The 118349-nt window shown below is 42.5% G+C and overlaps 1 protein-coding gene across 3 annotated transcripts; it reads left to right on the forward strand.

Annotated features, from left to right (window-relative positions):
• Window positions 1–220: 220 nt before the first annotated feature.
• Window positions 221–61460, forward strand: Ttc8 (tetratricopeptide repeat domain 8). 3 transcript variants are annotated; one of them, XM_052738739.1, is made up of 15 exons: window positions 221–450; window positions 15259–15288; window positions 22756–22876; window positions 23874–23937; window positions 24031–24190; window positions 24384–24473; window positions 25313–25357; window positions 36116–36201; window positions 40389–40476; window positions 42514–42624; window positions 53298–53437; window positions 54866–55040; window positions 55360–55482; window positions 58086–58169; window positions 60746–61460. In XM_052738739.1, the coding sequence occupies exons 1-15, from the start codon at window positions 337–339 to the stop codon at window positions 60860–60862; spliced, it is 1548 nt and encodes a 515-aa protein (XP_052594699.1). In that variant the 5' UTR covers window positions 221–336; the 3' UTR covers window positions 60863–61460. The 3 variants fall into 3 exon arrangements, with proteins under 3 accessions (XP_052594699.1, XP_052594700.1, XP_052594701.1); XM_052738741.1 differs by having other exon boundaries at window positions 355–450; window positions 15213–15288; XM_052738740.1 differs by lacking the exon at window positions 15259–15288 and having other exon boundaries at window positions 223–450.
• The last annotated feature ends 56889 nt before the right edge of the window (window positions 61461–118349 follow it).

The raw sequence follows: 118349 nt of genomic DNA on the forward strand, positions 1-118349 counted from the left end.
CCCCAGCCATGGTGTCTAAGTCACTACCTGTTTTTTTTTTTGTTTGTTTGTTTTTTAAGAACGGTGACTTTTCAAAATTAATGAAATCTGTTGTCTTTAAAAGCGCACATTTTTGTAGTCAATTCTGTGCAAACTCTCTGGCTGAGGTCGGCGCATGGCAGCTTTTCTTTGCCCTGTTATCAGGCGCGCTGTGGACACCTCTTAGGCCAGGCCCCGCCGCTGCGCGTTGCCCGGCAGAACCCGACGCTTCCCGCTCGCAGCTCCCGGACCCCGCCCTCCCTGGGCTGGGCTCTGGGCCCTGGACCCCGGGTCACTGGAGCTTTGTCCGGGGCCACCATGGGCTCGGAGATGGAGCCTCTGCTCCGGGCCTGGAGCTATTTTAGACGCAGGAAGTTCCAGCTCTGCGCCGATCTATGCACGCAGATGCTGGAGAAGTCCCCTTATGACCAGGTACCTGCTGGCCCCAGGCAATCTGTGGATTCTCTTGCTATGGCCTTGGGCTCTGGGGGATCCCTCTGTCTCCTGGGGGAGGCCTGGGAGGAGGGCCCTAGGCGAAGTTGCCTGTGTGGACCGCAGAGGCACCTGGAGCAAGACTCTGTGGAGTCCTGGATGGCGGGTCCCTGGCCTTTGCATCTCCGGGGATCCTGAGTTCTGTGCCTTGACAGCTCCTGCTGTAAACTACAGCACCCCCTTTCCAGAATGAGTTACATTTAAAGAGACTCTGTTAAATTTGTGGGGAGCTTTGATAATTCATTGGTCAATCACTGCTCAGACTCTTGACTTCGTTGATTTCTAAAAAGGAAAAATATATGTGAACAAAGATCTGAGACGCTGCCCTCTTTAAACACAGCTATCTTTTGGTTCAGATGAAGCATGCACTCTTCCTACCTCATCCTTAGATATCTGTCCAACTGTCAAAGAGCTGTTGTTTCTGAGTCATGAGTTCAACCTGAGACAAGATACAGGTTATATAGGATGTATTTATTTTTAAAGATGCTACCTGGGCAAGAGAAACTATACTTGTAAGAGGGAAAGATAAAGGAAATGATAGTGTTGATTCAAAGGAAATTTAACAGTCCAGCATGAGGGTGCACTCCTGTACTCCCTGTTCTCTGGAGGTAGAGGAGAGGCAAGAGGATCAGTAGTTTACAGCCATCCTCAGCTAAGTAGAGAGTTCAAGGCCAGCCTGGTGAGCTATGTAGGAACAACATAACACAGTAATGTTGTACAGTAATTAATGAAAAGGGTAATAATGAATGGGAGAGGTACAATGCCATTGAGCAAGTAGCTCCTGGAAGAGAGAAGAAGAAAAATGGGAGATTAAGAGTAGAACTGTGGCAATTTGGCAGTGCTTCAAGAACATGCACTGTCCCTGTACAGTTTTGGTTCCCCCATCTTTTCTCTAGTGGCATTGCATTGGAGTTGTTAGGAAAAGGGGGAAACATGGGGAGTGAGAAAAGCAAGGGCCTGAGTGTGAAGGTTGTTCCTAGGCTCTGCACTCTCTGAGCAAAGGGATGGAGGTAACCTAGTCATTGCATGTGACCTGCAGAACAGCCCGTCTCAGTGGTGATGCTCAGCTAGCTTCTCTTCTTGTTATTCATGCTCATTAAAGGACTGTGCTTCTGTAAACAAGTATTTTTCCAAGAGTATTGCTTGGTGCGTTAGTTCTACAAATGCTGCTAAAGACATTTCCAGGAACAATCCAGCATGTTTGGAAACAATAAGACACTATATGATCTTACCTTTGTTTCCGAGGGAAGTTTGTTAAGAACTTTTGATGTACCAGACATTGTTCCGGGCACAGTGGTTCTCAAGAACTTTGCATGTTGTTTCCATTGAGTTGGGGTGGTTTCCACAAAACAAGATTCCCAAGAGTTGCTCACTGGAAGTTTCCTCATTAAATGCCAGTGAGAGACGTAGACTCCCTTCTTAGAGACTCAAGATGTGCCCAAAAGGCCCTGAATAATTCAGAAGAAAATAAACCTGGTTTTGCCCAATTTTATTTACCAGTTTAGAAACTTATTTGAATACTGATTTTTTTTGCCCCTAGGGCAAATGTGTTTCTTATTATCTGGAGGAGATACTGCTAGCAAAAGTGTTCTTATTAATGGGTAAGACCTATAATCTTGAGGCCATAGTGGCATTCAGTACTGCACCTGTGAGTTGAAATTTTATTTGTGCTAGATTTTGTGATTAGTACTCTGTGTTCATTTCACTGACCTTTTATAGACAACTTATGGCTTCCCAGACATAAGTTCTATAAAATAAATATCCTTCTAATGCTTAAAATAACCTTTTAAAATAGGTAACAAAAATAACAGATTTGTTTCTGAGGATTTTGTTGTGCTATCTTATTTAATCCTCAACTACTTTAGGGGTTGATATTATTTTCCCCATCTTACAGATTGAGGACACAGAAATGTGTCCAAAAGTTACAATGCTAGCAAGCCCGTTAGGCTGCCACTAAACTTTTCAAAACAACTTCTGAACTTTTTCCAGTGTATTTTTCTCATGTGTCTTCTCTCCATCCCCAAATTTTAGCTGGTATAGGATTTTGACACATCTATGTGCTTAGATTAAAAGCTCTGATACGTCCTGAAGGACAAAGTTCTAATTCTGATTGAGCCCAATAATAAAACTTATTTGACCCAGAGGGGACACAGGAGAACAAATTTCCTCCATTATTTGGTGAAGATACTGTTTTGGAAAACAAATAGCTAGAAAAGTGGTGCTTTTATTATGGTTAAGAAAGATTTTTTTTTTCCAGGAAAAATGAGAAAACAAATTAAGTGCTTTGTTTACAGTCTCATATTTTCAGCTAAACAAGATAAATAGGTCTTAGTGTGGCCTCTTGTATTGATCTCATTATGTCTTACCTCCAGTCCTCTTGGAAGATTAAGACTTATTTCTGAGATTGTTTTGTGAATGTGTGGTTTTGATGATGATGATAAAGAAAACAGACACAGAATCCCACTGGGGAACGCTGCTGTTGGTACTGCAGAGTGATTAGCATGGTTAAGATCATCATGGAAAGAGATCTTATTAGGTTCTAGCTTGTTTCATCACTCTATTTCCTGAGGATCTGTGACAAGTCTACATGATGTGATACATAATTCTTTATACCGTGGAAGAGTTGTTCTTTCTTATTTATTGATATGAGCCAGGGTTATATTCAGTTTGGGTAAATATGTCTTAGGGTAACTATTGCTATGATAAAGCACTGTGACCAAAAGCAACCTGGGGAGGAAAGGGTTTCTTTGGCTCACATTTGTGGTCTACCATGAAGGGAAGCCAGGGCAAGAACTCAAGGCAGGAACATGGAGGCAGGAGCTGAAGCAGAGAGCTTGGAGATCGCTGTTTACTGGCTTGCTCCTCCTCATGGCTCTTTCAGCCTCCTTTCTTAGACCTCCCTAGAACCACCTGTCCAGAGTTAGCAATGCTCACAGAGATCTAGGCCCTCTCACATCAATCATAAATCTCCTCCCCTGACCCCCTCAAAGGGAAAATGACCCACAGGTTTGCCCACAAACCACACTCTCTCTTGTGGTTTCCTCTTCTTAAATGACTCTAGCTTGTGTCAAGCTGACAAAACACTAGCATTTCTTGAACTTCCTCATTTCAAAATCCTTTCAATTTATTTGAATTGGGCTACCAAACTGATTTTAGTGTGAATGAGTTTCTTTGGAGCAGTGCCTGGACACATAGTGGGACAAAGAAATAGAAATGCTTCTTTTGTATGCCAGTGGGTTCATTTTGGCACCTCCATTTCTCTCTCCTCAAATACAGGTAAGAACTTTTGTTTTTAAAAATAGTATTTTTTTCACCTTGTTTTTTTTTTTTTTTTAATTTTTTTTCCAGATAAATAAGAGAACTTTGCTAAAGTGATTTGCTATTTGTTACTCTTGTAAGCTGGGCCAGAGAACTTCAAAAGAACATTTTGGTCTTCATATGTGGCCCAATTGAATGAAGCCTGTCTCTAAGACTATTTCATCTGCCTCATTTTTTTTTCCTTTCTTAGTACTAGGGATTGAGCCTAGAACCTTGTGCATGTCAGGCAAATGCTCTACCACTGAGTTACATCCTTTCAGCTGTTTTTATTTCCCTTTTAAGAGATTGTGAAATAGTGTCATCAAAAATCCTTAGTGCCTTGCACTCTGTAATAGGACATTAGATTTTATTTATTTTTAGTTCTAGCCAAAGTCAGGGTACTTAGGCTGCCCACAGAAGTATCCATACCAGGAACAGCATGTTTCTAGTTGTATTAGGCTTCAGAGGGGCCAAGAGTAGGGTAAATATAAGATATGTGGTGTTTGATAATGGAGAAGCATTCTTGAAGAACATGGCGTGAGAGTTCTTTTCCCAGACACGGTATGATTAACAGTGAGAGACAGAAGGCAGGCTCCCAAGCTTGGAGGGTATTAAAGTTGGATCTATTAAGAATAAAGATAGAGAGATATCAGGTTCATTTATCATGGTTTCCTCCCATTAGAAAAAAGGATGACCAATTATAGAGCGAAGCACTGTCTTTTTTTTTTTTTTCCACTTGTGACTAGAAATGTGGTGAGAAGTGATTAGATGTTAAAGGAGGACTTACAAAGCCACCCTCCATAGAGCAGTGTGACCTAGAGGGAGGGCTGGCTTCCCGGGCTCATGCCGGTCATCCTGATTAGGGGCCTAATCGGATTACTATCCTTTGCATTCCATATGTCAGATTAATGGCTTTCTAAACAGTGCTGGATGTGTAGCTCCTCTGTAAGGACACGTTTCATACAGCATGGAACTTTTATAGGCAGTGGGTTTTTAAAGAAGACACGATGTATTCATGAACAGAGTAGGCTTCTGAAGGGGGGAATATTTGGTGTGTGTTAGAAGGCGAGAAGAGGGTTTTCTACTTGGCTTTCTCCCCTCCTGCCCCAAGTCTCCAATTACAATGAAAGATGTTACAGAGAGGAAGGCAAATGATTTGAAGAGGTAAGGTAGGGAACAAGTTGTCTTCAGAGAGCGTGTGAGTAGTACAATGATTTGATGAAACAGCCGCCCCCCAGCCAAATATGTCTTTATGTCCAATTACCTAATTTGCTTCCTGTTTGGGGCCATGGAGGCTTCATCCTTTGGTTCTCTCTGTACAGGTCAGACACTTTGTTGCCTGGATTTCTGTCCTCAGATCATACAGATTGCATTGTTGCGTGGCTGCTTGGTCACTTGATCAAGTCTTAACCTTTTGAAACCCACCCATCTTCGTGGCCTCCTGGGCCTCTCCTTCCTGCTCTTACTAAATTCTGAATAACAATGCTGCAGTTTCAGATCTGGGTAGGCTCATTAGCTGGAGTAAGTGTTGGTGATAATTAGGAAGTTGTGTTCAGAAATATCTGGAGATTCAGTTCCCTGAAGTAATAACAACGACTTAAGAGACACATCCCCCAGGGAGGAAGGAAAGAGGCTGTGTTAGGTACTTTTCTAGTTGCTGTGAACAAAATACCTGACAAGAAGTGATTTAAAGGAGGAAATGTTTATCGTGGCTTACAGTTTTGGGGGATGCATTCCACCGTGGTGCAGAGAGCATGGCGGCCGGAGCAGGAGGCTAACTAATGTGATTACATTGCTTCTTTTGTGAGAAAGCTGAAAGTAGCACATGCTCATTGTCAACATTGTGTACATCTCAGGACCCCAGCCCATGGAGCAATGCCAACCACAGTTAGGATGGGTCTTCCTACCTCAATTTACCTAATCTGGAAAAGCCTGATAGACATGTCCAGAGATTTTTGTCTCCAAGGTGATCCTGTCAAGTTGACCATCACTTTAATCTATCACAGAGGCAAACTGCTGGAGTTGAAGTTGACTCCGAAGAGCACTCCTGGATCTAGACAGTAGCTCCCCACTTTCTGTGTCCTCTTAGCTGCTTTGAAGGGGGCACAGAGGAGAGTTTTAGTCTGATCTTTAGAACCTGGAGCCAGTGCTGGTTTCTGAAAAAGAGACGAGGAGATATTTGGTGCTTGTGTGTTAGGTGTATCTTTTGGTGACTTTACATCTCAGAGTGAGAGAGCTCCAAAAAGGTCAGGGTCTCATGATTAATCCTAAAACTATCCCAGAAAGGAGCATTATCATTTTACCTGAGAGGTGAAAATAAAGGTAAATAATAAATAGAGGTAAATAATACAGGTTGCGTGACCTGTTTGTCCAAGATTCCACACCTGAGTCATTTCTTTTTTTTTTTTTTTCTGAGTCATTTCTTTAGGATCAAGTCCAGGGCTTCTGACTCTAGAGCAAGGCCTGCTATCTCCCACCCATCTATCCGTGTTGATACCCAGAGAAATAATTCACTAGACTAAGGGAATCTAACTAGTGGTTCCCTATCTAGAGGATTAAGTTTTCATTTTTATTTTTCAAATTTATTTAACATCCTGACGGCAGTTTCCCCTCCCTCTTCTCCTCCCAGTCTCCACAACCCCCTTCCTCTCCTCCTCCATTTCTAGTCAGAAAGAGCAGGCCCTCCATGGATATAAACAAAACATAGCAAATCAAGTTGCAGTAAGACTATGCACCTCCCCTTGTATTAAGGCTGGACAAGACAACCCAATATAAGAAATAGGGTCCCAAAATCCAGCAAAAGAGTCAAAGACAGCCCCTGCTCCCACTGTTAGGAGTCTCACAAGAAGACCAAGTATACAACTGTCACGTAAATGCAGAGGGCCTAGGTCAGTCCCATTCAGGCTCCCTGGTTGTCAGTTCAGTCTCTGTGAAATTCTATGAGCCCAGGTTAGTTCATTCTGTGGGTTTTCTTGTGATGCCCTTGACCCCTCTGGTTTGTACAATCCTTGCTCCCTCTCTTCAGCAGGATTCCCTGTGCTCAGCCCAATGTTTGTCTTTGGGTCTCTGCATCTGTTTCCATCAGTTGTCGGATGAAGCCTCTCTGATGATAATTGGGCTAGGTACCAATCATGTTTGTCTTTCTGGGTCTGGGTTACCTCACTAAGGATGATTTTTTTTTCTAGTTCTCTCCATTTGCCTTCAAATTTCATGATGTCATTGTTTTTAACAACTGAGTAATACTCCATTATATAAATGTACCGTATTTTCTTTATCCATTCTTCGGTTGAGGGGCATCTATGTTGTTTCCAGGTTCTGGCTATTACAAATAAAGCTGTTATGAACATAGTTGAGCAAGTGTCCTTGTGGTATGATTGAGCATTCCTTGGGTATATGCCCAAGAGTAGTATAGCTGGGTCTTGTGGTAGATTGATTTCCAGTTTTCTGAGAAACTGCCACACCGATTTCCAAAGTGGCTGTACCAGTTTGTACTCCCACCAGCAGTGGAGGAGTGTTCTCCTTGCTCTGCATCCTCTCCAATATGAGCTGTCACTTGTGTTTTTGATCTTAGCCATTCTAACAGGTGTAAAATGGAATCTTAGAGTCGTTTTGATTTGCATTTTCCTGATGGCTAAGGATGTGAACATTTATTTGTTTCTCAGCCATTTGAGATTCTTCTGTTGAGAATTCTCTGTTTAGATCTGTACCCCATTTTTCTAATTGGATTATTTGGTTTTTTGATGTCTAGTTTTTTGACCTGATTTTTGACAAAGAAGCCAAAATTATACAATGGAAAAAAAGAAAGCATCTTCAACAAATGGTGCTGGCATAACTGAATGTTAGCATGTAGAAGGCTGCAAACAGATCCATATCTATCACTCTGCACAAAACTGAAGTCCAGGTGGATCAAAGACATCAACATAAATCCAGATACATTGAAGGGAAAGTGGGAAATAGCCTTGGACACATTGGCACGGGAGGCAAGTTCCTGAGTAGAACACCATTAGTGCAGGCACCAAGATTGACAATTAATAAATGGGACTTCATGAGACAGAAAAGCTTCTGTAAGGCAAAGGACACTGTCAGTAGGACAAAGCTGCAGCCTACAGAATGGGAAAAATTCTTCACCAACCCCACATCTGAGGACTAATTTCCAAAATATATAGAGGAATTAATTTAATCACACACACAAAAAAATGTAATTTAGATAGACTCCAAGTCAAAGACTGCAGTGTTTTTTTTTTAAATTAAAGTATTGCTCTAACTTTAAAATATTTAATTAAAATGAAAAAATTCTTTTCTTTCATTGTTGTGCTCCTAATGGGCCTTCAAATGAGATATGCCTGCTCTTGGTCTCTCCATATCCTATGACAGTGTGTTTTCCTCTCTTGATATTGTCTCACATACTCAGCATAGTGAATGCTCTTGGCTCAGGGTGTCTAGGTTCAGATACTGCCTGCACACCTTGACCACATTTGTGGTGGCATACCTAGATGCCCAAGAGCTATGTGAAGGTTTTCACTAGTATGTGGTTAATGACCAAAAATATTAGCTCTCGTTTCTATATGGCTAACATCACACAAAGAAAGGACTCTTCGGATAAATAGAATATTTATTAGGGAATTAGCAAGGGCTGTTACAGTGGGGAACGCATGTGGCATTGAAACCATGGGACAGGGTAAAGGCAAATGAGGAATATTGCATTAGTTATTTTAAAACCATAATCCTTGGCCACAGAATTAATAACAAGGGCATTCAGAGATCAGTAACAAATGTGGTATCAGTCCAGTGTTGAATGGACAGTTTTGGGGATAGAAATTTTCTGTATAAGATTTTAGTGGCCATTGTTTGAGGTGTAGTTCTGGCAGTCTTTTGTGACTGTTCTTGTTCAGAGGTATATACTCTGAGATTCCCCTCTCCCTGACTGATTTTTTTACTATACCTTGACATATGCAACTTCATTTTGATTCTGACCACTTTTGTCCTAGGGATATTTGCATGTGGGATTCTGTTATTTCGTATTTCTCTAAAAGGATTGTTGATCATCTGGAAGGCATTTGGGAGGAATCTGTCCAGTGGAATGGGTGGCGAAATGACGTTGGACGTAGTTCATGAATCATCGTCATTTACAAGTTCCAGACAAATCTCCCCTTTCTCAGACTCCCTTCTTATTCCCCATGTCTTCTGCTTTACCCGTCTCCCCTCCACCTACATTATCTGAAACGTGTCCATGACTACAGCATCTAACACGTTATCTTGTAGTTTATTTATTTCTGCATATCCCCCTGTAGAGTGTGTGTAGCATCTTGGTGGGTGCTAAGACTGCCAGGAACAGGCTGTGGAAAGAACATGTTCTCTGTCTCACACCCTTTCAGGCCTTGGCTGGTTTCAGTCCCATTTTCTACCCACATAACTAGCCCCCTTCTCTGTCTTCCCCACTCCCTAGGCCTCTCATTTTTTCCCTCCGACCTTCTTGTTTTCCTCGCTGCCCTTCACCCGCATAGTCACACGTATGTTCTCAAGGGATAGATGGACGAATAAGACAGAGGGATCACGAAGTCCTTCAGTGAACAGAACCCTGTGAGTCTGAATTGGAGCTTCTGTTTGCACTGGAGGAATCTTACTCCTGTTGGTGGAATAACAAACACCGAGCTTTTGCTTTGTGTTAGGGGCTTCTGTTTCCTTTAGTTGTTTGCTGTTCCTTTTCAAACACTGTCTGCAATGGCCTGTTGTTGATCTTTCCCACTGTATTAATTAGGATTTTTATCGCTCTGAAGAGATACCAGGACCATGGGCTACGCTTTTAAAGGAAAATATTTAATTGGCCTGGCTTACAGTTCAGAGGTTCAGTCCATTATTTTCATAGTGGAACATGGCGGCATGTAGGCAGACACGGTGCTTGAGCTTGAGAATCCTACGTCTTGATCAGCAGGCAACAGGAAGTGAACTGAGACACTGGGCAGTATCTTGAGCATATATGAGACCTCAAAGCCCACTTTCACAGTGACACACTTCCTCCAACAAGACCACACCTCCTAATAGTGCCACTCCCTTTTGGGGGCCATTTTCTTTCAAACTACCACACCCACTCAATTCTATATTGGACCTATCTTATAGATATTGTAAATTTAATTTAGCTTTTCACTTTTTGAGGTATTAGAGATTATGGATCCAGGGTCTGGTACATATTAAGTGCTCACATATCACTGAGATGTTCATCTAGCCTCTCATCTAAACTTTACATTTTACTTTACTGTGTCTTATTATTTCTAGCATTTAAGAAAATTTAAATTTCCAATAAGCTGACAAAAAAGTGCTCTTAGTCCACTCAAACATCTGTACAACTGTATTAGTCAATTCTCTCTTTGCTGTAACCAAATATTAACCAGAACAACTTAAGGGAGGGAGGTTTGTTTTGGTTCAGGGTTCAGAGGAACACAATCCACTATAGCAGAAAAGGCATGTGGCAGGAGTTATTTGGTCTGTGGCACTAAAAAAGAAGCAGAGAAAGGACAATGACAGTGCTCAGCTGGCTTTCTCCTTTTCCCTTTGTATTCAATCTTGGACCGCATCCTGTCAGTGGCCATGTCAAAGGAGCAGCAGGTGGCAATTGACTTCAGGGGATTGGCCCACCAGGAAGCAAAGCACTGATGGGTGAATCTCAGATAGGCAAGGCCCCAAGGGCTTCAGACCCAGAATGTCTCTTGCTACTGCTGTGCCTTTAAGTGTTTGCCAATGCTATTCTTTTCTGGTATCTGGCATGGTGTGAAAGGGTGTGGGGAGATCCCTACTGACCGCAATGTAGTGTGATTATCTCATGGAAATATCCTGTTCTCCTGGGCATTTTTACTTGTGGAAATTATCATGAAGATGATTTCCTCTTAAGCTGTGTTGTTTAGAGTGTTGCCCCCACCCCTGATAAAACAGGGACTGTAGAGGGTAAAAAATAAGAACAAGGAAATGTAACACTAGTTTCTCTTGCAGAGCTGTATAGATTGTGGCTTAGGTTAATGATTAAGAGAAACAGTTGAGTCCCAGAAGCTAAGTTAGCGCTAGTTCTTTCAATCTTAATATTGGGAGATGTGTTCATGGGTTTCAGTGTGCATCATAGCTAAAACAAAGCTTTAAATAATGACTTAAGGTTAGGTTAAGATGTTTTTGTTAATGGCTTTGAGGTAAAAATCTTGGAAAACAATTTAAAGGCATACTTTTGATAGTTGAGGGACTCATTGAGGTCAAGAAACAAGAACAATGATAGCCTAGCTGTAGCTGACTGAAGTACTTTTCTTGATAGGATGGGATGATGGTTAATTCCTTGTGCCCATTTCTGCCCTCAGTTTCCTGATATAAAAAACTGTTGATGAGTGGGTGGGTATGCACCCTGAGGATTTAAAATAGAGCTGACTGGTTCCTTTTTGTATTTAAAAGTTTAGATTTATAAAAATTTAGATTTTAAAAAAGTTTAGATTAAAAAAACATAAAAGACTTGTGATTCTTTTAAGATTTTTTTTATAAGATTACCTTTGAGATAAATAATAAAATAATTGATCTTTTCTTTGTAACCACAAAATGTAGCCTGCCAGTAAAAGAACTGGCTGAGAAAAATACCTTGCTTACTTACACTCTGTTAATCTATAACAAGTTGCCTGGACATGAATGTATGTGGGTTCTTGGGACAGCTTGTTTTTCATCTGTAATATGTAAAGTGTTTAATCATGTAAGGGATATGGAAAACATGCTGTTTTTCTTAAACTGTATTCTTGTAATCATTCACTTGAAAAGTAGATTGTAACCACATTGTAATTTTTATACTGCTTGAGAGATTTTGCTAGGGTACATAAGCTGTAAGGGAAAAAAAAGGATAAGAGAAGGAAAACACCAGGAAGGATGTAGAAGAGAAGTTAGAAGGAAGACATCAGGACAGAAGAATAGAGTAGAACAAGCAACAGAAATAATAATAAATGAAGAACTAAGCTTTGACCCTCAGAAAAGTCCTCATGTGTCTGTTTGTCTGTTCAGTAGTTTGTCTACTCTGCACCTTCTCTTCAGTTTCTCTGACCTGCTGAAGGCTTGCCATTCATTAGCATCCTAGGTGAGATCCTGGCATGTTGGAGGTGTGTGTGTGTGTGTGTGTGTGTGTGTGTGTGTGTGTGTGTGTGTGTGTTTCTCTTTTCACTAGCCCCAGAGAGCTAAGTTTTGACCCCCCTTGTTGGCCCCAAAGAATTAAGTTTTACTCCCTCAGATAGAAAAGTGAAGTTGAGTGATTAATTCTCCGATTCCGTGGCTCCCCCTCAAACCTTGAGCTGCTGGAGGCTGGCCCTCAGGGCAGTAGTACCATCACAAGAAGATGCCCCCTACATTAGTGTGTGTCCTCCCTCCTAGGCTAAACCTTCCTGGAAGCATTCTTACAGATTCACCAAAAGGTATGCTTCATTAATGCCCTAGGTACTTAGTTCAGTCAAGTTGCCCATCTAAATTAGTCATCACAGTGACCTTGACCGGATTATTTACTATCTTTAAATATGTTTCCTTCTCTGTAAAATAGGTGATTGTCGTAGAATATTAAAGTATGTTGCATTTTTTCTTACTGCCTTTGTTAACAATTCAAAGATGTGTTTGATTAAATAAAATTAACTTGTGAGCAGGACGCTAAGTCAGCAAGTAGTTGACAAGAAGTGATAGAGAGAAACTATGCATAACAAGTTTTTAAAAAAATTTTATAATTAATTTAATTTTATATATCAGCCACAAATTCCCCTGTCCTCCCTCCTCCCGCCTCCCCCCCCCTCCCAATCCACCCCCCATTCCCACTTCCTCCAAGGCAAGGACTCCCCTGGGGATTCAGCTCAGCCTGGTAGATTCAGTTGAGGCAGGTCCAATTCCCTCCTCCCTTCACCTAGGCTGAGCAAAGTGTCCCAAGCATAGGCCCTAGGTTCCAAGAAGCCAGCTCATGCACTAAGGACAGGTCCCGGATAACAAGTGTTTTTTAAGTGGGGGCTGAAGGAAGGATGTGGGGTTTTCTGGAAGACGCAGCAAAAGGAGAAGTTTAGCTATTTGCTATTCAGCCTCTCTGAGAGAGCAGAATTCCACCTAAACTGTTGAATCCTGAGTTCTTTAGATTTAGATAACATTTCCCTTAGTCTTAGTAGCTTTGAAAGAGTCGGTGCCTGAGGGAACAGAATCCCCTTAGGCTGTAGCCCTTGTAGCAGAACACTGCTGATAGCAGCTGAGTTGCAATCTCTGACTAGGATAGCCCATGCTTAAAGAGCAGCCACTGTAGATAATAGAAAACAAATAACAACAGGTGATAATTCTTGATTCATTTAGACTGTTTGCTGTGACATCCAAATGAGATCATGAGCCACACATACAATAGGAAGGCTGTTTCTGGGATCTGCCATCTCCTCCCCTCTGTCTCACATTGCTGAAGTATGAACCATGCTTTGGAAATTCGTACTGCTTTTAGATCCTCCTTGCATGCACCACATTGTGAACTTGTAGTTGCTCTATGCTCTCCAGTTGCTGTTTTGTGTTTGGTTTAGTACATTATAAGATCCTCTCTAAATCCCACTCTTTGGGGGTGTTCATTGAGCAACCTAGCTTAGCCTTTTCCTCTCATGTCCCGACCGTGCACCATGCTAAAGAAATCACATGTCTATCCAAAGCTTGCACTTTGCTTATACAGATAATGTATTCTTTAAGATATCCACAGTGTTCCTTTCAGATGGTAGAGCTATAGAGAACAGGATCAACCCTCTGCCTATTTCTTAGCGCTTTCCCCAATAAAACATGGCATAGATTAAGTGTCTGGCAGACGCTGCTGCCTAGACATGGAAGTATAGATACCTGTTGTAAGATCTGACTTGACTGATGGTTTCTATTTAAGTTGGAAAGAGAAGACTCAGATGCCACATCTATCAGCACCCGGCACCAATATGTATTGCGTAGTCTGTAAACAGTTCTATAAGAACATTGTAATTATAATTAATTTCTTATTATCAGCCACCAGTCTCATCATAGTTACGTGGAATCAAAAGTTTATATTGTTTGGATTTTCCTTCTGCCCCACGAGTGATTAAAGTCTCAATGTTTTATTTTTGGATGTAAGGAAATAGTTCTTTGGTATAGTTTAAAGCTATTCTTACTTTCTGAGTTATTGAGTCTTTTTTCAAATAAAGTTTATTGAAATAATTGTTTTCTAATTATCACTTCCATTTTCCTTTTGTATTGACTTTTTTAATCAGTTTTTGTGAAGGAGCAGTTTAGGTGGTAGCCAGAGAACAACCTTTGGGAGTCAGTTCTGTCCTTCCATGTAGAGGAACAGTCTTATTAAATAAGAAACACAGAGCCAAGTGCAGAGTTAAAAGCCCAAGAGGTCAGAACAGTAGCTCAGAGCTGAGACTTAAAACTGCCTTTCTTACCCTTCACTGCCGCTGTTGTCCTTCCCCTCAGAAAAGGAACTACTTCCTGTGTATCTGTCTTTTTATTGACTTTCTATTCTGCCTTCTCATTGGTTGTAAACCCAACCACATGACCTCCTCGTCACTGCTTGTTTATACAGACCTCCAGGTCTTCTATGGTTGGTACTGAGATTAAAGGTGTGTATCTCCATGCTGGCTGTATCCTTGAACACACAGAGATCTGCTTGCCATGTGATCTGGATTAAAGGTGTGCACCACCACCACCCGGCTTCTGGTATGGCTTGCTATTAGCTCTGATCCCCAGGCAACTTTATTTATTAACATACAAATAAAATCGCATTTCAGTACATATAAAAATATCACCATACTTCCACCATGTGGGTTCTGGATTTGAAACCAACTCAGGTCTTCAGGCTCAGTGGCAAATGCCTTTACCCACTGAGCCATCTCATGGGCCTTATATTGACTTCTTTAAACAAGTAATTGAGCTACATTTTCTCTGTGCCCTGGATAAGATTAATTCGAACTTTCTGATCACAGGAAACAGCACTTTTCTGTGTATCTCACGTTTCTGAGAGCACTTCTGGAAAAAGATTCCAGTATTTGAAGGTCTGGGGACATGGGTGTAGTGGATGCTGTGCAAGCATGAGGCCCTGCGTTCAGATGTTCACCGTGCATATAAAGGCTTGCTGTGGCAGTGTGTATGGGTCACCCAGGCCCTGGGGGAAGGGGCAGAGACACGCGGATCTCAGGGCTTGTTGGCCAGCCACTCTAGCTGACTTGCAAGCTCTAGATTGAGTGAGAGACCTTGTCCCCAAAAATAGGTGGAGAGAGAATAAGGAAGGTAGCCAAACTGGACCTCTCCCCTCTGCATGAATATGCACAGGCAAATGAATGCACCTTGTGCATACACTACATATGTACACACACAGCTAATATTTGGATTTTAATTGGATAAGTATTCATTAAGTCTTTTGATTTCAGAAATTGCATGCCTTAAAATGTTTACAACATTCTTCATGCTTCCCAGGAACCAGCTCCCGATTTACCAGTGTCTCAGGTAAAGATTTAGCTGCAAACGTTAGTTTAGACAGTAACTTAGCTGCTATTGCTTATTTGCTACCGAAGATTAGAAAATGCACTGCGTATCTGCTCATAGTATTAGAAACTTAGCTGCATCTACCAGCTGTTCTGTTCCTTAGTGTATAAATAAACTTTCATACTCCTAAAGCTTTTATTTACATGAATAGCCTCATAGAACTAATGTGACCTGCTTATTAAGACTTGCGGCTTAAGGAGCAGTTGCCAAGGTTGATCAGAATGATGAGAAAAAGAAACATAGTGGTAAAGGGAATCAGACTTAGGAGGGAGCCAGGCTGTCAGCAGGGTCACAAGTCTCTGCAAACCTGTGGTGGACAGCAGCAAAGTTTGAATACAATGGTTGCACTCTGCTTGCTTCTAACTGACTTGGTAGCTCTAACAGGGAGGACAAAGCTGTCCCAGTGAAGAAGGAAGGAAGGGAGGGAGGGAGGTGAGGGGGAGGGGGAGAGAGAGGAGGGACAGTGGCCAGACTGCCATGACTGTGGTTAGAGATGACACTCAGAGAAGGCTGACGGGGTAAGAAACAAGAGACCGAGTCGGAAGGAAGCCCTGGAAGGGAAGGGTTTCAGTTAGGATCAGCTGTGGAAGAAGTACTTGGCCAGTGACACGTTTAGTCCAGAGGGTTCCTATGAGTCTGGGGACAGGAGAGAGCTGCAGAGTAGTCAGTCAGAGAGCTCAGATGTTACTACGTGCTTGCCCCGCCAGTGAGACACAGTGCCAGCAGTGTTATGAAAGGGAGTGATTTGGACCTCACTCGGGGCACATATGAGTAGTGATCAAGCCTTTCAGAATGGAAAGCAAGTCAAGAGGTACTCTAATGGAGACCTCTGTATTAGACCAACACTGGAAAATGGCCCAAATGTGACTCTGAGTTCTGTATAGGATGACATAATCTGATGATTATATTTTATATAATATACATGCAGTCATTTAAGACAGATCTAATCAGAAATTAATTTCTTTCTTTTTTTGGTTTTCCGAGACAGGGTTTCTCTGTGTATCCTTGGCTGTGCTGGAACTCACTCTGTAGACGAGGCTGGCCTCGAACTCACAGAGATCTGCCTGTCTCTGCCTCCCAAGTGCTGGAATTAAAGGCGTGTGCCACCACCGCCCAGCAATTTACTTCTAAATAAATAAGTATAGTTTTTGTTCTTAGCTATTTGGAAGATTTTTATTATAATTAAACTAAAGCATTAGTAGTTTGCATTGTAGGGATATGACTGAAAACTGTAAATGGTATTTGAAAGTTTCAGACTAGCAAGTGGTTTTAAGAAGCCCTTCTATTTAGTGACAGTTTCTAATTAACCCCCAGCTAATGATGTAAAAGAACAAGGCTGACCTCATTGTTCCTATTTTTCAGGTTTCATGTTGTTTACAACCTGAAAAGAAACGAGGCTTCTGCTAGCTCTTTACCACTGTGACAAAAACCTACAGAAAACAACTTAAAAGAGGAAGGCTTGATTTGCCTCCTGGTTTTCAGAGGGGTCTCCGTGGTTGGTGGCTGTGTTGATTTGGAGCCTGTGGCGAGGCAGAAGGGCATGGCGGCAGGGGACAGACAGCATGAAAGGAGTTGGGGACAGGATATACCCTACAAAGATAGGCTCTCCCCCTACCCCCATCCCCATGTCCCATTTCTTCCAGCTAAACCTGTCCCCACCTCCTAATAGTCCTGCTATGAGGGCATCCATGGAGCATCTGTGGATGAGACTGGAACCCTTGTGATGCTGTGGTCTCTCAGTAGTGCCACCAGCTGGAGACTGTCTGCTGCACATGAGCACTGGAAGGTATTTCGTCACCACACCCTAAAAAGGCCTCACAAGAACGACTTCATATATGGTGCCTAAAATTTCTTTTTACAGGCAGACTGTCAAGTATCTCTAACAGATTTTTTTTATTTTGTTTTGTTTTTTGTTTTTTTGAGACAGGTTTTCTCTGTGTAACAGCTCTCGCTGTCCTGGAACTTGTTTTGTAGAGTACACAGGCCTCGAACTCACAGAGATCCGCCTGCCTCTGCTTCCCAAGGGCTGGTATTAAAGGTGTGCGCCACTACCACCTGGCTCTCTACCAGTTTGTAATGATGTCCAAGTCATATCAGAAAGATTATTCTCTTGGTTGATTTACTCTAATAATCAAAAATTATTTCTCACATGCCTTAACCTGTTGGCCTTGAAATAGTTATCAAAAGGAACAGGATAACTAAAATATGTTTTTCTCAGCTAGTTGAGTTTTTATTTCATAATTGAAATTGAATTAGCCTTATAAAAGGTAGAACACATAAGTCAATACTTTCTTGATGTTAGCTGGCAGGTCTGTGCCCAAGGGTAATCCTGTAGACATCCTAGTAGCTGAGTAAATTGGGTGAGCCCTGGTAGGTTGACTGTGTTCCAGTGGAGAGTCCCCATCCAGGACAAAAAAGACTGGATGTATTTTAACAAAGGAAAAGAAAACAGAAGACATAAAGTGGGGGAGGGGGCAGGGTCTAGGGTGAGTTAGTGGAGAAAGTGAATATGATCAAAATGCATTGTATAGGATTATCAAAGAAAATAAGAATTGCAAAAGAGATATGCAGGGAAATCAATTAGCATGGTGATTATTCATTTAGATTGGGAGGAACTGCTTTTTTTTCCTTTATAAAATGTCCTAAACATCTTTTTATTGATTTTATAGACCTTGTAATACAAATATAGTCACTTGTATAAGCAACTGTTTTTTTTAAGCTAGACAACTGCAATTTGGTCAGTTGAACATAACATATAAAACAAATTTGTAGTTTTTTTCAGATTTAAGGGAAAATTAAAGATTACTGTGTATGCTTGATCATGCTTCTTTTTTTAATATGCAAAGGATTTTAGGACTGTAAAACATATTTGGCTTATTTCCAAAAAACAATTTTTTTTAAGCTAAAGCCCCATCTGTTGTTTTCATTAAAAATCTCAAGAATTGTTCACATTGCCAGGAGTAGATTTTTTTTTAACATACTCTGATGTGTAATCAGCAGTGATATGTGATTTTCAAGGTCATTTTTTTTGTTAGGACAGAAGAAAAATCAGGAAGATTGATTTTTTTCTGAAACACTGATAAAATTTTAAGTCAAATAATGTTTCCAGTATGTGTTCTAGTTTGGTATTTGCTGCTGTGATAAACACTATGAACAAAAGCAACTTTGGGAGGAAGTTACTACTTCCATGTCACAGTTCATCATTGAGGGAAGCCAAAGCAGGAACTCAGGACAGGAACCTGGAAGCAGGAACTGAAGCCGAGGCCATGGAGGATGCTGCTTACTGGCTTGTTCTTCATGGCTTGCTCAGTTTGTTTTCTTATACAACCCAGGACCACCTGCCCAGGGGTGGCACCACCTACAGTACGCCGGGGCACCCACATTAATTATTAATCAAGAAAATGTCTCTACAGACATGCCCATAGGCCAGTCTAATAGAGGCACGTCTTCAGTTGAGGCTCCCTTTTCCAAGGTAGGTCTGGCTTTTGTCAGCTTGACCAAAGCTAAGTATCACAGTTGAACATTTATCATCTTGAATCACAAACACATAACTGCCCAACCATAATCTTTCTTTCTTGTTTATCCCAAAATCTCATGTTAACATCACAATATAAAACATAGTTCAACTTTAAAAGTACCACAGCCTTTTAAAAATTCCAACACTTTAAAAATCTAAGGTCTCTTTAAAAAAATTCAATCTCTTAGCCGGGCGGTGGTGGCGCACGCCTTTAATCCCAGCACTCGGGAGGCAGAGGCAGGCGGATCTCTGTGAGTTCGAGGCCAGCCTGGACTACCAAGTGAGTCCCAGGAAAGGCGCAAAGCTACACAGAGAAACCCTGTCTCGAAAAACCAAAAAAAAAAAAAAAAAAAAAAAAAAAAAAAAAAAATTCAATCTCTTAACTGTGGACTCCTTAAAAAAAATTATGTACTTTTTTATTCTAAGAGGGAAGAACCAGGACACAATAATACTCAGATTAAAGTAACAAACTCCAATAGTGTAAATCACTCATTGTCCATTATCTAGGATTTACTCATGATCTTCGGGGCTCCAAAGGTCTTGGGAAATCCCACCCCTGTAGCTTTGCCACCATAAGCTCATACAGCTTTTCTCATAGGCTCAGGTTGGCTCTACTCCATGGTCCTGACATCTCTAACATGCTGGGGTTTTCATGCAATTGAGGCTGCACCTTCACCAGTGGCCTCTCCTGATGTCTCTTCAGGGAGACTCCAACCCCACCATACAGTGCCAGCCCTCAGACACTCTCTCTGACTCCTTTATGCCTTGTGCGAGACTCTTACTCATTACCAAGCTTGGCTACCAGCTTGAGATGCAGCCTTTGCCCTCCATGGACCACAACTTCTGTGTCTGACCCTGAGAAAATATTTCCCGGAAAAGATCACCTCAAGGATGCTCTTCTCTTATTAGTCACAACTAATTTTTCAGCCCCAGATAATCCCAGTAAAATGAAGTTGCAGTTCCATAGATTCCTAATCCAAATACATGACACAAATATCCTTGATAGAATATTTGAACTGACTCTCAAGCTTCCCTCTAAAATTTCATGAGCCAGGCCTTCATTATCTGCTTTTCCTTCAGCGTTATCTTCCAGCCTCCTGCAGAATAGCTCATTAATTGCTGGGAACTCAATGCTTTTTCTCTCCCAGAGCTTCCAAAGCTTTCACAGTCTTCCGGAAGACAATCCAAGGCATAAATCCACATGGTCAGACCCATCACAGCAAGACCCCACATTCCTGGTACCAAACCATAGCCAAAAGCAACTTGGGGAGAAAAGCATTTGTTTCAGCTTACTGTTGCGGGTCACAGTCCATCGTTGAGGGAAGCTGAGGTGGGAACAGATGCCGAGGCCATGGAATAGTGCTGCTTACTGGCTTTCTCTCCATGGCTTGCTCAGCTTGTTTTCTTATACAACCCAGGACCACTGCTCAAGGGTGGCACCAACCCACAGTGGTTTGGACCTTCCCACATCAATCATCACACTAGAGAATGCCCCACCAACTTGCCTGCAGGCCAATTTGATGGGGAAATTTTTAATTGATGTTGCCTCATCCCAGATGACTCTAGTTTGTGTCAAGTTCACAAAAACTAAACAGCAACGTATGTTTTATTTCAGGTCTCTAAAAAAAACCTTTTGTGTGTGATTGATATGTGTATATATGTAAATGAGTGTGTGATATGTATGTGTGTATGTGCACCTATATGAGTATATGAGGTATCTATGTATGTGTGTGATGTGTGTATATGTATGTGTGATCACGTGAATGCCACAGCACATGTGTGGATGTTAGAAGACCATTTGGGGGTTTCAGTCCTCCCATCCACCTTGTTTAAGACAGAGTCTCTTGTTGTTGGCCACTGCTTAGAGCAGGTTATCTGTCCTAAGAACGTCTAGGGATTCTCTCCTGTCTCTCCCTCTTAGCTCAGTTATCCAGTGCTGAGATTGGATGTGTGTTATATGCATGTTGGGGATCTGAACTCCAGTCCTCACTCATGTTTGCCTAGCATGTGTTTTACCCACTGAACAAGTGTAGAAATTTACCCAATCTCTACAGATCTTTTAATGTCAAAATTTCATATCATTTCTTAAAACTTAAGTCTTAAAAATCAAAATTATGTTTATAAAGACTGAATGCATAGAGAATAAAAAAAATAGACGTTCCTAATGGACTTCCGATGTAATTATCTCTTTACTCAGGGCAGGAGAGAATGATGAATGCAGTTCCCTTGCTTTGATTAACTCAGCATAGAAAATTTACATAATCTTAACATTTAAGAGGTGTTAATAGGGAGCTAGATATCAAACATAACAGATTGGACTATCAAATAGTGGTAACAACTCAAAACTAGTTAAAATATGTTCATGGATGTTTAATAACTGATTATGTAAATGATGTCTAAAATTATAAAAACTTGGCTTTTAAAAACTTGGTTTAATATGAGTATGGTGGTACATGCCTACAATTCCAGCACTCAGGCTAAATGGGGGGGGGGGGTGTCTAGAGTTCAAGGACATCCTGGCTACGTCATGAGACCCTGTCTGAGAAAGAGGTTGGGGGTTGGTTGAGTGAGGAGGGCAGATTGGTTGAGAAGGATTTAAGTTAGACTCCAAGTCATGGTCCATAAGCTTCATTGGCTCCTCATTATGCGAATAAAAATCACTAAACCTCACCGTGACACACGTGCTCTTTGGCTGGTCTCTTGGTCCAGACAGATTCACCAACATTTCGACAATTACAACTTCTGGGAGTTTCCAAACACACTGTGAGCCAGTTTTGCCTCACCAAAGAGCCAAAGCCTTCATCATTATTATTATAACCATCACTATTTTGAGACAATATTATGTATTACAGGGTGGCCTTGAACTTGCTGTGTAGTCAAGGAGGAACTTCTAAATGCTGTGATTACAAGCATACACCCCTATCCTGGCTTTTCTTTCTTTCTTTCAACCGTTTTCTAGAAGACGTAACTTTTTCTCTCACACACGTGTCACCTATCACACGCTGCTGTGTGCTTTGCTGTTTAATCCATTAGGGGATGGTGTGTTCAGGAATGTTAAGATCTGTGTTGTGATCTTGTTTCCCACTCAGAGCTAGCCTGATGGTATATATGGATCAAATCGTGTGCCTGTGGGGACTTTGCAGATACTTTGTAGCTCTCATCTGTTCCCTCTTCAGCTCTGTTGACTTCGTTCAGCCTGCTTCACAACCAGACCTCTGGTATCCTGAGCCGCAGTCCCTCCCCAGATTTCTGTTAGTATTCCCGGAGACTGTAGAGTCAGGTCTATGCCGCCAATTCCAGACTCGAGTTCCTCTCAGATTGTGCAAGAGACACTGAGCATCATCGTTCTCGGCTTTTATTCTGGAAGCAGAAAGGTCAAGTTTTTCAGTAAAGCAATTTAATGTGTTTGACAAGAAAGTTAAGTATGTACACCTTCACGATGCCCTGCTCAGGCTCCAGCAAAGAGACTTTAATTACTTTTCCATTCTCAGTTCTTGTCAGCTGGTTCTTCTGACTAGATCACAAAGTAGTGATTTTGAATCCAAAGAAATTGATCTTAGCTTGAGTCAACCAACATTTCCTGAATACCCAATTATGTATAAAAAACTAAAGGGCTGGGAGAGTCAGGAGCGCACAAGGTTGAAATGCTTGTATTCCGGGGAACAGGGGCTAGCACATGCCCGGCTGATCATAATATTTATCAAATACGTTATGTGTGGAAGATCACAGCAAAAAGGGAAGACTGTGAGGAAGGCAAGGGGATGCCTGGGGGTTGGAAACTGGGAAGGACTTCCTGGAAGTCATGGTCCTGAAGCAGAATGCAGAATGCACTAATAAAACACACCTAGCTTCGGTAAGATTCCTGATGTTCTTTTACCGAGGGACTTTTTTTTTTTTTTAATGCTTTTTAGGCAGCTTGGATTTTGAAAGCACGAGCATTGACTGAAATGGTGTATATAGATGAAATTGATGTGGATCAGGAAGGGATTGCAGAAATGATTCTGGATGAAAATGCTATTGCCCAAGTCCCACGTAAGTACTCGTTTAGTTACGTTAAAGGAAGGATACGGTATATAAGCGGAACATGTGTGTAAACATATTTCTATATTTTATATAAACACATGTATAATAGGATTGCCTTAGAGTCCAAGTCAAGGTCATAATATAAATGGTATTAGAGGATGATATAGTATATGGTGGTTTGCTGGTAATTTATTAGTTGTTAAGATCTTTTCCTCATTGACTTGCTAAAATATGTGAATTCTAGACACAATCTTTTATTTGTAGACATTTGTATGAAAAATAATTAACTTTTGAGTCTGGAAACATTGATTTAAACTTTAAAGCCTGCTAGTTTTGAATCAGATTGCAAGCTCTGCTAACAGGGTGACCTGTTAATTCCTTGGGCCTCTGTTAACTGGCCTAGTACCAAACCTACCTTATAGACTCCTTGTGAAGACTGAATGATCACATGAATCATGTGCTAGGTGCTCAGTTGTCAGAACACGGTTCAAGAATTGAGTCATGTGAGAATTCTGAGTGCTTGTGAGAAAACTCCAAGAAAATAAGACAGGAGTCTTATGACCTCAGTTTCTTCCAAACACAGACTTGTTCTTGGAGTATGTTGTCATGCTCTTCCCAGGGGTAGCAGATATTAATGAGTTTACTTCAGTTGTTGTTATTCATGTGCCTCTATGGAAAAACATGTTTTTGCCACATGCGGCTTGCCCATGTGATTGAACACCTTACTCACGTGATTCTTCTTAACCCTCTGAGTATAAATTGTCTGATGTTCTGAATAAAGTTGGCTATTGCATGAAACTTCAGTCTGCCCCATTTTTAGGTCCCACTCTCCCGGGTTCATGCCACCAACTAGAGTGGTAAAGGTGAGCCTCAAACACATCTTCTCAAAGCATTTCCTGCTATAATGTCTTCTTTCCCAGGCCAGTACAAGTCTGAAAATTAAACTGCTAAGTGTTTCTAAAAATTCCTAAGTAATACATAAATTGAGTACCATCCCATCTTGTAGGCCCGGGCACATCTTTGAAGCTCCCTGGAACTAGCCAGACAGGAGGACCGAGTCAGGCTGTCAGGTCTGTATTGTAGTTTCATTCCTCTGTCTCCAAACCCTGACCAGATATATCCTTGATTGATCTTGTTTGTGTTACAATTGTCAATCTCCATAGGCCAATCACTCAAGCTGGAAGACCCATTACAGGTTTCCTGAGGCCCAGCACACAGAGTGGAAGGCCGGGTACAATGGAACAGGCCATCAGAACACCCAGAACTGCCTACACAGCACGACCTATCACTAGCTCATCTGGAAGGTTCATCAGACTAGGGACGGTAGGTTCTGTCAACTTTCCCAGAAGCTTGTATTACCCAAGTAACTTTATACTCCACTAGTATTATGGGGGAGAATTAAACGGGAATTCTGCTTGCTTTATAATTTCTATAAGTTACTATAATCTTTATGCAGAAGAAACTACGTTTTAAGAGAAAGTTTTCAATTTCTTCTTCTCTTTCTTTCCTCACACAGGCTTCCATGCTTACAAGTCCTGATGGACCATTTATAAATTTATCTAGACTGAATTTAACAAAATATTCCCAGAAACCTAAGTTGGCAAAGGTATGTGCTTCAAAAGATTCTAAGTTATGAATATCTAAGCAATGATAGAAGTATGATGACATGGTTTTGTAGGAAATGGAGAATTTAGTTAATGTAACATGTAAAAATTCTCTTTGTCTTGAATCAAGTATAATCGGTCAGAAATAAGTACATATGTATTTATTATAGGAAAATCCTTTCCAGTGGCTAACAACAATATCTTACAACAAAGAAAGCAGAGAGGCAGAGTCATCTTTGCAGAATGAAACTTGAGGTTGTCTGTATGTGGATGTGTTTGTTTTTCAGTTTGGACTATTCTTTGAAAAGTAATTTTCAACTCTTGTATGATATAAGGGTGATCAAAAGGATAGAAAACATATGTATGCTTAATTAATAATTAACTAGGCTCCTCAGTATTACTCAAGCCGGATAGCAGCCAACAAGCCAACTACGTTAATGATTCTCATCACTCCAAGTATTCTCTTAAATAAAGAGAAAATTAGCAGCAGAGAGGAGGTGGATAAAGGAGGAAATCTTCATGACCATCATAAGTCTTTAGGAAATGAAATGAACTTCTTTTGTCTTGTTTTAATAAAATAATGTATGTAACATAAAGGAAGAAGGTTCAGTTCTTTGAACTTTCCAGTTTGTTGTCTGTGAAAACAAAATGTACTGTGAGTTGCAGAATTTTAAAATGGGATATTATGACAAATGACAGTCACATTTATTATTTACCAGTTCCTAACACTTTAGAGTATCCTGCGCTTTTGCATCACCTAAGTTTTGAGTTTTTATATAACAATAACAAAGTGTTTTATTAAAATAAAACTGAGCGTGTTTTGACATTTTGTCATTTTCAGGCTTTATTTGAATACATTTTCCACCATGAAAATGATGTTAAGATGGTAAGTGATGAATTCCTGTTATTGTCTTCCCTTGTAATTTTTCAGGCTTTGGAGCTATAGATTTTGAAATGTTTTATTTCTTTCCTTAAAAAATGGAATCATTAAAAATTGGAGGAACTGAAAGTTTCAGTTTCAGTGAGGACACTTGTATAAATATAGAAATGATAAGAATTATGCCTGGTTTTAGATTATGTAGCTGTCGTTAAAGGTCAAGATAACTGAGAATACCATATGCCTGTTATAATGTATTCTTTATGCTAATAGTACTACTGGTCCATTTTTTTTTTAGACCACAGAGTATTCAAAGTTTACTAACATGCATTCCTGCCTTCTTCTGTCCCTTTCTCCCATGAAGATTTCAAACACACAGAAGTAGAAATAATAACTTAAAGAGCCCATGTTACTCACCACCTAGTGTCAGCTATAGTCAGTTTTCACGGTAACCTCTCACTAATGAATTTTGAGATTATATGCATGTGACTCTCCAAATTTGCTTCAATTTATATAAGCCAGTGTGTAGATGAGGAGAAACCTCACAAAGTTGTTTAAGTCAAATGAAGTCAATTCTGTAATATCTGGTAACAGTTTCCCCATTTTCTTATCAGTCCAGAAAAACACTATGTTCACATGTCGAGTGTTCAGGAAAATGCTTTCTTGAGTTGTGTTTTCTATGAGTCAGCCTAATTCAGTGTACAGGGCAAACTAATGAAAAGATGACAGTGCCCCTGTCCATTCTAATGGAGAAAAGAAAATGGATGTAAACCGGTACTGGGTGTGGAGGTGTACATGTGCGGTCACAGCACTCAAAAGGCTCAATCAGGAGAATCCTGAGTTTAGGACTAGTCCGAGCTACAGAGTAAGACCATGTGTGAAAAACAAAAACAAACAGGAATTGATCTCAGACTGAAGGTAGCCAAGGGGAGACTTAGACAGTGAGAGATGCTGGCAAACATCCACTGAGTGAGCAGGGTTTCATGGAAATGAGGCGAGAGAAATGTAAGGAAATGGGCCCTGAACAGAGCCTGGACAGTTTATAAAGAAGTAATATAACTGACCCAAAGAGTTTCGCGTTTGAAATGATGGAAGGCTCTCTGTGTGGAGATAAATTGCATGCACTGAGGAGTAGGGTGCAGGTATCCATCTAAGAGCCTAGGCTGGATACAGAGAACGTGGGACTCACCTGTGATGAAGAACTCAAGTGTGTGGTCACATAGGGAACAGAGGAGTCTTAAGGTTAGCCCACCAAGAAACCATGTGCATTTCTATGCACAGAACCCAGTGGTTTCACTTACTATATAGCTCAGAGAGGCTTTTAGTTGGATGATATGTAACACTGCCTGAATCCACTCCATTTAATAGGTGAGCAAATTTCTAATTATTAAATTGTCATGAATCTGTTTTTAGAAGGGTTTCTTTTTTGTTTTCAGAATCAGAATCTTACTATGTAGTCTAGACTGACCTCAGACTCTCACTCCTGCCTCTGGCTGCCAAGAGCTAGGATTACAGGTGTGTACCACCACATCTGGCTTTATACTCCTGGGTTTTTGAAGAATAAATCATTTACTGAGGAGATATCTGTTCTTTCATCCAATGTCATTCTGAGTGACGCAGCATGCCAGCCACCGTTTCAGTCCTGAGATCAAGGACAGAGGGAGGCAGGCCGACCCAAGTCTTTGCTCTTGATATTTATACCTGCAAATTATATTCTCATTGACCTAGAAATAGAAATGCAAGAAAGGCCTCTCTTCCTTAATTACCTGTGTAATTTAATAGTAATGATGTGTGGATCTGTGCTACATTTCCAAAATCAGAATCCCCAGGGGAGGCTGGTGACTCTGCAGTTATTAAGAACTCCACAGGCAATGCTAGTGTTCAATGATGATTGGGGACTACTGCTGTAGAATATATTCTTGAATTACAGAAACACTAAAAAACATTTATTCAAATGTAGGAAATAGAGTTGAGGACCCTTGGCAGTATTTGAAAGCTTGAATTCCATATAACTACCTCACCAGGGAAGGAAGTTCATTAAAAGAAATTAGTGAATTAATAGAAAAAAACATAACAAAATGACCTTTAAATACATCTCAGGAACAAGAAAATGATGCAAAATCTTATTGGGAGCCAGAGTCTCCATTTATAAGTTTTATAAGATTATGCTCATGAATAATGAAAGACTTAATATATTCGAAACAAGCGGTGCTGAACAAAATGTGAAACTCTTTGCAGTAGATCTCTTTGAATCATTAAATGACAACTGAGGAAGCTTGTTTGGGGACATTTTTTTAGACATTGGGTTGATGAGTTATTAAAATTTAATCTAGGGCCAGGGAGATGGCTGAGTAAAGTGCTTGCCTCCCAAGCATGAGGACCTGAGTTTAATCCCCAGAACTGAACGTGGTGGTGTGTGCTTATACTCTCAGCGCTGGGGAAGTGGAGATGGGCACATTCCTGGGGGCTTGCTGGCTAGCCTAAGCAAATAGGTGAGCCAGCCTAGAGACCCTGTCTCAGCCAAAAGGAAGGTAGCTCTGGTGGAATGATGCTCAAGGTTGACCTTTGACTTCCACATGTGTGTACACGTGCACACGTGTATACACACACACACACACACACACACACACACACACACTCATAGAGGTCAAGAATTAAACTACGTCATGAGTTAGATTTGTGAAGCAATCGCAAAGGTAAGAAATTGGTTCTTCTATACAATTTCTATATAGTGGCTAGAAGGCAAAAACATATCTACGGGGTGACTTTAAAAACTGTCATATTTAAAAAAGATTGTCTGAATCTTAAGAATCCTTTTTCTGATATATGCGGTACGTATGTGCATGCTCATATGTGTATGGGCACACATGCGTGTGCTCTTGCGCATGTGCTTGCATACACTTGGAGGCCTGCATTTGATGTCCAATATCTTCCCTGGTTACAGTGTACCATATATATTGAGGTAGAGTCTCATGTTGAACCTGGAGCTTGCCATTCCAGCTAGTCTGGATACTGAGGGGGTTCCCTGTCTTTGCCCCCCACATTGTCCTCCCCATGCCTGTGAGCTGGGGTTACAGGCAGCTCACCACACACACCTAACTTTTACATGGGTTCTAGGGATCCAAACTCCCGGTCCTCATGTTTAATCAGAAGATTTCCCCACAGAGCCATCTCCCAGCCTTAGAGAGCTTCTTATGGACATGGAAATGACCCAGGGACAGATAATGGGGAGAAATAGCAGGAAGCAGGTGCAGCAGAGGTGTCATTTCTTGCTGACGAGAAATGTAAAATAAAGGACTTTAAAATATTTATGGACAGTGTCATAAATTATTACAAATTATAGGTAATGTTGTAAAGGGTACAATTTAGGAAATAATGTGGTAATAGGAAGCAGATAGCCATTAACACATTTGCTTAATTTATCCTGTGCTTTCAGTTCTCAGAAATCGTCAGGAAAAATAGCTATAGTTGACATGATCATTATAGTATCACATATAGTAGCAAAAATGCTTGGAATGTAGATATTCAGTGCTGGAGGACAAATTTGATAAGTTATAATGAACAGCAGAATGGACTTTTCATGCAGCCAATAAAAGAATAGTTACCAAAATAATAAAAATTGCAAATAGTTATTTTCAAATGTTAAGTCAGAAAGTGTCCATTCAGGATGTTAAACAGAATTATAACGAAATACACGTGCACTTATACTTTGGAAGACACTTGGATGCGTCCCTTGAAAGCAGGTTTACAATGTCTTCATCCCATGTGTACTTGCTGGACGCCTGCCGTGCGTCAGCCACTTGGGTTATAAAAGTGTAGAAAGCAGGTTGACCTCATGGCACCAGTGGAGATTAAGTCTCATTTTATATTCTTTTTCAAACTTTTCATAAGTTTCCTGATTTAATAGCGAACTTTTGGTTTATATATTAGCTATAAATTAAGTACCTTGATAGTTTTAAATGCTCATAATTGGGCCCTCATTTTTTTTTTTCACATGCTAGCCACTCTAGTGTAGAACACTCAAGAAGGTAGCTCCTTTTGTTGTTACTTAGTTAAAGTGCAAACTTTCCTGTTTGCACTTCTGAGATGAAAGGTTTATTCCTTAATCAAATAAATTACTGAAGTCCTTGCATTGATCCTGTGATTGGCTGGAGGAACGCTGAGGCCATATGCCTGTGACTGTTTCCCGACCCTCACCAGCTTGCACGCTCACACACATACTTACTCATAGTCCTCTTTGGATCAGACTCTAAAATGTCATTTTAGATTTGATCACAAATGTTATTTTCCAAAAAGGATTTAGATAATGAGCACAAACCGGGCATTTTTTAACCTTTTATACATTTTGCAACTTTAGCTGGAAAAATAAAAAAAAAGGTTCTATTTTTTAGCATGCTAATGATATCAGAGCTGCTTTTATATTGCATTACTTTGGATGACCTTCAAATTTTTCAAAAGCAAGTATTTTGCATAAATACAGGGGATAGTATTGGTAAATATCAAGAACTCTGAAGTGGCATTTAAATGTTAGGAAAGTAAAATTGATCTTTGATATGACAACTATATTTCTGTCTCTGTGCCCCTATTTGGGGGGCACTATTGACAAAACTAACATGTTTATCTTTCTATTAATAGGGAGAATGCTAGAGCTAACTATTAAGATTACTATGAAGTAGTATTTTCAATGTTAAGAATAAATAAAGTTGATCAGGTTAAATGGCTCAGCAGGTGAAGTCACCTGCTACCAAGCCTGAGATCCAGAGTTAATCCCTAAGCCCTACATGTGGAAGGGAAGAACTGAGTCCTGAAAGTTGTCCTCTGACCCCCACGTGTGCACCATAGCATATGCACACACACACACACACACACACACACACACACACACACACACACACACACAAGCATGTGTTCATGTACAGTGTGGTGGTTTAAAAGAAAATGGCCCCCATAGGGAGTGGCACTATTAGGAGGTGTGGCTTTCTTGGAGGAAGTGTGTCACTGTGGGGGTGGGCTCTGAGGTCTCCTATGCTCATGTTACTCCCAGTGTCATACCTCACTTCCTGTTGCCTGTGGATCAAGATGTAGAACCCTCAGCTCCTTCTCCAGCACCATGTCTGCCTGCATGCTGCCATGCTTATCTCCATGATGATAATGAACTAAACCTCTGAAACTATATGCCAGTCCCAATTAGATGTTTTCCTTTTTGAGAGTCACTGTGGTCAAAAGTATGTGGTCATACTCTTCACAGCAATAAAGACACAGAGTAAAATTGAATTGAAGGAAACTGTACTAATTCTTTTATTCTTGTTACCTACATGTATATGTTTAAGTTTTTAATGACATTTTCTCTCTGTTTTTGCCTGATAATTGGCAGTAATACATGTGGACTGATGATCTGGAATCTTTATTTCCACATGCTCTTTAATTTTAGCATCTTGAAGTTGTCATAACTGTAAACAAATTTTTTTAATTATTTTATTTTACAATATAATTTAATTCTACATATCAGCCACGGATTCCCTTGTTCTCCCCCCTCCCATTCCCCCCAGCCACCCCCATTCCCATCTCCTCCAGGGCAAAGACTCCCCCGAGGATTGAGATCAACCTGGTAGACTCAGTCCAGGCAGGTCCAGTCCCCTCCTCCCAGGCTGAGCCAAGCGTCCCTGCATAAGCCCCAGGTTTCAAACAGCCAACTCATGCACTGAGCACAGGACCCGGTCCCACTGCCTGGATGCCTCCCAAACAGATCAAGCCAATCAACTGTCTCACCCATTCAGAGGGCCTGATCCAGTTGGGGGCCCCTCAGCCATTGGTTCATAGTTCACGTGTTTCCATTCGTTTGGCTATTTGTCCCTGTGTAAACAAAATTTTAAAAGTTTTTAGTGTTTGGACGTATTCACAGACTACACTGTCCAGATTTGTCAAAGTTCCTCCTACAGCTGGACTTCAACAAACTTGTGGCTTTTAAAAGTGACATTTTAGTGTTTTATATTAAATACATATTATTAGTAATAAATAGTGCATAATATAGCTATTAATTACTCAGTGTCTTAGTCAGTGTTGTACTGCTGTGAAAAGACACCATGACCATGGCAACTCTCATAAAAGAAAGCACTTAACTGGGCTTACTTACAGTTCAGAAGTTTAGTCCATTATCATCATGGTGGGAAATATGGTGGCACACAGGCAGGCATGGTGCTGGAGAAGGAGCTGAGAGATCTATATCTAGATCAGCAGGCAGCAGGAAGAGAGAGACATTGAGCCTGGCTTGGGCCCTTGAAATCCCAAATCATACCCCCAGAGACACATTTCCTTCAACAAGAAGGAAATTGCCACACCTCCTAATCCTCCTCAAGTAGTGCCACTCCCAAATGACTAAGCATTCAAATCTGTGAGCTTATGGGGGCCTTATCATTCAAACCACCACACTCGCTTATTTTTATATGTACATAATAATTCTGATTATTCCCCTTTCCCTCCCCCTCATCCCCATCAGCCCCTTTCCTAGATTCATAACATTGGTGTTTGTTTTATTATCTGTCGATTTTAAACAAGACCTTCTGTGTAATCACTGGAGTTAGACTCTCACTGGAATGTGGAGGGGTCACCAGGGGCCACACAGCTGAAGGCAATGACTCCCTCTCTGCCTGCACCTATTGGTAGTAAATAGTTCAGCAGTGAGAGGTCGGGCCCCGGGGCCCTCCTCCATCCATGCCTGGCTGTTGATGTTCCTGTTCTTGTGCAGACACAGCATAAGGATCTGCAGCAGCTGTGCGTTTGTGATTGCAAGGGCCATGTCTTGCCCAGGACATGACATTTTACAGCCCTTTTTCCCTGTCTGACAGCTCTTATAGTCCTCCCCACCCCTTCCACAGTGTTCCTTGAGTCTTAGAAGTGATGACGTCAATGTTTTATTAAGGGTCTGGCACTTGTACGTCCCCTTTTCTCGGCACTCTTTGTAGCCATGAGTTTCCATACTCATCACTATTCACTGGAAAAGGAGGCTTCCCTTATTAAGGCCGAGAGTAGTGTTTATCTTGGGCAGCTGAAGAGTGTTCTAAGACATGGCTTTAGGCTGCCCAGAGAGGGTACCAAGGAGTGGGGCTAGAGCGTAGCAGTCCTTTTCCTGGGCCCTGCAGCATGGACTGTGTGCCCAGAGGCACAGGTGGGGCAGATTCCAAGGAAAGTCAAAGATTCTTAAATGTAAATATACATGGTAAAGAATTTGAGATAGCTCAGTCCATAAAGTGCTTGCAAGGCAAGCATGAGGACCTGAATTCAGTCCACATAACTAGTGTAGAAAAAGTTAGGTGTGGAGGGAGGCCCATGCTTATAAGCCCAGTGCAGGGAATCCCTGGAGTACTTGCTGGCCAGCTAGTCTAGTCTACTTGGTAAGTTCCAATGAGCTACCCTGTCTTAAGAAAATGAGGTAGATGGTACCTGAGGAACAACAACCAAGGCTGTCCTGTGGCTTAACACACACACACACACACACACACACACACACACACACACACACACACACAGAATATGAATCAGAATTTTAAAAAAAGATATGTCTTATGCCACTACTTAAAATATTTTAAATGCTAGTAGTTCTAAACATAGAAATGTCTTAGTTTGGGTTTTTATTGCTGTGAGGAGACACCATGACCCTGGCAACTCTTATAAAGAAGGCATTTAATTGAGGGGACTCACTTAGAATTCAGAGGTTCAGTCTATCATGGCAGGGAGCACGGTGGCTTGCAGCCAGACATGTGCTGGAGCTGAGAGTCCTTACATCTTCATAGGCAGGCAACAGGAAGTCAAATGACTGTCACACTGAGTGAAACTTGAGAAAAAGACCCCAAAGCCTGCCCCCACAGTGACACACTTCTGACAGAAGGTATGGTCCAGATTGAAGGTGTGCCTCAAGGTCTGGAAGGCATGTGTATCATCCAGCCCCCTCCAACAAGACCACACTTCCTCCAGCAAGACCACACTTCTTCCAACAAGACCACACTTCCTCCAACAAGGCCACACTTCCTCCAACAAGGCCACACTTCCTTCAACAAGGCCACACTTCCTTCAACAAGGCCACACCTCCTAATAGTGCCACTCCCTATGAGCTTATGGGGGTCAAATACATTCAAACTACCACAAGGAGTTTGTTTGGTTCTTAAACTACTTTCCACACCAGTCAGAGGAAAGGACTCCAGTTAATGACCTGAGCAAGCCATTCTCCAGTGCCTCTTTGTGAACTAAGTGGCCTTCTTGAACAGTGGAGATGGAAAGAAGGCATATTAGTTACTTTTCTGTTGCTGTGACAAAGCACCATGACCAAGGCAAATTAGAGAAGAAAGAGTTTATTTTGGCATATGGTTCCAGAGGGTCAGAGTCCGTAATGGTTGATTGGAGGTATCAGGCAGGCCTGGCAGCTGGGACAGGATGCTGAGAACTCACATCTTGCACTGTAAGCACAAAGCAGGGAGAACAACTGGAAATGACTCTCAGAGCTGGCCTCTAGTGACACACTTCCTCCAACAAGGCCACACCTCCTAAACCGCCTTAGACAGTGCCACTGACTGGGGACCAGTGTTCCCCTATAGGAACAGTCTCATTCAAACGCCCACAAAGGGTCTCCCCTGGGGGAGCGCAGGGGCCTTCAGAAATCATCACAAGTATTCTTGTCTAATTCAACCCAAGTCTTCATGTGAATAAGAATTGCTAAGATGTAACTTTTTCCTACCATTTTTATTGTCTCGGCAATTTATATTTTCCTTAATTGGATTATCAGGAACATCTGGTTCCTCCATAGGACGACTTGATTCAGGACTGTATCTGAAGGCAAACTCAGCTACCCATCATAAGCACTGGATCTAACTTTAGGAAGTCAGGGTACATAGGAAGCATTCAAATGGAAGCTTTTCCTGTGATCTATTTGCTGGGAAAGGGCTTAATAAAGATTGAGTCAGAGTTAATATGCATAGATATTTTACAGTGCATGCCTGATTAGACCCCTCTAAAAATACAAGCTTCTCAGTGTTTCCAGAGACAATACCACTTGAAGTCATACTTCTCTCTTTTCATCTTCACTTTTACTTCTGGCTAGAGGGGAAAAAGAAAAATATGCACGTGAAAGTATAATCATACGTAGCTTGTTTTTAATTTCCATAGCATTCAAGTAGAGATGTTGATTTTTTAGGTCCATTAGAGGCTCAGCATGGTGACACCATTCCTGGATAAGTAGTTTGCATATTTAGAGGTCTCCCCTGGAGCAAGAGAGATAGAGAACAAATGGAAAAGTAATTAATTTTGCAATAGGAGGTGGAGGGGACTTTTCTGGCATTCATTTCAGAAGAGAGCTGATATTAAAGAGGACAGTAATAGGGGATGCATTTTGAGATAATAGAAGCGGAACAACCAAGTGTTCCTTTAATGGAACTGTTGGCTCTTGTGATTATATTAACACTGGCTCCGAATAAAGCAGTCCCAACAATGAGAAGACAAATATTAAAAATCAGAATTCTCATTTAACCGATAACTCCAGTTCGGTTCACTGAACCTCTATAGAACTTTTAGATTTCCATGAACTTCACAGTTGTGTAAAGACTTACTCCCTTTCTCCTCCGTTGAAAGGTTTTCTTTCTTCTCTATAAAAATCCCAATTCTTAATTGGTTACCTCTTATCTGATCATGGAAAAGCATGGAAGGAAAAAGATAGAAAAGATTGTGTTGGAGAGGTGGCTGAGGTCATACTGCCCTTGTCGAGGCCAGAGTTTAGTTCCTGTTCCTGCTCCCACATCCGGAAGTGTACAAACCACCTGGAACACCAAGTCCAGGGGATGTGACATCCCTGGCCTCTGCAGGCACTTACGTGCATGTGCATGCGCACGCGCGCGCGCACGCGCGCACGTGCACACACACACACACACACACACACACACACACACACACACAAATCCTTAAAAAAAAGACATGGAGTAAATAGTTACAATATGGAGAAAAATGTTAATTACTAGAAGGTAACGTGACATCAGAGCTATAGAGTTGTGATCATTGAAGGCAGCAGTAACCCAAATACTCAGACTTCTTTGCTTCTTCTGTGTCATCCCAAAGCCCTTTTCTTTCTTGTTCTGAATTCACGGTGTGCTCCCTAGCATGGAGGTTACAGGTACACAGTACCATCCACAGCTTTTCCTGGGGACTGGGGGGTCTGAACTCATGTCTCATGCCTGCATAGCAATAGCAAGCCCATGCTTCACTCTTCCTCTGGTGTAACTAGACATTGAACCTCGGGTTGGTCAGGCATGTGAGGCAAATACTCAACCCCTGAGCAATGGCTCCTGCCCTTCCAAACCCCTTTTCTCTCTACTTACTTGGTCTTTCTTTCTCTACATCTGTGTTCAATGGGGACTACTGCTGGACCCACCTTACATACAGAAAGCTTGATATCGCTGAGTTTTGAGGCATTTTGAATCTTTAGAGAGTAGATACAAAGTAGGAAGAGAGTAAGATCCTAGTGTTTTAAATTTCAGTTCCGTGCCTTGTATATTAAAATTGTATTCTGATTTATTGTGCATCTGCTTCCCTTCGACCAGTGTCTCCAACTTCTGTGCTGCCAGCCCCCTGGCCTGGAACTGATTATTTAGGGGAAATTTGTGGGGCCATCTGGAAACTTGGGCAACCTGAGTTTCTATCTAATTTCTAATACATGTTTTGATGGATGCTAATTATGTGACTTATTGAATTATTTACCCTCCTGCCTGTTTTGAATTGTTTTCAAAGGCTTTGGATTTGGCGTCCCTCTCCACGGAGCATTCTCAGTACAAGGATTGGTGGTGGAAAGTGCAGATTGGGAAATGTTACTACAGGTAAAACCTTCATCATCTGTGGCAGTCTTCAAAGGAGAAGTACTTCATGTCATCAGATAGGATCATGAGAAAAACCAACTGTCCTCATGAAGCAGTAACAACCTGGGCTTATTTGAGCAAACGTTTTCTGAGCCATCACATACAGCAGTAAGAACTGGTGCCCTCAGAACGTCACACAAGGAAGCTGAGGCAGAGCTGGGTTGTGATTTTCGTCATGAGCTGGTTAGTGACAGACCTGGGACTAGAACCCAGAGTGCTCACTTCGGTCTGTCCTCCTGGCTCTCAGTTCCTCACACAAATGCCTCCCATCTGTAGGGCGCCCTGCACACAAGAGCCAGCTTGTTTGTGCTTTACTTCATCTCGCTTGAGACTCGTGACAGCTGGAGGTAGTTGCTTGGTTGAGGAAGATTGAGCCTGGCCAAGGTGAAGCGAGTTGTCTGAATTCATAGAGCTGAGAAGTGATACGCAAGAATTTCAGTTTCATTTTCTGGTTCCGATTCTCTTATTAACACTTTGTTTATTTAGTTCAGACAGAATGTCACTATGTAGCCCAGGCTGGCCTCACTCTCATGATGTTCCTGCCCCAATCTTTGGAGTGCCAGGATTAGCAGTCTACCACATTCAGCTCCCATTTCTATAACCCTTATTGTTTTTCTAGGACCTGAATATTTTTTAAATGTGCTTAATGTTTAAATACATCCAAAAGAAAACAAGCCAAGAGGTCAGTAAAGTTGTTACTAATTTTAGTGCCATCTGAAACTTGCTGCTGATATTCAGAAAATTTAGAACCTTTGGGAAAGATGAAAAAATTCATATTTTATAATGGTAAATTGCTCTTTATTATTAAGAATCAAATAGTCGTCCGCTATTGTGAGCAACCATCAACATTTCCAGACCAGTGCTCTGTGAGGAAAAGGAAGTAAATGGACTGGAAGCATGCTTGTCGCTCTTGTGGAAATGAGGAGTACTCTCCATTTAGACATCGCACATACAACTCTGAATCATTTTTTCCACTGATAAATTGAGAAGTGTTTTGTACTAGAAGATAATGTGAGATCATTCTAACATTAAAATCTTATGATTTTAATTCTTAAAGACAGTTTTAACATCTTGAGCTTCCATACAAAACCTTCAGACATGGTTAATAATTAAAGGAAAGCATAACTCTGACTCTTTGGACTGCCCATAGATGATGCCATTTATACGAGTGTGTCTTCTTTCAAATGAATGCATTTTATCATATTAAGTTATTGTTCTGTTCTCCGGAACATCTTTACCATGTGTTCACTCATTTATACAGTCACCCACTTAGCCAAATATAATGAGCAATCACTCTCAAATGGGACCACAAAGATTTATTAGATTGCACTTTTAAATGCTGAGACAGACAACAAATGATTATTATGATGACTCCTGTTATTATGGAAGCAAGGGCATGGCACACTGGGAACCCAGAGAAAGAGCTTGTGACTGAGGAGCTCAAAGATGTCTTACTAGAGGATGTAGTCTGAAGCCGGCTGAGCTTGTGACGTCAACTGAGGAACTCAAAGATGCCTTACTAGAGGATGTAGTCTGAAGCTGGCTTCAGCCTTTGTTCCTGGCCTCTGTGTTCTCCTGCCCCTATCTCTGCACTCTTGAAGTTCCTCTCCTACCCAACCCCACTCCAGGGCCCTAATTCTGGACATTTTATTATCACTTACTGCAGTGGTTCTCAACCTTCCTAGTGCTGTGACCCTTTAATTCAGTTCTTCTGGTTGTGGTAACCCCAAACCATAAAATTATTTTCATTGCTACTTCATAACCATAATTTTGCTACTGTTATGAATCATAATGTAAATATCTGATGTGCAGGATATGCGTGTGATATGCAACCCCTGTGAAAGGGTCATTTGTCCTCCAAAGGGGTCGTGGCCCACAAGTTGAGAACCACTTACTTCTGGGCATTGTAATGTCTGCTGAGTTCTCACAGTAACCTCTCCCCTGGGTGTTCTGCCTCCAGTCTCTTATCTTGTCAGCCCTGCCTGAGTATAGTGAGGGGAGCTGTGCACAGACAGCTGCGCTGGGATTCCTTGATGATCCTCCGTTCGGCCTGTCAGTGTAGTCTAACGCTCTTGTCCCAGCCTACCTGCTTTCCCGTATCTCTCACTGTTTGTATGGTTATATCCTTTTCAGTTTGACAGATTCCTTAGCCTGGCCCTCATGTGCTCTCCACTTCCTGCCTGTGAGCTTATGTCATAGTCGCTTCCCCCTGGAAAGGCATGCCAGCACACACCTTATCTAACAGTTGAATCGTCATCCGCTGTTCTCTTGATTTACTCACTTTCTACAGGTCATTTTTCCCTTGGCCATTGAAGTCAGTGAACACATTTAGCCCTTGTCATGGCTGTAAGGGCGTGCTTATTATCCTCTTCATTTTCACATCTCTTTAACATGCTGTGATAAGTGTGGTATGGTGATGCTTCGCACTTCTGTTGAGTTCATTGGCAGGGAAAAGGTTGGCAGCTGTTGGGCACTGTCTCTGGACTCTCTGATACTGGCTTGAGTCTATGAACTTAACTGATGTGCCTTTTATTTGTTTATTTTTTTTTATTTTATTTTTTTTTTCGAGACAGGGTTTCTCTGTGTAGCTTTGCGCCTTTCCTGGATCTCGCTCTGTAGACCAGGCTGGCCTCGAACTCACAAAGATCTGCCTGCCTCTGCCTCCCGAGTGCTGGGATTAAAGGCGTGCGCCACCACCGCCCGGCTTTATTTGTTTATTTTTTTTGGTGTGTCTAAATGTATTTTATGAAAGTGTGTGTGTGAGAGAGAGGGAGACAGAGACAGAGAGACAGAGACAGAAAGAGAGAGAATGTGTGCATACGTGCATACGTGAAGGCCAGAGGTCAACTTCAGGTGTCCTTCCTTAGTTGTGCCTTACACCTTTTTTTCACACGTTCTCTTGGTCTGAGGCTGGCCTGTTGGGCTGTGCTTGTCCAGAAAGGTCCAGTATCCACCCACTTGTCTCTGCCTCCCCAGCATTGGGATTACATGCGCATGTCACAAGGCCCAGATTTTATGTGGTTTGGGGGACTGAGCTCAGGTCCTCATGCTTATATTTCAGGCACTCTACCAGCTGAGCTGTTCCCATTCCCTAGACATCTTTGAATATGGCCTCCTCCATTCTTTTGTTCAATAATTCGTGTGGCAAATTCATTTTATTTTTTATTATTCCTGTTTCTCAGAACTTTGGGGTGCTTTGATAATTTTTGTATATAGTCTGTGAAGTGGATGGGACCTTTGAAGAGAAAGGGGCTTTTGCCTCATTTCATGCCTTCTAACTTTACACCAATCTGTTGAAGCCATCTTACGTCACTTTAATGCCTTCCTCCAGCAGCTGCTAGTATATTAGCTACATCAACGCTTGAAGTCTAGATCAGGAAAAAATGATCAAAGCTGTTCTTCCCAGCCTTTATGTGACATTAGCACAATGGGGCATATTGTAAATAATTTTCAGTTTATTTTACCAAAAATATATCTAAGTCGCTCATAGAGCGCTGAGAATGAATAGTTACCAGAAAGCATAGCCAGTGTGCTTCGGTGATTGTCCTGGTGGGAACAGTGCTCCCCGGGCCACAGACATTGACAGTGACGTCACGACCATCACTTAGGCAAGGAGCAAGCTTCAGATTCACAGAGCAGGCAAGCTGCTAAGGGCAGAGGAAAACAAGGTTTGTACAAAAATGATGATACAGCTGTAGCGTGCACGTGGCAATTGTCGCTTTCATTAAAATAGTATAGGGGTAACTAGCGGGGGCGGGGGATTGTCTTAGGAAGGAGATGTTTTCAAAGAGACGAAGTGGCAGCGCCACAGCTATCCAGGTCACTTGCCATATGTGCAGCTGATCGTAAGCTCTCACGGTGGTGAACTGACGTGACCCCGTTAGAGACAGCTCTTGGTCCTGCTGCAGCTAGGTTGTCGTGTTTACACACCGTCTGAGGCTTAGATAGCTTGTGACTATGGGAGACATGTGGCTTTTTGCTAGCTTTTGTTAATATACATGTTACTATCTGTGTGCACGGCCTCACCTGCTTTGATATATGCTTGCTCTAGGATGAGATGTGTCTGTTCATATCCTCAGGGTTTGAAAAAAAATGATGTAGTGTTGATTTTTCAATTGAATGTCTGATTTCTGAATGGCCATTTCTAGGTTAGGAATGTACCGGGAAGCAGAGAAGCAGTTTAAGTCAGCCCTGAAGCAGCAGGAAATGGTAGATACATTTCTCTATCTGGCGAAAGTAAGTAAATATTCTTAACTTGAGTGAAAACTGTCTTCTTAGGGTGCTGGCCATTGCATGGGGGAAATTTGCCAGTTCCTTCTGGAATATTTGGCAAGTTAATATGTTCAGACTTGTTTTTTGTAGCAAGTGAAAAATAACATATGGAGGGTACCCACGGCACAAGGAGTTGATGGCTGTGGAAAAAGAAGAAAATCCCTTTGACGGATTGCTTATTAGGACAGAAGGAAATATCATAGATTCCCCACCCTGTAGGTAACAGAAAGGCATTTTCTACAATTCATTGTCTCAAACTCGAGCAGGTCGTAGAGAACAAGGTCTCTTTGTTTTCGAAACAGGATTTCACTGTATAGTCCAGAAAGACTTAGAATTGCCATCCTCCTGCCTCAGCTTCCTGGGTAGCTGAGATTCCAGGCCTGTGCTATCAAACCCTGCTCTAAGAACATGGACCATTTCATAGCTTGTTTTATAGGACATTAGTTACTGAGCTGTGAGCACAATTCAGTATAGGATATTGTAGCAGGCTTGTTAGTAAAGACAGATTAATTTAATCCATGCAGTAACCCTACAGGACAAAGTTTATAATTTCCTTTGTGCTGCTAAGGAAGACGAGACTGCAAGAGGTCAAGTTTTCAGCATCACTGGGCTGTTAGCAGCAAGCATTCAAGTCCACTGTGCTTCGTAATGTGACCTGTAGCTCCAGTACAAGTTTTCAATACAGATTGGACATTCCTAATCTGAGTATCTGAAATCTGGAATGCTCCCAAATCTGAAATATATTGAATGCCACTGTATGATGCTACAATTCCACACCTGATGTCATGGGATGGGTCACAGTCGAAACACGGGTGCAATAAAATGATTGTGTAAAACCGCCTTACATGTAGATGGAAAAAAAATCAATGAGAGGGCTGAAGAGATGGCTCAGCAATTAAGGCGTTCGTTGTTTTCCAGAAAATCCAGCTCAATTCCCAGCACTCACATGGTGGCTCACAACCATCTGAGCTCCAGTTCCAAGAGATCTGACACCCTCTTGTGGCCTCCAAGGGTTCCAGGCACACACATGGTGCACAAACATACATGCAGACAAACACCCATACACATAAAATAAAAATAAAAACTTAAAAAAAAAAAACCAATGAATTTCGTGTTTAGACTTGGGTTCCACAGTACTCCAGAATACCCCCAAAATCAGAAATTGAGAACACTTCTATGCCAAAACATTTCAGAGAAGGGAAGCTCTACTTGTATTGGAATAAAGTCACCTCCTGAGCCTCATCAAGGCCACTTTGAAAGAAAACACTTGATGAAGTGGTAGTTATTACACTATTGCGACTTATCTGCAAAGACATTTCCAAGTTAAGAAGTGTGCTTTGAGCAGGAAAAGAGGGAGAGCTGGAAGGGAGGGAAGAGGCTGTGAACTGCTCTCCTCTGGGCGTGACACAGCCGTTGAATCATGACCTCATAGCAGTTACAGTTGCTTGCATGAGACTAAGCCTAAAATCAGTCAATCATGGATTGAGGGAAGGGCTTACAAGACCACACTCCATCCCGCTGAACTTTTGCCTACTGGTATATTCCAGGGGAAGGACAGCCATTGTCTTCAGTTGGGTACCATTGGTAAGCCCTGCTAGGCTCCAGTGGGTTCCTTGAAACCCATAGTCATGTGCATTACCCTGGTTGAACTCAGTGGGCCTAGAAACAACCCAAAAGATGTGAATATCAGAGACTTATAGGGAGTGGAGGGTTGGTGTGGGCAGGGGGAAGATGTTTCCCTGACCCTTTCTTGTTCAGGTATTACCCAGCCTTTGTGACAATAATATCCCCACAGTAAGCATTTCTTGGGGTGATAAATTTTATGTACAATGTACAGATAAACTGTAAAGTTGTTATTAGACTCTAATTACGTCTGTGGAAATTCTTACTTTAGTTTCTGGGAGAAAATTTGTTTCTAATCAATAATTAAAACTTGTCATGCAAATGCAATTATTTTAAAAACCAGTGCAGTAATCTTATTGAAATATACTTTGCTTTTAGGTTTATATCATATTGGACCAGCCCGTGACTGCTTTAAATCTATTCAAACAAGGCTTAGATAAGTTTCCAGGAGAGGTGACCCTGCTTTGTGGCATTGCCAGGATCTATGAGGTAAGTAAGGTTCATATTATCTTAAAAGTTGGTGTAAAATTGAGGTTGAGTGCTACTTTAAAAAGCTCATAGGCCCTTGGGGTCCTAGTAGGGAGCACAGTTTATAAAATGAAGATTGTTGGCTGTGATTCAGCAATATAAGGGGAGATTTTGCTGTGTGTGTTTAATTCAACTAGATTTTTTATAATGAAGTATTTTAAATACCCAGAGATCAGTGATACAAGACAGGAATTCAACTTATTTTTCCTGTGTGGGTAGCCTGTTATCTCAGCACACTTAACAATCCTTTCCCAAGATCAGTAACACCAAACATCTGTATTTTCCATTTCTGGTTGATATTCCTAGAGCTGTCTAAGCTCTTCCATTGGCCTGTTTGTTCAATCTCATACTAGCTACATTTCTATAGTTTTCTGATGGTCCCTGGTAGGCATGTCTTGTCAGGATTGCCTTCACAGTTTGGACTCTTACTTATTCGTACACAGTTTTAGATTCATGTTTTCAGATTCTGTAGAAAAGTTACATTGCATTCTCTTCCCTGCTAGTAATTAAGCATTACAATGATCCTGAGGCTAGATCAGGCAAGCCTACCACCTGTTTTTGTTTTTTTTCTTTTTCCTTTACAGTTGAAAATTTAATCTCCCTGCTCTTCCATATTGGTTTTAAGACTGGTGTCTCAAGAACTATGTTTTTTTAACCTTGCAGGCCTAATGAATTAGATTTACAGTTAATATTTGATTGACAGGATGGGTAAGTAGGCTGCTGTGGGATGTTCTGTATGCTGTGAATATGTGTTGCTCTGATTGGTTGATAAATAAAACACTGATTGGCCAGGAGCCAGGCAGGAAGTACAGACGGGATAAGCAGACAAGGAGAATTCTGGGAAGAAGAAGGCTGAGTCAGAAGACTCCAGCCTGCCGTCCAGGGAGCAGCATGTGTAATGGCACACAGGAAAAGCCACAGAAAACGTGGTGATGTATAGATTAACAGAAATTGACTGAGTTTAATATAAGACCTAGTCAGTAGTTAGCCTGAACCAATGGCTGAGCAGTTTTAATTAATATAAGCTTTTGAGTGATTATTTTAAAAGTGGCTGCAGGGTCCACGAGGCTGGGCAGGACCAGAGAAGACTTCAGCTGCAGTAGGCTGCTTTCTTTCCATACTCAAGCATGACATAACTCTTAAGTTGCTTCATTCTTCTTTGTCCTCCAGTGACTATTTTGTGGTCATTCCCAGAAAGGTTGTGGTGGGAGTCACCAAGCCATGCTAAAATTTAGTGCTTAGGTAAGACTCCCAAAACACAGCATACCACACTGCAAAAAAAGACACAAAACAAAACAAGTAAAAGGAAAAGGTTCATGGGCAAAGTTCAGAGGAAGCAAGGGATGAGCTTCCAAAAGACCTCTGCTAGTGGAGTGTTATATGACACTACCAATGTCTACTTATTCCAGCTAGGGAACCGAGGACAGACAAAATACAGATACCACCAAAGTTCACATCGGGGGCCCAGTGAATTGTATTGGCGTTACTTACAGGAGTATAGGTGAAGGGTACTTACGGGAGTGTAGGTGAAGGTACTTATGGGAGTATAGGTGAAGGGTACTTATGAAGTATAGGTGAAGGTACTTATGGGAGTATAGGTGAAGATACTTATGGAATATAGGTGAAGGGGTACTTACAGGATATAGGTGAAGGGTACTTACAGAGTATAGGTGAAGGGTACTTAGAGGGGTATAGGTGAAGGTACTTACGGGAGTATAGGTGAAGGGTACTTACAGGATATAGGTGAAGGGTACTTACAGGATATAGGTGAAGGTACTTACAGGAGCAGAAATGACTCAGAGATAGTCGCATCACCAAAGCCCACCCCAGCATGGCTGGCAGCTCATAAAGCTGGGAACCCGGAGCCCACTGCCAGCCCACAGGCAGGCAACTCCACAGGTTGGAGACCTGTCCTTTTCAGGCAGTGGGAGTGGTCTGGACTTTTCCAGTAGCTCTGCTGGTCTTTGCTTCTCTTAGGCAGCTGGATTGGTGTCTGCTTTCTCCAGGTGGTTTGGCTGGTTCATCTTGTCTGAGTCTTTCCTAGGAACTTTGCTGAGAGTGCTACTCAGCAGCCTTGACAGTGTATATGCTTGGGGAAAGAGGAACCTAATGCGTCTGGTCAGTTTGGGGGACTTCCTGAGGACTTTGAGTTGTTCACATCTTGAGCTTAATAGCTTCCCTGCAGGATAGAATGTTTCACCTCTGTTCAGAACATCGTTTTAATGAGCCTCTCTGCAGGGTAGACTTACAACATGGAGTCACAAGGAGCACACTTAATTCTCCCAGCAACAAGTTATGACAACTCCTGCAGAGTATTATCTACCAGGAATCTCATTAGAGACTGTGTGTGGACACCATATGCCTATCATGTACCAGAGTTTTCCAGACTCTTCTACAGTTAGCAGGTATCAGCACAAACCCCATAGTACAAATGGTGTCACATTAATAAGGCACTCTTGTCATCTGGGGAAAGTTTATATGAGAGCAGGAATCAGCTGAGTTCCCCAGTGAATACCTTTCTAAGAATAGCAATCTCGGGTCTTCTGTTAACTCTTTCCTGCGCACGTACGTGTATTCCTAGGTATAACTGTGAATGGATGTATTACTATGAAAATTTCTATTTGATGATAGTGAATAGGAATGTATTACTTTTTCAAAGTCAGTTTGATATTAGCCACTCTTTAAATTTCAAGATCTTGTCCGTAGATTCTCTTAAATATCTTTTTATAAATAAAAGAATCATCTGTGTATTTAGTTTTGATATTTTATTTTAAAAATTGCTTAGAACTTTTAATACAATATTAAACAAACACATCTCTGTTTCTTCTTTAAATTTGGAAGGTGCTACTTATAATATTGGTAAATTATCTTGCAAACAAAAGTGGAAGAGATTGAGGGTTGCTATGTCTAGATGATTGCTTGTGGATGATTTTTATTTTCCTACACTTTCTGTACGAATGAAAAGAAAAGAAAAGGAACATGACTGTTCCCAGGTTTCAGCATGAGATGAACGAAAAAAAAGAAAGAAAGAAGAAGGAAAGGAAAGGACATGACTGCTCCTAGGTATAGTGGAGGAGAAAATGTATTATAGATATGTGGGAGAGCATAGGCAGAGGCAGAGGCATCTGAGATCTGGGAGAGTCCAGAGTGGACGTGGCCAGACTGAGCTGTGCCATGTGAGGAGAGGGAGGAGGGTTGGGGAAGAGAGAGAGGGGAACCAGGTACAGCAGCCAGGAGGCCCATAGGTACAAAGAGGGCTGGTGACCACGATGGTTACATTATTTAGAAAAGAGCAGTCCAAGCCCCTGGGCTGGACGGAGCGTTCAGGATGGGGGCGGAGTATGCCAGTCAGGAGGGCCCTGTAACAGGTAGGGGCTGAGGGATGCAGAGAGAACCTAGCTGGCCAGGTCCACTTCGATATGTTAAATAAGCACCTCAACCCTTTGTCCCAGGTCTGAAACTTGACACTGTATTTTCAAAATTTTGTATGAGGAACATGAATTCTGTGTTTTGTTTGTTTGGGTTTATTTCTTGAGACAGGGTCTCTTTTTGTAGCCCAGGCTAACCTAGAACTTACAATGTAGAGCAGGTTGTCTTTGAACATGGAGTGATGCTTTCCTCTCAGCTTCTCTAGTTCTGGGATTACAGGTACAGGCTACCACACCCTACTAACAAATTAATTTTTTTAATGAAAGTAATTTTTAAATTGACTAGGAAAAAGTTTCCTTTTTGAAACACAACTTTAATACAGACACATACAGAAGACTTCAACCAGTCAAAACCAAATGTCATTATTTTTTATCTTTACTTGTTGTGACCTTAAATAAATGGAATATGGATGAACCTTTGACCAAGACACTTAGAAAGAAAATAGAGTCACCTTTGGAAGCTAGGGGAATTCTTGCTGCTGCCAGCGGTGGCTATCATTGGGTGGTGATTAGATCATTGGCCCCTGCCCTTTGCATCTCTCAGACCCTTCATCCTTCTCTTTGACAGAAGGTTTAGCTGTTAGCATTTTTAATCGCGGCTGCTTTTAGAAGAATTCCATCTATACATGTCTGTTGCAGTCACTGTTGCTAAGGCTGGGAGAGGCCATGGCTCCGAACAGATTCTGGCCTTCCTCTCTCCATCCTCCTGCCTCCATCTCTAGAGTGCTGGGATTGCTGTTGTGCACCACCACACCCGATGGTCCTTAGATTATCCTTAGATTATCGTTTCTCATTGGCTACCTTCTGCCTGTTGCTCCTTTGAGTGGTGTTTGCAGTGGCGGGGACAGAGACAGCGTAGAGTAGAAATGATTACTGCAGTGTGCCCCTGCCCCGCGCCACCCCAGCTTTACAGCTAATTTCCTTTCTGCCAAAGCTTACCACGCCAGAGCCGGATTTCTGGAGGATTCCTTTGCTCTTGGTGTGACAGTGGTTTGACAGATAATTAGCCAGGTCCTTATTTTCGGCTACACTGCATTTGCCTCTGAGGACTTTGCTTTTCTCTGGGGGTCTCTAGTGTCGTGTTCTTTTCCCAGTGCTGCGTTCATTCTGTCACGGTCTGCGTGTTTCCTGTTTTACAGTGAGCTTGTACTACCTATGCTTCCTTGCGTTTCTTACAGACACTTGCTTAAGATATGTATCTTTGTTCAACGTTTTCATGCTTTGAATTTTTTTTTTGAGACATTTTGATAGAAAGGCCCTCATTTCAACTATTCTTTGCCGAAAAAGTGTTTGAAATTAGAAACCTACCACTGGAAATGTTATTCTAGTGGCCCTTCTACTTTATTGTGTATGAAAATTGCCTCCAGCATATGTAAGAAATGTGGTCCATCAATCTTTGACGCAGGCCTTTGTATTTTGAACTCACTCTTTTGCTGTTCTGAGTATTCACATCCTTAAGCTATTTGCAATTTTACTTCAAATAATTCAACTGTAAGTGCAGTCCATGTTTCATGAATTGGTTCAGAAATAACCACTCTAAAAATCACTTAACTAATATCAAGTTTATTACACACTTGAGGTGGCATTTACATACATGGAAATATTATTTTAAGTATGTGTTTTTAAAATCTATTCTAGAACTATTATAATTTAACCCATTCTGATGCAGGAATAAGTTTAAGGACCAAAAGAGAATCCATATGAAAATTTAGGATGTGACAAAGTTTGGTTGTTAAGTCAATTGAGTTACTAGGTTATTAATTAAATACTTTAAAAATAGTGCAAATGAGCAAATATTTCTTATACTAAAACAATTATAGAGGCAGAGGCAGGCAGATCTCTGTAAGTTCGAGGCCAGCCTGGTCTACAAAGCGAGTTCCAGGCTAGGCTCCAAAGCTACTCAGAGAAACCCTGTCTCCAAAAACAAACAAAAAAAAATGATTTCAGCCAGATTTAAATTGTGTATATGCATATACATGTATGTGCGCTCATGTGTGTGAGGTCAGTGGTCAACCTCGGTATCAGGCTGTAGGAGCCATCTAACTTATTTTTGAGGCTGGGGGCTCATCATTAGTCTAGCCTGGCTAATTGCTAGCCTGGCTGGCCAGTGAGCCCCTGGACTCTGCCTCCCCAGCACTGGAATTACACACACTTGTCACCATGTCTAGCTTTTTTATGTGGTTTCTGGGCACTGAACTCAGGTCCTCAGTGTTTCTGCAATAATAACTTTACTGACTGAGCCATGTTCCCAGCTCTCAGATTTAAACTTGTTAAAAGGAGTTAAGACTTCAAAATATGAAACTATTCTGATAAAATATCCTGACCAAAAAAACTTAGGGAAGAAATAGTTTATTCACCTTACAATTTCAAATTAAAACCCATCATGGAGCCGGTTAGCGGTGGCGCACACTTTAATCCCAGCACTCGGGAGCCAGAGCCAGGCGGATCTCTGTGAGTTCGAGGCCAGCCTGGATCTACAGAGCAAGATCCAGGACAGGCACCAAACTGTACAGAGAAAACCTGTCTCAAAAAACCAAAACAACAACAACAACAACAAAAACACCATTGAGGGGAAGTTACGGCAAGAACTCAAGCAGCTAGTCACATCCCACCTATAATTAAGAGCAAAGAGAGAATAAACACATTTCAGCTTGCTGTCAGCTAGCTTTCTCCTTTTATACTGTTTAGGACGCCATGCCTAGGGAATGGTGATGCCCACAGTGTACTGGATCTTCCCTATAGCAGTAGTCAACACAGCCCCCACAGACATCCCATAGGCTAACCTAATCTAGATAATTCTTCATTAGGACTCTCCTCCCAGCTGATTCTAGGTTGTTGCAAGTTAATTAGTCAAAACCATCCAGCAAAAAAAGCAGTGAACATTTCAAAAAAAAAAATAGGCACATTATTTGTATAAATTAGAATAAACAAAATCTTTTTTTATTTATTTAGTTATTTTTTTGTGTATGGGTAGTTTTACCTGGATGTAAGTCTGTGCATCACAGTGCATGTTTGGTGCCCATGGCCAGAAAGGGATTCAGATCCTCTTGTGAGCCATCATGTGGGTGCTGGGAATGGAACTTGGGTCCTCTGGGAAAGCAACCAGTGCTCTTAACCATTGAGCCATCTGTCACTCATACCCAAGGAAAAGCTTTTTATACAAAACCAAATAATAAATCCATAACATGAAAGACTGATATTTGAGAACTTTTATTCCCTATGTAGACCAAGCCAAGCATGGTGGCTCACGCCTTTAATCCCAGCACTGGGGAGAGAGAGAGGCAGGTGGAACTCTGTGAGCTCAAAAAAAATAATCCTATGTAGTGAAGATAAAAATTTAAATAAAACCAAACTAGAAGGTTAAGATATCACCCAGTGAAAATGCCTCTCATGCCTGGATGCCAGATGACTGTCAGGTAGGTATGGTGGTCCTCAGCAGATGCCACCATTTGATTTTGGGCTCAACAGCCTCCAAAACATAGCTGACCACTTTTCTGTTCATTATTAATTATTCTGCGTGTGCTATTCTGTGACAGCAGCACAGAATGCCAGTGACAAAAGGCAGAAGACACACTAGCTCAGGAAGTAGACACAGGACACATGTAGGCAGCTCACAGAAAGGCAGATATGATGTCTCATGTGTCAAAGGCCCTGTCTCCTTCAGAATTAAAGAATTAAAGCTGAACAGCCATAGGCCATTTCCCACTCGACTGGATTGGCAGAGGTGAAGAAGTTCCACAGAACCTAGGCTGTTGTCAAGGGTATGAAGAAACAGACTCCAGGTGTGAGCACTGTTGGGGTGAGCATGGTTGATGCAGCCCACCCGGAAGCTGTTTATAGTCACCAAAGAGAGGTCAAACATGGTTCTTCTTTTGGGCAGTTTTACTTCTGGGAATTTTCCTCCTCAGTGTACAGCTATGCAGAGATGTTTTATATCCTGTTCTGCTGGTTAAAAATGTCAAGAAACCAAGGTTCACTGAAAAGGGACTGGGTCGTTTATCATCTCTGTGACTTGTTGTGGTCCGAAAGTGCAAACACACAGTGAGCTGGGGTGATAGTAATGTGCTTGCCTGGCAAGCATGAGGTCTCAAGGTCAGTCCTCAGAACCCACAGAAGGAAGCCAGGTGTGGTGATGCACATGTACCCCAGCACTGGGGAGGCAGTGACAGGAAGATTCCTGGAACTCCATGGCCAGCCTGTCTAGCCAGAAAGTATTTCTCACCGAAGCCAGAGCTCACTGTCTACCAGTGAGCTCTGGCTTCGGTGAGAAATACTTTCTTAAAAGAAAATAAGGTGAGCAATAGAAGTCACCCAGCATCGACATCTAGCCTCCATGTGTGCACACATGCACAGACAAATGTGTGCACAAATACACCACATGAGAAAGAAAATGTGCTCTGGCTGGAGCTGACCACTTCATCGAGAAAGAACAGTGCATTGGTGCACTTGGTCTTCAAGCACCTGCAGCCTAGTCTAACTGGGACTCCTCGGCCAATGAGCTGCCCTGTCTCAAAAATCAAAGTGGCTGGTACTTGAAGAGTGACCTCCAAGGTTGACACCTGGCCTCCACATGCATGCCCATACATGTGCATGTGCATCTATATGCACAGTAGAACACATGCACACACATAGACACACAAAACCTTTTCCGTGTTTGAACGTCTCTAACAGTATGTAGCATCTTTCCCTTCATTAACATGCAGTCCCTGTACAAAATAATGAGTTTCATGGACTTTGGTCTTATTTACCACCTCATCAATGTCTTTGTCCTCCTTCTTGCTGGTCATCTCGCCCAGATTCCATACATAAGAGAAAACATACTTGTCTTTCTGAGCCTGCCTTCTTTCCCTTAACACGATGATCTCCAGCCCTACCCATTTTCCTGCAAATGATGCAACTCTGTCTTCTTAGTGGCTGAATAGTGCTCCACTGTGTTTATCTATCCCACATTGTCTTTGATCCTTGTGATCAAGTAGCATTTGTTGTGTAGTTTTCTCATCTGCAGCCCTTGTGGAAACTTGGCAATGATTCCAATTAGCCGACATAGTGAATGAAGATGGTAATTATGTCTGATTGTTGCCCGAAAGCTTTTGTTGACACCTGCTGGTTAAATCCAGAAAGCACAGGCATCAGACTCACAAAAGGAGCTTGGAAGCGAATCCTGAATCCCGAGCAGTGGTGGGGAGCATTTTTAAGGAGCGCTGCAGTGGATCTTAACCCTCTTCATCACGAAGAGATGAGAAGTAGGTGAGGCTGCAGATGTGTGTATTAGCCTGATATGTTCATTCTACACCATGCGCCTGTCCAAGGCTGCTCGTTGTATCCCACAAACATAAAATTATTGATAAAATTTAAAGAGCAGAGCACCAAGTACACAGACAGTACTGTTTTGAAAAACCTGAACATGGATGACCAAGTGAGAAGGGGACTTGGGAGAATTTGACTGTGTATGAAGGAACTGACTTTACATATTACTTTATATGTATAAAGAATGCAAATGTGGTCACGTGAGTCTTGTACCAAATACAAGTTGTGTGCCCAAAGAAACAGTGTGTGATGCTTCTTGCTGCTGGTGGGGTCAAAATCTAATATTAGTAAGAGTCCTTCGGTGATCAGAACAAGTGTGTGGGTGATAGTGGATGTCATGTAACTTGAGAGGCAGAAGAGATCTTTGCAAAGTTGACATAAGGAAAGCTTTGTGGAGGATGAACTGGGCCTTGAGGGAGATTTGAGAGGTGGTAACCTTCATTAATAATATTTGTTGGCCCAGTCTACCTACTCAGGAAGCTAAGGAAGGAGAGTTCAAACTCAGGTTCAAGCCCACACTGGGCAACATGGTGAAAATATGCCTCAAAATTTAATAAAATTAGTGTTATATCACAGGCTTGCTAGCTGCCCCATCCTGGAACTCAGGCCACATCCCTCTCAGCTCTGACAGAGCTGACAAAATGTGTTGTGATTCATTCACGTAGAATGAATTTGGTTCCCTCCCTTCCACTACAGCTGTGAACAAGCCCAGCCCCCGGTCCTTGGACTTAGGACAATCTTGAGTTGTGTACTTTTACCTAGTGCCTCCCTTCCTGAGACTTCTAGGATGTAGGCCAGGCCAGGTGAGATCTGAAGGTACAGAGCTTGCCCACCCCGTCCCACCCCAGGAACCTGTGAGAGACAGAAACCAACTTTGTCCTTGGAAATTGAAGTTTCTTTTCCTTTAGGACTCTCATCATGCTGGGCATGGTGGGCCTCTTGCCTGACAAAGCTCTGTTTTGAGAATTGAAAGTCTCCCTTGGTGCAGTCTCTCCCAGTGCTCCCCCACTTTAGGGCCTGTGGTGACTGTCACTCACCAATATGCTTTTTCCCCTAATAAAGATCATCTAAGGGGTCATTTTGTGTCAGCTCTTTCTGCAAACCTGATTTCTTTTGCAGGTCATAACCACTAGAGACATTTATTTGTGATTGCTAGTGGTTTACAAATGTATACAGAAACTGCAGAAGGCTCCTTTGTATGTATTTCTAAACTTGGTCTCGGAGGCTTTCGTCTCTTTCCTAGATCTGATCTTTCTTAGGCCTTGTCTTCCCATTTGATATGGCTGACAGTCAGCCACCAAGTGATTCTTTAAACACGATGAAATATGTGTGTGCCATCGATGTTTCTAATCCTCTGATGTTCTCTCAGCTTAGTATGAAGTCCAAGGCTCTCTGCATGGCCTCAAAAGGCCCTGGCTGCCTCTCCCGGTCTCCTGGGCACTGCCCCCTGTGCCAGGCTCATTTGGAAATGTTTCTTCTGAGTGTTTTCATTTTAGGTTTGTGTGTTTGGACTCTCTGCCAAGTGAGACTATCCCCCACAAATGCTGGATCCGACACCCCTCTTCAGTTATGTCTCTGTTAGCCAGGGCCTCTTCCGAGGTGACTGATAACAAGCATCCCCTGCCTCCCTTGCTCTCTGCTCACCCTACACTGTTTCTTTACATTGCTCATCCTTCCCTGGCATTATACTGACTCATTTGTTTGTCTTCCCACCAGCTGTCACCTCCCTGGGGACGATGACTTCATGTTTTTGTTCGAATTTCATCCCTACTGTCTCCAACAGAGCCTGACATATGGCAGACTCGAAATAAATATTGTTGAATGAATGAACTTAGAAAAAAAAGCAGCTTCTTGTCCAGTGTTAACAAAGCATTGCTCTTCTCTCTGGATGGGGAATAGGAAATGAACAATAGTTCATCTGCAGCCGAATACTACAAAGAAGTCCTGAAACAAGACAATACTCACGTGGAAGCCATCGCCTGCATTGGTAGCAACCACTTTTATTCTGACCAACCAGAGGTTGCCCTCCGGTTTTACAGGTGGGTGTTACATTGCAGCTGCAGGAAAAATTGGTGGAACAGTAACGGGATGGAATGAAAACGGAGAGAAGTTATGGAAAGGCCACATGTGTATAAAGCTAAGAACTGCTTCTCTCAGTTGCTCTCTGAGGATTAAAGTGACATTTGGTACTTTGAGGGTGTGCAGACCGGCCTCCTGGAAAACCGTACCTGCAGGGCCACGCTTTCAGTTGAGCTCAGTGTCAGTTGGTGTTAGCTGTCAAGAAACAACAGAGGCTAAAGGGCTACTTGACGTATTTCTCACTGTCCCTGCCTCTTAACACAAAATCTAAAGACAGAGAGGCTGAAGCAGGAAGGGTTTGCAGGTGCCCCGTGTTCTGAACCTCGACGAGGACCTAAAACAGGGTCATCTGTTTTGTGGGGTATTTTCAACTGTTTCCAAATCCAAGTACATGATGGTTGCTGGTTCTCCTTTGAGCACATACTTATTTTATCCCTCATGTGGCTTCTAAAATACATTTTTTAAACATTACATTCACTATTAATTTATTTATTTATTTGTGCGTATCCAGGGTGGGGTGCATGCACCATAGCGTGCTTGTGAAGGTTAGAGGGTAACTCCCTTTGGTTCAGGTCTTTCCTTCTACTATGTGAGTCCCAGGGATCAAACTCAGGTCATGAGACCTGGAGACAGGCACCTTTACCCACTAAGCCGTCTCACTGGTCCCTAAAATTAATTTTTACCTGGTGGTTTCAGCCCTTGCAATATATAGTAGATTGACAACTGACAAGTTCTTTCCCAACTAATGCTGAAAATATAAAATAAGCAGATGCATCCGGCACTCGTGCAGCCGGCCGCACTCTCCGCCCCTAAAGTGGGTCACGGGCTTCTCAAGCAGCTGGGCTGGCTTTTCGTCTGTGCATTTGAACTCGGTTGGATTAATGATGCACAGAAGCAAAGTGGGGCTCTTGAGCTGCCCTGGCAAAGCTGAGCGGGGAACACAGAGCGGCAGTCACATCTCCCGTGGCAGAGGTTCACTGGAGTGAGTCTGTGCCCCACAGTAGAGACAGCAGAATCCAGGGCTCTGCAGAAGGCTTGCGGGTTAGGTGTGGAACACGCTCCTCAGGCTGGATCAGGCCTCAGGGAATTCCCTGCAGGTGCTACAGCCTCTGAAGTAATGTGTGAACTTAGGCGACCACTTCTCCTTCCTTTCTAATGAAGCTCTTGTGGGAAAACAAAACAAAATAAAAAGCAAACAAACAAAAACCCACTTTTCTGACCTTGTCCCTGGACACGTGCCCTGTGACAAGTTATGAGCATTGTTTTAAACATTAATTGATATGCTGTGCTAATGTTCTTCAGGGGTCCTAAAATGGTTAAATGAATTCACTTCTAACTACGTTCATAAAGTTAATCTAACAGCAGCTTTTGTGCTCCTCTTTGGAAAGACGCCTCTTGCAGATGGGAGTGTATAATTGCCAGCTTTTCAACAACCTGGGGCTGTGTTGCTTCTATGCCCAGCAGTATGATATGACTCTGACCTCATTCGAGCGTGCCCTTTCCCTGGCTGAGAATGAAGAAGAGGCAGCTGATGTCTGGTACAACCTGGGGCACATTGCTGTGGTATGTTGTGTGTGTGTGTGTGTGTGTGTGTGTGTGTGTGTGTGTGTGTGTGTGTGATGTGTGTGCATGTTTCCTGTTAAGGAAAAAGTCACCATACCTTCATGTGAAGAAATTCTCATATCATGAATCCAGCTGACGATTTAGAGGTTTGAGTTATTTTCTATCCTCAAGTAAAATCCATGCATCGAGCTCACTCCACTGCTGTGATTAGTGCTCATTTTCTCTATGGAGCTGCAAAGGTTTATATTCAAAATGAGGGAGGATGCAGCAGGAGGGAGGCTGCGCCTTCGTGTGTGCAAACGCGTGCTTTTCCTTGCAGGGAATAGGAGATACAAACCTGGCCCACCAGTGCTTCAGGCTGGCCCTGGTCCACAACAACCACCATGCGGAGGCCTACAACAACCTAGCCGTGCTGGAGATGCGGAAGGGTCACATTGAACAGGTCAGAGACCTGCTCTGTCACAGTGGACAGTTGCTTTCTTCAGGGGAAAGCGGTGACACTCAGCCACCGTTATGTGTTATACCTTTAAAACAGCTCTGGAGTCCAACAGGCCTGGTTCTGAATCCCAGCCCTGTTATCACTAGTTGTGAGACTTTGGGCAGGTCACTTCACTTCTGTGAGGCCAAAACGGAACATTTGATTTAATGGGAACAATGTACACCTCCATGGTCTTCCCCCCTGAAACGTACTGTCTCCCACTGCGATCTACTGCTCCTGCCAACACCTTAGCAGTCACCCTTTCAACCCTTCCCTTCTTTCCTCTCTCTGCCGCCCCTGCGCCCACACTGTCCAGAAGTCCTGTCCGCCCTAGCTCAGTGTGTTCCTTCTTCTTTACCCCACGTTCAACTCTTTCCTGCACTCTCCCAGGTCCTAACTGGTCTCCTAACTGGTCTCCTCCTACACACACACACACACACACACACACACTCACACACACACACACACTCACACCATATGGGGTGGGCACTTTACCGACTAAGCGATTGCCCCCGCACCCCCCACTATGAGGGCGACTACTGAGTGACTTAATAATGAATGAATAAAATGAATAAAGCAGTAGCTCATCCTCCTCTGAATAGCATAATGGATTTTGTTATAAAACAATATTACTTTATTATTGCCTTGCTAAAGTCCTCCAGTTCCTTCTCTTTGCATTTGGACTAAAACCCAGGCTTCCTGGCCTGGCCTGTGCAGGCCCTTTGATATTATATTCATGTGTTCCTTCCTCACTGGCTTCAGGAGCATGAGCGACCCACTGCTCTACAGACACACAGAGCTTCATCTCCCGTCAGCCCTTTGCAGTATCCCCCAGATCTTGCCAGGACAAGTGTCTTGAGTCTTAAGTGTCATCTCCGTAGAAAAACCACCCAAACATCAGTCTAAGAAAAGCCCTCGAGGCCTCGCACATCTCGTACCGTCTTCTTCTTCTCGTTTTACTAGATAGTGGTATGTGGAACAGACTGTTGACTGCCTGAAAGCGCGGACCTCCTTTGTTATGTAACTTCTGCATTCTCAGCGCTAGAAACAGCACCTGGCATATGGGAAGTCTAAGTCGGTGTTCCTGGAGGGGCTGGAGAGATGGTTCAGTCAGAAAAATGCTTGCCACACAAGCGTGGGAACTTGAGTTCAGATCCTCAGCACCCACTTAACAAGCCGTTGCAGCATGCGTCTCTAACCTCAGTACTGTGAGGTGGTGTGTGTGGACATGTGCTCAAGTATGTGCACACTCGGTGGTACGCGTGTGGAGGTCAGAGGACACCTTGTAGGAATCACTTCTCCCCTCCCTCCTCTTGTGCCATGTGGGTTCTGGGGAATCAAGCTCAGGTCGTCAGATGGCCAGTGCCCCTACCTGGTGAACCATTTCACCAGCCCAGTGGTTCCAAATGTGTTTCAACGTTGTTTTATTAGGTAAAATCTAGTATCTACTGCCTTCTAGGAGTTGATGTCCTTGTTTTCTCATTTCAAACAAATGATGCATGAATTTGTTCTCAGGATCATTGGAGGGGGGCGTTGTTCAGTGGCATCATATGAACTGTGATGCACACATTTCCATCTCCTGTTCCTCCATGGTCTCTGTAAAACATGGTCCTGTGAAATGAAACCTAAGTTGTATGCTTTGAGTGCTTGTGCTGGCTAGTTTTATGTCAACCTGAGCTAGAGTCATCTGAAAGGAGGGAAGCTCAATTGAGAAAATGCCTCCATAAGATCGAGCTGTAGGGCCGTTTCTTAATTAGTGATTGCTGGGGGACAGTCCAGCCCATTGTAGGTGGTGCCACCCTTGGGCTGGTGGTCCTGGGTTCTCTAAGAAAGCAGGCTGAAAAAGCCAATTAGAGCAAGCCAGTAAGCAGCATTCCTCCATGGTCTCTGCATCAGCTCCTGCCTCCAGGTTCCTGCCCTGTTTGAGTTCTTGACTTCCTTCAGTAATGGACTAGGATGTGGAAGTGTAAGCCAAATAAACCCTTTTTGATCATGGTATTTTATCACAGCAATATTAACCCTAACTAGGGCAATACTTTAGAGAAAGCTTGTCATTTCCTGTTGCTATTTCACCTAGCAGACTGATGAGCAGTATAATAAATGTTTGCTCGACCTCATCCAGTGCAGAACTTTGGAGTTTGAAATGTTCTGATTTTAAGTTGTTGTGAGGGAGCAGATAACTATAGCCTCCTAAGTTGATCACCAAGAACAAAGCTTAAGTCAAGAAGACTTTTGTTTAAGCTCTGAGGAGATTGTATTTCAAATTGTGTATCGTACTGAAGTGTAGTCTTTATGAGCAGTGGTTTTCAAATAACTTGTATCGACCCTAAATTTTCAACTCTCATAGTCCCTCTTTTGAAGTATGTATCGCTAACATTTTGCCAGGATAGCCAGAGTAAGCTATATTTCATTATGCCATTGTATTTCCTGGGGAATGTCATCTGTATTGCCCACAGGATCATTTTAAGGTCCTGTCCCAGGTAAGTTTTGTTTTAACCTAAAGAAATCATAGATATAGTGCTGACATGTGCTCATATGTCTGCCTTTTCTTCTTCGCTTCCCCACAGGCAAGAGCACTCCTACAAACTGCATCGTCTTTAGCACCCCATATGTATGAGCCACATTTTAATTTTGCAACAGTCTCTGATAAGGTATTTTCTTCCTTTATTAATTTATCATCTGACACATTCTTGATCTTTCTTGGTTTAAAAAAATACAGATTGAATATATTTTAAACCTTATCTTTCTGAACAGAAGGTTGATTATTTTTTCAATCTGAAAGAAATGACTTTTTAAAAACTTTTATCACAAATATCTTCACTTCAGGAGATTATGTAATAAACTTTATCACTGGGTATTGACTAAAACACCACTATAAATTGCAGAAGAAATCTCTTACATTTTAAAATACCACATTTAATCACTAAAGAACACTTGTTAGATAATTCCTGGTCCAGGAAGGATTTATAATTGACTTTTACAGCAAGGGAATCCTGTCTGTTATATGCAGATCCTATTTCCACTACACCTTTCTCAAGATTGTTATGAATTAAGAATATTAGTGAATGTTGTTTAGTTATGAGCAATATGGGGGAAAGGTAACTGTTAATATTCTGTTGCCAATCAGTTAATATCCAGAAGTCAACAGGAATAGTGACCTGTTTTTAATAAAACATAAACAAGCAAGCCAGGGTACTAGGGCATCTCAGCACTTTTACCATGAAAAGCAAGTCTGTCTTGAGGATTAAGAAACAGTTCAAATGTTTGTGATAGAAGTGCAGGCTTTTATTGACTAAAGACGTAAACACGATATCCTTATAGCATGAATACAAAACTATCCACATATGTCTATTTTGAAAATGGAAAAAGCTCTCACTCATGTTACAGTTTGGGGGACAGTTGCTAAATACCAGCTTCTGGTGGAGGTTCTTTGCCTACCTTCCTGAATTCTCTTCAAAACCCCAGCAATATTTCTTTGCTGAGCCTCTCTGTGTACTAGGCCCTGTGGTCAGCATAGAAGATGTAGCAATGACTGAAGCGGACAAAAACTTCTACTTCATGATGCTTGCATTCTCATGGGACCTGAGGCTCACAGAGATTACAAAGCATCCATAGGAGCTGGGTGTGGAGGCACAAGCCTGTAAAACCCTAGGCGCAGGAGGCTAAGGCAGGAGGGTCACTAGTTCAAGGCTAGACCAGCTAGATCCAGTCGCAATAAAACCCAAAGAGCAGGGGTCTTTGGGAATGGTTCAGTGGTTAAGAGCACTTGCTGCTCTTCCAAAGGACCAGAATTTGGTTCCCAGCACCCATAGCAGGCGGCTTGAAATTGCCTGTAACTCCAGTTCCAGGAGATTCTGCATCTCTGGCTTTGGCAGCCCCTGCACACAAATCCACATACCCGAATGCACTTACACCTACACATAATTAAAAATAATAAAAAATAGATCTGAAACCAAACAAAGGCACGCCCTAGAGCCACATGGCAATATGAGATTCCAAACTCCCACCCGACTCCTGACGCCCTTCCATGTCCCACTGCACCTGCTACAACTCAGTTAAAGACACAGCCACTTTCTTATAGGAAGGCCAGCTCACCTGAGGATCAGTGCACCTTAATGATTCTTAGTTCAAAGAATTCTTCATCCTTATAAGATAGTTTAGCAAAATACTATCAAATAATTGTGATGTTTGCAACGTTTTGATGTATTATAAAATAATAATGTTGGCAATGTTATGATTTTAAAAGGAAACCATTTAAATCTAAAATACATATATATGTGATTAAAAATCCATCAGAGTTGAATCATCTAGATTTTTTTTTTTGTGCACATACTACAAATTTTCTGTCTTTGCAGAAGTGCATTCATGAATGAAGATAGATTATTTTTCTTTGGTACTGGATGTAAACAGAGTTCATTGAACATTAGAGATAGCCTTTATAAACTTAAAAACCAGCTATCTGCCCAACACTGCTATGTTTAGTATTACTTAGAACCTTTCAGAACATAATTTATACCTTTTTAAAATAATTTATTTAATTTTATTTTATGTGCATTGGTATGAGGGTATCAGATCCTCTAGAACTGGAGTTACAGACAGTTGTGAGCTGCCATATGGGTGCTGGGAATTGAACCCAGGTTCTCTGAAAGCGTGGCCAGTGCTCTTAACTGCTGAGCTCTCTTAACTGTTGAGCCATTTCTCCAGCTCCCTCCACCCCCAACCCCCCCTTTTTTTTTCTTTTTCAGGACAGGGTTTCTCTGTGTAGCCCTGGCTATCCTGGAACTTGTTCTGTAGACTAGGCTGGCCTTGACTCAGATCCACCTTCTTCTGCCTCCCAAATGCTGGGATTAAAGCTGTGTGCCACCGGCACCCAGTCTTTATATCTTAAGTTAATATGTTTTACTTAAATTTCCTGCCTAAGAGATACTATGCTAATCATAATGTCTTTGTTGGATGTTGCATTTATTCTAGCTACACAGACTTGAATCTTTAGGCAAACAAATGCCCTTTTACATTTACAGTGCTATCAGCAACAGAGAGAGAAAACACACTATGATGGAGCATATGTTATTTATATCATTTTATTTTCCTCATTTTTATGATGGATTTATAATTTAGATAATTCTAAACTATAAGTAGCATAATGGAACAGTTTACTTTTGAGAACTTTTGGCTTTTTTCCAACATGTAGATCTTATTCTGGTTCCTGATTTGGTATTTCTTACAGATTGGAGATCTTCAGAGGAGCTATGTTGCTGCTCAGAAGTCTGAAGCAGCATTTCCAGAGCACGTGGACACACAGCACTTAATTAAGCAGTTGAAACAGCACTTTGCTATGCTCTGATCAGTCCTTGGACCAAGTATGTCTGCACGAAGGGTCAGTGCACAGGACAAAAAAATGTACCGTGCAATAGTGTGATGCAGACCTACCGAGGTAGCATATAAGACTTTAAATCAGGCCGGGCCGTGGTGGCGCACACCTTTAATCCCAGCACTTGGGAGACAGAGCAGGCGATCTCTGAGTTCTAAGCCAGCCTGGTCTACAGAGTGAGTTCCAAGACAGCCAGAGAAACCTTGTCTTGAAACAAAGAGTGTAAACCAGAACCTACTATAAGAACTTTGTTGTTTTATAAGGTAATATAAAAATAAGATTTAAGCATTTCCTGGTTTTGTCTTTTCAATTAAAAAAAATTCACTGTTAAATACAGACATTTTCAAACAGTTTTGTCATGTATGTTAGGTGAACTTCAGCCATACTCTTCTCCTCTGAATAGTTCCCTTTGTCCCCTTGCCAGTTTCGTATCCATTTTCAGTCATCTGTGTGTACATGATTTTAAGTGTCTTAAGTAAAAGCTAGACGCCATACATTAGAGAAAACATACAATATTTGTTTTTCTGAGACTGACGCAATTTGTGTATAGAAAAACATATTTTTTACTTCACTTTTCGTGAGTTTTTATTTCATTTATCTCTGATGATACAAGTTAGTTTTAAAAGTCCATTAATCTTATCAATCAAACTGTTACTGTAAGTTTATTTGAAATGATGCACTACTAGTTTTTAGTTAATGTGTGCCCCAAATGCCCACTGGTTCATATCTTGACAAAAGTTAACTCAAAATGAGTTATGGACAAACATACTATATATATCTATATATAGATATAGATATGTGTATATGTATGTATAGATGTATATACATATGAATATTTACATCTGCATATAAACATATATTATATATGTATGTGTATGTATTTAGAAGAAATAATATATGTAAATTTATACCACACGGTAATTTCTTAACTAAACTCTAAACTCATAATCAGAAAAAGATTCATAGATTTGACTTCTTGGACTTTAAAAACTTTCATGCTTCCAAAGACATTACTGAGAGTAGAAAAATAAGCCACTGACTGGGAGGAAATATTCTCAAGTGCAGCATGTATTCTATAAATGACTTTCACTGAGAATAAAACTCAAAACTCAATAAAAAGGCTGGAGATGATGGCACATGCCAGTAAGCACTGAGGAGGTAGGGACAGTTTGAGGCTAGCCTGGGCTATAAAGCATGACACTATCTCAACAAAACAAAAACACCATAAAATAAATGAAAACTTCACCAGAAATGACATACAATATTTGGCAAATATGCACACACACAAAAAAGTCATCAAGAAAGGACAATTAAAACCTTAATTAGAATAGCTGAAACTTAAAAAAATGGACCAGACTGAGTTCTGGTTACCGTGTAAACAAGTGGAACTTTAAAAATCTTCACTTAACAGACTTGGGTGTGAATGTTTGTAGCAACTTTATTTGTAATAGCCTCAAACTGGTAACAACCCAAAGGTCTATTAACAGGTAAATGGGTAAACTGATACAACCATACAGTGGAATACTATTTGGCTTTAAGAAGGAATGAATTGTTGATAACACACATGAGTTCTGCTTAGTTAGGGTTTCTATGGCTGTGAAGAGACACCATGATCATGGCATCTCTTATAAAGGAAAAACATTCAATTGGGATGGCTTACATTTTCAGTGGTTTAGTCCATTATCATCATGGTGTGACATGGTGGTGTGCAGGCAGACATGGTGCTGGAGAAGGAGCTGAGAGTCCTATATTTTGACCCACAGGCAACAGGAAGTGGTCTGAAAAACTGAGCATGGCTTGAGCATATGAGACCTCAAAGCCCATCCTCACAGTGACACACTTTATCCAACAAGGCCACACCTCCTAATAGCACCAGTCCCTATGAGCTTATAGAGGCCAATTACATTCAAACTACCACAGATGCTTTGAGTAAAAGAAGCCAAACAAGAAAGAGCGCATGTGCTGTTGCCCCCCGCTTACATAAAGTTCCAGAAAGTGCAAACTGATGACTACTATAAGGATCATGGTTGCCTGGCTACAAGGAGAAGCACGAGGAAACACTGTGATGGACCTATTTATTGTCTTGATGGTGGTGACAGCTTTATCAATATATACATATGTCAGTCTTACCACATTATGTACTTTATGAATGTACATATTTATAAAATTTACAAATATGTATTTACATGCAGTTTATTATGCATCAATTATGTCTCATTAAAATTACTTTAGTTTTTCAAGGAAATTGTACCCTTACCAAGAGTCAGCTTTAGTATATATGCAGATTTTCCCCAAGTAGATATGCTTAAAAATTCTTCAGATATTTAGACTGGAGAGGTGGATCAGCAGTTAAGAGCACCTTCCAGAGAATCCGAGTTTGGTCCCTAGTACCCACATCAGACAGCTTACAACTGCTTGTACCTCAACTCCTGGAAATCTGACACCCCCTTCTGCCCTTTGCTGATACCTCCAATGGCACACACAGAGGCATATATACACATTTTTTAAAAAGTGTTCAGACATTCAGGTTAACTGATGTTAACATGATGTTCTTATAGGCACTGTGTTATTTCAAGTTATAGATGACTAAATGTTTCTTACATGAAGACACATTGAGAACATATGGGGGAAATCCTTGGATGAAGTGTCTTGCCTTGAAGAATCATTGAGATTTTGACAAGAGAGAATGGAGAGTTATGGGAGGAGGAGTTATGGAGTTATGGAGAGACTTGCTAGGCCAGGCTAATGGGTGGGCACGGCTGTGTGGGAGTTGAGTAGGAATGGGCTGGCCATGAGTTCACTTTGGTGATCCTGGGAATAACTGGAATACAGAAGTTTTGAATCCCAAGCTGAGGGGTTGGAGTTTTACTCAAAGTTGGGAGGAAGCAAGCATTTTATATGAACTGATCTGTTGAGACTATCTAAAATCAATCAGGAGATGGGGAGTGATGTGGTTCAGCCAGTTAGGGTGTCTGCTGCAGAGCCTGAAGACCTGAGTTTCATCCTTGGGACCGATGTGGTGTATAGAAAGAGATCAGAAGATTCTTCTGATCCCCACAGCAGGTACACACACACATACACACACACACACACACACACACACACACACACACACACACACACACAAACACACACACATACAGAGAGACAGAGACTAATAAATGTCAAAAATTAAACCAAGTGGAAGAATTCAAAGTTGGATATAAATTCTAAATCAAGTTTTCTAAGAAGAATGTGAAAATGAGTCTATATGTCAGATAATAAAATAAAGTGTAACCACATAGCATATGTTATTGATCAGATAATTCACACCACATTTCTGCTTTGTTACACTCTTTTCTCTCTTCCCATCTGGCTAAAAAGCCTAAGAACTTTACGTGGATAGTCACAGCTTATGCAAGGAACATTGCCTCTCACAGATGGCACCTCATTAATTACAGCTTGCAACAAATAGTTTTCTCAACAAGATTGTTGTCTGTCTACACATACAGGATGACTAGTCATGCAATGTTTCTATATTTCATTGGGAATTGTGGAGAAAGAAAATCCTAATATTTACTCCTACAGTGTTTCTTACAACAATCTAAGTAATGTGTAGGGCTGTGGTCATTCTGACAAGTGTGAAGTTGAGAACCACTGTGCTAAATGGTTCCTAAAAGCTCTTTCACCTCTAAATCCCTTAAAAGTCACCATTGAAGCTCCTTTAGGAAGAAGTAGAGATAACCTGTGTCCCTGTAGCTGTTAAAGCACTTACTTATCTGTCAATATAACTGCAATGAGAAGTCTCCTGGACAAGTCCAACACATACCTCAAGTCCCTTAGAACAATGTTTTAAACTAAAGACTCCAGTCCATTCGTGGGTCCTTTGTAAGACATTTGTAGAGAGAGAACATCACAATAGTGTTTAACATGTATTATGCACCTGTTGTATATAATTTCACAACTCTATTAGTTATCCATTATGGTTCACAAGTTAAAACTGTACTTATTAAACTAGCCAGGGAAGGGAGACCTGTGCTTGGAATCATTCTTATTCAGTAATACTGACTTTATCTTAGGCATACTACACACAGTAAGGGAGTGAGCCTTAAGCATGTACATCAGCTTGCGAAAGGAGGTAAATGATGCTGATGCTCTGCCATAGAAATGGACTGTGTTGCTCAACTCTTTATTCTGACCCTCCCAACCTTAGAGTGGGCGTGTTTTCATCTGATAGTCCCTGACAGAATTCGAAGCAGAAAGAAAAATCCCTCAAGGTCTTTGAGTGCAAAGAACTCATATTCTTAGTACTGTTCTCTGATCGTAACAAGGCTTCCTAGGCTTATATCCTTGAAGCTCATTAAAAAGCATTTCTTTAAAGTCTCCAGTGACCTTCACAAGCAGGAGCGGGTGAGGACAGAGCTGGAAAAAAATCTGAGACATACAGGTCACCCTCCAAAGACTCCACTCTATGGAATTTGAAGCCAGAGCCTTCCGCTTTTTCTGTTTAAAGTAACATGTGAATGTTGCAATTAACCCCAAAGAAATGTGTATTTATTTTAACATGAAACATGTTTTCCACTTCCTCATGTATAGCAGCTGGTCTGGGACAGGGCCAATATTTTAGCTGGTGTTTTTCCCAGTGGTGTCCACATGTTTCAGCTGTAGGCAGAAGAAACAAATTCTGATCTCCCTCTGCTCCATTGGTGCCTACCTGCCTTTCCCCTTGCACAGGTGTGGGGCTTCAACTTGACCTGAATGAAGCCATCTTGAGTCATAAGAACCATGACCATGCTGAGTGACTCTGGCTAGCTTTCTCCAATTGACCCCTAGCATCTATAAATAGAGTGGTCTACAGAGTTTTATGACCAAGATTCTAGACCCATCAGCACAAGGAATGTGTCCAGTGCCCTTGGTATTAGCTGGAGATAAATCAGCGCCATCTTGGCTTGGATGAAGTCCTATGTTGGCCATTCTATCTTACTCCTCCTTCTGATCCAGTTTGTGAGAATTCACCTGTCTTGCTATTCAAGATACCTTTCTTTACCTAAGTGCCTAATAAATTATACTCTGTGTAATCCTGGGTTTGTCTGCCTCTTTCTTTGGCTTTGTTGCATCTTGAAGCTGGTTCGCATGCTTTTACTTGAACACCAGGGCCCAGATTCCTACCCTGGCACCACCTAGAAGCACCTTCTGTTCTGTTCCCTTTCCAAAATTTGCCCAGTCTGTTTCCTTCCACAATGACTGTGCCAACAGTGGTGTCTAATCATGACAGTTTTGTTTCTTCCTTTCAAGGAAAAGATTTTAGTGTTTTCATATAAGATCCTAGGAGTCATGACAGACTTACAGGAAAGAGATCTGGGAACAAGATACTGTGCGTCATGTCACCCCTAAATACACACCATGCCTTGTAAAGACACAACTCTTGGCAAATCTAGTCTTAGAGATAAAGTTATCATAGCAGAAAGTTGTGGAACCTGTCTTGATGATTTTGTTTGTTTGTTTTGGTCTGCTTGATACAAAGTACAGTTATCTGAAAAAAAAAGAGACCCCAATTGAGAAAATGCCTCCATCAGATTGCCTGAAGGCAAGTCTGTAATCATTTTCTTCATTAATGATTGATGTAAGAAGGCCCCGCCCTACACTACTGTGCGTGGTGCCACCCCTGGGCAGATGGGCCTGAGTTGTATAAGAAAGCAGTCTGAGCAAACCATGAGGAACAAGCCAGTAAGCAGCATCCTCCATGGTCATTACCTCAGTTCCTGTCTCCAGGTTCCTGCCTTGAGCTCCTGCCCTGACTTCCTTTCATGATGGACTGTGATGTGAAACTGTAAGCTGAAATCAACACTTTCCTCCCAATTCGCTTTCAGTCATGATGTCTTTATCATAACAGTAGAAACCACACTAAGACAGAATCTAATTCTAAATAGCTTTTCCAAGCTTTCATCATGGGGCTGCTTAGTGCTATACTCAGTGAGATTTAATTTTTAAGTCTGTGGGGGCAGGACTGCCGTAGGGGGGCGGGTGACGACAAAGAAAGGTTGGCCTAAGCCTGTGCTGGTCTCCAGGCTCCTGGGAGTCCAGAAGAGTGTGTCTATACTTGGGTTACCCTTTGAGTAAGGCCATTGAGATTTGAGGCTGTTTCCAGTATATCCTGCTAAAACTCTCAGGATCCATTTTCCATAAGTAAAAGTGTTAATTACATTTTCAAAGCTGTAAACTCCACACAATGTTTTTGGAAGGCGGTGGGAGGATGAGTAAGTGTTTGGAGACACTTTCTTTGCTGGCTTGGCTCCCACATCCATTGCTGCCCACATGGTGCCAGGCAGATGACACCTTTGAGGGGTGTGTGTGTGTGTGTGTGTGTGTGTGTGTGTGTGTGTGTGTGTACCTTGAGTAGGTGTGTGGATGGTGGAGAGAATCATTTTCCTTCTCTTGAAATTAGACGTTTATCTGGAGATATCTGAAGGTCGCTATGTAAATACTACTCAGAAGATGACGATCTCTTCTCTGCTTTAATACAGGGATAACTGATATTCATGGGATTAAATATGTGCATCAGTCTGCCACCGGGAGCAGACGTGTGTGGAAGAAACACAGCCCCTGAATCAAATGCATACTTTTTCAACATGTCCCTGTTCCTACCCTCTGGCCACAGCTAATGGGGACAGACCAGCAAAGTCACTGGCTGCACAACACTCATCTCATTCTGTCACAGGATGGTGTGTGCTAGGACTGCATGACAGAGTTAAGTGGATACGACCCTAGAAAAGAGTCAGAGAACATTTCCATCACTGTCTCCCCGACCGGAAGTTATATAAGTTCTTGTAGTGTCATATTAGTGCCTTTTTTATTATTATTATGTAAGAGGCATGCTCAGTTAAAGGTTATATTTAGTTTTGATAACCTGTCCCTGTTTTACTCAAGACCCATCAACACTGCATTTACCATGTTTGTTTCATTTGTTTCTTTTTGTCAACTTGATACAAGCTAGGAAGAGGAAACTCAGTTGAGGAAATGTCTTCATCCAATTTGGCTTCTAGGGCGTTTTCATGATTAAATAATTGATGTGGAAGGCCTCGCCACTGTTGGTGGAGCCACTCCTGGGCCAGTGGTCCTGGGTGGTATAAGAAAGCAAGCCAAACAAGCCATGGTGAGAAAGTAAAGTGTTCCTCTGTGGCTTTTGCTCCTTACCCACCCCATGTTCCTGCCCTACTTGGGTTCCTGCCTTGGCCTTCCTCAATGGTGGAGGATGTGATGGAGAGGTGTAACTTACAAGTAAACCCTTTCTGTCCCAAGTTGCTTTTGGCCATGGTGTTTTATCACAGCAATAGAAATCAAACTGAGATATCATGTGACATGCCCAGTACTTTAATTTCGCCTTATTTGTGTCTTTCAGAACACTCATTTGTTGTTACTACTGTTGATAGTGCTCATTTACAATTACCATGTGATTGCTAATTGGATCACTAGCCTTCTTCATCTGTATAACATCTGGCTATGGATCTTCAGTCTAACCTCACACTGGCTATTTGCCTCGGGCAACTATACAGAGCCTTTGGGTGTTTGTTTTTGGTTTGGTTTGGTTTGGTCTGACATATAACACTTCATTCTGTTTACTATTCAATAAGCCTGTAGCCCTTCTGCTTTTTTGTCTATTACACGTATGCCAGCCTAAAACATCACAGCAGATACATCATTTTAAAGGATACTGATTTGTGCAGTAAATAAAATTACATATGTGTACATGTAAAACATCCAGCCTGGCACTTCGCTATCAGCATGTGTGGATTCCTCCTCTTCTCCTGGTCCTCACAATGGTCCAAGCCTTTAATAACCTTCCATTCTGTAGTGTTATGGCACCACAGGATCCTGAATATTATCTTTTTGCCTTCGCATCATTTCATTTGGGGAGTCCACCGTTCTGGAAGCAAGAATCTGGATGTTATCAGCAGGAACGGATTCCCCCCCCCCCCATTCCCCCAGGCTCTGGGGAATAAGCCTTTCCCCTCTGTTCCTGGCTCGTGGACAGTCTTATCTTCTTTGACCCGGCTGTATCTTCCTTGTCTCAGCCTTTGTCGTCACCTGTTCCCCTCCCCTCTGGGATCTGTATGTCCTGCCCTTAGCTTCTAGGAACACCAGCCATAGACATGGTTTGGATATGGTTTGACCGTGGCTCCCAAACATCTGGGTGCGGGAAGCATGGCGTCTAGTGCGGTGGTCTTGATGGAGTAAAGACTCTAAGAGGCCAGGCCTGGCACAGATTTAAGTCAGGGGGGAATCACCTATGGAAGGGGTTAATGCTGCCCTCATGGGCTCACCAAGCTCTCTCAAGAGTGAGTTGTATAAAGAGAGCAAGGCTGACCCTTGAGTCTTTCTCGTCGCCTGTCTTGCCTGTGATTTCTCTCGCTTGTACATGTGCCCACCACGACGCAGTCTGCCATGTTATAAGGCAATCACATTGCTCTCACCAGAGGCTCAATAAATGAGGCCTCCACAATCATGAGATAAATCAACCTCTTTTCTTTATAAAGTACCTAGTTTAGATTTTTGATTATAGGGACAGAAAATGGACACTTATACAGGATACATCTCAGTACGATATAGCGTCATCTTCACTAATTACATCTGTAGGACCCTATGTCCAAGTAACATACACGAAGTTTCAGGGAGAGATGTACTGGAGGATGCTATTCACCCAATCCAGCACAGGGAAGTAGTGTTTGGTCTGTCTGAAGGAAGCCTGCCACTCCCATCACTTCTACTGAGATCGGTAAAGCCCAGAGAACTTTCTCAAATATTGGGAGAACAAGTTCTTTGTACACGGCATAGGGAGAATCCTGCTCTGCCCAGAGCAGGCAGGCCTTTGATGGGGGAAAAAGACACTGAAAGAGACTGAAGGTTATAGCTGTAAGTCCTGAAGGGTTCAGGAAAAAAGAACTTAGTGCAGTGGTTCTTTTTTTTTTTTTTTTTTTTTTGGTTTTTCGAGACAGGGTTTCTCTGTGTAGCTTTGCGCCTTTCCTGGATCTCGCGCTGTAGCCCAGGCTGGCCTCGAACTCACAGAGATCCGCCTGCCTCTGCCTCCCGAGTGCTGGGATTAAAGGCGTGCGCCACCACCGCCCGGCTCGTGCAGTGGTTCTTAAACTGTGGGTCACAACCCCTTTGGGGGGTCACATATCAGATAAACCTGCATATCGGATATTTACATTACAATTCATAGCAGTAGCAAAATTACAATTATGAAGTAGCAATGGAAATAATTTCATGGTTGGGGGTCACTACAACATGAAGAACTGTATTAAAGGGTCACAGCATTAGGAAAGTTGAGTCTTAGAGGAATTATATTCTGCACTCCAGAGGCCACCTTGCTGTTGAGTCCGTGTGGAAGTAACAAAACCTGCTGGGAGGAATGAGGGCTGTCATATGTGTGGTGGAATTATGGAAGTGGGGTTCTGGCTCTCAGGCAATGATGACATAGGCCCAAAGTTTGGGGCCAGCAATGGCTGTGAAGTAAAGGGACATTAGCAGGAGGTAAGGAAGGAATTACCTGGGAAAGACTAGCTCAATGATGATCTCTTTCAAAGGCATATTCCTTGGTCAAAGTCCAAAGACACCCACAGAACCCCCAAGGGTTTCTTTCCCTTCACAGAGCACCTGGTAGAATTCATCTGTTTGGCCGCATTTTAAGAATTGCCCACAGCTGATCATAGAGTCGCAGAAAGAGCCTGCATCAAGAATTTTGTGTCCTCCCCCCACTTTTTTTCATTTACAGACACGGAACTCATCCCAGCACCTCTGCCAGCCCGGGGAAACAGGATTCCGAGTCATGACAGATGCCCTTTGTGCACAGCCACCCTGCCACTCTGCGACCTCTGTGCAGGAATCATGGGGCACTTCCGGGCATGGGACACCTGGACTGTACCTCTTTGGACCCTTGGCAAGGCCCTTTGCCTCCTGGTTTGGGGTTCCACTGGAACATAATAATGAAACAGGAAGCAAGCTGAACAGTGAAAGGGATAGAGTCCAAGTAGGGGCAGTATTTCAAGGCATTGCAAGGGGTTCTGTGGGTGTCTTTGAACTTTGACCAAAGAATATGCCTTTGAAGGAGATCGTCACTGAGCTAGTCTTTCCCAGGTAACGTTTATACTAACACCCTTTTAGGTGTAGTGCTAAGAAACAAATGGGAACCCTAACAGTTCACACACACACACACACACACACACACACACACACACACACACACTTTTGGTGGCAGAGCACACAAGTGGGGGACAAGAACAATGATGCCTGACAGTCCTTCTGGCGACACTGAGTTCAATGCCACAACCATGATCGCCTGCCATAATTTCTTCCAAAGACACCTTTCCGTTGAGGGCACTGTTTTGCCATTATTTCAAACAATCCCCTTCATCTAATCCACCTCCCCAAACACGGCCAAACTGAAGGCCAGACACACCTTACGAGGTACCTGGAAGTTGAACCCAATTGCTAAAAACAGTGAACTCCCCACAGCAGAGCTGAATGACAGCTGAGCCCCAGGGAATGCATTCTGTGGTAGCATGACCCGACTCCAGTGAAGACAACAGCCTGAGCAGTTTTGAGAACCTTACAGACGCTATGAACGTAGCAATAGGAATGGGGCCTCTGAGGCAACTTCTAGCCCAAAATTCCATGATTTAATATTTGTACCTTTTTGAAACAGTAATTTTGTCTATAAGACATAACTGACCCATAAGCTTGCCTTCTTTCAGAGAATAATTGGAAACAGATTTAATACAAGTCCAATAGTTAATTCAATCCCGTCTGCTTCTCCACAGCCCAATATAACCATATATTTGATGATTTGAAGTCTTCCACCCCAAAATGTGTATGCATATACCCCTCAGGCAAGCTTTTCATAAAACTTATATTGCTTCTTAGAGAAAACTAGGAGATGTAAAATCCATTTCTTATACAATTTCAGAACCGAGCTAGGAGACAGTACTTAACTTTCATGAGGGAATGGAAGTCTTCTCCTTGAAATCATTATTTTGAGTTTTCTTTACACGTGCTTTAACATGAAATAGTCTAGAATTAACTTTTTCCTGCCCGCGAGTCTGTTTGATAATCAGTTTGGTAGTTTTGTATCAGTTACCCACAGGCTTCCTAGCTGCCTATGTAGGGGACACAGGAGAAAACTGAGGTTATGGAAGGAGCCTGAGGGGGACAAGCCCAGGGTAGGTAGAAGACCACACTGCCACAGAGTCCTCCTCCCCATAGTCAGCTGCTACTCACTGACATTTCAGCAAGCCTGTGACATTTCGCTAAAGCTTATGGCATTTCTTTTACTTATAGGGAAATCCTTGGAGTGTGCTGTGTTTCTCAGTGTGCCATGGAGACACCTGAATGGGGGGGACTATTTGTCTAAAATACAGCTGCAAGCAAGGAATAGTGGTGCTTGCCTATAATCCCAGCATTTGGGGGACTAAGGCAAGACTTTGGGTCTAAGGCTAGTCTGAGCTATATAATGAGACCCTGTTTTCAAACAGAAACAAAACAAACACCACAGAGAGAGGCGGGGAGGGGCCATCTCAGGAGTAAACTTTTTCTTTCCACACTCAAGGTTGGTCTTTTATGTTTATTCATGGGTTGGAACTGTTTACAGAAGCGCCACTGACTAATAGCTGAGTAATCACCATAGCAACCAAAGAACCCATCATCGCAACCGTATTCCAGGTCAGTTCATGTTTACTGCCTTCTCTATCAAGTGATGGATTCAAGGGAAAATAAACCTCTATAAAGACGTGGACAGAAAGTCATCTTTTATTTGTTCCCACAACCCCGAGCCCAGAAACAGCCTGACGTGACAACTTTTTTTTATCTTGGGGATAGTTCATTTGAGACAGTGAAGTGACAAGGTCATGAATCCCCTTGAACAGAGCAGAGATGTTTCTGTCCCAGAATGGCCTCATCAAGGGCGCATCGTCATTCTGCCAGCCTTGCCAATGGAAGACATGTGGGTTGACCCCCCCACCCCACCCCCGCCAAGGGAACTGCTGTGTGCTGATTTTATCCCAGTCCCTCACCTCATCAAGCACAGGATCCATGAGTCAGAGAGCAACTCTGAGAAGGAAAAAAAAAAAACATATTTAGAATAATTTTAGAAAAAGGAGACATGAGTGAGCCACTTTTAGAACCCAGATATCAAAACACGAGAAAGGAGGAGAGAGAGAGAGAGAGAGAGAGAGAGAGAGAGAGAGAGAGAGAGAGAGAGAATGTGAATTTTTTTCCCATCTTCCATTTTGTGAGACCATCTGCAATTCGCTCTTGACAAATCAGTTTGGAAGAAAGCTCAGGTGATGGGCCTTTGGTTGCCATGGCAATTATTCTGCTGTGTGCAGCCACTTAATGCATCTCTAATTTCCCCACAGAAGCACATACAAGGTCAGCAGAGGACACGAAATGCTTATCCCAGGCTCCAGGGGGGCGAACCTGGACTCTCTGCCTGGCATATGACCAATATTTCTTTGCAATTAATTTCATGCCTGAGAATAATAGTGGTTATCTTTAATATCAAATAAAATGAGGCCAGTTTGGACTCTGGCAAAGGAGGCATAATAATATGTTTGCCTAATTCAACCTACCTTGACTTCAACCTTTCTTCCAACAGCTCAGTGAAGAATAGTCCCAAGGTTTCAGAGGAAGACGACCTGTTCACACAGGTTACCCCAAGACCTCCCCTCTTCTGTCAGGGCCCATCTTTTTTTTTTTTTTTCATAGAATATTTTGATAAAGTTAGATGTCTGACATATATACACACACATACACACACACACACACACACACACACACACACACACACACACCATACACATACACATAATGCATTCTGGTTACTCACCCCCCAATTTATCTCCCTCCTATCCTTATCAATATCCACCTACCTACCTATCATTTTCCCAAACTCACAACTTTTGGTTTTGTTTTTATGATCCATTTAAGTTTAACCCGGGCCATCCGTGTGACAGTTGTAGCGGAACTATCCCCTGGAGTCTTGGGGCATCACTAGTGAATACACAACTGTAGGCAGTGACTCCCCACCCCTTTTCCTGAGTCTATCAGTAGGATAGGGTTCCTGTAGAAAGAATGTAAGAGCCAGAAGCTGTACAAAAGGGCTACAAATGCCGTCTACACAAAACACAGCCAATGTAACCATAAACTCAACATCTGTAGACACTTATACTAGTTCTGTACAAGAATGGGCCCATCCACAGCTGGTCAGGGATGGATGGTTTCAGGGGCACCCATCTTTGATTCTCTGTCTCTCTCCCTGCCTCTGCTCTTTCTTGGGGCATCCATCTGATGGAGACTTTGATTTTGGTCCTCTGTGCCTAGGCTCAGCTCACATGCATCCCCTGCTGGGGTCTTGAGACTCTGTCAATGGAGTATGAATTCTGCTCCTCAGAATGTACCAGACACTTTGCTCTCCTCACTTTCCAATATTTTTGTATGGAGGTGGAGGGGAAAAATGATCCCCCTTTCATATTTTGCCCACACCCTAACCTTTCTGTTGCATGGAGGCTTAGAGTTCCAGAATGTTTGTTGAACATCTGTTCTAGAATGCTTTGTTACTATGATAAAACACTGACCAAAATCAACTTGGGGAGGGAAGGATTTATTTCAGCTTACCCATTACAGCCCATCGAGGGAAGCCAGAATAGGAACTCAAGCAGGAACCTGGAGGCAGGGTCTGAAGCAGAAGCCATGGAAGAATGCTGCTTACTGGATGGCTCTCCATGGCTTCTTCAGCCTGCTTTCTTATAAAGGCCTGCCTGTCTAGGGATGGCATTGCTCACAGTGGGCTGGGCCCGCCAACATAGATTAGCAAGTAAGAAAACTCTCTGTAGACAATGCCAATCTGATGGAGGCAATTCTTTAGCCACAGCTCCCTCTTCCTAGGGTGCTCTAGGTTTGTGTCATATAGAGTTGACAGCTGACATTGAGCAGGACAGCATCTATCAGCGCTCGCTTCTAGTCTAGGCCAGGAGGATACTGTAGCAGGTAGAACACAGGAAAGTCCTTGTGGTTATGTGTCTTACATTGTCACAGGTGAGAAAGACATGTGCTAATAAGTAAGGGTCCAGTACGTAAGGAGTGGGTACATGCTCACAAACATACTAAAGAAAAATGTCTCAGGAGAGCCATGGATTGTGATTTTAGGTAACACAAGACAAACCTTATGGAGAAAGCAACATTTGGGGCTAGACCTGAAACACTGTGGGGGTGAACTAAGTGGACCACCACAGACCAGAATGGCTGGGACTGAGTGAGGCAAAGAGGAACAGGGCCAGATAGGAGTGCGTGTGTGCCCGTGCGCACACATGCATTTGCATGCTTGTGTGCATGCATTATGAGAGTAGAAATCAGATGCCAATGGTAAAATTGGATCAGATGAAAAGATTTTTAAAGTTAACTGTCATACAGCAAAATGAATGGATCACAATCTGGAAGACTTCAAACGAGGTTGGAAGTAGTTTTTCTTAAGCATTAACAGCAGGTATTATAAAGTATAAGAGAGGAACCATCTCAACCCATTTCATGATTATCTCTTATGTATTATCATTATTTTTAGGACAAGCAGGTGTCTGTGCTAATTTGCCTGAGGCTAACTGGCATAATTTCACTGAATCATGCCAACAAGAATGTAAATTGACATTTTATGTTTGTGAGTTGAGTGTTTGGGGGCCATCGGGGTGGCCTGAGTTTGAGTTACATGGCTGTGGGTGGTTAGCCTTGGGGGTTGTCTAAACAACAGCCTCTGGTTTGGGTTTTCTGTAACAGAGGTGGGTTAGACAACCATCAGAGCAGCCAGACATGAGACGTGCTGAGAAGCAGTTAGAGTCTAGGGTAGAGGTTACAGCCTCCTCCGCTGGTTTGGCTAACACGCTTGCTACATCTCCTTTCTCCACTGCTGCAGGCAACCATCACCAACCCGGGTTTTATAACATGTGACAGGTCTTCCATGAGCTTTGATTCATGACAAGCAGACCACCCTTCGGGGATAATGCAGATAACCATTTGTGCTATAGCACTTCCTAGGAACATGAGTCATTTTCAGAGATGCTGTGCAGTAACTTGATTTTGCAAATGGCCTCACAATTAGATTAAGATAATCTAAACTTTATTAAATTCTGGAGGACATATCCCATCATGTGATGTACCAGTTAAGCACACACACACCCCTCCACTCGCTGCCTAAATAATTTTAACTTCTAAGTTCCAAAGTCGTTTGTCTCCTAACTGCTATGTATCAGACCAGCTTCTATCTCTGGGGACTTCCTAGGACTTAAATTAAAGCCCAGTGACATCCTGTGCACTTGTCAATATCCATTTACTCAATGATGAGGTTATGGCACCCTGGCATAGTGCTCAGTTACACTACAGACATAAGGGCTGCTTCATAAGTGGCTAAGCTGGGGATGGACTATTTTTCCAGCTGCTTTTTAAAATTAGCATTCATTCTGTATACAGCAATCTCTGTCCCAATGCTAAAGTATAGTTATAACTGGTGTATACTTGGAAGAAAGCTCGCCTCCTTATATCTATGATTTCAGATCCTGTAACAATTAAATGACTTGGATTTGGGGTTTTGACTTTTTCAAGTTTAAGTATATCAGATGCTAAGCTCAGGGTTTTTAGGTGCAAGCAATGGGTAAGAAGCTTGGATAACTTTGGTGGTGCCTTAGTCAGTGTTCTATTGCTGAGAAGAGATACCATGACCACAACAACTCTCATAAGAGAAAGCATTTAATTGAGGCTTGCGTACAGTTTTAGAGATTTAGTCCATTATTATCATCATGGCAGACATGGTGCTGGAGAAGTAGCTAAGAGCTCTACATCTAGATCCACAGGCAACAGGAAGAAAGGGATGCTGGGCCTGGCTTGAGCTTTTGAAACCTCAAAGCCCACCCCCCAGTGACACACTTCCTCCAGCAGGGCCACACCCACTCCAACAAGGCCACACCTCCTAATCCTTCTCAAGTAGTGCCACTCCATGATGATTAAGCATTCAAATATATGAGCCTATGGGGCCATTCTTATTCTTTTTTTTTTGAGTCAGGATTTCTCTGTGTAGCTTTGGAGCCTGTCCTGAAACTCACTCTATAGACCAGGCTGGCCTCAAACTCACAGAGATCCATCTGTCTCTGCTTCCTGAGTGTTGGAATTAAAGGCATGTGCCACCATCACCCAGCTGCCATTCTTATTCTAACCACCACAGAGGGGAGATAAATGTTATCAAAAGAATGTGAGATAGACCCCAGAAATGATGGGCTGATTGGATAAATAGCCTTAAGGGACAGACAGAAGCCAGAGGAGGGGGCAGGAAGCATCTTCTGAAGATGCTGCAGTGACATCATCATCATCATCATCATCATCATCACTTCCTGTGGCTCTTGGTTTCTTTTCTGACTAGTACCATCCTGAAGCGGTCATGCATGATCACTATAGTCTTACCTTTTTGTTTCTTGTTTATTATGGTTATGCCTATGTATGTGTGTGAGTATGTTCAGGAGCATGTGTGTGGAGGTCAAAGGTCAACTTCAGGTGCCATTCCTCGAGAGCTATCTACGTTGTGTTTGAAGTCAGATTTAGTGCTGGGATTACAAACACACCTGGACTCCCCCCTCCCCACCCCCCATGGTTTCTGGGGACAAACTAATGTCCTTGTGCTTGAGAGGCAAGAACTTTATAGACTGAGTCGTCTCCTCAGACACCCTTTCTGTTTTCTTCTTTACCTTAGAAGTGTTCAGACAGGAGTGTTTGACCCAGCTTGTATGGCCTACCCCAGTAGAATCTGCCAGAAGCTAGCAGAGAATCTCTGTCTTCTGGCCTCTGTTGAGGTAGATGGGATGTGGTCTTTCCAGATGGGGATATGTTTGCATAATGGACAGAAAGGGGGTAAATTCCACCTTAGGCACTTAGCTCACTTTACCTTCAACGTCCCAGAAGGTAGGCACATAAGACTTCAAGTCCAGAAGGTAAAGAGACTTTCATTTGTTTATTTACATGTGTGTGGTATACAAGTGAAGGTCAGAGGTCAATCCTGGCTGCCTTCCTCAATGGGTCTCCCCCTTATTTTTGAAGCAGGGTTTCTCACTGAACCTGGAGCTCATCTGTTTGGTGAGACTAACTAGTCAACAAGCTCCGGGTATTGTCCTGTCTCCCAATCCCCAGTGCTGGAACAAGAATGTATTATTGCCACACCTAGCTTTTGATATGGGTGCTGGGGATCTGAACTCAGTTCCTCTTGCTTGTGGAGCAAGTGCTTTATGGCTGAACTGTCTCCCTAGCCTCACCACTTAGACTTCAGTGTTGTTTCTATTGACTTGGACCTTTCTATTTTTTTCTTTTCACCAATTCCCACTTGCCCATCTGATGTCTGCTTCAACATGAGGTTCTCAGAAAAGCAATGGACCTCCTGTATAGTTGCATCTTTGATCCAGTTCTCATCAGAGGCCCTGTTGTGCTTTGCAGATCTGTCACATGTCTAATCAAATGAACGCTTAGCATGTGTCTGCTTAGGGATACTTCAAGTACTTAAAATAAGGTGACTCCCTCACCCATATGCTGCCACACTGAGGTATTATAGCCTTTCACAGTATGAGCTGTTTTCCCTTACCCCCAATCTCTCAAGGCATATAATGGCATGTGAGTGTTCCTACATTTTATTCCTGGCAGCCACATAGGAAGTTTGAACTATCTAGCAGAGCTAGAATTCTGGTATTATGACCACTTTAGTCCTCCACTGCCCTAGACTATTTTTGTAATCTGTTCTTCATTTTTAATGTAATCTAGTACTAGGCAGGATCTAGATTCATCTATTAGGTCACAGAGGTAAAAATTAGCATCAACTCTGAGCTAAACCCAGAGATAGAATTATATTTAATTCTATCATAACCTTATATAATAGTCCCCTGCCCCTCGCTTTTGGGGGATCCATCTTCTGAGGTTTCAGTTATCTGTGACCAACTGAAGTCTGAAAATATTAATTGGAAAATTGCAAGGATAGAAAATTTGCACATCTTAAATTGCATATTGTTTAAAATGGTGCGAGGAAGTCTTACACCCCCTCCCTACTGGGACGAGAACCACCCTTTCGTTTGGTGAATCCAGACAGTGCAAGCCATCTGTACAGTGCTCATGCTCAAGGAACCCTTCTTTGATTTAACAACGGCACCGCCTTGCAGGAGAAGTGGTGCTGGCATTTCAGTTGCCCGAGAGGAACCGTGAAGGGGCTTCCGCTAAGCGAGGAGGTGACGGCTCTCAGCCTCAGAATCAAAGAAAGAAATGTGTGCCACGGCTGCTAAGAACTCATAATAAACCGTCTGTCCTTGAAGTTGTGAAGAGGGAGAATGAAATTTGTGCTACTTTTGTTGTTTTTCTTATATTGCAAAAGTTACAGCCACCTGATGGGTAAATTCCTAAGAATTTTTTGGTTGTGAGCCTAGCCTTTAACGGCTGACAAAAATATAAGAATTTGCCGGGCGGTGGTGGCGCACGCCTTTAATCCCAGCACTCGGGAGGCAGAGCCAGGCGGATCTCTGTGAGTTCGAGGCCAGCCTGGACTACCAAGTGAGTTCCAGGAAAGGCGCAAAGCTACACAGAGAAACCCTGTCTCGAAAAACCAAAAAAAAAAAAAAAAATTCCTAAGAATTTAGTACCATCTGTGGCTTCCGGCATCCACAGGGGTGGGAGTGGGACAGGTGCTAAGGTTGTCTTCCCCACAGATAAAAAGGAATACTACCAATGAGGGCCTATTGTTACACACGCACTCGCAGGCACGCACGCATGCACACACATGCATGCATAAACGCTCACTCACTCGGGTCTTGGTACATATGCAGAAGTCAGATGACAGCTTGTGGGAATTGATTCTCTCCTTTCTGGGGATCAAACTCAGGTCATCAAGTTTGGTGTTGATGCAACCTAGGGGCCTTTTCTAGTGTGGCTGCATACCTGCTGAGCCATGCCTGGCCTGGCTCCAGAGCATAGCACCTAGCCCTAATCCATCCTTTGTTTAACCGACACCTTTTGTTTCCCTTATCGCCCTATGTGAGTCTTGTCTGAGAGTCAAGGATCAGAGAGTCTCCCAAGGGTCAAAGGTCTATACAAAACTTGGTTCAGGAAACCCGGAAAACCAAGGTACCTGAGAAATCAAGGAATTTGCACTTGGCATTTATCTCTGGGAGCTCCTTTCAGGTTGCTTTGAAGGTATGGAAATTAACTGACTAAACTGTAATTAGAGAGAAATAAAAATGCCCTAGGTGAAGGGAAAGTGCTCCAGTCCTTCAAGGCTGGACCCACCTGCAGCCATGAAAGGCTAGATTCATTCTTCAGATGTCTCTGAGTCTTTTTTCCATAGATCCTCATGAACCCACCTGTTTCATGACAGTGATATTTTCGGTTCTGAATTTTCACCTCTTAAGGAAATACAAGAGGAGACCCTTGAAGTCTGGGTGCACAGTCCAGGTTTATTATAAACAAAAGTAGCAAGGATCAGAGAGATGGCTCAGAGGTTAAGAGCACTGGCTACTTTTCCAAAGGACCTAGGTTCAGTTCCCCGCAGCCACAGAGAAGCTCACAACCATCTGTAACTCCAGTCCCAGGGGATCCAACACCATCTTCTGACCTCCAAAGACATTGCTTGCATGTAGCACAAATACATACATGTAGACAAAACACATAAAATCTAAAACAAAAAAAAAAAGCAAAATTAATATTCCACCCAGTGCAGAGAAACAGACTCCCCATGAAAGGAAGGGATCCCAACCCTGTAATGGTCCAACTCCTTGGCAAGACTGGGCTTGTATATTCTATTAGGTAAGTTGTGGGACAGGGTTAGACCTCTTTTCTCCCTCTCCGATTTGACTGGTTAGTCTGTTTAAGTGAAAACAGGAACCTGATCGGAAATTGTAAAGAATTAAAAATTCCATCCCGAGACATCCTGAGACAGCCCATCCAAAGAGCTTTAGGCAAGAACCCGGAAGTGGGCCATTTTGGATGAAAGTGTATGTGGTTCAGTCCGGGCTGATTTGTGTCTGGAGCCTCCTTCTCTGACGATCTACACAGAACTCTCTCTATTTCCCTTTGTGGCAAGAGCCGTAACCTGCCGATCCATCTCGCCAGTCCCTGCTGCTTCCATTTTATAGATGAGGAAACTGTAGGCCAGGAAATTGATGTTTCTTGCCTGAATAATTAGACTGTGAAACCAGTGAGGGGGATCACCAAAAAGAATTCAAAAATAAGATAATAAATGACAAAAAAATAGAGTGCTGTTTCTTAGGGATACCTCTCCTGAAACTGTGTCTTCCACGTTTTATAGACATGCAGATGTAAGTGCTAGGAAGTGATACAGAATATATTTCTTGTTGTAGACTACAGTGGGAAAAGAAAGCAAGCAGCTATTTGAAAACTAGTCATTTTAGTTCAAATCTTTTCATGTTACAGATGCTGAACCGAAGCACAGAAACATTCCCACTGTTGAGTAGAAAAGGTAAAACCAGCTCCGAGGCACCTTCCAATCTGGTTCTGTTCCCACATTTAAAAAAAAAAAAAAAAAAAAAAAAAGGTCTTAATGGCCTGTGTCTTGTCAGCCCTACAGAATTGTTATAAGATTTAAATGAGACCATTCAAACGCTTTTCAAGAGCCGTGAAGTAGCCTACAAGTGGAAAACACGCCTTTGCATTCGTCAAGGTTGTGAGTCAGAAGCCAGTGGTTGCTGTAGGTATTCCGGCAGAGGGGAGGTTGGTGGAGAAAATGGGTCACCAGATGGTTTTCAGGGCTGGGGGAACAAAAGCAGGGAGGAAAGGGAGGGGTGGCATCATCTCCAGCACAGAAAGTGCAGAACAGTCTTTGCATCCTCTGGTGATTAACCACCGAAGAGGCAGAAAAATAGCTTCCATTTTCTTCCCACCTTCCAGCCTCGGTTGAATGCCTCCTGCCCATAGAAACCCAGGAAGTCTTCAGACTTCCCTTCTTGCTGTACGAGGGAGATCACACTAAGGTGGGCCGAGGACCACAGATAAGGCCCAGAACACTGTTTGACCCAAATTTTCTCAGTCCACCCGAGGGTCTCATTAACAGAACAGTTACGGCTCTGTCTCTTGCCCCTCCGTAGTTCCCGAGTCTCCAGATTTCCGAGACTCTGCCATTGTTCCTATGAGTCCCAGGGATATTCATGACGGTTGGTTAAAAACCAACAACACTGTTCTTCTATATCATGAGTCAGATGTTGGGGTTTTCTCTGAGGTCCCATCTGGTGGTTATCTTCTGCCAGTGGACTTGGTGGGAGTGTCTAAAAATCCTAGATGGAAATTTCCACAAATAAAAATTGTGGACACTTTAAACCGCATGTTAAACAGTGTGATGAAATATTGCCCCATGTTGCTCTGTACAGAATAGGGCAACAACCACTCTTTTGTTTGATATCCACATGGTATAGACCTCCCACACAGTATTTATGTTCAAATAACTCTTATTTTCTTTAATAATGTCACTAATGTGTGTGAGGGGTGGTGCTCACCATTCAGGGATATAAAGAACAGAAAGGCCATAAGGAAGTTCCTTTAAGTGAAAAGGGAAAAGTTGCAGCCTCATAAGCAAAGAAAACAAAAGCTTGTAAGCTGAGATTGCTCAAGCCTTCTTGCTGGTGACTTTCCCAGCAGTCCTGCTGCTAATGAGCCCAGCTCTCACTAAAAGCTCAAGACACTGCCATAACACAGCTGTACCTGTCATCCAGGATGCTCCCACCGCCCACAAAAGGAGCCATGAGTTTCCCCCTTCGTGTGGCGGCAGAAGATGGTAGTTACTGCGGCCATCTGAGCTGTGGTTCTGGTTGTGTGAAACACCCCTGCTGCCACCTGCCATTTCTGTGTGTTATCATAATGCTAAGTAACCACCAAGACAACCTGTTGTCAGGGGGACTGTCTATGGCCATACCCTGTGGACGTTACTAAGTCGGCACAGCCCCCATATGACACTCCACTGCTGTGTTTTGGGGAAGGCTATCTCTATTTGTTGTGTGATACTATGCCTCGGAAGATATGAACAAACCTCTATTCATTCCACATGGGGAACAGACAACAGACCGATGTATGGATACCACCAAATTCTAATGTGGTGAATCGATGCATTGCTTACGGGAGTATAGGTGAGAGGTTACTTACAGGAGCGGAAATGACTCAGAGACAGCTGCATTACCAAAGTCCACCCAGGTCTGGGTGATGGGTCACTAAAGCTAGAAACCTGCATTGGACTGTATAATCAGCAAGGAACTCAACAGGTTGGAGTATCTTTTCTAGGTAATTTGGTTGCTCTCTATGGCTTTTTTCAGCTCACTTGGCCACTGTCCCTTCCAGGCAGCATAGCTGGTCTAAGAGGGTCCCTCAGCAGTCCTTATCATTTATATTTACATATGGGAAGCTCACCTAGTAGATCTGGTGAGTTTCAGGAACTTCCCAAAACTGTTCAGTTGTTTACTTCCTGATTACTAAGCTTCCCTTCAGGGTGGATCTTTTACCTCTCAATTACTTCCAAAGAAACTGCTATACACCTTTGCCCCAAACTGATTGCTGTTTGTGACCTTTGACCCTTCTCTGTTTTTCAGGTACAATGCTTGCTCTTCCACAGAGACAGGATCATGGAAGTCTGATCCCAGAACAGTACATCTATTAATCTATTCCTTTCTTTGAGAACTAGAATCTACAGTCCCGTTTTAGTCTTTAAAGATAAAATAGTAAATAAAAGAGGTGCTTGGTGCTGGTTGTCGTCATACAACTGATAATAAAGGTAGATCATAAACAAACACATAATCACACATCATGGGAGTAGTAAATGGTAACCTCAGAATAGAGAAGATACAGCATCCCCCCACTGCACCCCTGTGTGTATGTGTGTGTGTGTGTGTGTGTGTGTGTGTGTGTGTGTGTGTGTGTGTGTGATGGAGATATTTTAGTATGGTAAAGGACAGCCTCATTTTGAGCTGTTTTCGACTCATTAGCTTCTGCCATCTTGTCCACGTCTGGTCATCTCACTGACTCTCCAGCAGCCAAATCTCAGGGATGGTGCTGAGTACAACATCCCTTTGGTTAAACTAGGCAGCTATGGCAACCATAATCACAACCCTGACTTGAGCATCTCTTGGAACCAGACTCTGTGTTTTGTGTATGTGATGTAATTTAATCTTTGTACTAATTATATAAGGGAATCTTGCCATTATTACTTCCTTTTCATGGCAAGAAAATGAAAGCACAGAGTCGTAGACTTATCCCACATAGCATGAAGATCAAGTAGCGTGAGCTGTGAAAATATCTAGGGGAAGGAGGTCAAGATAAAGAAGACAGCAACTCAAGACCCAAGGAGGCAAAGTTTGGGATGCTTGAGGGACCACATTGGAGGCCAGTGTGGTTGGAGTGGAGTGTGGAGGCAGAGTGTGTTCTTAGCTGAATTATGTCCTCTTTAAATTTATAGACTGATGATTTGCATTAATTAGGAGCCATCATAGAACATAAACAATAGCATACATATAGATAAGTAAGAATAGAATGGGCTTTATGGGCTCCCTTTCTGGGGTGATTGGCAAGGCCATGTTTCATCACCCCAGGCAAGGTCTCTCACACAACATGTCCCCAGCACCTTCTCTGGTCATCTTGAGAACTACAATAGGAAAATAGAAGGAACTGAGTTGTTCCAAGGACATCCAGAAGAGAAAAATTTGAAGATGCATCGGACACAGGACCAATGCAGTTGGGAAGAGGGGAAGCATCTCAATGTTGGCTTTGGTTTTAGATAGACATATAGACAGCTTTATATACACAGTTTCCAGCTAGAAAACAGAGTACAATGACTTCCTTCCTGTTCCCTGGAAGGATATGGTAGGAATCAAGAGTCATTCTTTTGGGTGCTTACCATAAGAAAGAGGGAACTTGGGATACCTGCTGCACATTATTAAACCCAGTATGTCTGATTTAAATTTTTAAACTGATACACTGTAGCTGGATCTCCTTTGAGCATGCTACATTATAAAGGTGGTTTTCTCCTGTAACCCTAAATGCCTCCTTGAAACAAAGTAATTTTCCTGAGTCGGATGTCTCGACCTAATCAAGCTATTAAAAACCAAACTGCAGTGCACAAAAAGGTGCAGGCTCCATTTCTGTGCCAACTCACTGCAAAATTGGCCTTTACAAACTATAATTAGGAAAGAAGAGCCCACAGTGGAGCCAAATGGAGGGAATGCCCAGGAGAGTGAGTGAGTGCCAAAGGGATGGGGAGCTTCCATCCATGGGTGCTGCCCTCTTGGAGCTGCCTCTTTTTGCCTTCTTTCCCTATCATCTCAGCTAGGGGCAGCTCCCACTTCTCAGGAACTTTGGGATGCAGGTACAGGAGGATCAGCGTTCAGTCTTGGTCTGCATGGGATGCCCGGGGGTCAGCTGACACCAAGGCAGAATCGTGGAGGAACCTTCCTCTTCTTCCAGGAGAGGGTTCACCGAATGCCTAATCAGACGGTAGAAGAAATAGAAAGAGCAAACACAAAACAATAAGGCAAAGAGATAATCTCTCCCCGGGCTAGCTGTCAAAATTAGCTTCAACCACGGTTCCCGTCCCAGCAAAGGAGGAACAGGAGTAGAAAGGAAGGTGGCCCGGGACCACCTACCTCAGGGTTTCTTTCAAGTCTCCAAGTGATTTCACAGTGTGGGACTCAGTGTGATTAGTAGAAAGGACTACCAACTGATTACAGTATTATAGTATTTCTACTTCACAAATAAGCTGTGGTATAACTAAGGGAAGTTGTGAGGTATTGTATTCCCATGTCCCTTCTGCATATCTTTGATAGTTACAGAGGAAAATGGACTCAGCTGCTTTGGTCACAAGAGGCTAGAAGCAACTACAAGTAAGGAGAGGTATGTTGTGTTCTACTCACAGATGTTGTAGAATATTATTTTAAGACCTGTTACATTTGTTCACACTGTGGAACATTTGTTTAATGATGCAAAGATGTGTTGCATTTTTTTAAGTTTCATTTGTTTAACTCTGTGAAGCTATGCTAATTTGCCTGTCTAAAACACCTGATGGTCTAATAAAGAGCTGAACAGCCAATAGCGAGGCAAGAGAAAGAATAGGTGGGGATGGCAAGCAGAGAGAATAAATAGAAGGAGAAATCTCAGAGGAAGAAGAGAGATCAAGGAGTAAGAGAAGGAGGAGGATGCTAGGGGCCAGCCACCCAGCTACACAGCCAGACACGGAGTAAGAGTGAATGTAAGAATTACAGAAGTAAGAGAAAGTAAAAGCCCAGAGGCAAAAGGTAGATTGGGTAATTTAAAGTTAAGAAAAGCTGGTTAGAAACAAGCCAAGCTAAGGCCAGGCATTTATAATTAAGAATAAACCTCTCCAAGTGTGATTTATTTGGGAGGTGGGTGGCAGGCCCCCCAAAAGAGCAGAAACAACCAACAATACATATGGGAGGATATATATAGGGAGTGAGCATGGCACACACTCACTTTCTCTCTGATGTCTCTCCTGGTACCAGGACACATGAGGTAAGCCATGGGATGGCCTTTGAATGGTCAGAGTGGCTGCTTCTCCTCTATCTTGTCAGTGAGGATTCCCTAAGAGGAGTGAGGCAAGTTTTGTAGGTCAGACTCCACAGTAAACAACGAAGAGGAAGTTGGGGTTGCAAAATAAAATTGGGTCCTCCAAACAAAGTCCTGTATTCCCCTGGACACTGGGGAATATCTCTACCCTAGCTCTTTACCACCCAATACGTTCTGATGAATAACAGCTGTCTCTCTACTGGTGGGGGAAGTGAAAAGGGGATGGGGGGCTTGAGGGGGGTGGGGGTCTGATTTGTAGCATGGTGTAGTTCCTGTGATGTCAAGCCTCCCATTGTGATAAAATCCAAGCATTCCAATATGAGGTCACTGAATGAAGCATTAAAAAGAATATATGGCCGGGCGGTGGTAGCACATGCCTTTAATCCCAGCACTCAGGAGGCAGAGGCAGCCAGATCTTTGTGAGTTCGAGGCCAGCCTGGTCTACAGAGCGAGCTCCAGGAAAGGCGCAAAACTACACAGAGAAACCCTGTCTCAAAAAACAAACAAACAAACAAACAAACAAACAAACAAAAAAAGAATATATGCAGTTTGTTCTAATGAACCGGAGAGGGCTGGAACCAGCTTCCCACCAATGTTTTGCCTTTAGCCATATGAAGACATGTGAATTTCATTGAATTAATGCTGTTATAGGATTCATATGTAAAAAAATATAGAGATGCAAGCTTTCGGAATTGGAAAAGGGAGACCATCTCTGCTTTAGGAGGCCAGACATTTAAAAGGAAGTATCATAGAGTGTATTTCAGCGTGTGTGGCAGGAAGCAGGTCAAAGTTTAGTTGTCATTTTATGACAGTGTGACTGAAAAGTAATATCCCAAATTACTCCGCACTTTGCAATAGAAACCTCCCTTTCACACTCTTTAAGAACTCCCTGGGACTTTGTTCACTTGTTTTTGCAACATTGGTGGTTGATCGAGTCTATTGGCTTGATGCATGCTAGGCACGTCCTCAGCCTGCTTAAACAAACAAACACTACTGAGGGGATTTATCCCTGGGAGCCCCTCCCACTATTAGGAGTTCTTTCTCACTTTCCCCTAATAAATCTACATTTTCTTAAAAAACATTATTTGACACAAAGTCTCACTGTGCTGCCCAGGCTGACCCTAGACTACTGATCTGTTGCTTCTGTGTCCTGAGCTACTGAAGTATGGACATGTACCACCACGGCTGGCTCTTTAAGAAATTCTTAGTCAAATCTTCAGGCTGTTTTTTTTCCCTTACTTGAGTCACAGTGCTGTAGGCAATGTAGTATCAGGCCCCAAGATGATCAACTTATAAAGAGGGAAGGGTTGTTTTTGCTCACTGTTTTGAAGGTTTCAATCCACATTCAACTGACCCAATTGCTTTGGTTAGGAAACACAGCATGGCAGAAAAAACAAACAACAAACAAACAAAACAAATAAAACCAGCTGATATCACAAGCTAGAAAGTGGAGAGGGGTGAGAAGAGACAGAGTTTCCAAATTCCCCTTCAAGGTGAGATCCCAAGGGTCCTGAAGACCTCCTAACAGTTCTTCTACGTCCAATAGTATCACCCCAGTTACCAAGCCTCTGACACGTGTTCGTGGGGAACACTGAAATCCTAAACTATAGAAACAAATACAAGGAAACACTCAGTTCTTCTCAGAGGATGTCACAGTGTCACAGACTAAAACCGGATTCTACTTACCAGAGAGCATTCAAGTTCAAATCCATCTTACAATCCTCTCTTATTTATTCAAATCAATAACAGGATTGTAAGCTCCAGGAGCTAAATAGCTTTATTCTGCTAATTCTACATCACTAGTGTCTAGAAATGTGCAGGGGAAATGCTCAACAGATACTGTTTGATTGTTTGGGGGTGGCTTTTTGAACATGTACATAGTGCTTAATGCAGCATGGAAATGATATGAATTTGCACAGTCCAATATGACAGCCACTAGCCACAAGCAGTTATGAACACTTGAAAAGTAGGTCTCCTGAAGTTAACAAAGTGAACTTTAAATGTTATTTCATTTTACTAGTCTTAATTGAGATAACCTAGGTAACCAATGGCTACCGCGATGGATATCACAGTAATAAGCCTCCTAAAGAGGCTATGGTGTGTGGATCAGCAGTGCTGGTACCATCTGGAAGCTTGTTAGAAGTATAGAGTCTCAGGATCCACCCTTGCCCTATGGAACCAGAATACAGTCCTCTTCCGTATGTGTATATACTCATCAAAGTCTGTGAAGCTCTTACGATCAAAATATACTGTATTTTAAAAAGTCTAAGAAGTTTTCTGTCACCTTGGCACCTTCATCTTCCTTATTGCATTTGATCCTCATTTAAAAAATACACACCCTGGTATCACTCTTCCCACTTTATAGATGAAGTAATTGAAGCATTGGATGGTTGTGTTATTTACTTAAAGCCACAAGATGGAAAGGGGAAATGAGACTGGGAGCCAGGCTTTCTTCTGTTAAGTTCTCGCTCTGCACTGTCCAATAAGCTGGATCCAGGCGATTTCAGCATCACCATTTCTTTTGACACTGAATGGAATAATATCTCAACTCTTTCCTGCTGGCAACGTGAGCTGCAGATTTTGTAACTGATAGCAGAAATGGACTGTAGAATGGGGATAGAATTATAGAGGCAGATAGAAACTCGGCTGTTAGCTTCCAGTCTCTTCAGGCATAGCTGGGAGAGAAGGAATTAAGACACGACCCAGACATAATGGCAGCGTTCCTTTTAACTAGAAAGTGTGGTCTCCTTCTTATGTATATGTATATTCTTAAGCATGTGATTTCATCAGTTGAAAGGATTGGGGTGATTTTTTTTTCCTAACAAATTTTGGATTACATTTGTTGGGCTTCTTCCCTTTGACACTTAGCTTTCTCTTGGTTTTACTGAAAAAAAAAATGGATTGGTGAGGAGTAAGAATAAGGATGATATTGAAGATGTATAGTTAGGAAGATGTATAGCAACTGCAGTCTCCCAGGTAAAGTTATACTGATTTGAACTATAACACGAGAATAGATGTTCCATTAGGAAGTTCCCTTAGGAAGGTCCCACAGGTGAAGGACAAACTCTCTCCAAGATGACTGAAGGTTGGATGAAAAGGTCGGAGAGAAGCAAGCAGTGGCTTCAAATATGAATTCCAATCAAAGAAAGGTCACAAGGGCTGAGACACACAACCAGAGCACTTGCTCTGCTATCTATCAGGCTTGCATGAAAGCATCGCTCAGATTTGCATTAGCTGGATTAATAAATGAATTTAATGACAGCAAGCTATTTTCCAAAGCAAAGTTGAGAAGAAGTCTGTATTAAGTGTGTACTGCCCAGTCATCGTGGACACCTTCTACAGACACCCTCGTCCTGACTAACTTTCACTACTGAATAGTCCTTGTCTTTGCAGAAATGAAGTCCTCAAATAAAGGGACTTTCTGTAGTATGTGGGCCAACCACCCAACCAAACAAAGCACAAAAAGACTGCACTGAACCTGGGTCTCACCAATCTGTCAGGACTAGCAGGCCCACAAGCTCCAGGATCCTCCTGTCTCTTCCTCCCAGGAGCATGCTACCACACTTGGATTTTTGATTGGGTGCTAGGGATCTGAACTTAAGTCCTCATGCTTGAATAGAAAGCACTTTACTGACTGAACCAACTTCCTAACACAGGTATTTTTTAACATAAGGAAAAACATTGATTGTACTACTCTTTGCACAAAAGAAAAAACTTAGTGATTATAAATCAGACTTTATTTATGTTTGCAATTGGATAGCTGAAGATATGTTCTAAATAAAGGAAAATCTTGACATTCGCTAATCTCCAAGTTTGGGACTATTTCAAACTCTACAAAATAATGTACACAAATTTTATTTCAAAGTATACATGAGAAAAATTAAAAAATGAATAATTCATGTAAGAAATGTCATTTGTTCCTTAAAGAAATGGTTTGCATGTAACTGGTAAGGACTTACCATGTGGGCATGTAGGGAAATGGCAACAGTTAATAGACATGAAGGCCAATTATACATTAGCCACAATTTCTAAAAGTCTACATAAAAAAAAAAGCCAACTGGAAAATCACAACTGTATCACATTCATCCAATAATTCATCTCTTTCATTAAAAAAAGGAAAAACAAGTTATTATATGATTTGATTAAAAAAATGCTACTCCCATAGACTCCAAAACAACTGCTTTCACAAAACAGAACTATGTCACTGTAATGCACTTGATTTATTTTTATTATTACTGTACTTGTCAGGGTTTGAGATAGGGACTTTCTGATCTTCAGGGTGTAAGATGAAATGGCTCTCTAACCTCAGCCTCCCACAAAGCTGTGACTATAAGCCACTACCAACAACACCAAGCTTCAAGATTATTTTAAAGAGTAAAAAATAAAAATACAGGCACATCATTAAGAATAGGCCCCTTATAAACAAAACAATTACAACTTTTTAAATATTTCTAAAAGTTTACATTAACTATAACATACTCCAAAAATCAATTTGCATCAAGTCCTCTATATTTTTACCTTCATTTAAATGCATGAAGAATTTCCATAGGGTCATGACACTGATTTTCATAACACGCGTTTCTTTTCTCTTTCATATGTGTTTAACATGGATTCTTACCATGTAGTCTAGGTTAGCTTTGTAATTCATCTACCTCCCAAGTGCTGGGAGTGTCCTTGTGTACCACCACACAGGCACATAATGAAAAATTTCCATTTAACATGCACTTGCATTAATGGGAAAAATAATCATGTTTGTATATCACTTACAGTTAGTATTTTCCCACACTTTTTTTTAATATTGGTGACTGGAAACAAGCTGACTACAAGCAATTCCACATTTCTCATTGATATAAATTTATCTGAGTTTTTAGTTGGTAAATAGAACTAGCACAATGAAGGCTTTCCCACATTTTTTGCATATGTAAGGTTTTTCTCTTGTGTGAATTCTTTGATGTCTTAAGGTAACAAGATAGAATGAAAACTTTCCATTATGGGAGGCAAATCTCTGCAACATGTACCCTTTTATGAATTTGAAGGTAACTGGAATCAATGAAGGCTTTCCCGCATTGATTATATATGTAGGTCTCTCTCCATTGTTACTTTTATCATATAGGTAAAGAACCTGCAATAAATGAATACTATCTGATACTTGTTGCATTTAGAAGATTGCTGGAGTCTAACCCCAGTGGTGGTCAGGTCCCAGAAAGGAGGTAAGGAGTCAGCAAGGGAAGAGTGAGTCAGGCATGATGGTCAGGAGAATCTTGCAGCCTGACTGACTAGCAGTCAGAGTGTTTCTTTATTTATACAGAATTCAATAAACATATGTTCCAAAACATAGATCATAACATTTTTTGTTTCTGGACATGTGTTTAACTTTTTTTCTCTTGCACATCTGGGGTCATAAGTTTAGTCACCATTGATAAACTGTGACAGAACAGAGTTATCTTTTACAATCATTTTCCCCCAAGTTTACTCAACAGAGTTACCTTTTATAATCATTTTTACTCATCAACTCCATAACCCAATTTTTAAGAATCTAGAGGTATATGATAGCCTGTTCTCAGGCTGGCAGTTCTTATGGCTTCAAGGATGCTAGACAGAAAAAAAAAAAAAAAATCTCCAAGCCAGCCTGTGCTGTTTGCCATATCCCAAATAGTATATTAACTTTTAATAGTCAGAGTGCCCAAGAAAAATCTTCAGGCCAATGCTGCTGCAGTTATTATTCAAATTCTGGCATAATCAATGTTTACATTTTATATCTTTGTAGAATTCATTTATATGTATAATCCTGACATTCTTTTGTTCTTTGGCCATATGACACCACAGTGGCTCTGCACAAACTAACTTTTCTAAGAAAGGGAGGCCCTGACATCTCATTCTCTTATCATCCTTCCACTCCATTCTTTGCCAAGTAATCACCTGAATGTCTAGTGGGAAGAGACTTGCAATCTGATCAGTGGCCAACACCCCCAGCCCATTGAATTTTGTTGACCTTTTTAAGTTTACTTTGTTTTGATTATCTTGTTCTTGAGTAAGTACAGGATAGATGTTTTAAGAAGATCTCAGAGCCTCACAAGAGACCTAGGGTTTCTTTATGTGTCCCACAATGTCCAGGGCATAAGAAAGACCTTCAAGTAGATAAGGATGTCTCCCTAAAAGCAGGAGTGGTAGTATGCTTAGGACTTTCCTGGGGAAGCTTAAAAGCAGGACTCTTGGGAGAGGGAACAAATGATTCATACGAAGTTTCCATCAATCTAATATCCTCAAATTGTACAAATAGTTAAAGTCCCCCAAGCATGCAACGTGTGGAGATCAAAACCAAAAGTGGCACAACAGACATCATGAGGCTCAGCTTTGCTGGATCTTTGTCAAGCAGCTGGGCTGACTTTATGACTTTTGCTGTTCTCAGATAGGGCCATGCCATAAGATTTCTTTTCAGAGTCCTGTCATGTCTATGAAAGCAGTTCTAAGAAGTGAAGGCTTTCCCACATTGCTTGCATGTGTGGTTTCACTCGGTGTGGATCCTTTCAAGTTTTTGAAGGTATTGGGAATGAATGAAGGTGAGCTGGTTAATTTTGTTGATTGGATTTGATTAAAAATGCCTAGAGAATCAGAAGTGCACCTGCCAGGAATATCTTTGCATTTCCAAAGAGGTTTAACTGAAGAGGGAAGGGCACACATGGAATGTGAATGGCACTAATTCCATGGACTGGAGAGCTGGACTGAATGAAAAAGGAAAATATCAGAAAGGTGCCAACATTTCCCTTTTTCAGCTTCATGGTCCACCAATATGTGAGGTGTATTAGCCACATGCGCCCATTCCCTACCCTGTGCGATTACTGCCACCACAGTATATCACAGATAGGGGCTGCTCCTCCAGTGACGCTGAGCTTCTCTAAAACACACCATAGTTCTTCCAGAAGATCCTAACAGAATCGAACTAATGCTATAATCTTTGTGTAATGCAAATAAAAACAAATGCCTGTTATTATAACTTACCAAACATACTGGAGTTATCTGCCACACAGCAAAAAGAAAATGGTGGAGTATTTATGTATATAAAGGTTTGCAAATGTATCTACCATGTTTATTTTGTATATACTTATTACAATATATATAACTATAGCAATATTCAGTTTTTGTTTCAATGTTTATACAAATGGTGTGTGTGTGTGTGTGTGTGTGTGTGTGTGTGTGTGTGTGAAGTTTTAGGAAAATACAAATACCAAAGAGAGGACTGTCCACCCTTTACTGAGTGATATGGAGGAATACTACTTACTGACTTGCTCCTCATGGCTTGCTCAGCCTGCTTTCTTATATACCCTAGGACCACCCACCTGAGGGTGGCACCACCCACAGTGGACTAGGCCCTTCTACATCAATCACTCATCAAGGAAAATGCCCCACGGGCCAATCTGATGGAGGCAGTCCTTCAAGTGAGGTTTCCTCTTCGTGGATGGTTCTAGTTTGTGTTAAGTTGACAAAAATTAACAGAACAAGACCCCAGACCACACATTCGAGAAGATTCCTTTTATGTGAAGTATCCTAACAGAACCCTTTCATGCCCTTAAAAGTAAAATAATGCTTAGGTGTGAGAAGAGCATCCTGGAGGGATCATGTGGGCCTCCTGATGCTTTTGTTTGGAAAATCCAGCTATTGATAGCCTTTGTACATTCTAACTCTTTTAGCTAATTGATTGGGGATCTACTGGATTACTAATAAGAAGCAGAAGGAAAGAAACAAACACGAGTGGTAATGACAAAAGAACTAATCCAAATGATTACTATGAAGAGATTTCTTTTCAGCCAGCTTCCATCTATAGGGAAGAAAGGACACATTTATTTGGCCATTTTGTTCCTATTGTTTTCCCCAAAGTACCCCTGTGATCACCGAAGTGTCATGCTGCGGAATAATTTACGCTTGCTCCAACCTACTTTGGGAAGTTCAGAGCAATGGGCTGCAGGGCACAGTTGTAAGCAGCTTTGAAGTCTGATTGCATTATTTCTATGTAATGCAAATTGACAAGCTCTCTAAATTAGGCAGCTAACTAGAAAATGAAGTCTGAAGGCCAGTTTTAGTATAGCGGTCGGGATTCTGCCCCCAGGACATATCTGTGGCCAGGGCTTGGGTCTGGAGTCGTTCTCCTCACAGGGAATTTGGATGCTAACTAGGAGGGAGAAGATCCAGTGGAGAGGCCAACAAATATATCTAGGGGGCTGAAATGTTTGAGGGGTTATTAAGCAAATATTTGTATGGTTATTTTTATATGTCAAACCTGGTAAGGGCTCACTCCATAAATTATGAGTCGTTTAACCCTTCCAACAAGCCTGTGAAGTAGGCAGAGTTACTGTCATCCTCTGTGTGTGTGTGTGTGTGTGTGTATGTGTGTTCGTACACATGCACACATACATGCATGTTGCATATGTATGTGATACACGCATATGAGTTTATGGATGTGCTCACATGGAAGCCAGGGCAGGATGCAGGGTATCCTTCCTTTATCACTCTTCACATTGTTTTGGTCACTTACTGAACCTGGAGCTCACTGGCTCAGCTGGACAGATCTTCCTGTCTCCACCCTCCAGTACTAGGATTACAGGCACAAATCAACACCCCCAACTTTTTATGCCGGTGCTGGGATCTGAACTCAGGTCCTCCTGTCTGCATCGCAAGGACCTTGCTTACTGCGCCATTGCACCATCTCTCCACTCCCATGGGGCACATTTCTTTATCGATCCTTCCCTAATGTCTGAGTACCTGACAAATGTAAGACCTCATTCTAGATGACATGTAGAGCACTATGGTCTTTGTGCTGTCTGTTTTAATTCATATCTCACATGATCCTCCAAGGTGTTATGACTATTCCCAATTCCCCCAAAACTAGGTTCTAAAAGATTTCATGGGTTTCTGAGGTCATACAACTTGTGAGTCTCCAATTCATTCCAGTGGCAGAGAGAAGAAAGAACTCATTTCATAAATGTTCTTGGTTTTGTGAAATTATCATAGACTAGGCACGGCAGCACATACCTGTAATCCTAGTTACTGAGAGACTGAGGCAGGAGAATTGTTGAGTTGTGTCATATGTTCAAGGAAAGCCTAAACAACTTAGTTTATATTTGATCTCAAAGCTAAACATTGCAAAGATCAGGGAGAGGAGGAATACTGTTTCTCAGAGGTGTGGCCACTGTTGCCCCTACCCATTCTTCAAGTAAAGAACCCTCAACCCATGCTCATACAGGCTAATTAAATGAAGTGGTACACACACATACCCAGGCACACACACACACACACACAGGCATACAAGCACACACACACACACACACACACACACACACACACACACACACACACACACCAAGTAAGTAGGAAGAGGGCTTAGGACGAAGCAATTTTATGGGAGAGAGGAGAAAAAAAGGGGAGAATGATAGGGAGGCTTTAATCAAATAGCATTCTATATATGTATGAAGTTATAAGAGAATAAATAAATTAAAAACCATAAGCCCAAACAGAAAACAGTTTTAAAATATTAAGTACATATAGCCTAAAATTTCTCATCTGAAGTGTTCAGTTGGGTAGCATTAATTACATTCACTTTATTGTACAGCTAACTTCCAGAACTCTTCAGCTTGTAGACTGAAACAGTGCCCCTTAATTTCACCGCCCTGAACAGAAGTGAACAAACAGCTCTTTGAGATCCTGCTTTCAATTCTTTATGTCAGCAAGTTTCTTATGATCAACTATTAATATGAAACCTGGTGAGTCTATGATGAGAGAAAGCATTGTGAAAGTCAGAGTCAATGTGATTCTGCGAGACTGAGACTTTAGGGATTAGACTCTGGAATTCAGGAAGTGGATAGAGAGGGGCACCCTCCTTCTGCATCATTCCCACTCCCAACAATGCAGTCCTTGCTCTTGGACTTTCGCATTGTTAACTGGGCAGTGCCTCTAACACCTGGGTCAACATCCTCTCCTATGACCAACTCATCCATATCAAGATACAGTCCAGAACTCACTGCTGTGTGGACTCTTGGCTGCAGCCTGACTATGAGAACCAGTTCTCAAAAACACATTTTCAACCCAACTGACTGACCCATTCAGTGCCACATGGCCCCTGGCCATAGCATACACCTGGGGTCATAGCAAGTGACAATTCCAAAGTAAAGATTTCAATGCTCAGGCTCCAGATTAGCAGTGCCAAAGGGTCACTGTCCCAGGGAACAATATTATAGTAAGAATGAGAATTGGACAAAACTTGGGCGATGTCTCAACCCATAACATGCTTACCAGAAAAGCATGAGTTCAGACCCCCAGAACCCATGTGTTATGGTTTTACTTCTGTTGCTATGAAAAAAATTCTGTCAAAAACCAACTTTAGGGAGAAAAGGGTTTATTTCATCTTACAACTTATAAGACATCATTGTGAAGAAGTCAAGGCAGGAACTTCAGCTAGTCACTCACATCCAGAATCAAGAGCAGAGAGAAATGAATGCATACAAACTCACTTGTTTGTGTTCAGCCTGATTGGTCTCTACTCTTACTCAGGACCCGCCCCCCACCTAGGGAACAGTGCTGCCCGTAGTGGGCCAGCTATTTCCATGCCAAGTAACTTAAGATTTACCCCCAGCGACATGCCCACAGGCTAACCCAATGTTGATAATCCTTCCTGGAGACTCTCATCCCAGGTGATTCTAAACTGTGTGATGATAGCAATTAAAAATAACTACTACAGCTCATAGCAGTGTGCCGCTATAACATGGGAGGCAGGACCAGACAATCCCTGGAGGCATATGGGCCAGCTACCCCATTATACACAATGGTGAGTAAGAGACCTTCTGGAAGGCAAAGTCTGATACCCAACGCTGGCCTCTGCTTTCCATACATTTGTGGCACATGCACACTTACACTGAAAAACATGAACATGCATGTACATGAACACACTTGGGCACGCGCGTGCGCGCGCACACACACACACACACACACACACACACACACACACTTGAAATCGTAAGAGGAAGAGAATGAAAATGGTTTTTGCCCAACCTTACTTATTATGGGAAAACTTTAAGGTTCCCCCCCTTAAACACACTGGGCCCCAAATACAACTGTTTATAAGCCAAAGTTAATATTGTCTGTTCCTGCCTTTCCCTTAGCTTGGCATGGAATAGCATGCCTTTCTGTCAAAACAGACTTGCTAGAGAAGCCTGGCTGAAGCAGCCTGGCCAGTGTAGGGCTGGAGAGGGAGGGATGTGAATGGTGAAAACTTAAGGGGCACGTTCTGCCCAGAGCCAGGGATGTCTTTACCATGTTACCAACATCTCATCTGCTTGGACATACGACTATGGTTTAATCTGGACTCTTAGAGGGCAGGGGTCACATCTCTTTGCCTAATTTTATCTTTGGCAGATGGAGTCTTTAGTCTTGACTCATTGACAAGACCCGTTTTTATACCATCTCAGCATGGCGGATGGTCTCAGAAAGAACTCCATCTGTAGACTGTCCCCTTTTGGTTCAGAAGCCCGAAGCAATCACTTTCAAATGGTTGTATTGATCATGGCTCCGTCTTTGATGTACAAAGGCTGCAAAATTTAGGCCAATGCTGAACATTCCAAATGCCTCAGAAGCAGATCATCCTCCACAGGCAAAAGGAAGCGTAGGACAATGCCAAGAAACCAAGGGAAGGGGCATTGTGCAGTTAGGGATCAAAAGCGTGGGTGAGGTCCAAGGCTTCAAGCCTTAACAGAACCGCTGGGCCTTGGCCCTCCGCCCTCCGCCCATGGTTTCAGCTTTCCGCTATTCTTTTTGTCATGGAAATGCGGTTCCTTGGAAGCAGCAGATAAAATAATGAGCCGAAGATGGCAGGTTCCAAGTGGCGTCTGTTCTTTAGCACTGGGACCATCACCCCTTCTGTGAGATCTCTGGGGCTGCTCCACCGCCCTCTGTCTGCCGCTTCCACTGGTCATCTAATTTAACACTCAGAGACCGGCAGGGAAGTCCATAATGTGTACGATGGGGGGCTCTCCTCAAGCAAAAGAAAGGTAGCACCAGGTCAAGAGGGAGAGGCAGGCGAGGCTGCTACAGAAAGTGAGATTTAAATAAAAAGCTCGCCGGGGAGGGCGCGGGTGGGGGGGGAGGTACTTAGAGAAAGAGCACTTTATTTTTAGAAAAGAAAAGGAATTAGGAGCGGATAATGGTTGCCACGGCAACAGAGCACTGCCTATATTCCATAGGCCCAGCTTTAACAGAACGGATCCCCTGGTGACTTTCTGAGAAAATACAGATGGAAATAAAAAAGGCTGTCCAGGAACAATGTCTCACATTAGTCCAGCTGCCTCTTCGTTGCCGTTTTCCAGGCTCTCGGCGCCATGGCCCTGCAATTCACTTCAAAACCAAGCTTCATGTTTTGCACGAAAATCCACGCTAAATGAGGATTTCATTTTGTCTTCCTTCACCATTCCTAACTGTGCTTTACAAATAGAGCAGAGAGTAGCAGCCCCAGGTGCAAGGCTGGAGAACCTGGAATTCTCAACTGGAAAGGGAAGGGTCCTGAAGAAGGGGGCATCAGGGCTTTTGAATTAAACTAGAGGGACCCAATGAATTGGTTGCGAATGGCTGGAGGACAAAATACTCAAATTTCTGGGCTCTCTTGAGAGTTTAGCTATAACAACTTTCTTCTTTTTTTGCCTGTGTGTGTGTGTGTGTGTGTGTGTGTGTGTGTGTGTGCAAAATGAGTGTATGTGCTAGTCTATGCGGGCATGTATAGAATTTGGGGGTTGATATCAGGCTGTCTTCCTCAACCACTTCACCTTATTTATTTATTTGAGATAGCATTTTTCAGTGAACCCAGAGCTCTGCTTTCTGGCTAGATTGAGCTGCCCAGCAAAACCTTCAGATCTGCCTGGCTCTGTCCTCCGGTACTGGGGTTGCAAAGGTGTGCCTCCATGCCTGACTTCTACAGGGGTGCTTGGGATCCAAACTCAGGTCCTCATTGCATAGCAAACACTTTCCCCGCTGAGCCACCTCACCAGCACCAAATGAACATTTAATTCTTTGAGGACTCAGATATGTTGTTATAGGAATCAGAAGTGAACACCCCACATTTTAAGATGCTTCTATTGAAAGAGAGGGCAGGGTGTTTTAAGAAATTATCTCGTGGAATTGTGGAAGTCCACATCCAAAATCTGCCAGACTGCTAGCAGACAGAAAATTTGCAGGAAGTTCAATGGCTGTGACAGCCATTTGGTTGTGACACGTGACAATTCACTGATCACCAGGTCCAAGTGATAGGGTTGGTAGGGTGCTGTCCTCTTTCTCCTCTTCTTGGCATCTTGACTTTACATCCTTGAGAAAAGAGAACAACCTATCTGAGTCCTTAAAGAATTCAATCTCTGAGTCCTCAAGGAACTCAAGGCTCACGGTGCCAGATGGTTAGTCCATGACCATCATGGTGGGGAGCATGAAAGCAGTCAGGCAGGCATGGTGCTGAAGCAGAAGCCAAGAGCTTAGATCCTGATGCAAAAGTTGGAGACAGAGAAAGAGGGCAAGGAGAAGAGAGAGAAGAGTGTGAGAGAGAGACAGAGAGACGAGAGAGACAGAGACAGAGGGGATAGATAGAGATAGATAGATAGATAGATAGATAGATAGATAGACATACATAGATAGATAGATAGATAGATAGATAGATAGATAGATAGATAGATATAGATATATATAGAGAGATAGATAGATAGAGATGGACTGATGGACAGACAAACTGGGAATGGGTGGGTTTTTGGAACCTGAAAGCCCATCCCTAGTGACACACTACCTCCAACAAGGCCACACCTCCTGATCCTTCCCAAGCAGTCCCACCAACTGCTTGGGAAGACCAAACATTCCAATATATGAGCCTATAGAGGCATTCTCATTCAAACTACCACAGGTGGTCTCCTTTTCATGGAAGAAGACTAGAGAAAGCAGGTTTTAGGACAGCTACCATGATTTGCCAATCTCCTCTCGACTCCTCCACCCTGTTAAGATTCTACCTGTAGCATCACTATCTGCTGTTGGTGGACTGTGATCTACCCCTAAGGCAGCTCCCTATGCATCTGAGAGTCCCCCATCCTTAGCTGTGTTGGTGGAGTTCTTTCCCTTTAGCTCCGCAGCTTTATTGCAGCTGTCACCAGCTGTCACTGGATGGAGGTGAGGAAGAGAAAACACATTCCTCCACACTAACACGGACAGTCAGGGAACACCAAGGGGGCTTCTCAGATGTATAATGCTCTGATAGCTCTCTGAAGGGCAATGAAGAAGACATGGAGTGGTGTTCCATGAAACAATACAGATGAATCTCTTTGGATAAGGACAAGCAGAAGCCATCCATGACGATCAACACACTGGTTCTGTTGCTGTATCATTCAAGAACCATCGAGTATGTTCAAAGCCAATTTGTACAACTTTAAGGATCTCTTGTCTCAAAAATATTTTTAAAGGGCTAGGGCTAGGGCAAAGGGGTTTTTATAGACATCAGAGTGACAGTTGCCTCTGGAGTTGGCCTCTCCAACCTTCAAATCTAAAAGTGCTAGAGGTAGATGTTTGCTAATGCAGGTGTACCTGGCTTCACAGTCTTCTAGCAGCAGCTACCGTTTCGAAGCAGAGAGAACTGTTTGTACATTCACAGAGATGCCCAAAATACTTGGGTGGAACACCAAAGCAACAAGAGGTACCTCATCATGAGTTCTAGGGTAAAAACAAAAGTCTGAGAGGGAGGATTCATTTCTGCGAATGAGGCCCCATTGTTAATGTTGGACAGGTACAGTCTGAGGAAATGGTAGTTTCTAAGGTAATGAATCATCACTCCTGGATTTAAGCTTGGTTGAGCATGTCTACTCCTGTTTCCCCCACCCTTGCTCTCTGTTCTCACTCTCATTTGTATTCTCCCCACTCCACCCCCACCCCCGAAAATCCATGACCTAAAATAAACCTGTTGGCTCAAGCTCATAATCCCAGCTATTCTTGAGGCAGAGGCAGAAAGATGACAAATCCAAGGCCAGCTCAGGCTACAGAGTTCATTCAAGGACAACCTGTGCAGCTTAATGAGCTCTTGTCTTCATATTTTTGAAGGGGCTAGAGATACTGCTAAGTGGTCAAGGACTCATCTCATGTGTACAAGATTCTTGACTCAACCCCAGTACTGCAACAGAGCAAGAAGAGAGATAGGGAGGAGATAGATAGGTAGACGGACAGACAGATGGACAGAGAGACAGACAGATATAGAGAGATAGAGAGGATAGAGAGATAGAGACAGGGAGACACAGAGAATATGTAAACTGTCTTTCGGACTCAACCCACTTAGCTTGAGAAAGCTAGGAGGAGAAAATAACTCCTGAGACCCAGAACTTGGCAGTTCATTGGAAGTTCTGCTCTCTGAACTATTAAGGGGAAGGATGCTGTGTCAATTGCTGCTACCGCAGAGCTGCTTGGTGATGAGGTGACCCGAGGGTGGCCCTGGGCTGCAGCTTGCACTTGGCCTCTGGTGCCAGACTCCTTGATAGTATGTTCTCCTCTCCTCTCAAGACACCGTCTTCTTGGCTTTTGGGAGGTGGGTAAGGACTACCCTCATATTGAAGGAATTCTGAGGATTGCCATTCTCCGGACAAGTTCTCATGATGGACGCATCCACAGCTCTCTTGGCAGAGGATGGGGTGCTAAAATGGGGCATCTTGTTGGCATTTCTGTGGAGACATTCACCATACCATTTTCTCCTATCCACTCGCCAAGAAACACAGGGCTTTACCCTAGAAGAGGTGCAGGAGTCCTAACAGCAGGCTGCAGGAACATGGCATCCTTAGGAGCCAGCTGATGCTGAGTTGGCTTCCAGGCTCAGGCCACAGACCAGTGTGACTGCCTCCCTGATGGTCCCAGATGTCACAGCCAGGCAGAAGAAAGAGAAGGGTAGACTGATATCTGACCTCCTGTCAGCCCTCAGCTTTGGACAGAGACTCTTCTGTTTAGATAAGAAGGAGGGTGAGGGGATAGATACCTGAGCAGACTATCTGTGGAGGAGCCCTGGGGTCAGAACCAGCTGGGGGTCATTCACAGAAGAGACAAGGGATTCAAGGTAGCAGAGCCAGGAAATCCCAGGCGCTGTCTCCTTGAGTCAGACTTGAAGGAGAACTTCCCCTACAAGGTGGGATATTTCCATTGGACAGTGCTGAGGCTGTCCAAGCTTGCTGCTGAGACAAAGTCCTTTGATGGAGTTTGTGAACACAGCTTCTGGAATCTGCTGTCAGTCACCTTGTTCTGTCTCCTGTGACATAATGAATGGGTCACACTGAAGAAACCTCCCTGAATAAAGTCCAACAGGCAGACGACCCTAGGGGTAGAGACAAACCAAGCAGGTCCCATTTCATGCTTGCAGGAGATGAGTCTGTGGCTGTCCATATCCTGAAAAGTCCTGGCCCCTAGTACTTCGGAATGTGACTTTCTCTTCGAAAGGGCTGCTATAGTTGTAATTAGTGACGATGAGTCATAGTAGAGTAGGGTGGGCCCTTAATTCTATGTGCCTGGCAACTTCATGGTCTTAGTATGCTTTCTGTTGCTCTAACACATCACTGAAGATTTGGTGATTTATTTACTTATTTTTTAAATGGCTTATGGTTCTGGAGTCTGGGAGTCTAAGAGCACGGAACTGCAAGAGTTCAATATCTGGTAAGAACTTTCTTGCTGTAGTCTCACGTGACAGAGGACATCATATGACACCAGACAGAGCAAAGAGGCCTCTCTTCTTATAAAGCCACTAATACCACCACGGAGACCCCACTCTCTTGATCTCATCCAGTTCTACTTACCTCCTGAAGGTCTCCAGCCCCAAATGCCACTAACTTACGACTTGGAGGATTTAGTTTCCAACATCTGTTTCTGGGTGTTCAAACTTCAGCACCATAAAAAAAAGGACATTTGGAGGTAGATATTCCAACTGTCTTAGGTCTCTAGGTGCAGACAAGTATCTAATCCAAGCAAAAGTGGAGTGATTAATATTCTTTTTCCACACGATATTTATTATAGACAGACGAGAAACATAAAAGCACAAACAAAACACACTTCACTCATATTCCCACTGATGGGATTTTTTTAAAATGTTTTTAATGATTGTATTACATTTACTTTTATTTTATGTGTATGAACATTTGTCCATTTATCCATACAGGTGAGGGCATTGGATGCCCTGGAACTGGGGTCACAGATGGTTGTGAGCCATCTGATGTGAGTACTGGAAACCAAACCCATGTCCTCTGCAGGAGCAGCCAATGCTCTTAACTGCTGAGCCATCTCCCAGGCCCTAAAAATGTAGTTTTTATTTTGGTGTAAGTATTTCTGGCATAAATGGGATTACACTGTGCATATTTTAAACATAATTTTTATTGCACTGATACATTGTGAAGGGCTTTTCATATAAAAAATATCCTGCATTTTCCTTTTTGAGCAGCAAAAGAGCACCCCTTCCCATGGATGAACGTTACTCTGCATCATTAATAGAAAACCAGTGATATGGTGACACTCTAGAATATTCTACACACTTTCTGGGTTCTACTTTAAATAACACACACACACGTACACATATATATGAAATCACAAATCTTTTCATAGAGAACAAGATCTCTCTGTCTCTGTCTCTCTCTGTGTCTCTCTCTCTCTCTGTGTGTTTGTGTGTGCGTGTGTGTGTGTGTGTGTGTGTGTGTGTGTGTGTGTGTGTGTGTATGTGTGTAGGCCAGATGTAAACATAGATTGAATGCCTTCCTCTACCACTGAAATGGGGTCTCTCACTGAACCTAGTTCTCACTTATTTATTGTCTATGATAGCTGGTCAGTAAGGTCTCAGATTCCTCCAGTCTCCTCATTCCTAGCACTGGGATTACAGGCATGGACTACCATGCTTGGACTTTTTCATGAGTGCTGGGGATTGAACTCAGTCTTCATGCTTCCCCATCAAATACTTTACCTATACTGAGCTATCTCCTTGGTCTTTTCTTTTTTTCAAAGAATGTTCTTTAGGATTGTGTCAGCTAGATGTGCAGCCCTTTGGCACACCCATAATGCCACCAACATTTATCCTTTTTATGTCTTCAACATAGAATGAGAACTTAGGAATCAGCTGAGTAATCCTGGGAGAAATTCTCCATGGCTGTCTCACCCACATCTTATGAGAAACAATTCTTTACCAGCTTTTCCTTTAATTCCATCTATAAAGTTCTTCCTAGACACTTAACACCATTCTCAAAGAAAACTCTTCCTCTGCTCCAGGCTGGGCTCAGTTTGCATACTATTTCATCATATTACAAGATCACATTAATGGACACAGAGACATAGACCACTTTAGGGTCAATCCCAACTGACTCTTCCTGAGTACATTCCTCCAGGTGGCTGCAAGAGTACCCAGTACATTCCATGCTCCTCTGAAGAGCCCACCAATCCTCCTGTGGGATCTTTCCTCTATACTTTTCCTCTATACCATGTAGAAGTTTAGAGGAAAAGACATCCAGTTCAGTCAGATCAGCTAAAGCACCATCAACCTTCCTGAGACTGATTTAGCTTTGTGATTGAAGAGTTTGGCTGTTTCCTATTTGATTGTATATTGTGAACACTGAACCTTCAAGGTGTTTGTTACCAAATCCTAAAACTACAGGTAATCGGCCAATCTAACCTAGACTAGCTTGGGGTGTATGTACAGTAAAGCGAACTGTGTCCTCAAAAAGCATCCAGAGAGATGCTTTGTACCTACCTTCCTTTAACTCACTTCCGATAATGATTCTCCGGGTTAGCCTCTGCCCAGTGCCTCCAAAGACAATCTACCTGGACACAGGGGGTTATAGTAAACAACAGATCCACTATTTATTGCCCTCTTCTGTATTTTATCAGTGGGACAATGATCAAAGTATATTAGCAGAGGCACATGATGACTGAGTTTGTGTGAGGCTCTGTCCTATTTTTGAGACTTGTGAGCTTATTCTCTCAACAGTAGAGGCCATCCTCCACATCCCCATCCATGCTCATGCAGTGTCACCCCCAGATTGTGACATATAAATCTCTCTGTAGTGGATAGAAAGTCCTATTTATCATCTTTTGCCTATGCATCATTGAGTGTGCATATAACTAAAACCAGATGCATCATGGGAAATTATATGCTTAGTGAACAAAAGGCTTACAAAACTGAAGCCTATCAATCAAAACAGAAAACCACCCTCATTCTGTTTAGCAACCAATTCCTCTCCTTCCTAGACCCACAAAAGGAAGCCCTGAGTAATCAATTCGGCCTCTTGTTTAACAGTCCTTCCACATGTAAGCAAGCATACATAGAGTTTTTATTCAAGCCCATCTTCAACTGCTCTTCCAACCTGTTGGAAAAATGGTGTATAAGATTTACTGAGAGGGATAGCAGTGGTGAACCTAAAGTGTCCCTGTTCTTATCTACAGTGGTGCTTTGGGTCCGAGGACTCTCTCCACACCAATAGAATTACAAACCTGCCATCTTCTCTCTGGGTTCCGCCACATCTACCAGGAAGCTGATAGTTGGGTCCCTTGTCTAAGAACCATCTAGAATCTAGAAGTGACCCGTGTTCCTTCTCTGTCTTCCCTTCCCACCGTCTAATTCTTGATCCATCTTTAGGTAAATTTCTTTTAAAATTTGGTCAGATCTTCATTGACACTCTTTTTGTTAAGATTTCAGGATTTTAGGGACCAACTCTACCCCTACTGGAAACATAAATACAATTGAATGAGAAGGGTGATGAAAGAAAATATCAAAAAAAAGCAAGTTATTAAGACGAAATTGCTCTGCCCTACATCTTGTGGCTCGCAGCATGCTGCAGATGTACCTCATTCCTTGAGAACATTTAGCCTTTTCATGGGAGGTCACAGTGTTAACAATATTATTACTTGAAACCTATTATATTCAATGCCTAAAATAAATTTAGAATAGTATGTAAAACAATCTTACATTTAGATAATTATTATCCAGCAAATTATATTATCTATGGGCTTTGCTGATTTGAATTTGTGGTAAATTTAACACTAATTCTTAGTGGTTAAAATGTCTCATAAGGAAGCTGAGTAAAAACCCTTTGATCCAACAAGATTCTGCTGTCAGGTCCTGAGCCATGGAAGAGTTGTTAAGTGCCTGGTTGCTCTCACAGAGGACCAGGATTCAATTCCTAGCACCCACAGGGTGCCTCATAACCATCTGTAACCCCAGCTCTAGGGGATCTGATGCCCTCTTCTGGCCTCTGCAGGCACTGCAGGCATGTGGTGTACAGACACACATGCAACTGAGATGCCCATACACATAAAACAAAATAAAATTTTTAAAATATTCTAATGCCACCAACTCTATCCAGGAATCTGGGTCAGACCAGTTGGGGCCACTGAGAGAAAAATGGTACTACCTTCATCCTAAACAGTGTACAAATCATTTTACTAATGAGTTGAGAAAGGTCGGTTAAAACTATTAAATGATGACACATGAAGTCTGAGTAGAAAGTAATGAATTAAAATACTTTTAAAAGAAAAGACAGAAAACATGACCATTTGATTGTCTGCTTCTGCAGTCAGAGAGATAACCACCTAACCCGCAGAATACCTTCCAGAAGGGAATCTTTAAGTGTTGCTTTTTTGTTGTTTTGCTTTTCCATTCCATCTTCCATCTGTAGCAGCCAGATGAGACAGGTGGCATTTCAGAATGGAAGACTCAGATAAACGTTGCATCCACCCCTCAAAGCCTCCGAAGTTCAGACCAGGACGAGGTCAGACCATCTAGGGGGACTCTTCTACCTCATTAGTTTTGCTCTTGCCCAAATGTCTTCATGGAATGGAAGGATCATTGGGAGCAGTGTTGGAGTCAGGCTAACATGGTCTCACTCCATGTGCTGTGCAGTCTTAGACAAAGAACTCAATCCCTCCTTGTGAAAACATCCCCAAGTCTCATCTCTGCCAGAAGTGAGCACTCCCCTCCGTGCTGATATTTGTGTTACTGCAGTGCGTTGTAGCAGGCTGTCTTATCAGACTACCTTTGGACCTCCAGTCCGCAAATAATGACTCAGAGGCTTATTGTTAATTATGAAAGTTTGGCTTTAGCTTAGGCTTTTCCCCAACTAGCTCTTATAACTTAATTAACCCATATTATTTTAATCTATGTTCTTCTATGTGACTTGGTTACCTCTTCTTAGTATGGGCACATCCAACTTGCTCTGAGTCTGCTAGAGGAATTGCGTACCTAGATTCCTCTTCCCTGTTCTCTCTCTCTGTGCCCAGAAGTCCTTCCTCTTCTCTCCCGACTAGCTATTGGCCATTTAGCTCTCTATTAAACCAATCAGAAAGCGACTTAGGCAGAGACACATCTTTACAGTGTAAACAAACATTCCAAACAGTGCATGGGTCTTACCAAGCTCTGCTGTGTCAACCACCAGCTTGTCGCCTCTAGCATTTGGCTGCTGAGAGCATGACTGAATTATACCTGTGACGTCCAAGACAGAGCAGAGCCTGGTGCTTGGTGATGGTGTTAGGAGACACAGACGGTATTCTGTGACAGCCGTCACATCTGCCAGACAACACTGTTCCTGGGTCCCCAGACTATGACACGGCTGCTCACGGTATCAGACCACACTGTAGATAGAGGCTGAAGTCATAGGAAGCCAGTGAAGCAGAACTCACTTCTAGTCTTAATCCTATTATCCAGAGAGATGCTTTGCATCTACCTTCCTTTAACACACTTGCGATATGATTCTCAGGGTTAGCCTTTGCCCAGTCCCTCCAAAGACAATCTACCTGGACACAGGGGATTATAGTAAACAACAGATCCACTATTTATTGCCCTCTTCTGTATTTTATCAGTGGGACAATGATCAAAGTATATTAGCAGAGGCACATGATGGCTGAGTTTGTGTGAGGCTCTGTCCTATTTTTAAGACTTGTGAGCTTATTCTCTCAACAGTAGAGGCCCTCCTCCACATCCCCATCCATGCTCATGCAGTGTCACCCCCAGATTGTGGCATATAATCTCTCTGTAGTGGATAGAACAGTGTGTCCCAAATGATAGGTCCATCCATATTCTAACCTAGAACCTGTGAACAAGGCCTTATTTAGAAAATGGATCTTAGGAGTTATAATTAAAAGTTCCCGAGATGAGACCATTCTAGACTAAGTATTCCTTAGGTCCAATGACAGGTGCCCTTATAACAGAAATAAGAGGAGAGGGTGGCACAAAGCTGGAGACAGAAATTGGAATGCTGCAGATGCACCAGAAACGGCAAGAGAAGAAAATAGTCTGGAGAGGAGGTAGCACAGCCCCACCAGTGCCTTGTGCTAGACTTTTGGCCTCCCGGGTGGTGGGATAATACAATTCTGTTCTTAATCTACCAAGTTCATAGCTATTTGGCTATGGCAAGCCCAGGAAACAAATACACTTTGCAAGATTCCATTTTCTTATTTATAAAACATGAGTAGCAATTTCCCAACACATACTCCATGGATTTTAATGAGGAACTGTAGGAAAACTGTTCCTATTAGCCCTCAGTAAATGGGAAGTACTAGATCCTCACCCTGTGCTTTTGGCATGTATGGAAGGTCATTTGAAGACCTACACTTGGAGATGTCTGTGTGATGCCTCCACGGCAACCTGGATTGCCCTCTTAGAGTTAAGATTGGAGAGAAGCCCTTGAAGAAGGACCAAGAAGTGAAAGGCCACCTAAGAGACAACTTTCTTAGATAAGCAGGATGCCCTGTGATGACTGATCTTGGTAACATTACCAAAGAACCCCATGACACAATGGGCTAGAGTGACGGTTCCATGGACAAAATGAGTCCATGAGTTCAGATCCTCAGCACCCACACAAAAAACTGGACATGACTGCATAAATCTGTAGCCTCAGTAGTGGATAGAACAGTGTGTCCCAAATGATAGGTCCATCCATATTCTAACCTAGAACCTGTGAACAAGGCCTTATTTAGAAAATGAATCTTAGGAGTTATAATTAAAAGTTCCTGAGATGAGACCATCTCAGGGACTCATCTCAGGGGAGCAGAGAGAGGCAGGTCCTGGGACTTGGTTGGCCAGCCAGAATAACTGAAATGGCAGGCTCCAAGTTTAGTGAGAGACGCTGCCTCAAAAAATAGTGTGGAGAGCAGCAGAAGAAGGACCTCCACTTGTACCTGTGCATAGGTAAGCACATACATGGACATATGCACACACATTCATATAACACACACACACAGAGAAGGAAGGATGGAGAGACAGACGGACAGACACACACAGAAGGAGGGATGGTATGGTGATATTTTATTTGTATTAAAATGTTATTTGTATGTTAATAAATAAAGTTGCCCAGGGGTCAGAGCTATTAGCAAGCCATAGGAAAGCAGGGCAGTGGTGGCATACACTTGTAATCCCAGCACTTGGTAGGCAGAGCTAGGTAAGTCTCTGTGTGTTCAAGGATACAGCCATTATTGGATACACATGCCTTTAATCTCAATACCAATCATGGAAAACCTGGAGGGCTATACAGACAGGCCGTGACGAGGCGGTCATGTGGTTGGGTTTACAACCAATGAGAAGGCAGAACAGAAATTCTATATAAGGACTTTAACACAGAAAGTAGCTCTGGTTCAGAGAGGTAGGACCACCGCAGGAGGAAGGGTAAGGTTTTAGCTCTTAGCTCTGACCTCTTGACTTTCTTCTTTGCATTGGTTCTGTGTTTCTTATTTAACAAGAAGGTTGGTTACATCTACAGGATGGAGAGACAGACAGACAGACACAAACACACAGAAGGAGGGATGGAGAGACAGACAGACAGACAGACAGACACACACACGCACACACACACACACACACACACACACACACACACAGAGAGAGAGAGAGAGAGAGAGAGAGAGAGAGAGAGAGAGAGAGAGAGAGAGAGAGAGAGAGAATAGTATGATACGAAACAGGTGTAGGCATCCAAAAGAGTATAGAAAAAGGAAATGGGTGGGAAGGCATTGTCCACATCCATTATACATCTGGGGAGAAGAATCTCAGTCAAATTATTCCTGTCTTCCAGCCTCTAGTTTAACCCTCTCATCTGTCTGGGTGCCATCAATGTGTAGTGTGTCACACTGTGTTAGACTTTTTTGTGTATGTCAAAATATCTGAGAAAACTAAATAAGAGGAGGGGTTCATTTTGGGCCATGGTGTCAGAGCCCAAGTCAACGGTTGGGTGGTTCTGTTCCTTGGGCCAGAAATGAGTTAAAAGATCATGGCAGTGGGAGCACGTGTGGAGTTCATCTCATGGTGGACAGGAAGCAGAGAGCATGGAAGAGGCTGGTGAGTGACAAAGTCCCCTCAAAGGTACATCTCCAGAGATCTCCTTCCTCCAACTAGACCCACCTCTGAAAGTTCCCAATGTGTTAGACTAGTGCCAGGAGACCTGAATTGAGCCTCCACCACATGAGCTTCTAGGGGCATTTCATAGCCAAGTTGGAGCATGCTTCCCCTTTTGCTTGTTTTCATAGCATCCTTTGGATGTTCAGGTAGATCTGCCTGCAGAGGAAAACAGACTCACTGTGAAGGTTTTGACCCTGTCTTGGAGATTTTTATGATCAATCCGAAGTATGGCATCTGTTTAAGGCTTGTCTTCCCCATCGTAACTAGGGAGACAGTGAGCACAAATGGAGTCTGTGAAAGCACTCCGGATCTTCCCAACAGTCACCGTGTCTCATCTCGTGTCTCTCGGGATTTAGTCAGGCATGGCATTGACAAGGTCCCCAAGCCTCTTACACAAAGGCAACATGGATGACACCACTAAGACATTTCTGCCTCGTCCCTTCTCCTGATTCCCACAAAACCGCTTTTTATATTCCCTGAAAAACAGTCTTTCTCAAGAACATTTAATTATATCTCCTTTTGTTTCCCATACCCTTGGTGATTCTGTATTCTGAGATGGAAATTGGACATGCATGGGTGAGTATGTATCAGAACAAGGGCACAGAATATTCAATGATGGAAGTAATTTTAAAAATTCAGAACACATGACTCTCACGTAGTACTTGTGTAAGAAACAACAAAGAATTTCATTCTGGCATGAGCTGTCCTGCTCCTGAGGAACTGTTGAACTCGATTCTTTTGTAACAATAATTCTTTCTTTTCTGCCCCAACTATCAAGAAGCTCATTGTCAATCTGTTATTCAACCACAGTAACTGGATACATTCTTTTACTTCTTTAGCTTCGAATTGTTCCTGTGTTCCCCCGTAATTCCTGTGTTCCCCCGTAATTATACTCCATGTTGAGCTGTGCTCGAGAGTGGCTGTCTATACATAACAGGTATTGGTTGGTTCCACCTTTTATGATCCCTTCTTTCCCCCCACTAACAGAAGCTCCCTTGAGGAACAATGTGACTGTGTGAGTTTGGACCAAGGACATGTAGGTTTTTGTCTGGGATGTCTAAGAGTTGCTCAAGTGTGTTGGCTCATGCGCTGGGGGAGGACACTGATCCTCCCTCTCTTCCTTATCTATTGGCTGGAGCATGACATGGGGTACCATCCTAGCATATGGTGATTGCCTCAAACCATGAAGTGTCCTAAAGATGAAAGAAACAGATAAGCTCACTGGAAAGAGCCCCTAATCAGCGATAGACTGCCTAGCTGGAGGTTTCTCTTAGGTTAGTCAGAAATAAATGTTTGTATTTTTGAAGTTGCTGTTATTTTGGGATTTCTAGTAAAATTGCTACACTATCTCTTTTTTTTTTTGTAATACTTCTCTGGGCTCTACAAAATGAATTTCACATTTATCGCATATTTTTAGGCAGACTCCCCTCAAAATAGCTTCTGAATTGAGTTAGAATCTGTTTCTACATTTTTGTGTGATTTGGTAATCAGAAAACCACTCAGCTTTACATGTAAAAATAATCCCCTTGCCTTAGGATGGCTTGGATCCTTTCTGGAAACGGCTGGAGGAGAAACACATAAACAATAGTAAGCAGACTAGAAAAACACTATCAAGCGGGAGAGTCCATCGCGTTAAACAAACTATTCAAAATTTGAAATCAGCAGAGTGCTTGTGTGTAAAAGATGACTAATAATGAATATTTATTACATCACATGAGCAGATTCTTCCCATAAGACATTTTTCATATCATTCACCTGCAGAGATAAATCACTTTTTCATAGACTAAACCAAGATAAATACCAGCCCACTCCCTGTCACAGTGTCATAAATCCTATATTAGTGAACTAATGAGGTTTAATGAAGTCCAAATTAAGTCTTAGAGTACTTTGGAAAGAATCTTTCTTTCCTCTCAACCCTAGGTCTTTCCACTCGTCTTCAAAGGAAACATTAACGAGAAGTAATAAATCTCAGTGTGATCTTGATTAAATTCCATGAATTAAACAGAGGTACTTTTGAAAAATGGTAAATTCAATCAGCAAAGTAGATAGTTTTCTTTCTTAGCCAAATTAAGGAACAAATGTTTCACCCAGGTTTGGCATAGATAATAATGTCCTGAGTCTTTATATAAGTGAATACAAGGCTTTTAAATACCTTCAAATGTGAATAGTGTAACTCCTGCCTTTAAAAGAAGGTCCCAGTCCTTCCTTCTCAATGTCTACTCACATAAACTCAGTGGCTTTTGGCCATCACAGACAGATCATTACGACACAGTATAGAATGGCAGAATGCAGCTTTTCACAATCTGGACTCTCTGTTTTAAATGGGAAGCGCTAGCCTGGAAACAATTCTTCCTTGTCATGACGGGTTTTCCAACGTCTCAGCAATAAGGGGTGGCATTTTGAGTGACCTACATTTGTGTGGAAAGCCACATGTGGCCCAGCCCAGTGGGATTTGTGAGGGGGAAGATATTCTGGTGCTGCCCACCCATCAGAATAAGCAGACTCCAGCTCCTACTTGGCTTCTCTAGCTCACCATCTGCATGACTGCTGATTCATTAAGCAGGTGTCCCTCCTTCTGCTGGAAAGGACATTTGTTCCCCATAATTTGCCACTTTTCCAAGTGGTTAAGGGACATTGGATGCACTGCAGCATGCCAGAAGCAAGCAAGCCTGGGAACGATGTGTATGAGTCAACGCCAACCGTACTTACCTATGTCAATGCCACTCACAGGGTCATGTCTCAAATGAGGAATGTTTCCCAGCTGACTTGGAAAGAAATGACACCAAAATTTGTCATTAAGTTTTGGGAACAAATGTAACTTGAACAGTACATCCTGTCACTCCCGTATTTGTCAAGCTGTGCGTTTCGAATTTTGGTTCAGAGAATACTGTCACTGAACTTGTGGTTGAAATGTAGTGCTCAGAGAGTGTATCTTAGAAGTATGTCCAAGCACTGTAACTTAGACACCGGGAAGATGGAGGGTAGAGTGCCCACATATTTCCAAGGATAGCTAAGGTCTCAGGGTACCTCACCTTCCATAGGTCCTGAGGGATTGCTTGCTAGGTCTCTTTGGCTCCTCCTGTTGGCCTGCTCTTGGGCTGTTGGTTCCTTTTTCAGTTCCCTGGTGCTGTGACTCCTCCTAGCCCAGACAGAAGCCCAACTTAACAGGAACCGGAGACCAAACTGGCATAAGGCACCTGCTGATAGTACCAAGAAGCAGCCATCATTCATGAAGTATGCATAAGGCATTGTCTTAGGGCAAGGCCCATTCTTGGTGCTGGTGAAGAAGACAAGTGAAATAGTTCACGCTAAGGAGCTTCCACAAGAAGGGCGAGGGTGAAATAAGAGACGGTACAAACACAGTGTGATTCCAGAGAGTGTTATTTATTGTATTCGATACTTTTCTCAGTGCTGTGAGACAATAGCTGATCAAAGTAACAGGAGTGAAAGGAATTAACTTGGCTCCCAGTTTTAGGGGATACAGTCCACTTCAGCAGGGAAAACGCAGCAACGGAAGATTCAGTGTCTGGTACCATTGTGTCTTTAGTCAGAAAACAGAGAGAGATGAATGCCCCGTGCTCATGCTTTCTCCTATTTCCTATCCATTATCTTGGTCCCTAGCCCATAGGCTGGTACTACTCTCAAGGTTTCCTCTTTTCCCCTTACTCTACCCAGGCCCCCACCCTATGATACAGGAGTCGTACTGAAACCCCCACATCCAAGGTAGATCTTCACATATTAGTTAGTTCTCTAGAAACACTCACACAGACACCCAGAGACTTCTTTGCTAATCTCATAAATGCGTCTCAGTCCAAACAAGTTGATAACAAAGATTAAGGATCACAAACACCACCCTGTTTCCACGTTTTCTTCCTTCTCATCTAGATGGAAGAAAACACATTACAAATAGGTAAATAGTGGCCATTCTCTTACTGGAAGAATTGTATTAATTAAATCGGATATGGAATTAACAACAACAAAAAACAGTTTGTAGTTGTCACAATAAACGAGTCCCTAGGAAGTAGTTCCCAGTTGGCAGGTGGATAATTACCAGGAACACGCGACATCAGGACCCACGGTGATATGGATTACATGTACATTCGTTTGTGCTTTGTGTCCTTTTGTTTACTGTGTGTTCACAATTGTGATGTCAGCAGAGTTGGAAGCTCAAGGTCATAGACAACCTGGAAGGCTCATGGGTATGTGGTTTCTGAGGTTGTTTTTTTTTTCCTAGATCAAATAGTTTGATATTTTAGTGTGCATTGAAATACTTTGGGAGCTCCAAAGCATCGTAATGTTATTGAAACCCCCACAGGAAAACTAATGCTGTTACAGTGAGCCCTGAACACCCTAACCTCGACCCTTTTTATTTCTCCCTCTGCTGATGGCTTTATAATTCAATTTTGATAAAGCATGTTTCCTTGAGAACCCAGTTATCTCTTTGTAGCATGTGAGACTGTATAAACATACAACCAGGGGCTGTTGCACCCCGGGAGTGCAGAACACCGGATAATAACCCAACATGTTTCTGTGTGGGTGGATAGTTGAGTGTCAGACAGGCTACGGGGGGAATAAAGCTGATGTGTGAGCAGATTAGGCATGAACACCCCTTCCCTCAAGTGGTTAGAATGGGAAAAGCAACCTGGCAAAGGGGTTGGCCTGAATGTACAAAATGTGGAGAAGTGTAAGTATGGATTTCATGGGAGACAGAGTGACTGACATGGCTGGGTAGCATTTGCTGGAGAAATGACTCAAATGTGTAACAGATGCTGTGCTAGGCAATGACCACTGGCTGTGAGGAGCAGAGGTGACTTAGAAGGAAGGCTGGAGGCCAGGCCAGGACCTGAAAGGCTTGTGTATCATTGTGTTTGAGTTTGCCTGTATTTCTAAAGACGGTGTGGCATTCGCTGTGGTCCTGATAGTTAAATACAGGGGGTTGTGGAGAGGCAAACAAAACTATAGAGGGAATATTAAAGAGAGGAACACCTAGAAGGGTCTTCAGTTGTGTTGAATGGGGTAACTGGAAGGGGGAGACTCGGGGAAAGCATGAGTGCTGTGTGATGTAAAGGAACCCCACTGACGTATCTGGCCCTGTTTCTTGGCACTCATGGGATCTTTCCCCCCAGGTTGCCAACTCTTTGTGTCACCATCTGCTCTAATTTGCAAGAAATTGAAAAACCTAAAAAAAAAAAATCTAGATTAGACTCTCTTGGAGCTGAAATTACCTTAGCAAAGATAATAGCTTCTTTTAGTTTTCAGGGTATCATCTCTTCTTCCAAAGGTTAAAAATAGAAAATAGATTAAAATTGAATCCAAAAAAGGATTTCCATTCCCTCCCCATGGAGTGAAAGATTTAAAGAGCCCTGGGATCTAGAAACTGCCTAAGTAATGCTCGGCTTGGGCTGTGTGCTTTCTTTTTTTAGTGGCGCCAACCGGCGACCGCACAGCCACACAGCCATGAGCTCTTTTGCAGCGTGGGTCATTGCTGCTCAGCAGATCCATTCTGTTCTGCAGAGAAGATGCGCCTTTAATCACTTCTATTATTAGTTCAGGTTATCTGGGGATGGGGATAGGGAGAAAGGAGAAGAAGAGAAGTCTGGGTTAGACGGTGCTTCCAAGTTAGCTTGGATTCTAGTAAAGATGCCACCCTGGCAGTTTCATTCCCTTGGGTGCACGGTTGGAATGGCAGTGTCTTCTTCCCCTTCCTGGGAATACTTGCAGCCTCCTTTGTGTGCTGTTCCCATCTTGCTGGACCCACTCTATTGGACTGCACCTTGCAGCGGCTCCCGTAGTGTCACTACACCAAGAGCCCCTGGTTGGAGGCTCTGAGTGAGCCATTAAGCTTATATGGCTTGGGGAATAATCCCGCCTGGATATAATGAAACTTGGCTCCTGTGACTCATCTAAAAATCTCCCCTAAGCCTTCTTAGCTCTGGACCCACAGATATTAACCGGCCCGTTAGTCTCGGTGGTTATGTAAATTAGAAAGGAAGCCAGCCCAGTGTTCTCTGAGGCTGGCAGAAGGAGTTGAGGCCTCACAGAGCGGGGCTCTGCTTCTTTGATGCTCATGGGAAATCTCATATGCATTACATTATGCTGCAAAGCTCCTATCAGCTTGCTTGAAAGCTCTTTGCATCCTTTCTGAAACTGCTGATGAAATCACAAGTTGTCATTGTCTGTTATCTCAGGAAGATGTTATCCTAAAAAATAAATAGTCGTTGACTTTACTTTCGGAAATCCCTTTGAGGTATCTATTATTACTTCAAGCCTAGACACAGCTTTTCCCCTTAGGATCAAAACCTGTTTCAATCCAGAAATAGTCTATTTTGGATCACAGTAACAAACTGTTGTTTTCTGTTGCTTAACATCCTTTCCTAGCTCTTGTAATTGATAACCTGCATCCCTCTGGAAAGCTGTATCACCCTGCATGTCCCTACGATCAACTGCTAAGGCTCAAATCTGTTTGGGGGAACAAAAGACAAGATATTAGCTTTTTTTTTCAGCCTTCTTTCCAGCTGGAAGTGGGCATGCGACACCCTTCCACTCCTTCAGATCTAAAAGGAAGTTGGCTGGAGACTTCCGGGAGATTTTTGGAAGTACATGATGAAAGGAGACATAGGAGCTGGTGCACCTGGTGATACATGCTTGTAATCCTAGAACCTGAAGACAGGAGGGTCAGGAGTTCATAGCTAGCCTTGGATAAAGAGTGGGTCGAAGGTCAGGCTGGGATACATGAGACCCTGACTCAAAAACAAAAACAAAAACAGAGGAGGAAGTACATGTCCTGTAGCAGGTACCTCCCCCTCACTCCTCCCTTGAATGCAGACATGATGGCTGGAACTGCGGCCAACAGATCCACAGTACAGAGACCCCTGATTTCCATGAGTCACCAGTTTTAAGCAGATGATTGTATTCCCAAATACATAGTGTGTGGGAAATAGAAGCTCATGCTTTCCTAAGCCATTACTAGCCGGGGCATATTAATTTCAGGTGAGTGCTTTTCTGATACCCACAGTGCATCACCAGCAGGAAATAATCTCCAAGGAGCTGTGTTCCCAGAGGGCAATCCACCCCATGCCTATCCCTCCTCCATCAATGGAGGGCAGCAAGAAAGACGTCCACGAAATCTGCGTTAGCTGGATCAAGGCTTTATCCTACTGCCAAGAACAGGTAGCTCCCCATTTCTACCCGACAGCACACAGCAGACGTGTGGGCTCTTACCCAATAATTCTCAAGCAAGTGTTTTAATAGTGCATATCTTGTATATTGGAAAATGGCTGGATGCCATTTACTGAAAGACGACAGATCATGAAGAGCCACGATTAATCGAATGTTGTTGGGGAATATGTATCTGAATAAAGCCTGAGCTTGCCGGATGCAATAGAGAGACAAGACTTTGGGCTCTTGCTCTCTCAATATTGAGGTGACTGTATTTAGTGCTGCCTGTCTGTTAGTTACATCATG

This window comes from Peromyscus californicus, unplaced genomic scaffold (genome assembly GCF_007827085.1).
Source record: "Peromyscus californicus insignis strain IS unplaced genomic scaffold, ASM782708v3 Scaffold_15__1_contigs__length_86483966, whole genome shotgun sequence".
Classification (NCBI taxonomy): Eukaryota; Metazoa; Chordata; class Mammalia; order Rodentia; family Cricetidae; genus Peromyscus; species Peromyscus californicus.

Excerpts from the sequence above, each read along its gene's own strand:
- Ttc8 (XM_052738739.1), top strand. The coding sequence starts at position 337 with ATGGGCTCGGAGATGGAGCCTCTGCTCCGGGCCTGGAGCTATTTTAGA. Across the intron at positions 24,474-25,312 it reads AGAAACCTAAGTTGGCAAAG|GCTTTATTTGAATACATTTT; the intron begins GTATGTGCTTCA and ends TGTCATTTTCAG. Across the intron at positions 25,358-36,115 it reads ATGAAAATGATGTTAAGATG|GCTTTGGATTTGGCGTCCCT; the intron begins GTAAGTGATGAA and ends TTGTTTTCAAAG.